The following is a 144,179-nucleotide window of genomic DNA, read 5'->3' as shown; positions in this document are numbered from 1 at the left end:
TCTTAGTTGTGTTCTTAGCATGAGTTTATGCTTATAATTCAGCACCAGCTCTTTGATCTAGAAGTTTCACAAATGAGCTCTGGCATATCTTGGCATGACAATATAAGACTTCTGCTTCATAGCTCTCCCAGAAGCTTGCATTCCCACAAGGTCGTTGGCAGTACTTGGCACATTCCAGCTGGCAATGTTTTAGCACCTCAGCCTGTTCTGTTAATAGTCCAGCATGTAGGTGCAAATCCACCTGCACTTTGTTTAACGTTTGCGTTAGAGCAGCTGAGAAGGTGGGGCACATTCCCTTTGGCTCTGAGCGCTGGGAAATGGCAACCTCAGCGTGCTGGTGAGCCTTGCCATGGAGGTTTAGAGACCTTGCCAAATGCCACTCTATTCCCTCTGCAACTCTTGCTCCAAATTCCAGCAGCAGGTTGTTTTCCTGAGAGGTGAAGTTTACAGAAGGAAGCTGAGTTCCTGTTTTCCCGTTTCTCTTAGCATGATGCAAAATCACAGGAATTGCAGACTGTTTTGAAACTGCGCTCTTCAGTTGGTTGATGCTTCTGGTTTTAATTCTGTGCACATATGAGATAAATAAGAGGCCAATTTCTGTGACTGGGTAAAATTAGGAGAGGTGCTGAGGGAAGAGCCTGTGCACTGTTGCAGCTGATGATGGCTGGGAGAGATCAGATGCGAGATTCTTGAGAGTTCTTTCTGGAATGGCCAAGTTGTGCCTCGTGAAGGGAAGAATATCTTTCTCACCCCAAGGCAGAGACTTGAAAACCTGCAATAGGTGTGTTTCTTTTGTTTAATTGTTTAAAACCAAATGTATAGCAGTACTTGACACAAAAGTCCTTCTGAGGTGAGAGGCTTTTGTGTGAAATTAAAAAAAATATTTCTCTTAACTTTAAGGGAGGAAGTGGAGTGAAGAAGGACTGTTTTTGCTGTAATTTTGACTTAAATTCAGCAGGGTGAGAACCTTTATCCCTAGATCTTGTAGAAGCATCCCAGTTTCCATTAAAATGGAACATAGTGTATCTATGTAATCCCATCTTCCCCAAAATTAACTAGCACTAGGGACCAACATTGGAGAAAGGTCCAAGATACATGCAAGTAGTAATATTTCTTCAGCTGTTTGAAGCAGGTGTTCAAGTGACCTCATGGGTTGCATTTGTTGTAATGTATTAAAGCATTAAAAAGCCTCTGCACACCTGGGTTTCCATAAAATAATACCTTTTGAGGGCAGACCCCTCCATCCACCACTGGAAGTTAAAAGCCTGTGGAAGGATGCTGCTGCTGGCTGTGGGGTGCAGGCACTCTGAGCATCCCTTGTTGCTCTGGGGTGCCTCTGGCCTCTGAAGGATTCGTGAAGCACACACTGCAGTTCCCAAATGTTTCCAATTACAACAACACTGTCTGGCACAGCAGCCTAAGTAAGTTTTGATGGCAGGAGTTGCAGAAAGTTTTTGACAGAAGAGCCTTTTTTGGAAGTGATTTTGGGAACCCTGTTACGTGAGTTGGGGTATGGCTTTAACTATTTTTACATTTATGATCTGCAGCCTTGTCTGCCATACCAACATTATTTGACAGGAAGACCTGAACTTGGATCAGTGGAGAGTTTCTTGTGCACAATTTGCCAGCACATTGTAGCATTCAAATGATGTCATTTGACTTCAGAGGGGCCGAAACAAAAACAAGTTGTTGCTAATAAAGTTGTTGAGGGCAGTAAGGCAAAGATGTATTGCAAGAAGTAAAACTTAAAATCTTATCAAGCAGTGTAAGCCCAGCAAAGACAAATGACTCTTGTCTTAAAAATATGGTTGTATTTTCTTCCATGTTTTTATTCAGGGGTTTCAAATGCCTCAATCCAAACTAACAAGCCAGCTTGGCAAATGACTGTGTATCAGATACAAACCTAGAGACTAGAAATGTGTTTATTTGTTGTAATTCCTGGTGAAGGTAGTGAAATGTACTGCAGCACACAAGGCAGTGGTGGCAGCAGGCACTAAGCTTTCAGGGAACCATGCATGATGTGCTGTCCAAGGTAAAATGATCCAGCAGCTTTCCATCCACATTAGATGGTGCCTTCCCCCAGCTCCATGTCTGCTAGTCTAAGTGGTTCTCATTGCATTCTGTCCCTCTCTGTGGATGTGTTTGCTCTTCACATGGCATGACACTGAAAGCCGTGCCAAAGTTGGTGGTCTCTATTAAAGTACTGCCTTTTTGTATGTATATATGGATATATAGATATATAGATATATATAGAATATCCATGAACTTTTCCAGGAATCAAAAGTGGGGTCTTGCAGCCAGATACCGTGCTGGGAGTGCAGTTTTCTTTGGTTACAGGGATTTGACCTGACCTGCAATTCCTGTGGTAGTTGTCTGTGTACCAGGGCTTTGAAACCAACAGCAAAATGTTGTCTGATGAAGTTGTGGCCTAAGAAACCAAATGTGTGCTCTGCATTACAGCATGGATAAAATGCAACATAAAATTTTTAATGCTGTAGTGTGAATAGTCATACAGTCAATTCCTCTGGGCTCCCTGTGAGCTTGTGCGCAATGCTGCTTTCTAACAGAATTGTAAAATCCCCTTGGTGTCTATAACAAAATTCAAGTGAGGTCTTTTGGGCTTCTTGTGAGAGCAGTCACAGATGCCTTTATTCTCTAGTTAGCTTATGCACTTCATTTCTGTGTGTTTGGGGGCTGAGGAGAGCACCAGAAGATGCTGGTATGTGATGTGGTAACCACATTGTCCCTCACAACAGTGGTGACAAGCTGAGCAGCAAGGCTGCTGCTGCTGAGAGCAGTGTTCCTGTTCCTAGCTGTGTAATGATTTCAGCTCTGTCCTTGCCTTCCCAGATAGATGGGAGGATGATGGGAAGATTGTGTTCGTGGCCTGCTCAGCCAAGTTCAAACAGATCTGTGCTCACACATATCTGATTGCTTCCACTTGAAGTTGAACTTCAGGCCAGTGATTCTGGATTTAGAGTTATGGAGATGGGACAATTCTGAATATTGCAGTATTCATGTTGCATGCAAGGAAGCAGTTTGCTCAGGATATGGGATTTCAGCAGTTGATTGTTATTTAAAGGTCTAGAAAAGCAAGCAGAGAAATGTAGTGATTTTCCTAGTGTTGTCCCAAATAATTGTCTTAATGAAGCTTAGCATAATTGACTCAAGAAATGACAAGTACATGCATCCCAGGCTAAAGTACTTTGTCACTTTGTTTTTTCAATGAGGTTAATCTTAAGATTTTCTTGAAGGTCTAAATCAATGCCTCTATGGAAGAAGTTGTCTTACAAAGCAAATAATTCTGTTAAAATTCGCTTTGATACTTTCAGGGGGTTTTAAATTTTTTTTAAAGATTTTTTTTTTAATTTTAAGGTTTTTATGAAAATAGTTTTAATCTGCATGAAGCAAACATTTCACTGTTTAGGCCTCTGCCTTGTGGACAGAGTTACTGAGTGAGCTTCAGCCCAACTTTGTGGACCATTGCCTGTATGAGTTTCAGTTCTCTTGGTGGTTAAAAGTCAGCCAGCAGAGATCAGGGAGGTTTTTTCCTAGCAGCCATATCTAGCAAATGAATGCAAGTGGTGTGAGACTTTGGCTTCAGACAGCCTCCCAGTACTCCTGAAGGTTTATGTAGGCTTTTAAGGCTTTTATGAGACTGAAAACAACACATGAAATTCACAAGGGTAAAGTGCAGGTGTGGAATAGTCACAGAACAGCATGTGGGTTGCCAGTGATGCTGTCTGGACCCCAGCCATGTGTTGGACACAATACCTGTATAAGTTTGTTGTAAACTCTTCCCCAGGTGTGCAGACTAAGGCTCTCCTGGGCTCCCCAGACACACAGCAGAGCCAGGGGAAGGCTCATACCACATCTGCTGCTTGGCACAGCCAGATGGGTTAGCCCTAGGCACTGGTGAATTTTGGACTGTACTGAATTGAAGTGTTTCATTGTGAGCACCACTCAGAGAGGTGGTCTCTGCTGGGCACCTTGGCAGGCATCTCTGGTATGTGACAAGTTGTATCAGATAAATTTTTAATGGGTTGTAGCTGTCATTGCATCTGCTAAAATCTACACATTTGTAAATTTCTGTTCTTAGTGTGAATGTAATTCAGCTTTACACTTGGGAGGGCATTGCATCTAGGACTTCATTTTTATGAATAAACCAGAATTCCCATAAAGGGCTTAGATCCTGACCAGATACACAAATGGAACCATGTCAGTGCTGTTCAACCCTGATGTCATATGGGTTGGCTGCCCCAGTGGAAAAGTTTTTTAATGGTATCTCTTCGATTTAAACAATAAAGAATTTTCTGGTAGATTATATCTTTGAGTTCTCCCTTTATTGGCAGAAAATTTTAGTCATGGAAGCACTAGGACATTTAAGCTTGTTGTTTTTTAAAGTAAGGGGAGAAGCCTCTTAACTCATGTTCATTTACTGATGTTTTTTGCTGTGGATAATTTTCTTTATGATCATGCTAGATGGACAGCCTTGTGCTAAGAGTTGTGGGAGTGGAGAATCGAAAGGAAGCACAGTGGGTGTAAGGGGCTGGGGAGAACTGAAGTGAGAGGAGAGAGAGGGGTAGAGAGAGAGAGGGACAGGGAGAGCTCGCTCTGGAATGAAGGTACTGCTGGGAATAAGTGTGATGCTCTGCCTGTTTGGTGCAGAAAGGCCAAGCTGGTGTAACAATTGAATTAATGTTCATAGGTTATTTGATTGCTGCTTGTCCTGTCTCCAGGCTGTCTTCATTCCTTTCCCTGTGCCACACAGGCTGTAAGGAATGGAGTCTGTAGTACTTCAGGAGTGGAACGGCGTTTAGCCAGTGCAGTCTTGGGTCTCAGGGAGCAGGTGGCCTCCAACTCAGTCCTGTTTTATTTTGAAGTATTTATCATGCAAAACCATGCAAGCTTATGTTCTATTTTAGGCAAATAATTTTGTATTTTTCTTCCTCTTTCCTCCTGTCAAAGGGCGACCAGAAGTCCCGCAGCATCCCTTGCCACCGAGGCCTCCCGTGCCTGGCATTTCCCTGCTGCCATCCCGGCCCAGGATGCATCCCCCCCGGCACAGGATCCCCCTCCTCCCACCACAGCTGAGGCCTCCCCCACGCCCAGCTCTGCCAGGGTCAGCAGTGGTGCCACTTCTGCCTGGAACAACCGGCATCATCCTGGAGACGGGGGAGGCAGGGCCTCCTGGCACGGTTCTGATGTCTGGCAGAGGGCGCCTGAGGAGCGCGGATGGCCAGGCCGGCCAGAGCACCATGCCCATTGCTGAAGGGTACGCTGGAGCACCAGGTGAGAGAACCAGGCTGGTAGTGCATCGCTCCTGAGTGCAATGGATGGGTCAGGCCTTGCTGGAGAGCTGACACTGAGATCTGCTGTGCTCTGCCAGCCCCCTTTTGGCCTCTCATGGACACCCACTGAGGCTGTTGCTGTTGGGAATGGGTTTTCAGCAGAGATGATTTGTGAATGGGCCACTGCAGCCTCCAGCTGGCTGCAGGAGTAGGGGAAACACACTCAGTGCCAGTTTTGCTGCCTTTCCAAGGATGCACAAAGCATGAGGTCAGCAGAGATGATGTAAAATCCCTGGTAACTGCAGCAGTCTTTGCCACTAGGGAAACTCAATTTCTTTTTTTCCTTCCATAGTTCTTGCAGTGGATTTAGTACATTGGAGTAATAACTTGGTTCTCTTTGCCATGACCACCCCAGTTTAACAATAATTGAGCATTTCGTAGGGGACACTATTTAATAGCTGTTTTGGTAGGTTGCTCTTCAGCAACCAGGGGTGCTTTCTTGGGCACTGCAGTGATATTTGCTCGTAATGTACTCTGCTGTGTACTGAGTCACACATATTACTTTTCCTTTGTAGGATATCCCAAGCCACCTCATTCTACCACGGATTCACAAGGTAAGGCAGTCGTTCCCTAGAAATGTTTCACATGGGTTCCTAATGTTTGTTTCAGTGCCTGGAAGGTCATGGCTGAGAGAAAAAAAGAGTGTTAATTTTTAGTATTTAACTTTAGCATTGAGGAAAATCTGATCAATATTTTCTAGACCTAAGCATTAAAACATAATCTGTATCTTTTGAAAACAGATGGAGGTGAGGAGAGGAGTTGGGTTTTGAAAAATCATTTTGGGTTCTTGCTACTTACTTCACTGTGTGTTTTTTAAATGCAGAGAGTTTGTATTTTCTAGCCTAATGTCAGTATGCACCTTTCTGTATGCCTTCTAAATGAGAAAATAAATAGGTGTTTATGATGATTTTATTATTTCTTTATTAAAACATGAATAAGGCCAAGACTAAGATCTTGAATAACTGCTGGCATCTTTATGAGGTTGTTCTCCTCTTGGGAGAGCTTCTGGCTTTGTTACAGTCACCAGGGCTCAAGTTCGTGACTTTAGTGAAAGCAGGAGTGCTGCCACTGACAGCCACTGATTAAAATGATTCAGAATGCAGTTTTCTTGGTTTGCTGGGGTGCTTTTTTTTTTTCAATTGTTAATATCACAATTTATTTAGGAATTTATATGATGAACAGGTATAAAATTTATGTGGGACATGCTGGTTGGCCTAGATAAATATGTTGATTGGGTGCTGCCAGTAATGCAGTCTCATACTCAAGATATTATCAAACCCTGGGGAATGGTATCCTTGATCAAAGAATTTCCATATCCTCTTAAAAAAAAGTTATTTCATCTAAATTTGTTTGAGGAAATATGGGCAATAGATGGAAGTAAAACATTAGGGCTTTATGGAATTCAAAAACCTACTGCCCCAGGACTTAATTTAATGGCCATAACAGAATCACAAATAGACTTCATGAAGAATGGTCTGGGGACTGACAAAAAAAGAATTGTAAAAAGTTTGTGCTCTCATTGTGATATTTATACCTGCTAATTAAAATTCCATCATAGCCTTAAAGCAATCTTTTTGCATTTGAGGATTGCGGTGGTAAGAACAGGCAGCAATAGATGAGGTTTCTGGAAAAGGATAAGAAGTAAAGAAACATTCATTTATCTTGATGCCAGCAAAGCCAATATAGATGTCTAGATTTCTGTGATAAATGGATTTCCTGGGGGTTTTCTTCCCATTGCAATTTATAGAGAGCAGTGTTTTAATAAGTTTATGCTAAAACTGTGTGAAACAGTAGGTGGATGTTAGAAGTGTTGAAAAGTCAGGGCAAGGCAGGAGTGCACCCATCTGTGCTTGGTGGAACGTGTTGGTGGAACAGTTACCACCCTGGGATCCAGAGGGAGGTGGGCTTGACCAAGGAGTTCATTTTCCTGATCCATGCCACTGAATATCTCTCTAAATACAAGACATTCCTGCTGATCTGTCCTTAAAATCCCCACAGTGTACCTTGCAGACCTCAATGGCAGATAGTCAGAAGACAGAGAGATAAGGGTGGTACCAAAAGCTGTTAAGGCTTTTGTGGAGTTGGAGCATTTACATCCCTTGTCCCTAATCTGGCTGGATTGATGGGCTGAGGACAATTGGATGAGGTTCCACATGACCTCAAGTACCTGACAAGTACCAGTGCTGCACTTTGGCCACAATAACCTGCTGCAGTGCTACGGGATGGGGGCAGAGTGGCTGGGAGCTGCCCAGAAGAGAAGGATCCAAGGGTGCTGGTCAGCAGTGGCTGAACAAGAGGCAGTGTGTGCCCAGGGGGCCAAGAAGGCCAATGGCATCCTGGCCTCTATCCCAAATAGTGTGGCCAGCAGGACCAGGGAAGTGATTCTTCCCAGTATTTGGCACTGGGGAGGCCACACCTGAGGTGCTGTGTCCAGTTCTGGGCCCCTCAATTCAGGAAGGACACTGAGGTGCTGGAGCGTGTCCAGAGAAGGGCAGTGAAGATGGTGAAGGGTCTGGAGCACAGGTCCTCTGAGGGACAGCTGAGGGGGCTGGGGGTGTTTAGCCTGGAGAAAAGGAGGCCCAGGCGTGACCTTATCACTCTACAATCACTGAAAGGAGGCTGGAGCCAGCTGGGGGTCGGCCTCTTCTGCCAACAAGTGACAGGACAGGAGGACATGGCCTTAAGCTGCACCAGGGGAGGATTAGGCTGGACATGAAGAAGAGCTTCTTCACAGAAGGGGTGACTAGACACTGGAATGGAGTGCCCAGGGAGGTGGTGGAGTCACCGTCCCTGGAGGTGTTTAAGGAATTACAGGATGTGGCACTCAGTGCCCTGGTTGACATGGTGGTGTTCAGTCATGGGTTGGGCTCCATGATCTCAGAGGTCTTTTCCAGTCCAGTTGAGTCTGTGGTTCTAGTTGTCAGTGTCTGATGAAGAGAGAGCATTCTGGGGCAGAATTCAGCAGTTAACAGTGCTGTGGAAATTAACAGCTGGGGAAGGGAAAATTTTTGGCTTATCAGAGGAGGAACTTACTGTGTGAATAAGGCACCAAGGAATCCTTACTGTCTCATTAGCTCTGGACAGCTGCTTGTGATGTCTTTGGCAGTCTTCACTCAGTGCATTTTGTAGTACTCAAATTCAAATTTGAAAGATGACCAGACCTTCTTGTACTATAATTCCTAATATAAGAAGCTTGTACTATTAAAATGGCCGTCTGAGTACTCTCATTTCTGTTTCTGAATAGCTTCTGTTACATAAAAGCACTGCTCAGGAAGAAGGGCAGGTTGAGGGCTCCAATGCTCCAATTCTGTCTTCTGGGACTAAAGTAGCCCACTTTCATGCTTTTCTTGAATGTTGAGGCATGATTTGCATCTTCCAGTACCAGAGCATTTCTTGATTTTTATTTTTTCAGATTCCTTAGCTATGTATAAGGAACAATAGGCAAGTGCTGGAGCAATATTCTCTTGCTGCAGTGTGAAAGGATGGAATTGTAAGAGCAGACAGATGTTTTACTAACAGACTCAGCAGGAAAGTATGTGTGTCTTCATAACACACCAAGATATCATCCACATCAGAATCACTGTGACTTAGCAGAGCAGCTTCATGGAAATCAGTGTGGTGCTGTGCTGCATGGCCAAGCCATAGGCAGGAGGAATGTTTCTGAAAATGAGATGTTAAGGTCAAATTGGAGCGTTAAAAAAAAATAGGCAGGGAAGTGATAAATTGCTTGTATTTTTGTCCTATAAGCTCTAACTGAAATTACACACTTTGCCCTCATTTAGATTTAGGAGTATTGACCATATGTGAGAGGAAATCTGGCAAATCCTCCTTACTCCTGCTGTATCCAAGGGACTCATAAGTGCCTGTTGACAAATGAATTATGTACTTATTCTTTCTTCTGTGTCAGTTCTTGAAGAATCCTCATTCCAGTTGCTGAGCAGTTGTCCACAGCACCTTCACATTGTTATTTTTTTCTCCTTTCATCTTGATAGCAAATGCCTGTGCTGTGTGCTGTTTTGTTTTGCTTCATGATCTTTTTTGTCTTTTCTTTCCTTCTGGCCCTTGGGCTCTGTGGGAGGCATGAACTGTGCTTGGAACCAGGAGCACAGCTAGCAGATGGGTGGAAGGAGATGTAGCCTAACAAGGGCCATCCATGCATCTTCTGTGGTTTTTTTTGACTCTTCAGAACGCATTACAGTAGCACGGATTGCCAAGAACAGACTTACCTGCTCCTGCTTACCTGCATGTGTAATATCTCAGGTTAAACCTTCTTGAATGCATCTGAAGTCAAAAGAGCTTTTTCCTCCCCCAAAAGGGGGAGTAAAACTGCGGTTGAAACTTTTGTGAAACTTTTTGTCTGTCTGGCAGTTTCTTCATCAGAGCTGTGCCTGTGGTTCAAAGCTTTAAAATGCTTTAATTTTATTTTCCTGATGTTTATACTTCCTCAATATTGACTAGTTAAGTGAAAGTAAGTGTCCAAGCCTGGACCTTCCTTCAAGAAGCTGAACTTTGATCTTTGCACGAAGAAAAGTGTTTGCAAGAGGGGACATATAGGAGAAGGTGGTGCTTTTTGAAAAAGCACTGCTGAGGTGTTGGTAGGAATTGTGAAAACTTCAGACAGGCACAACTCCATCTAGAAGGTGGGAAGAGGGGAAGAGAGCACAGACACAGTGCATCTTTACTGTGTGACCTTATATCACCCCCTGAACTGATTTACAGGATATTTAGACGGGTTTAAGATTTCTCCTGTGACTAGATACATATGGTGTGCTAAACTCAGCTGCAGATCTGAAGCAATTTCATCAGCTTAGCAACAAATAGTTACTTCTAATAACTACTCTAGCAATTAGTGAAGGAAAATCTTGAAGGAAGCTGTGGAGAGCCAGGGAAGGAGTCGCTCCTTTATTCAGGTGACACCAACCAAACAGAGCTGTTGCTGCTCCAGAGCTGGCAGTGTTTCTGGGCAGGCAACATGTGGTTTGTTCCATTTTGCAGTGTTACTGCAGGGGAAAGTGAGCCAACAATTTGAGGTGTGTTTTCAGTTAATTTCAGTCTCAAGGTAAGCTGAGAGCAGCTTTCTGTGTAAGCAGCATTGTGTTAAGGTGGTGGAGCTTTACAGAAGCTGTTTAAGTAACTAGGCTTCCTGCAATTAATTTTGGTCCTTTCAAATAACCTCATCTTAGCTTGCAGTTGCACCTGCAGGCATGCTGGCAGGTAGGAGTAATGAAAAAGGGCTTCTGTCTATCTTCTGAGCTTGAAACAAAATGCTGAATAAGAAGATTTTCAAAGATAAGTGAGGCAGCTGGTTACCAGCCCCTGAGGGAAATCAATGTAGTTATCTGCCAGTTCTGAAGTTGCAGGCTTGTCTTCCCCTTTGCCTTCTCCTCCCCATCCCCCCAGGCTGAGTTATTCAGAAAAACAGTGAATAGCAGAACATTTGTATATCCACATTTTAGGTGAAGTTATGTGACTTTTTAAGCTTCAGTTTTAAGCAATATCATCTGAATTAGATTGGATTTAAAGAAAAGTGTTTTTACACTGGTCAGGCACCGCAACTTCCCCAGGGAAGTGGTCACAGCACCAAGCCTGACAGAATTCAAGAAGGGTTTGGACAATGCTCTCAGGCACAAGGTGTGATTGTTGGGGTCCTGTGCAGGGCCAGGAGTTGGACTTAGGTGGTTCTTGTGGGTCCCTTTCAATTCAGGATTTGATGAATTTAGCATTGTTGCTGATGGGCATTTCTGATTGAGAGGGAGAGGCCAAACATTAATTTTAAGGAAGGCAGAAGGAGCAGAGTGAAGCAGCAGCTGTGGACAACTCTAGGGCATTTGTTGTTTCGCTACTTGCCCAGACATAGCAGCAAGAATTGACTCTAGCAGTGTGTACTGCCTTAAGGAAAATGTTTAAAGGGAAGGTATTTGGAATGAGACTAATAAGTGACTGAGCACTGAACACTTGATATTGTCAGTCTGTTAAAAGTAAAAATTCATCTTAATTGTCCAAATTGTATTTCATCCAACTCAGTCTAACAGCAGTATTCATCTAGCATTTGGATATCCACTATAAAGTACCTAAGTGTCTGTTTAATCTGGTGAGAAAAGAAGGAAAAATTGTCAAGTGAAAAGTTCCCCAAAAGAGAAGTGCTGGAGAGAGACAAAAGGTTCTTTTTGCATTAATACAGAAATGTTATATATTCTTATAGCCATTTTCAGTGGGCTTTGGCAGAGAAAGTGGGAGATCTAAGCTGTGCACATGACAAGGAAAGCTGGCACGAGCTATAATCTTTAGCATTCCTATGGCCTTTGTGATAGTGATGGAGAGTGGAGATGTTGAAAGGCAGCTTCTGTCCTGAGAAAGGTCTTGGGCAGAAGCATCGTTGAATTGAAGGGTGCTAGGATTTCCACTGCCGGCATTTTACTAGCCGTGTACTGTTTCCTTAGAAGGGAAAACAAAACCCATAAGATACCTGTGGCCAAGGCAGGAACTTTATGGTGCTCATTAAATTTTATGATGAGATACCTGGGGCCCGGGCCCGGAATATGTATTCTGCTAATTCTGGCGTCCTGCAATTGGCAGTGTTAGTCCAAGTGGAGTATGTGCCGGAACAGACGGAGGATTATAAGGCATCATAGGGACAAGGCTGTGTTATCATCCTGATGTCGTTCTGACTCGTGTTGTTACCCATTTCAGGACCTGCCACTGCTGCTGTGCCCTCCCTGGTGTCATTTTCTGCTGGGCTCACACAGAAGCCTTTCTCCAGTGATGTCGGCGTGGTTCACTTCAACAAAGTGCTTGTGAATGACGGGGACTACTATAACCCCAATACAGGTAACAGCCAAGGAATGCACCCACAGGCATGCTGGACAGGCAGGAGCAGGGGTTACCAGTGTTCCATGTTACCTCAGGCCTTGCTGGAACATGGAACAAACCAAGTCCATCTAAACCAGACACATGGGGGTAAAATATGCTCCCTGTGGGTGTGGACAGGCACACCCTTTCATGGCAGGTTTTCCGTGACTGCCCAGTACTGCTGAGGCCCAGCTCACCTCTACATTTGCCCTGCCAGAACAGCTGGGTGTGCTCCTCAGCCCCCCTGAGCCCAGCTGAGCAGAGGTGAGGTTCCTTACTCATCCACTTCACCGTGGCTGGGTCACGGGGAGAGGGAGAGGTGGGAGAGGGAGAGGTTCTCATATTGCCTCTCCAAGGTCCCTAACTGGGAGCTGCCTCCTTCTCAAGCACAGAGTGCAAGTTGTGCCTTCACCTTCGTGACTCCGATCAGTTGGTCACCTGCCCAGGCTGACCTCGTTGCCTGCACAAAGCAGTGGGTGACCCACGTGGCTTTATGTCTGTCACTGTGCTCAGGGCAGTCAGGTGTCCCCGTGTTGAGTGGCTGTGGGCAGTGCAGGCTCTCTCTGTTCTGCAGGCATTTTCACATCGCCGTACGAAGGGCGCTACCTGATCACGGCCGTGCTGGCCCCGGAGAGGGACGAGTACGTGGAAGCGGTGCTGTCCGTCTCCAACGCCAGCGTGGCTCAGCTCCACACCGCTGGCTACAGAAGGGAACTGCTGGAGTATCACAAACCCTACTCGGGGAAACAGACCTGTGGTGGTCCTGGGACGTTCCACCTTGTTCTTCACCTCAAAGCAGGAGATGAAGTGAATGTCGTCGTAACGGGAGGCAAACTGGCCTACACAGACTCTGATGAAATGTACTCCACGTTTAGTGGAGTTCTCCTTTATCCTTCCATTTCTCATGTTTAGGTTTACCTTGAACAGGGGAGAAGGGTAAGATATTCAGAAGAAATTAAGTGTAATAAAATTCAAAGCTTTAATATATTCAGTTTATATATTTGATTTCAGTGATGGGTTTATAGTCTGTGGGGAAACACTTTCCTTGTCCCTTGTTAACAGAGGTAGCTCCAAAGACATATTTCTGTAGCTAAATGAACTCCTTCCCAAGCCCTTGTACAAGCAGAACAACTGTTTAAACATCAAGTATGTTCTCAGTAGATACTTCTGCACTGTGCTCCAGCTATTCCCTAGTTTTTCAAATTGTCCCTAGTGTATCAAAGTTTACATCTCTGCTCAAGTTTACAGTTGTGGTCAGCTATTTTCATGTTTTCAGTCAAGCAGAGCCAAGAAAGTGAAATTGTAGTGGATATGGTTGATGACTTTTTATTCCTTGTATTATTTAGTAATGTGCATTGGCATAATCAGTTTGTTCAGTGCAATTGCAAACTGTGGTGGTGCAAAGCAAAATGATATTCACCTGCATCAGTTTTCTTTTTTGCCTTTAAGGGCCAAACACTGTGCTAGGAGACAAGGTGAGTGACTCAGGTGGAAGCAGCAGCACAGGGAGAAACTTGCCTCAGCTTTCTGCTGGGAATATGTTGTATCCGAACGCAACGTGCAGTTGCTACTACTGAAGGATTCAGAACAGTTATTGTCTATTTATGGAGTAAAAAAGATGATTGGTTATTCATGACACTCTTGAGATTAAAGCTTGCTGCTGAAAATTAATAAAACAGGTCAGAAAAATCAAAATCAACTTTGCTTAGCTAGAAGAGTGGTGATTTTGAAAAATTTTAAAAATTTTACAGGGCCTGTTTCTGGCAGTCCAGAAGTGTTTGCATTAGAAGGGAAGTTTTTGGTGCATAAGACAAATCAAAGAAAAATGGTTAACAAAGGAAAATAATGTTACTAGTCAATATAGTCAAATGCACAAACCAACCCTCTGCCAGAGTTGTTGTAACAGCCTCCTGCATCAGTGCTTTCAAGTGAGGTTTGTTTTAACACTCAGCATCTGTTTATATGGATCAAGCAGCCTTCTTAGCTTAAACAGGTAAGCGCATCTGAGGCAGCAGCATTTTATTTTGCACACTAGCCACTTCTCAGTGGAGGTAATAAAAATGATGCTTTGGCTCTTAGGAGTTAGCATTTTAATCACTTCCATGGCTGAAAAGAAACTCAGCCATGTTTAACTGAGAGCAGGACTGTATATTCATTTTTCACATGTACATATATTTGTCACCTGTACATTCTTTATAGCAGCTGACCTTTTTAGTAGTCTGTTCATGCCACATAGAGCTGTATTTATCATAGTGGTTTGTGTAGTGTATTTTCCTTATTACAAATGCAGAACAGCTGTTTGTAGCCTCAGAACAAACAATTTTTTAAGGTGAGGGAAGAACTCCCTGCACTGTAAAGCAGTACATTGTATTTAGCTGAAGCTCTTCCCATCTGAAGAGATGAAGACTTGTGCTTTTGTTGCTTCGTTTTGGAACAGATACTCCCTAATAACTATGTTTCCAGGCAATGAGTTGGGGCCTTCCCACAACAAACTATCACATCCTGGAAGCTGAACTGCTTTAAGAAGAGCAGGCAAAAAAACCCCTTCTGTCCACAGGGGACCTCTGAGTCAGTCCTGGTGCAGCTAGGGTTGCACTGGGGCACTTGTGAGCACGGGAAGGAAACTGTGGGTGGAGTTTTAAAGCACCTGATTTGGGAAGATCTCTTGACACCTGATTTCCAGAAATGACGGTGTTAGAGGTAAGCAGGAGCTGGGGCAGGCTGTGTTTGTAGTTGGAAGGCTGTTTCTGACAGAGCAGCAGCCAAAGATGTACAGTGAATTTGCACTGATGGAAGGAGCCGCCTCCATCCCATTTCCCTGCCTGTGTTTCTGGACCTGAGCATTTGCACGCAGTCAGCAACTGCTTGCTCATTCAAGGGGGGCTCAGCTTTCTTTTGTCCTTTCTGTCCCATGCCTTCCTAGGGCTCAGAATGGTAGGGACAGACAGGAAGGGTTGTTTTCTGTGTTTTCAAAAGCCAGGCGTATAATATGCTTTTTCTTTGCTTTAAAAACATAATTTCTTGTTACGTACAAAAGGCAGAGAAGCACTTTTCCTTTCAGGATATTTTTCACTCTCCTCCAGAAAGCTGTGTTCTCTAAGAAGCTGGCTCCAGACTATGTATGACTCAAGATTATTGTTGCCTTTTCTAAAAATGACTCATGGAAACAAACGAAATGAGCTGAGTGCTTAGGGAGACCTAGCTGCCAAACATAAACTTTTTGTTCCACCTCCCCCCCAAGTGAGAAATTTTTAAGAATCAGCAGCACAAGTTTAGTGCTGAGAGTTGCAAATCAATTATTTAATCACTATCTATCATTTAATTATTGTCTAACTGCTCCAGGAGATTCCTAAATCCAACCCACAGATCTTCACAAGTCCAGTTCTGCTGATGGGACAGGGCCATCTTCCACCAGAAAGTTTCCCTTTAAACCCAGGATCTGCTGCTGCTGCATCAAAATGCAGCGTAACTGGTACTTGTACACTGCTGTAGGGCATTCCCTAAACTGTGTCACCGCAGGGCACAACCCCAGCACCTTATTTTGAGGACACTTTTGGACTTCTGAGGGAAAGCTTCCCATTCATCTTGAGCTGTGTGGATGGGTAAAGCTATGTCCTTTTACAAGGAACCTCTATCTAAGATTCCCACCTTCGTTGAGAGGGATTTGACCTTAATTTGCACTTCTTTGGTAATTGCTGTAATCAGGGTAGGTGGTTTGGTTCCTCCTAATTAGGTTATTTTCCTGGAGCTTACAAGGTGGAATATTCACCCAGCTGGGAAGACCACAGGGATGTAGCCTATCAACAGGCAAAGGGAGAATGGAACCTGAGTTTGTGTCTGTTCCAGTCAGTGCTTGGATTAAATATTAATAATGCAAGAGCTGGAAGAGACTTGGACACAAATGCATTCATAGGCCTGACAAGGGTTGGCTCCACACAGAGCAGCCCAGCTTCAAGGGAAAGAACAATACCTGAGCTTGCTGACAGAGCATTTACATCTGGTGAGAATCAGCAGCAGCACAAGGAAAGACCTGTACTGAAAGGAGCACTTCTCACTGTGGGTTTATGATTTGACTGCCACATCCAGGAGAATCCACAAGGCTCAAATAGGAAGCATCTGTGAACTGAGAAAGCCTTAAAAAAAATCCAGTAGGTGGGAGCTATAAGATAGGACTGGTGCCTGTCTCACAGATGACAGTGCTACCCTTTAGAGCTGCTTTGTAGGTAGTTCAGTAATGCAGTACATGAGAATTGCAAGACTCTTAGACAACACAGTATCTGTTGGGCCCAGTGCTCTAATTTGATGTCAAAAGAGGAAGAAACTCAGAAAGAAGAAACTCATCTTCTACCAGGCAAAGCTCTGCAGGCAGATGTGTGTCTGACAGTCCCTCAGCCATCCACAAGGCCCTGTGGTTCCTAGGGACTGCAAAAATCCAAACCAGATCAGTCTCCAGGGCAGCATCACTTGTGAGACGGGTGAGTTCCCAGAGGCAGGGCTTTAGCAGCCAGAACATCTGAAGCCAAGCCAGCATGCTGACAGGCAGAGACACTTGCCTCTGGCCAAACGTGGCAAGCGTGTCCTAAAACCCCAATGTGACATATAAATCAGTCATATCCCCAGGAAAGACTGCAGCAAAGGAGGAATACCATTTTTCACTGCAAAAAGTGTAAAAAAATCCCACCTCATTATTTTAATTTGCTATTAAGACCTCTGGAGACAGCAAAGACATTTTTCTACTGCCCACTTTGAGAACACTTAAAGCTATGAGGACTTTCTGTGGTACTCTATCACATTTCCTTTCAGTGTACACCAGGCTAGTTGCACCAACTTTGTGCAGTGTCACTGAGCCTCCAGTTGGTTTGATGAAACCAGCTGGCCCAACAAGAAAAATTTAAAATAGTCAAGCAAGCTGTAGGTGGAAAGCATATGAAACAACCCCCATCACCACCCCCTGCAGCTTTAAAATGTGCTAGGAATGCAAGGTAAAGAGTTCCCCAACTACAATCAGGAGATTCAAATCTGGATTGAACTCTTTCCTGAGAATACAGCAGGCATTTTGAAGTGATTGTTTGCTGATTGGCTAAGTCCTTGTATTACAGCCCAGTAGTGGCCATGGGTCTCTTTCACTAAAACTAGAAATGTATTTACGGTCTCAGCTTGGAGATGGGAGGAATCTGCGCTCCACTGAGACTTTCTCAGCAGGTACAGGTTGGCTGCTGGTTGCTCCTGCATAATGGCACAGAGTTCAAATCATCCAGCTACCAGGAATACCTGGGGGCAGTCTCCTGTCATCACCAGACAGACTTGTGCTGCAGCCAACATAACCTTTTTGCAATGTGCCCTGCAGACTCGGGATGCAGAACAGCAGCCCTGCCAATTTTTTGTATATGGGAGATTTCAAACAACACCTTGTAACATGTTACTGCATAACTAGGTTTTGGCATTTATTTCACTGTCTTGATTGTGAAAAAAGGAACATTACTAACATTTTTCAGCAAAAAGAACAGTGCATTTCAAAGTATGATTTAGGTATGCATGTCTACACATATATTAATGCATAAATAAAAATAATCTCAAAGGGGGAGAGAAATATCCAGGAACACGAAGAAAGTGTGTGACAGAAAACAACTGCAGATATGTCCAAATAAAGCCTACCTCTTGTGTAATGCCTTGATGCTCTTTTGCTTTCCAGGGAATACAGCAGCACTGTAAGCCAAAAATTTTGTTCTCTTTTCCACTACCTTTAGAACTGCAGTTTCTGCCTTCTCAGTCAAGCTTGCATGTAAATTTAAAATGATTTTTCAGTGTCAAACACTTTGTTACATAGACTCTGTAGTACACAGAAGTTCTGCCAACACAGCTCTTGTCCATCTCAGTTGCTCAGTCATTGCCCTGATTCCTGGCAAAGATGGAATTTCAGTTGCAAGGGACCTACAACCATCACCTACTCCAAGTGCCTGACCGATTCAGTGCTGGACAAAAGCTAAAGCATGTTGGTTAAAGGCATTGCTCTTTGCCTTTAATGCCCCTTAAACACTGTCAGACCCCTCCTGGGCTGCACTCCCCTCCATCCATCCTGCTGGCATGGGGTGTTCCCCAGTTACTGAGAGTGTGGGCAGCCAGCCCTTCCCATGGCCCTGGCAGGATCCCCTTCTTTGTGGTGTATCAAAGCAGCTTCAAGTTCAAGAGCATGGGGAATCCAGGGTGGCTTCCAGGGAAAAGGAAGCCTCCAATGCCATGTGGGGAGTGCACCTGGCTGCCTTACACACAAGAGCTTCCATAAATGCTGTAGTTTGGGGATCTCTGGGGGTTGTTAGTTGTTTGGACTTTGTTCATTTTTGCCAATCACTGATCTTTGCATTTGTCCAGGTTCTGGCTTGGACAGGGTTAAGTTTTGCAGCAGGGGTGAGCAACTGGATATGAATTGTATGCTCTGTTCCTATCACTGTTGTTACTGTTCCTTATTCCACTGCTGTTTCTAGTAAATTGTTCTTATCTCAACCTGTGATCTTTAGCTCTGTGTGCCTCCAGCTGTCATTTCCAGCCCTTCCCAGGGGAAGAGAGGGAGCTGGAGGAGGGGTGAGAAAGCTCAGTGGTCTGGGTATTTCAGTGGGAACACAAAATTGGGGAATACCACTCCTAAACCATGACAGCACTGCAGAGCAGAGCTGCTGAGCACTCATATCCATCTAGGAAAGGATGGATAGGATCCAGCTCTCTGCAAGGCCTTGTCCCTCATGAGTGAACAGCATCTCCCAGTTTGGCATTGTCAGCAAACTTGCAAATGGTGCATTCAGCTCCTGCATCCAGCCCACTGATAAATATATTGAACAGAACTGGCCCTGGAATTGAGCCTTGAGGAGCACCACTGGTCCACCCATCACCAGGCAGCAGCAGTCCCTTTCCCTTTCACCACAACCCTTTGAGCCCTGCCCTTCAGCCAGTTCTAGGCTGAGCAGCTCATGCTGTTGCTTGTGATCACCAGAGCAGGTACACAGGAACTATCATCAGAAGTGGGAAATGTAAGATTAGAGGCCAGCAGGGTAGGAAGGTGAATTAAAAAGAGAGAGCAGGGAAAGGTTGGCTAAAAGATATGACCAGAAACAACAGGAAGTGTACCAGTGCTCAAGTGTGACAGAAACACTAGTGAGGGTTTGATTAATTTAAGGCAAGGGAAAGGAGCAAAAGCAGCAGGGGACTGCTTAGGAAACACATTGCACAGGAGTGGCCATCCCTGCCAGGCAGAAGACCCTGGCAAACCCTTGCTGTGCCCAACAGTGAAAGCTCTGAGCACACAGCACAGGGGACATGTGCCCAGAAAACCCTGCTGAGCTGGCTCCGTGCTCAGCTCACCGCTGGCATCAGAGCCCAGCTGGCAGCAAGGGGGAACTTGCACACACTTCCCACCAAAACAGTGCAGGGCTGCAGCTCCTCAGTGCACCAACTGCATGACACAACTCCAGGCACAGCGTTCTGCTCCTGGAAACAGTGATTCTGTTCTTTACACATTGAAACCAGCTGCTCCAAGACAGAAAAATCCATCCACCAAGAACAAGACCACCCTAGTAGGAGTGCATTACAGTAAGATGGATACAGGAGAAACAATGCCAGCTCAGAAAAGTTTTTGCAACAGATCCAAACATTTGGCATACATAGGACACACCACCCTTGTGCTGCTTGCAGTGGCAGAGTCACTCACTGCAGCACCAAGGATGCAGTGGGACCCAGGTGTGAAGGATGGGCAGTGAGCAGACTGGTGGGAGGAACGAGTGCAGCGTGTCAGCAGAGTCATGGGGAAACCTGGCAGGAGCACAGGAGGTGATAGAACACCAGCAGTAACACCAATGACACCACAGAAGGTCCAAGAGGCACAGCATCACTGACCTTTTCATGCAGATCCATAATTGACTGAACAGTCAGGTTTTCTATGTAGGCTGCTAGGTGGTTGCATTTACCAAGTGCAGCAAGAGACCAGGAAAATTAATTTCTAATGAAAGCTTGAGGCCCCTTTTCCAAGACTGCCTCACAATATTTGCTTCAAGTGATTTAACAACTGCTATGGAAGACAATACTCTTTGCCTTGAAAGGGAAAAGTTAACTTTGATTGAAATAGGATAAAACTCCAAATTAGGGCAGATTTACAAGAGCTCAAACAGCACTTACAACTTTTTATTCAAAGCAGCTTGTAGATTCCCAAGTCGTGCCTCTGATACCTGATATTTTATATTACCAAGTGCATGTTTGCTTTTTATTATAGTTGTAACCCAGTATTGGTACTGGCACAGAAGTTAAGCTTGATGACAGCCATTTTTTTATCAGCTGTATAAATACTCTGAAAAAAGTAAATCAAGCCTGAAAGAAAGCAAATATACTGTATCCTGAGAAGACTTGAATTCTATGCTGAACATAAACACAATTTTAACAGTCCCATGTTTAGTCATTCAGCAGTACAATAAAGGAATTACCAAATACAAAGTAAAGAGGAATTTCACTTTAAGTCTGTTTTTATTGTGATAACATTGTTCCGAACACCAATAAACATTGCACTGAAGTGTGGGTTGCTGTACCCAAGACAGTCCAGTCTTAACAAAAACCACTGTATTGGTATGATCACAGATTTGACATTTTAAACACACTACCTTATTAGTGATTGGGTTGCTTAATAATCAAGTATTCCACATCTTCAAGATAAAAATGAAACAAATGACTGAAGAGAGTTTTCCCACCCTCAAAATAAACCAACATTTTAACTTTCATCTGGAAGTAATTAACACTGTAAAATAGTCCAAACAATTCCTTTCTATTTAGCAAATTTTAACTCTGGAACTTAAAATTTATTCAGACAAAAGTGACACTTTAAAGGCATCTCAAATTCTCTATCTGTGATGTTTCACAAGGAATTTGCATTACAGTCATTTAAACAACTCATCCATATGACAGCATTTTCTAGAAGACTTGCATGAAATATTAACATGAAATCTCATCTCTTTCACGTTTACCATAAACGGATTCAGAGTTTGCTTCAGAAGTCCCATAATGGAGTTGACACAAGTGTTAAAACTTTTCCAGTTGAAAAGAAAAAAAAAAGGGTTTTGGAAGGCATATACCGAGGACAGAAAGTTAAGAAGACATGAGCCAGGATTGCACATGCACTTGTACACTGTTGGGAATGAAAGCCCAATCTTCTGAAGTACAAACATGCTTGGTACAGTAAAGAAATTTAAAAAATTAAATCCAGAAATGCATACCCTTTAAACTGCTGATCTTTAAATCATTATACAAACGGGTAATGTCCAAGTCACTAACAAGTTTTGAATTGCAATGTTCCTTATTTACTCCCAGACAGGTGTCATTGGCTCAGCCTTTGAGGGCTTCCAACGCTAAGAGGATCTGCATCTTCAACAACACAGTCTTAACAACAGAGGTGTGTGTGTGCCCACAGCCAGGCACACTTAGAAGTTCCTCTTTCACAGAAAGAATGATGTAGCTTGCGCTAATTTTACACCAGTATAGCACAACTTGTTCTCAAACATTCGTTTCAGGCCACTTCTCTCCACTAAGGTAACAAAGGTCAAGCTAACACATAATTCTTATTTACCCCCTCCACGTTCATGTTGTGGCACAAGCCCACAGCTTGATAGCAACAAGATGTCTGCTCTAGAGTCAGTAAAGTGCCCAGCAGCCCCGAGAACACAGGTACACAAAAGCAGGCCCCATATTCTGTCCCTAAATGGGGTTAACAAACAATCTGAAAAGCTTCAAATACAAGCCAGAGTTAGAAAAACCAAACTCCCTGCCCTACTTGTATCAGAAAGACTCAGCAACATTTGCATTTTATCAAAAAACAAATATTAAACTGTAGCTGTTACCGAGAAAAACCAATCTGTTTTTTTAAATTAAGCAACCTTTTGGACACTCCTACAATGCAAAGTGACATGCTAGCAGAATGAGGAGCTCTCAACAAAACTCACACAACCCCCATGTTCATACCAGCTGAAAGTACATGTATTTGGAAATATACCTGATACTATTTTTTTCCACACTTCTCATTTACTCAAGACCCCACCTTGAAATCCACAGCTTATCTTTACAACAGTCTGAAAAGTTGAAGGGAATTGAAGAGGGAAAAAAAAAGTGAAAAAAGAATATCAATCCAAAAGGACACAGGCAAACCATGGTAACAATCTGTCCCATTTGGGAACTCATCATGGTTTCATGAAGTGCTTTAATTTTTAGAAAAGCTGTGTAATACCAGGGCTACCAAGAGTAGACTTAAGCATGGTAAAGCAAATTTTGACAGCCACAAAAAGACTGTTTGAGGAAAGGCTGCTTCACTTCCTTTATGCAAAATAGAATCTTTAGATATAATATTTAATCTTGTAATTAAAATACTTTATTATGTTGGATTCTTATTTATTAATTTTAAAGTATTTAAGTGACTTAAAAGCTCAAATCCCATTGATATTCAAAGCACTTGGTGATCATGAAAATTTTAGTTTCTAATGAAATCTATGGGATAAAACGTAAGAAAAGGGGAAAAAATACATGGAATGATGTTTGCAAGCTTCTGACATTGAAAAAAAAATACAAGAAAAAAGTAGTAAAATATCCTTTGAGTTGAATCCACAGGATTCAACTCTCTACTTAAAGACTGAGTAGACTGGTGACCAAGAACCACAGAAGTTGTTGTTCTCACAGTACAAAAATGAGGATGCCTTTCAATTCACTGACATGCATGACACACCGTGACAGGTAAGTTTTTTTTATACCACTCTCCTTCTCCTGCTTGAAAGAGATTCCAGGTTGATTTTGCTTGCCTCCACTCATTATCCAGTGTTTTATAAATGCAGAAATACACAAGAATTTTATAATTGTGGGGGGGGGAAGTAATTTCATTTATACAGTGATTTATAAATGCCCCCCCTGAGCAGTTCACCAATTGTCCAGAGTTAGCTGATGTTACATCAGAACTGAGGGTTAGGACAGTCTGACAATGGAGGAAAAAATACTCCTGGAGGGGTGTAAAATCCTCTAAATGTCTGCTTTTGCAGGTAGCAAAACCGAGTGATCTGGTGTTTAAATGACTGTAGTCCTTAAGCCCTTTGGGCTGGTGGAATGATATATTCTCACATAGTTTTGTCCAAAAGAAGTTAAATGCACTAATTCAACTTAAAAAGCAGCCACCTTTGCCTTCAAGTACTTTTGGAGAACATCAATTAGCTGCTTTTATAGCTGATAAACACCAGAACTGGAATGTAATTTGTTCACAGGCTCTGACTGGAACCTGAGGAATGACCACCATGATGTTTGCAAATAACCCAAAACTTCTTAAAAAGAAAAAAAAAAGGAAAAAAAAAAAAGGAAAAAAAAGTTTTATTCTGCTCTGCAGTATTTAACCATTCTCACAGCTGGAACCTCACTACTGAGTTGCATTTTCTTCCAGCTACTGAAAACCTGCAATACAGAAGTCTGGAAAGACCTGCAGTAGGCAATTAAAAAATTAAATACATAATTATTTTTTAGTATTGCGATTCCCTGAATATAACCTATACATACACATTTTACTGGCCTACACAGCATACACACACATACACATTATATCTGTGCTGAAAAAGGAAATAAAAATGCCAGTTCCCCAACTCTTACAGAAATGTTCCAAGATTTTTCTTGATGAAAATTTAACATGACACAGCACAGCCTGAAAATAACAAAAGCCATACAAGTGTCTGAAGACAACTTTCATTTTAACAAGCTCATGAAGTAGTTTTAACATTGTGTGTAAAAAAAAAAAGTATTAAGCAGAGTTAGTTCGAGTGTCGTTTGTATAAGCCCAGTCTTGTACATGTAACAAAAGGCATATTTACATTTAAAGAGGAATTTTATGTCTTCAGAATCTGCCAGGCTAGCAAGGTCTGTACATTTTCTGTATTCTAGCTGAGAAAGAGCACAGTGGTCTTAGGTTCTGGCTCCTTTCAAAAATGGCCTAAATGCCCATCTGAACATTAAACCACATTTTTCATAAATAGGTCTGACATTCTATTTGGCAGTTTCCATACACTTTTTGGCTTCATTTTAGAAAATATACTTAAGACAACATAAAAAGAATAATCTGTGTTTACAATAAGGTCTGTATTAATGAAAATGCAAAGTCATATTTTACCTCAGTATTTAGTTGCCCTGAAGCACTTGGGTACCATGACCATCAATGACAGGCCAATCTCAAGTGCCATAGAACAGGTATACATTAACAAACAATAAACAAACAAACACAAAAACCAACAAACCCTCCCACAAAAAAAAAAAAAGACAGTAGCTTTGCATTTTCTTTGTTTTAAACCAATGAAATTAAAGTGATTTCTTTAGTAAGACTTACGGTACCAATATATAAATTAGCATCCTCATTAAGAAAGTTCTTCACATTAAACTGAAGTTGAGTAGCTCAATATGAAATTCCATCTCCTGGTGAGAAGTACTTTTCAGGCCAGGTCATCCATGTTAAGGTCAGGAAGAGGCTCCCTCCAGTAGCAAAAAGAGCTGAATTCTGGGCACGGAAATGCAGAATTCTGTTCTTTATTAATCAATGGGAACACATATTCCACAAGCTCGCTTAGTCTGTAATACCTGTATTAAAGGAGAAGAAAGACCATAATTTAACATTAGTTACTGTTCAGCTGTAGTCAAAAGCAGCTTTAGAAGTCCAGACCAGAAAGTTCCAGTCAAATAAGGCCCCACTACCACAAAAGCGATTTTCAACTCTGTTTTTCCTATTGTCATTTTGAAAAGTTTCATTCAAGTATCAAAAGCTCTAAGTTCCCAGCAAATAAGGTTTTCCACATTTCACATGTAAAAGGAGATAACAGTCATAAATGCAATTATTTAATAATCCCATTTCTAAACACTTTGTTTAGCTGAAATAACAAAAATGGTCTTACGAAGACTTGTTTCCCTTAGTCTGTTCTTGGATCAGTTCACCCTTTGGATTCACAGTAAATATTCTGCAGTCTGGAACTCCCACTTGCATGTAGGCATATACATCCTGCAAAAGCACCAACACAAGTACATGCTTCAACATTTTCTTATTGAATGTGGTAACAAGCAATTTATCAATGGAGAGAGAAAAGCTGATCCAAAAAGGCTACAGGTAAAACTGCCCCTTAAAAAAAAGCCCTCGAACAACAGTAAAAAAACCCAACCCCCAAAATATACACACACTATAAAAAAGTATTTCCCCTGCCCCCAAACAATTCTTGTGCCCAAGCCTAGGACCACAAACATGCACAAAGTCTACACCACACCACTCCCTGTGACAATATTCTTCTTACAATACCCCTCTCTCACTTAATTACAGAAGCATTGAACTGCAGAGAAAATAGAGGAACCATAAAACCAGAAAAGGGATTCAAGACTGTAAAGCACTGAATTAATGCCCTTAGGTCACAAAGCAGTCAAAAATACTTTAAAAGAATTCAGAAAGGTGGCACATATTTCTTAAAGTGAGAATTCTAAGGCATCTTTGTAACCTTTCTCATATAAGCAGTTGTAGCAACTTTTACTTAAGCTATCTATCTGCATGCGGCTTTTCCCTACCAAACCCATAAAAGCAGCAGTGTCCCATTTCCATATTCAAATTTTCATAAACACAAAAAGAAAAGCCTGTTTGTTTTGCTTCTCAAGTACATGCATTTTAACCATTCAGTTAGAAAGGGGCACTTACATTGGGCCTGTTTCCAAAAGCAGCATAAAAAGGCTGTTTGCTGGGAGCAAACAAATTCTTGATATCATTCAAACATTCGATTTTGAACTTCTCAGGCTTCTTTTCTATGACTTCCCTACAATAAAATTTCAACAGTCAAACTCGAAATCATGATTTGATACAGGGTATCCTCCTTTCCCCATTTATCTGGTATTTATATTCTCATTGCTTCCTGTTGCTAGCACTGGTAGTTATAGAGACAGTGCTAAGTAGCTCTCCAAGAACAATACAAGAAACAATCACACATTCCCTCTTTTCCAACACCTACAGTAAAAAAACCAGATGAATACTGTGCATAGGCTAAGTATGAATGGAAATGGAATTCCTAGCTGTGAATGCAGCTGTGAACTGCTTTTCTGTAGCTGACTATCTGAATCAGAAGATCTAATCAACTACACATAAGAGTGCTTGTTACAACTCCTATCTCTGACAGAAGTGCGTAAAGCCCATTACATTAATGGAAGTTGCTGTCATTGCTACTCGTGACAAAATAAAAAAAAATAAACAAAAAAGCCCAACAAAACTTAAACAGACAAAATCCCCTCCACAAACAACCAACCCCAAACACCTGTCCATTACTAGCTCCTCCCACCAAGAATAAGCAGATTATGGCTGGTCCAAAAGATCAACTTGGTTGAACCATACCTAAACTCCACACTTTTTTTAAAGCAGCTGTATATGGAGCAATCCCAACACCACAAGATCCTTTCACATTACAGCCTATATTCCCCAGATTTTTTTTTCTTTTCTTTCTATCTTGTGTGGTAACAATGCACTGCAAACCTTGAAGATATACTTGAAAAAGACAAAAATGTACTGATATAAACAGAACCTAAGAGTCATCAGTCATGGACTAGATGAATAAAGAGAAGGGAAAATGAGTTGTTCTTGGACTGGTATGTTGTGTTTTGTAGCCATTTCTAATATGCCCACAGGAACAGAAGTATACATGTGAAATTCAGACAAAACAGAGTTTTAAAATGATCACTAGAGGGACATCAAGTCTCAGTAGCAAATGTAGTCCAGAGTGGAATGTTTTGTTACAGCTGTAATGCCAAATACTTTTAATCTTCTCTTTCTCAGAAATGGGGAGGGAACTGACACAGGAACTTCCACAGGCTTACCTATGAAAGGCAGAAAACAAACTGCTGGGGGACAGCATGAGAGGGCCCCTGGGGAGAATTGTTCCTTTGTCATTCACCCAGTGCAGGTATCCTCTGGTGATATCTGCCATCCCAATGGCACGGGCAGAACAGTACAGGAACTTGTAGCCATTTCTAGAAAATAAATTACCAATTTAGTTCATATTCCTGCTGAAGTTTCTTTTCAAAGGGAAGTATACAATTATAGCAACGTCCAGAGGCACCAGTTTAGGTACTGAATTGCTGCAGAGCTCTGCACACACACAAGTAAAAGACTTTTCTATTGTTAAAAGAATCTGCAAGGCATGTAGTAGTTTAAATACACAACTTAATCAAAACTGAGAAACAGGAAGTGCAAACATAATAGGGATGGTAAAAGTCAGAGGACACAATTAGGTAGACTAGACAGTATTTAAATAAGTGCCACACTGGTTTTATTCAGCTTCTTTCAGCCCAGCTGTAGGATGACAGCAATTATTTAAATTATCTGCATCACAAAATAATGGGTGCCAGATCTCCTGTCTTTTTCACGTTGTTGGCAGAATTTGCAGTGCAGAGGAAACGATGGATAACAACAAGCATTCATTAAGCCCCTAAATTCTTCCTGCAGACTTTGTATGTTCATCTGTTACACAGATTTGTATACAGTTACTGCATGCACAAAAGGCTTGAGTGTTTATGTGCATTTTCAAGGACTTGATTCAATTTGGCAAATAATTCCAGAACTGCTCTTCTGTTATGCACTGAATAAACGAAAACACCCACCAAAGCCACCCAAACAAAACCCAACAAAACAGTAACATTCATATTACCTCCCATGAAGCACAAGGGGCCACATGAAGGCCAACAATACATCCTAAGACCCCAAATATTTTTGCGGAAATAAAAGACTACTAAAAAACAAAGACAAAAAGTTGATTATTTTAATTTAATTCTGAAATTTCTAACAGTTGGTCAACCTCAGTTAGCAAGTTTTATTTCTGGTATTTGAAGTAACTTGTTCCACAACATAAAATCTAACCTAAGGAGCATTCACCTGACTTTGGAAGCAAACTCATTAAACCAGAAAACACTAATGCATTGGAAGGACACTATTTGTCTGAGAAGGGAGCTAGTAAAAGTGGTGGCTTGCATTCCTGTAAAAGTATAGATCTGTGGAAAGAGCTTAGTTTCATTTGTGTATGACACAAGTTGTTCACTCCAGCATTTCAACCAGTTAATTTTAATAAACTGAGTAATTTTTAACAACTATCCAATTACTTATACATTAATTCCCATATTCCAGAAAATCCTACTTGTTTCATAGATTGCATACTCACTCGTTTATGGAATGATAGAGTTTTGCAATGCCCTGATGAGTCCAGTCCTTGCCAAACTGAGGGAGGATATGCCCCAAAGCATCAGACCTAAAAGGAGAATCAAAGGTACATGACACGTGGTATATGAGTTTTGTTAAGGACAACCACTAATGAACATACAATTTAGAAAGAATATTTACAGAAATATTTCTGAAGGTCCTAACTATTTAAAAAGAGAATTAATAAACAGTCCAGACTGAGCAATTAGTGGGGTCATACAAGTCAATTTCCAAGTTAACCCGTGGCTGAAGAAGAAGTCGAATAGAGGGAACAATCACACGGTAGATGTTATCATCTTGGCATTATTCTTTTAAAATATATTTTCTGGTCTACTTCAAAGGCAAGTACAAATTAAAATAAAAAGCAATGTTATTAACAAACATCCTTTAATAGCTGTCTTAAATAAAGCTTCTTTATGTTGTTTTGAAAAGCAGGATAGGATCAATAAAGCAAGATTAAAAAAAAAAAAAAACAAAGAAAGAAAATCCCCTAAGATACTTAATTGGTGATTGTTCCATCAATGTCTGATATGATGATTTTATCATTCCAGTTCCAGAGGTATATTGTTCCTGCACAACGGCAAGTCCCTTGGTACTGGGTTGTAATACTAAATACAACATCATTAGGGCCATCTCTGAGCTTCAACTTTGCCTGTAGAACAAAAGAAAATGAAAATGTAAGTTGCCCGACCTTTAGAATTTTTATGATTTTGGCATCATAAATGAGCTGCACAAAATGGCTCATATAGTCTTCCTTGTCTATCTTGATTAACTCATCAGAAAGTGAACCATGGTTTAACACAGGCACAGTTCTGCTGTCCAAGTCTGTTGCAGCCTCGTTACATGTGTATGTCCACAGTTCTTGTACTCCTTACAGCAGCAGTAATTCAGTATTTCACAGTATTTCACCCTCTGCCACTTTAATTCCTGCACTACAGCAGACTTGCAGCACTGTCAAACTGAACTCCCAGTTTGCCATGGGACACAACAGTATTTTTTACTTAGTGGATGCTTTCCTCAAAATTCTTCTCTGATGAAAATCATACATTTAGACAGTAGCAGAACTAACTTTTAAGTTAAGTTAGAACACAGTGAATAAACAGCACACCAATTTAAATGTATGCTATTACACAGATGTGCAGATCCCAGGATATCCAAACTGCAGAAGCAAACAATGCCACTTTTCTGGCAACATCTTAACATAGAAGTTTGATTATAGAACTTAATAAGAAATAGTAATTTCTTAATCCAAACAGATTCTTAAAAAAAAAAAAAAAACAACAGAAAAAAAAAATCAGAAATTCCCTGCAGCTGCCTACCCTTGCACAGGAATACACGTTATATTTCTTTTTAAAGAAATTTTTTTAAAGGATTTTGAATCATCCTATGCACAAGACAGGCATGCCACTTACTATCTGGTCTGAAGACAGTCTAAGTGACTTCTTATAAGATGGAACGTTCCCATGGGGTGGATGCTCTGCTGGAGCAGAATCCATTTTCAGGGATTCCTTCAACTCCTGGGATGCTTCATCACTAGAAGAATCATCCTCTGGAGGCCTAACGTGACATCAACCAGAATAAATGTAAGCTACATGAAATCCTTCTTTAACAGAGTAAGATGCTTTTGCCAGAGTAATTTCTGCTGAGGATTTGCTGCACAAACTAAGGAAGTCTAAGGTCTAATGAATGCCCAGATAAAGCCAGTACATGCCAGTAAGCAAGTAAAACTTGGAATGCCAGTACTGGTGGAGCTCTAAACATGAGTATTCTAGCTGGCTCCACACACAATGGGTTTAGTAGAGAGACAGGGTCAGGTGGTCACTAATACTGTGCTGATGAATTAGGGAAACTGCAGATGAAAAGGGACACTGAATGGGTAGCAGGGCTTCATTTTTAAAAAAAGCTGCCTCAGTTACTATGGCATTTAAACTGTGGGTGTTAGTGGAGTAGCTCACCTTTAAGGTTATTCACAGACTTATTTTCCTGCTCATTAGAGATTTCAGGATTAAAAGCAGCATTTAGTTTCTCTGAAGTATTAAATCACAATATATTTAGTTCTTTAAACTTTTAAGAAACCAACATTTACAAGTACCTTTGCAAAATCATGCAGGTATATACACATGCATAATAAATACCCTAGAATGGGAGAGTTGTGCTTTTAAGCAATCATAGCTGTCTACCACAACTTGGGCAACATGTGAACTGTAATGAATACTATTTTATTGTTTCAATTATTTAACGTTACAAAAAATTCCACATGGTTCAAATTATTAATACAATATTAGGCCTTCACAAAAGAAAAAAAAGTATTACAAAGTGTATCAGAAACAATATCACTGTATTTACAGAGCGGTGGCCTATTGATAAAGATACCATGTATGTATTTTTCTGTCACTTCTGTTATGATTTAAGAAATAAACACAACAGCATTTAGGAATTAATTGTAGTGTGTTTGTAGCTCCTACAATGTTTGCTGTCACATTATTTTGCTGAGTTGTTTGCTATACACATCTGGTTCCTCTTCAGTAGCTTACATGTTTTTTCCCACAGTACATTACTACTGATTTCTTCATTCAAAAAAAGAAAAAAAGGAAAAAGGCACTGTTCAGTCCACAGATAAGTCTTCAGACAGGAACACACCTACTATTAACTTGCTCTTTTATAGTTGCTGGCAGTTCATTTGCTCTTTGCGTCTCGATTTTCCCCTCTTTTGCTTCTGGTATCTGAAACAACATGATAATAAAGAATATATTGACATTTTAGGCATTTTAAACAAATCCAAGTTAAAAACAGCTACCAAATTAGTACATAAACTATATTAAGTCTCAGAATTACCATTCTACATAATAATTTCTAAAAGTTATTTTAAAAAAGGATGCTTATGAAGAAATCCTCTATTAAAGCTTTTTCTTATTTCAGGAAACAAAACTCTGTGTGCCAGAAATCGGGAACTGCTAGTTTAACATGATGAATTTAGCATTAAAAGGAGCTGTCAACCTTTGAGCTTATAAATCGCTTTTTTTTGTGGGGAAGTAAGTTGAGGGCCCATACTCAAGGTTCAGAAAGCTTAATTTAGTCTAAGATGGGGCGTCTCAGCTTAAGTATTACGCAGTGCAGCACCTACTTACTTATTTGTGTGTACATTCCTAAAACATACTGCAGTGACTGAAGAGTAGCTCTGATAACTGCTTATGGCTTAGAAGAAAGAATTTTAAGAATAACGCACAACAGGCAGATACAATAAATTTTGTTGATGCAACTAAAGCACCAAGCAATGAAGCAGTATTTGAGGCTAAATAAACAGATGCAGCTACAGCTGCTGCTGGATGAGCTGGCTATCAGTGACACTGAGCTATATGAGCAATGTTTTGAGGTACTTCTGACAAATAACTATTTTTTTATCTTTCAACATCTAACAGAAAAAAAAAATCCCAACAGGTCTCAGCCACCTGCTTAGTCATGCTTTCTTTCTTGCGCCAGAACCACCACCTTCCAGACTTCTTTGGCATCTTTTCTTTGACCCAAGACTCAACAGTAGCCTGAAAAATTAGACATGTTTTTAATTAGTATAGAAAAAGAGATAATCAAGTGTTACTACATAAAAAATTTTCAAAGAAAGTATGCATTTATCTATTTACCTTAGGTAAACTCTTCTGAAACACCTGCAAACTCAGAATCATTGGAGCAGCCAATGCCCAGTTATAATACCTGTTTTAAAACATGTTATTGGTAAGATATTACAAAATCTACAGATCAATAAATATCAGCATGAAAAGTTTGCCCTTGTGTTCAAAAAACATGTATTTGCTGCCAACCACTAACAATAACATTTTCTGCAAGCAGAGTAATTTTATTATACAATTCAATATTAGTGGCAATTACAGAAAAAAAATCTCACTTAAGCTAAAGATAAATTTAATGCAAATCTTTGGTTCAAACAGATTCACACACAAACTGCAATGGAAGCTGAGAAACATGCTCACTTCAGAGACCAGATCTGAAATGGGATTTGCTATGACCTCATTACAAGACACTGAGAATTTACCTGTTATAAATCCGTATTACCAAATTAGGATTGTCTATGAGTCCAGGATTTTCAGCAAATTCATGATAAGTAATAATATGTTCCATGAATTTTTCTGCAATAGAAAGAGATTTTAATTAGAAAGCAATAACATAAAATCCCAAGACGTCTGATTAGTTTACATCTAGGAAAACCCTTTCTGTCATTTCAGAGTGCTGATCCTGCAGCATCACTAAAGATGTGCTAATTGAGGCCCACTTGTCAAGGCCTACCTGTGACTGCCTCCTCCCTACAGAAGAAGCCTTGAATCACTTCAACAGTCACAGTAAAGAGCATTAAGAAATAAGAAGAGGAAGGATGAGGAGGAACTAATTCAGTTCAAAGGAGAAAGAAAGCCATGCTTGTCCAGGCAAATTTTCTTCCAAAATTATGACTGCAGGTAAGGGGTTTACATACCACGCTAGATGAAAGGGGGAAGGGTGATGCCAGCTTTTCAGGTTTGGAAAACTACTACTATCACTAAGAAGCCTTTTCACAACTAGTTTCTATATGTGTTTGCAGAAATCCATGATTCACCATAAGATCCCTGCAACCAAGACATCCTTCTTTCCAATCAAATCCAGTATTGCTACCATGTTACCACAAGAACAGTCCTGAGTCTTTATTAATAAGCACCTAAATGTCACTTAAAGTATTAGAGACTGGATGACCATTTAAAAAAGTAATGTTAAAACACTGCAGTATATGTCCATAAAGATTTCATGCTCCTAAAAGCTCCTTCAAAAATACATAAACTTCAACAGTAAATAGACCAAAGTATTAAGAGAAAAAAATCAGCTAAGAAAAAACTAGAGGTTAACAATCATTTAGCAGAGAAGTAGATCAGAAAACATAGTCCAACACAAAAGGGTTTTGAAAAAAAAATGAAAAATAAGAAAAATTGTCAGGCAATTGGAAAGTAGATGAATTGTTAAGATTTACATAGGACTACGCAAGGACTGTCAACCAGAAACCAATGTAGTTGGTCAGATAAATAATATATAGTACAAAAAAGGAGACAGAAAGCTTCTCAAGATATTGAGTGGCCTTTATTAATATGAGGTTCAATTCTGCTATATCTGCTTGGCAAATGCTTGAGAATTTTAGAAAAATTAAAGACTTTCTATCCCCTTTTTCAACATGAGCATAGTTAATAAGCCAAAGTTTTGTAAGGAGGAAATCTGATCATTCAAGCCACCTCATTTGTTTAGCTGCCTGATCTCTATTCCTCTTTATGCTTTGGTCTTTCACATACCTTTAGAAATCTCTCCATTTTCATTGAGACCTCCACAAAGTGAAAGTGTAACATCAGGCAAGTCCATAGCAGAATCAGACATGCACTCTGTACCACTATCAGCAGCAGCACTTCCCACTGACTGTGGTGACTGGGAACCAGAAAGGGTATCTGACTCTGTCCACTGCCTGAAGCCAGGATCAGAATCACTAAAGGAAAGTCAAAAAGTATTTTATTTGCAAAAAAATTTAGATCTTAGGTTACAGAACACACTATATGATTACTCCCCCCAAAAAATCTTGCCTTTGAATTTTTTACATCATTTCACAATATAAATTTTAAAAAAACCTAAGAAGAAACCCAGAAACACACACCCACACCAATCCTTCATAAATATTGGCAGACTGTTTCCAGTTCTAACATCCACCCTCAATTTGGCAATAATTGCATTTCTTGCCTAAACTGGATCTAAATGAGAAAAACATTCTCTGTATTCTACTTCTGCAGAATAATACTGTGCTCCTCAATCTTTACCACAAAGTTGTAAAGTAAGAAAAAGGAAAAAAGAGCACCGCTTTTAGTGTTTTTAGAATGCTGTCTGTTGCAGAATGTACAACAGATAAGAAAAATTACCTTAAAAAAATAAAATCACATTGTCATTTAAGGCTGGAGTCACTAGTTTGATCCACTGAAAAGTTTACAATATGGCTGAACAAGAGCACTGGTACAAAAGCAGTTTAAATGTACTTATGTCTGCAGAGCAAACTGGTTACACAAAGAGGAAAACACAAAGTAGTCACCTCCCATGTGATCTTTCAATGTGTTTCTTGTCAAATTAGAATTTTCACAATAAGGTAACTACTCAGTACTTCACAAAAGCCTAAAAACCTGAAGGCCAATTCTTTTTATCAGAACTGGCACATAAATGATATATGTAATGATATGTGAGTCGTGCAACTACAGAATTACCCAGATTTGCAGCATTTTATTTCAAAATTACCTTTTAGGAAAGTAGAGTGCTGCAACTTCAGGTTCCAAAGCCTTTAGGTCATCCAAGTAAATATCATCAGGGCCTTGGTGATGACTTCGCTTGTGCACTCCTGTTAATTTTAACAATTAAGATTACTAAGATGAAGTTACCCAGACATGTTAAATACAAATATAATCATGGAAGGTTCACACTTATTTGTATGATTTTTAAGTTCCACAGTTTCATTATAATTTTAATCACATAAAATTTTAAATAGGAAAAACTAAAGAGGGACATTTATACTTTTTCCACTATGACCTCAAGTTTGGTAGATCACACTGAGGGTAAGAATCAAGAGCTTTATTCCATACCTTTCTTTTTTGAAGGAGAGTCAGTTTTTGCTGTTGGTTTTGTTTCTGGTAAAGGATCCATCAATATTCTGGACTGATGATCACCATCCATTGGCAATGGAAGTTGAGGTTCTATGATTGCAGAAGCAAGAGAGTCTTTAACATCCATCTGCTTTAGGAGCGGATGAGTTCTTGGCTCAGGTTTCAGTACTGTACAGACAGCATCTTTCACATCATCGTCATCTTCAACTTCATCAGAGCTGAGGATAACCCTAAAATGAGTCTTCTCTGATGGAGTAATGGTAGCTGTTCTGCAATGTTCCAGTTTTTCCTTCTTGCTTATCTGAAAAACAAAAGTCTAGTCAATCCTTTCTCTCCACCTGTTTGCGTTATTCCATTCTAAACATTAAATTTGTACTCATGGTACAAGTTCTCGTCACACAGGGAAACCAGAAAATAACTTAAACAAGTATTGTAGCAACATAAAACATGTTTCACCATATTAGCAAATTTCCCTGCAAAAGAATTTTTGTAGGAGCTTATTTACAAGTTCAGTAAAGAAACTGGCATAGAGAAAGCACTGACTTGATCAAACCACAGCAAGGAGAAAGTTTAAGTGTGGATTTACCAGGGCCTCTTTAGATACCAAATTTATTCTTGTCAAGGCTACAGTTCCTCCAGAATGAAACAGAACTTACTCTACAATAAAGAAAATTAACTTCTTAAATTGTTTCCTTCAGGTTCTGACTAAAAATTCCTTCAGGTTCTGACTAAAAATTTCACTGCTAGGTTTTCTGGGATTACTTTGTTGAGCAACTTTTGAATTCAACAAAGCTAACTCTCTGCCTGCCACAAGGGGCTGCTACTTCCCCATTTCAGCTGTACCTGAACAACAGCAGATTTCCAATCCTCTCCTAGGAAAGTCTTAAATATGCCCAAAGTCAGTTACAAAGTTAGAGACAATAAAGACATTTACCTTGGTTGACTCTGGAAATCCTCCCCATGTCCATTCCATGTGAGATTCAGATCTGAGCAAGCTCTCAGCAGGCTTCACTTCTAGTTCTGAATCACTTTTAGGGCAGACTTGCTCAGAGAAAGGGCTACCAAATCAATAAGAGTGAAAAAAAAAAAAAAAAAGAAAAAGAAAAAAGAAAGCCAGTGTTTAAAATGCATTAATGCATTTGTTGTCCAGCTACTGTTGGTAGAGTTTTCAACAGCTTAACAGAGCTTCAATTATTTGGCAACATGGCAAGAAGCCCAGCAGGGTTTTCAAACGGTGAGAAATTAGGTTAAAACCAAAATCACATTAAAGACATTAAAGGACTTACATAGTGATCACACAAAACAGATTCCTCCACTGCATCTGCAGTGCAGGAATAGCTCTCCCTTCAGTCCATGTTCCATTTTTCAAACAAAAGAAGAACAAAGCTAAAAAGTTCATCGAAAAGTATGACAGAAAATAGGTTTAAATTCCTTAGCTCTGTAAAAAGATAGCATTTCAGCTTACTGTGCAGAGACTTGAATAATAAAATTCTTGCAAACATAACTCACAAGTGCACAACATCAATTCCCAGTGCAGGGGAAAAAAACATTCAGAAGATAACTTTGGAAAGGAAAAGGAGATTACTTGGAAACTTCCGTCAGATGTGTTTGGACTATATGACCTTTAAAATCCATCTTATTTTTTTCTACAGTGGTTATTATCCATAAATCAGAAACAGACATCTAAAATTTACCTCAGTCAAGATTACTTTTTAGCCAGAAGAACACCCTACAAAATGCTAGAAAGGAGCGATTTCAAAATAATTTAGCACTTAGGAAGTTAGAGATTAAAGGAAACTCAAGGTTTTGTCTACCCTTCCTTGAATAGGGCAATTATATTCCATATTATAGAAATGCTGCTCTTTTCCACTTTGACATTCATAACATATAATGGTTTGGGTTTATATAAACAAACCTCAGTATTTGAATTTAAACTGTAGGGACCAGAACTGGACACAGCCCTGCATGTGTGGCCTCACCAGCACTAAGAGGAGAGGGATAATCACATCTCTGTCTCTGCCACTAATGCCCTGTGGATGCAGCCCAGGATCCAGTTTGCCTTTGCTGTTTCAGCCGTGCTCTGCTGCCTCAGGCTCAGCTGGCTGTCCCCAGGTCAGCAAGGCTGCTCCCCACCACACAGATCCCAGCCTGTGCTCGGCTTTTTGGTGGTGGCATCCCAGTACACGACTGCACACTTGTCTTTGCAGTTGCTGCACTTGTAATTTGTGACTGATCTAGGTGCTAGACAATCTCTTTGAGGCTCCTTCTTCCATGAAAACTTGGGTCAGATGAACTTTTGAGGTCACTGCCAATTTGGGTTGCTCAATGATTTAACACTGAAAATTTTAAAGTAACTCCCTAAGGTATTTAATTTATGGAATTTTTTTCCATACAAAATTCCTACAAGGATTAGTTACCTAATTCAGCACCACATATCAACTTTTGAAGGTTTGAGGAACTCAGGTTTTGTAGTATCATACAGGACTAAGCTGTGATCACAATTCAGACTGCAAAAATAGACATTACACAGATCACAATCCAGACAGTAAGAATCCCTCATATTGCTCTGACAGGGCACCCTAAAAATCCAAGATATCAGGACATTTAAGCATCTCTACAATGGTGAGTTGTCATCTCAGTTGACTTCCAGTCTTAATCACCCATGGACACAAAAAGAAAACTGGCATTTTCCCCCCTCAGTTCTCAGTTATCAATGTCATACAGGAATGACACTTTCTGTACTCTGTTAGAAGGGCTTATTTAAAGTGACACACTGATGAAAATACATGTACACCTTTGTTTTCAGGAAGGACGTGAACTAACTCTCCCTATATGTCAAGTAATTTATTCCACCTACACAAGTCACCTGGCAGCTATGCACAATATTAACCTGTTTTTAAGTCTAATTCTTAATATTCAGCAGCTCCTGCTAAAGATTGACTATTTCAGGGCTTTGGGACCCTAAGTCTATTCTATTTCCCCTCAAGGTATGATTTTCACTGTCACTCTCAGGCAGAAGTGTTTAACCAAAAGGCCCATGCCTGTAATAGTGAATACTGATGGCATCAGGTATCAAATAGTTAATAGTGGTGCTTTCCATCTTATTACACTGAGTAGGACAAACAGAAGTGTCCCCATGGAAAGGACTTGCGTTATTTTCTTCCTTGAGCTCCCTGCAAGGGTTCTGAAGAGCAAGACAACCAATTAAACTACAAGTTAGTTAGCTTTTTCAGATCTCCAAAAAGGAGGTTATTAAAACTTCTCATTTCTCTTCCTCTGTATGATAGCTACATGATAAAATCTTTCTTTGGTGGCTTAGGAGAAGTAATTTAAAGCAAAATTTCTCTTCTCCTAGATGGCTTGTGTCAGAGAATCCCTGACCCAACATCCTCCCCAAAGACAAAAAGGAAAATTACCAATTTCTCTATTGAATTGCAATCTGGACTGGATAGCTTTTTGTTAAAAACAACCCCAGAATTGTGAAAAGCCCACATACCTCACATGAGGCACAAACAAGTTATTAGAGACTGGCCCCATAACACCTAAATGAGAAGAGATGCATGAATTATGTCTCCCAGATATAACCTGCTAGTCTGTGTTAGCTCAGAGTTTTATAAACTGAAAACAAGTATCAGCCTCCATGCTACAGTCATCTAGGTGATATAATCCATACAGCAACTAAGGGTCAAACACTGTGACTGCTTTTCAGTCACAAACCACAAACCTTTGGGGAACATTTCAGGACTGCATCTCATTAAGTGTAATTGAGGATGTGGTTGTCAGTCCAAAACATAAAAAGGAATGATAATGGGATTTCCTGTCCAACTGCTTCTGTTCATTAACAAGCTATGCACTGGGGGAATTAGCAGGCACCAAGCATGGTGTGGTACATTCTGACTCCACTGAGGCCAAAGGCCTGCTAATACCTGAAGCAGAGAGATCATACACACTTCAAAAAATATTTGCTGAAGGTTGAACTTTTCCATTCTGCACCACCTATTGATGCAGAAGGACATGTACCTGTGCACTGAGCAGGTAACAAGCAACAAAAGCCATCATGGAAGGGTGTAATCCTCACTGACATTGTGAATGTACCTGCTATGAGGCAAATTCCTCCATCAAACTGAAAAGCAGTACAACCAGACACTTGCCAAAGAGAGCAGAAAAATCAAGACACTACTTAGCATGCTCTGTGAGACATATATGCCTTCTCCTGTATGTCCAAGGTTCAGGAAAAGTACAAAATTTACCTAAAGTACTACCACATATGTACAAAATGCTTTCTTATGAATCTGGAAATTGAGGTTAGAGTGGTAAAATCCAAAGTGTGAGCCTTGAAAAATTACAAACTGAATGCAAGAGGAATAGCATGAACATCAGAATGTACTGAAGAATGTACATACAGAAGGTCACTGAAAAATAACTGGGAAGCTGTATTATGCCATTTTAAGAATCCACAGTGAACTGATGATGATTTCACTATCTCTGGACAAAGAAAGATACCAGAACTGCAGCAAATCCCCTGTTCTGAAGTGGAATATGATTCAGCTTCAGGATCTGGCTTTACCTTGAGCAATTAGGATTACTTCACGCAGCAAAATATACCTTAACATACCCATCACTTTTGTGTTCTGGCAGATCAAGTATTGCCTATGCTAGGGTGAATCATTGGGAACATACCAACTTTCCAGACCCTTCTCAGCTTGAGGGAAACTTGTTAACTGTATTTTCTCTCTTTAACAGTGAAATAATACATTTTGTAAATTTCCCAAAGTTTCAAATTAGTATCAAGTGTTGCATTTGACCTCACAGAAGCTGGGCAAGTTCGATAGTTTTACAGATGAGGGGGAAAATTAGTAAAAAGGCAAAGTGATTTTTTTTTTATAATTACTCATCATTACACAAATGATGACATTACAAAGTGACTTACTTCTCCAGAGGGGACCAGTCTCCATCAGATAAGGGGTAATGGTCTTTTGAATGATAAATCAAAGATTCTTTTTGTTCTTCACCCTTTGGTGATGAATTTGAGGATCCTCTGTGGAGACACATAAGACATTAAGTCAGCTATAAGAAATCTGTGTTATTAATTCAGTGAAAGAAACTACATAGATGTTATTTAAAAAAATCTAAGAGCAAAAGTAAGGAGTGTATAGCTTAAAGGATTTGTTGTTTGCAAGACACCTTATGTAACTTTAAAAGTATTTAAAAACTATTATTAATACTTGAAAATACTGCAAATTTTAAAAACTACTACTCCTGGAAGTTAATCCTGAAGAAATCACAATGGCATAAATGATACTACTCTACATGAATAATGATTTTACTCTACACAGGCAGATAACAATAACAAAATACAAAGATGAACATAAACTTTTACACAGTGAACTTTACTGTGTGAATTTTACAATCACTGGAAAACTAGAACTAGAACGGTTAGTTTTGACAATGTACATTTGACAAATTAAAAACAGTAAGAAACCAGGGGTAGGTACTAGCATCACAACTTACCCAATAGCTTACAGATTAGCATCAACTACAACAAGGAGATAAAATAATGCACTTTTCTGAACAGTGAGGTTTGTTTTGCACTGGGAAGTCTACTCAGTATCTACATCAAAGACCCACACCCAACCAACAGTAAGGCCCACTGAACAGGCATACACCTATTTTACACAGAAGTCCCCTTGAAATATTACCATCAAAAAATACTTCAGATCTTTTTGCAGCTTTCTAAGTTTAACTGAATAAATACTTATTCTCAGGGTACAACTAACATGTCTGAGGTTACATCAAGGGCATCATGGCTATACAGCAGATAAGAATACAAAGAAGACATGACTGGAATTTAAGTGCAAAATGCAACAGAAATTATTTTAAGCCATTATTATGAAAGAAAAAACTACTTTTATTCCAGTGCACAGCTGCACTGGATTTGTTTTAGAATGCTAATGCTTATTTCTCTTATGGATGGAGGAAATAAAACATTCTGCTATTATCAAATGTGTAAATATTTAGAATTTGCATGCCTACTCAATTAGACACTAAGTAGTTACAGTGATCTACCTCATTTGCACAAGTCTTTCATTTGGAAGACAGTCTAGGTTATGGTAAATGCTGAAGTCCAAATATGTTTTTTAGCTCCACTTCTTATTCTGCAGTAGTATTCTTATGAAACCTGATGATGCTGCCTGACTTAAGATGAGAACTGCAGAGACTGTACTTCCTTTGTATTCATAAACTAAGCTAAGTGTGAAAGAAATGTGTTTCACGCTATCTTTATTGGCAGTACTAAGTATCTCCAAAGGAGGGAAAAAAAGTATGATTGAACAACTAAGTAAACACTAAAAAAAAAATCCAAGAGGTCCTCAGTATCTTTACTTCAGAGGGGAGGGAGGCAGGATGACACATGGGTGGTACTGAACAAATTTTATTCACTGGAAATCAGCAACAAGAAGGGTTCATACAGAGGATGCAAAAAATCAAATTTAACTGGTAAGTGGATAAACACAGAAGTTAAATATATAAATGTAGTCAAAGATTATTGAAAATATAAGGGAAAAAATCAGTATGCATCAACTTGTAACTTCAAGCTGCACCATCAACTCTAAGCTATTTATTTTACAACATTTATAAATACCATTACCACATCATCTCCTTGTTGTCCACTTTACATATAGTCTAAATACATGTATACAATTTCAGAGACAGATAACCACCTTAACCCTTTATCACCCTTAGCACTGGAGAAATAATGTCCTCTATTTCTGAGTTGTACATACTGTAATCTCAGTTGTCCTAATATTATTTTATGTAAGTCCAGCATTACTAACATATCTAAATCATAGCTGGAAAAGACAAAGAACATACTTTGAAAAAAGCTGATAAACACTCGGTAATAAATTTTCCCAAGAAACAGGAAACAGCTTGCTTTCTGCTTTATAAAAAACCAGAGAGATAAGACATTATCACTGGCACCTGTGACTGAATTTTTGACCTTCCTGTTAAAACATCAGCCTCCCTCTTCCTTTCCTAGTTTCACTTTGAAACCTGAAGCCATGCCTAAGAACAGTTAAGTTTCTAATTTCTTATCTTTTGTCTTCCTTTTCAGAGCCACACATTTATAATTAAAAAAAAAACACCCAAGAAACAACCAACCAAAACAACACACTCAAACAAAACTACTGATACCACCTTACACCCCCACAGGGTTTGAAGACAAAACTTACAAACACTTTTTCACAACTGTAACTTTAGCTGGGAAGCAAACAAATGCATGCCCGTGCAAGGCATTTTATTTCCTGCCCTGGTAACTCACTGAAATGAGTTTATAGAAACTTGACTAACTGACAGAGAGCCACAAACCTAATGTATTTGGGCCTTCACCATTACAAAGATTTTTTTTGTTTCAGTTCTGCATTTACTTGCTGCTCACAAGAAAACACCCATCTTTTACAAAATCATCTTCTTTTGGCTTTATAACACGCTGTCTGATAATGTACTTCTACTGCTGTTTCTGCTTATACACGTTAAAAAAAAGTTTAGAAATAAAAAGCCTTGCCAAACTTTCATTATAAAGAATAGAAATAATAAAACCAGAATAAACTTGATGAAAACACCATGGTCTGTTCAGCTATGGCTAAACATTCAACATTCTGATCAAACACATAATTTTTATTCACCTCTAGACAAAGTAAGATAATTGCTAGAATAGCAATCTGAAACCCAAACACTGGATGAAAGCAGCCATTATTACAGCCATTACATGTCATTCCTAAATACTTCATACATTTGTAATGACATGTTAAATAAAGAATAAACAATTATTGGGTTGTATTTTCTCTCTTCCTGTACTTAAGTTATTTTTATTTTTGATGGTTTTTACTATGACAAGTTAATTTTTGTTGTCTTAATAACTGCATGCTGAAGACTAAGCAATAGGTCTTCCTTTACTTAAACTGGAAAAAAAAAAAATCAAACCAAACAAATGCCAAGACTTAAACAGAACAGTGAATATCTAAATGACAATTCAGTGACATAAATATGACACTAATAAAATAAGGCAAATTAACTAAGAAAGCCACAGACACACTAAAAAACACTTTAAAATCCAGATTTTGTTTGTTTTGTATTACTGGTCATAGGCATAACAGATTCATGTTTTCCTGTTGCACTAACCTTTTTGTCTGGTACTTACTAAATTTGAGTAACTTACAAATCTCCTTTGAAGATCCATACTGAAGGACTTTTTTCAGTTGCTTTTTAGTCTCTTACACCAAAACATTCATTCAATTCCCAGACCTGACCTTGAATTTATTCAGCCAGTAATACATTTAACAACAATGCCATCCAGTGAAACACCTAACTTTCTTGAAAACCAAGTCCTGAAGAATAGGCTTTTCCTGGATTTGAAGCATTTATATGCTTGGGAGCTTTCATTTAGAACCTTCATCTTTCCTTCCCTATCTTACCCTACAGAATTCTTCAGCTTATTAGTATGTGCTGCCACTTTAGCACAAGCTGCCCTTTACTAAGAATTTATCCACCTCAAAATACAGGATTGATATTTTTTCCTCTTTCCCTCTCTCCACCTTCTTCACTCATGTATAAAGAATTCTCTTACTAACATGAAGGGACACTAATTTAAATAATTTTCAGCTGCCATGGTAAACTTCAGGTTAATGAGAAGCCAAATTCAGATGTGGTGTGCTACAGGCATTCCACACTGCAGTCTATCTAGAGGCTACCAGACACCAGAAAATCACTGCCTCATCAGAGAAACTGCACTGAAACTTTCTCACTCACAACAGATCACTGCAACACTTCTTCACCATAGTAGGCCTAACTGCATTTAATTAAATGCAGTTAATGAAATGCTCATTAAAAAATGGCCCAATTTTAAGGTGAATCTGTGAAGATTTGGAAGATACCTGTTTGGAGTTTAGTTTGTTTGTTGTTTGGTAGGCAGAGCCTATCAAAATTTGTGCAATACTTGCATGGAGGAAATGAACAAGCCACCTTTTAAATGTCCAGTGGTAACAGTGAAAACAGCAACTATCTAAGAGCTTACCTTAGGGGCTGTACACTTTTCTCATCATCTGAGCTTATTTCCATTTCAAAAATGTCTTCAGTCCCAGCAGAAGAGATCTGGTCTTCTTTCCTGCTATCTTGTTTGTATTTCTTTCTTCTTCTTTTTTTCTTTTTCACAGAACCTGGGGTGAATACAGTCTCTGTTTCTCCAGAATGTGGAATTTCTGAGTTTGCACATGTCCTCTCATTTTCTCCTGATTTCAAATGACTGTCAGTGTCTTTAAAAAACTGATCTTCAGTGGGTATTGGAGATGTTGCCAAATAAGCGGGAACTTTTTCCTAGGGAAGAAAAAAAGAAAAAAAGGCTACTTTTTCTGCTTTGTTTTGTGCACACAGGGTAGTTGTCAGCTACAGATTAATCCTTGTACCTATATTTAGACACAAAGATGCCCAATGGTATGAAGATGATATCTAGAAAGGAACCAAGTTCATCACAAGAATGATTACAAAAAGTTCAGAAAAATGCACGCTACTATTCTTACAGTTTTCAGGCACAAACAATTGATTTTGCCAGCAAAGCAAACAACCAGTCAGTGGAACGTTTTTGAAGTTATCTGCCCTGAGCATGCCAGTTCCAGGCTCATTAAATGGGCTAATAAAAAAAGGGCTAATTAAATCCACTGCTGTTTATTTTGAAACAGATTCATGGGAAGGTACAGGTTGAAAGGGACATCTGGACACCATCTGGTCCAATCTTCTGTCAAAAGCAGGGCCTCAGGTTAGGTTATCCAGGACCTTGTCAAGCTAAAGATTGAGTATTTCTGGTAAGGGAGTCTATCACTTCTCTAGGCAACCTATTCCTGCTTTTGTACAGAAGGATTTTCCTTATATCTAGCTGATATTTTCCCCATGACCTCTGCCCTATCTTATGGCTAGACAGCTTTGTGAAGAAAGTGTCTCTGTTCTGTAACTACCTCGTAGGCACTGCAAGACTGTGGTTAGATTTCCCTGAATCCTCTCTAGGCTCAATAGAATAAGGTCCAGCAAGTTTTTTTGCTATTTCAATTTCTCCAGCCCCCCACTGGGCTCTTTCCAACTTTCCATGTCTCTCTTGAACTGGCAAGGCCAGAACTGTGTTCAGATTTGATCTAACACACACCAGGATGAGCAGGACAGCCTCACATGCCTTCACCTGCTGGCTGTGCTATTGCTGATGCTACCTGGGATGCATTTGCCCTGACTGCAGCCTGGGCATGCTGCTGGCCAGGTGATGCAGAGCTGCATTTCATCCAGTCAGATCCAGCCTGCACTGCTGTGTGTGCCAGCTCACACTCCCAAGCCTTACATGAGACTGCATGTGCATCTTGGTTAAAGCTTAGTGTGAATCTTGTTGGTCCAGTCTCCCAGCCTGCCAAGCTGGCTCTCTGTGATGGCTTTTTCTGACCTGTCTACCTCTCCTCTCAGTTAGTGTTACCCACAAAATTATAAAGGTGCCTTCAGTCATGTCATACATGTCAGACATTATTTATGCAAAGTATCTTTCAAAAAGAAAAAGTCAACTATAATTTACTCACCTTAAAACCAACATACAAACAACCAGCCCTCAACTAATTACAACACACTGCCCTTTGAAGGAAAAGCTTCAGCTATGGACTGCCTGAGGTTTATTTACATTGTAACAAGACACTGAAAAGACACTGACACCTAGTCTGAAAGAAAGACACCGCGTAGGGACAAAGACAAGATGGAACAAAGGCAGAAGAGAATGGAATTTGCATAGTGAAGAGAAAAAGTTATGGAACTCAATTTCATGGTAGAGAATAGAAGTAATTACAAGATGTCTGTTATTTTACTGGACTCTTGTGCAGAAGGTTAGTCAGGAACACTGATGAGACAGCCAGAGCATTGATATTACTTTTGATGTGCTCTAAGTCTTATCTGCTATTTAAAACCAAATTCAAATTTTCTTTGAATGAAGAGTTACAGAACAAATTTCGTTCCACTGGTTGTAAAGTAGAGTGAAGTAGAGAAAGGAGAACAAAATACAGCCTTATGCAACATTGATGACACACAGACTTTGCATTAAGAAAAACCTTGAAATCAAAATGCCAGCATCTAAACTGAAGGTAATATTCTGCAAAATTAGTGATAAGTAACCAAGAATAACAAAATACATTAAAAAAAAAACACACTCAGAAAAAGTTAAAAGAAACTGGCTGGAAAATTGTCCTGATTTACATGGACAGTGGTATTTATGTGGTGAGTGGTATTACTTCTGATTGTCAAGATGTGAAAAATGCAAAGACTGATCCTTTAAAGGAGCTTTCTGAATGCCCTCAAAGGGGCAAAAAAAAAAAGAAATCAATGAAAGGTTTGTGATTTATCCCTTAAGCACGGCTTCAAGAGGCAAACAAAGATGTTGATCAGTTGCTCCAAGAGACAAACAAAGATGTTGATCAGTTTCAGGGGGAAAATGCCTAAAAGCAGTAAAAACAACTCAGTTTTGCTTTGTAGAAATTTTTTTTTTTGCTTTGTAGGAAATCAGAGTAAAAAATGAACCATTATTCCTGTTTTTCAGAGGCTCATTAGCTTCCAGTTGGCAAAAGATTCTTGCAAAATAAATTCTTAAGTCAAAGAAGTTACTGTTACCTGGTGAAATTTTCATAAATAAAATTGTGAAAAACTAGGCTAAAATTTGTAAGACAAATTAAAAATATGCCCAAAAACAGACTACCTTCATTAGTAGAAGCACAAGCTATAATAATTCAAAGCAAAAATTATTGTAAGACACAGCAATCAGCATAACTGCAGTCAACAAGAATGAATTATCTAAAACAAAGAAAAAGAAAACTTCAGCACATCTTCCAAATAATGCTCTAATTAATGAAAATAATTAGTTACTTTATTCTTACTGGCAGCAGAATTGTAAAACGCATCAACATCTTGGCAGCATATGAAAAAGATGTTAAGATTCAGTTACAGAAAATCTAGCTTTCACAGAAGTGAGGATATTGACAACACTGTATGAAGCACTTTTAACCCATTACTGTGTTATTACTACATTGTAGCCATCAAGAAGCACAAAGTCCTTACATTTTCCTCCTCGGTTTCTTGCACAAAGAAAGCTTCTCCATTGTCACCCAATTTCATATGCAGATCAACAGCATCGCCATTAATTTCTATATCAATCTGTGGAAAGAGAATTTATTGTAAGTAATTCATCATGGGGAAAGTGCTGACCTCATGGTCTGCTTAGCTCTGAGAGTAAACTTTGTTTCACTAAATAAGGGTGCCCCTTCCTCCTCTTTCTGACACAAGTCTGTCATAATGTTCTTTAATTCGTTCACCTGCAAAATACATGATGCTCCTGGCAGAGAGCCTAACAACCACAAGAAAAATAAAAAAAATTAAACTTGATATCAAGACTGAATCTTGTTAATACAATTATTGATATATTCTTTATTTCATGGAAAAATGACAGACTGTTCAGATGTTTAAATCCCAATCTGAATTGGGGCCTGGTATGAATCTGAATCCTGAGCACCAGAAGTTCCACCTGGAGGCCTCCTGGAGGCAGGCTTTGTCTGAAAGTGATAAGAGACTTGCCAATTATTTCTGCAACCAAGTTAGTGTTTCAGATTTTCCTGCTCATGAGTTTATGGGGGTATGACATAGGGCCACAACCCTTCCGCAACCATAGTGTTTTCATCAGAGAATAATGTTTTTATTGTACTTAAAGGTACTTTTTCGCCAAGAAAAGCCAGTATTGGTAAATAAACAAACATGCAAACTATATCCAAATTGTTAAGATAATCACTTTTCTTCTTTTCCACAATAACAGACTGATTTTGATGTGAAAATCATATATATTTCACTACTGTTTATTTTTTAAATATTCTATTGTATTTCCAATTCAGCAACATGAGTTTAAAAAACCTCACCTTTGCTTTATACTGGTTTAGACATACAAACATGTCTCAGTTTAGTACCTATACCTCACACTGGTTTCTGGAGACCTCCGTATTTACCTGAAATTGAAGCATGGATACACATGCTTTGTGTTCCCACACATCTTGGGACTACAAATTGAGCTTGGCCTCATAACATGCCAGAGAAAAATGCATCCATAACGCAGTAACAAACACAGCTGACTATTGAGAGAACTGTGTGAACAGTAACTCCAGGATGGAGGAAGCAAGGAGCAGCAGTCATCTACACAAGCAAAAGCTGAGAATTACACTGACAGTCTAGTACAACAGGGACCAAAAGTAGATGTTTCTACTATTCAACAGCTTTTTAGAGGTATCCATAAGCTAAAAACCTCTCAAATTTGGTTCAGCTACTCAGAAGTGTGTAAAGACATTTAACAACCTCTAATTTCAGACACTCTCGTTGTAAGCATATCTCCCTTGCCTAGATGTCAGAAAAAGTACAGCTATACCACCTCTTTTGTACCCCATTGAAAACTGTAATGTAATCTGTTACAAAATGTTGAGGTAAATAAATTTTTTGTCATCAGCAAGCTCATTAAAATAAACACTAACAAGTGGGAAATCACACAGGAAATAAACACAAAGCCTGCTACTCACCTGTGTTACTATGATAAACATACAACTTTAATGTACGTAACTCTAACTATTGACCTTTAACAAAAAAATGTCCTGACCTAATTGCTCATTCAGTTTCATTTTATTCACTTTTTACAACCAAAATATAAAGATAGGGGTAGCTTCCTGCAATAACCATTTACTCCTTAAAAAAGCAGAATATAATCGTGAGGGTTTACGTCCTATTTAAATCAGCTCATCTTTTGGTAGCAAACCCACATGCTGTACAAAGTACTCCTTACTGACAGTAAAGTCTCCCTAAAACAGCTCCATTTTCCAGCCAACCCAACCCAACTCACTCTCTTGGCATGATTAACAAAGCCTATGGGAAGGGGATGGAAGGACAACCTGCTTGGGTAGCACCATCTCAGAATGGCTGGATGGGAAATTGTACCAGGTTCTCTTTCAAACATGCCTACACAGGAACAAAGCTTCAGTCTCAGTTTTCACTTGCCTGTGGATTTTAATAACTGCATCTTTTATTGCAAATCAGCCTAGAGCACAGCTACAAGCAATATTTTAACATCTGCTCTGTTAGTCCTTCAGACATTCCAAAAAGAGTTGCTTACATCAGGGATCACCTAAATAACATTAAGTATTTCTTTCCCAGCATACTCGGATAAGTAAACAAATAGCCCCATGTAAACATTTGAAAACTGTGAAGTCTATATATTGGTATTTGTCTTTTTGCATAGGTCCAGAGCTGTCACAGTTTTTCCTTCACAGCATTTTTGCTGAGTCCTTAGATAACCACAAGAAGTTCTGTTTTGCATTCTAAAACCACCACCCTGTACAGCATTTATGAGCAACTGTTCTAGACTAAACCAGCCTGCTAACTGGGAATGTGGGGAGCTGGGGAAGGAAGGAAGAGGGGTAAAAAAAGGAATGAACTGGTCCTCAAAACTTTGCTTTGGCCCACTTCCTGAACTCACCACTTTCTCTTTAGAGCGCAGTACACCAAGCTTCCCAAAGCGGACGTGGAAAGGGGAACACTGGAATGTCCCATCCTGCTGCCGGACCACGATGACATCGATGCAGCCCGACAGGGTTGCCTGATTAATGCCTTTGTACAGCTCCTTCACAGTAACCAGGACTTGTCCTGCAAGCTGCCCCACGTAGTTCATAGTCTGAGACTAAGGGAGAGAAAGACAAAAAAAATGTAAATTTAAAGCACAGTAGGTATTTTAATTTTTAAAAAAAACATTTCTATAGATGAGCAATTTATCAATTTATATATATGTCATTTATCAATTACTCTACTGAAACAAGATTTATACAAATGCTTTCAAGAATCAACAGAACTTTGAGGCAATCCTCATATTATTAAAGTATCCAGAGTTATAAAACTTACTCCTAATGCTTTATCAACTTGAATCTGTCACTAATTAAGTACTTCAAATAAAATTCTGAAGGACGTCATTTTTAGATCTCAAAGCCTAGATTTAAGTGATGCTTAATAACTCAGATAAGCTAAAAAGAAAATTTCATTCTCCAGAGGACTGCCTGTTTAATACAACCAATCCTATATGGAAAATGAAGATAATTGTACATAAGGTTTCAAAAAGAAAAAATCTTTACAAGTCAGGAAAAGGTATGTAGAACATACTGCATGTAACTCTTCCTTTACAGCTCTGTATTTCAGAAACAGCTGAGTCATCTTAGAGAAATTATCAAAGTATGTAATGGGAGAAAAGAGATACATACATCAATAAGATTATGCTACTGTAAACAGGATAAAGAGCACAGAATCACTTACTGAAAATTCTGTCTAATCCATTAAAAATACTTAAGTAAATGAATGAATTCTGAATGACTGCAAGTCTTTCAGACTCTTTCAGACTAAGAACACAATTTGAACTAATAAGAAATGAAAGTCCAAAGATTTCTCAGAACATCTGAGCTTGAACAGGAAGAGGAGGAAAAACTGTGAAAATGTTCTGATAGAAACCTAAGTGCAACTCTTCCTCATTCTACCTACCATCTTCTGCCTCCCACCCAAAAGTCTGCTACAAGCTCATTTAAAAAACATCCAAGCAACTGCAGCCTCTGAAGTTAAAGATATTTAGAAGAACAAAGAACCGCTGTCAACAAGTAAAACCCATAACACTGAACACATAAAAGAGCCTAAATTATATATATTTTTTAAAAAAACTATTTTGGGATATTATTTCTAGAAAAAAATCTACAATTATTTTTTTCTTGTTTGCATTTCTATTTTTATTAGTCATTGAACAAGGTTTAGGATTCTTCTTAATACCTCTAAACAAAACCATACTGCATTACAACAGTTCTTCCTACTGATACTGCTTAATTGTCTATATAATCAGTTATTCTTTTTTGAGCCTCCAAAGTCTTCCTTACAGTAACACAGGGTATCTTACATTCACCCAAAAGTGACCATTTTTGTGGCATCTCTATACTGATAGAATTTAAACAGGCAAGAAATCTAAAACTACTTTCACACAGCAGCTATGGAAACATTTTTCTCCATCTCAGGCTTCTCATACATTACTGAATCATACTAATGTTTTTTAAAAATAATTCCTTCCTCTTCACAAGACTTACAAAGGAAGGTGGAGGGTTTTCCATACAGATTTAACAGTGTCTTGAAATTATAATAGAATTACTATGCTAGGCTACGTGCTAGAGAACTTTTCCCCTGCAGCCTGCTGATGAAGACAAAAAGAACAGACTGTCATTGAGTGAGTAATGAGATTAGGAGGATGGACTCTCTATCAACATTAGTCATTAATTCAGTTTCCTCTGCAAGTAGCTTCAGGTACAACTATAAAACTGATTGCTTGATAGTGAAGTAATAGCTCACTCCTGCTAAAGAGGGAAGGTCTCACTTCAACCTTTCCTCATCTGACCCTCTTAATGAGCTGATTTTAGCTCCCTGACACAGCTGGGGAAAGTCTACCATTTTTGTTGTTTGTTTCAGCAGGTTGTTAGTAAGTTAGGTCGGCTCATTAAGCAGAACATGACAAACACCTGAGTCATGAGGCCCTGAGCAGCACCAGAGAGCTTAAGGGGGGGGGGAAAGAGGCAGGGAACTGAACATCTTTTTGATTAAGTGAGATAGATACTTGCTGCTCTCATGGAACTGTAATTCAACACAGAGATGTTACAGTATCTCTGCTTTCCTGTAGAAGCAATTAGTCTTCACCTAATACGACAGCCATGTTTGAACTTAATCTCATGAAAAAAGAAAATCTTTAATGCATAATCATTATCATTCATGGCCCTAACTTAGCCACTTCCAAAAGCTGTCTACAGTATCAGCTTAGAAATTTTGTGTCACCAAGGAGACTGCATTTGTAAAAATAAATGTTTGACACAATCAGGAATAAAACTCTTCAACAGGACCCCATTCTGTGTATTTCATTTCAGCGAACAGGACTTGAGAAGTGGGCATTAGCAAGATATTCTCTAAGACTTAAGCAGTGACTTCTTACAAGATCAAAATTTCACACCTTCTGCTAGGAACTGAGTTCAGATGATAAATGACCTAGTTTTTCTCACATACATGCTAACTTGACCATAGAAATTCACCACACAGCCCACACAAGCCCAAAGCATTCACCCATTTTACACATATTCTTGCCTTTCTGTAGCAAAAGTATCCTGTAGCAATGTTCTCTCTTCTACAGGTATCGGTTTCATTTCTGTTGCTCATAGCACAGCCACTTTTATGAACATACATACACTGAATAACCTCGTACATTTGAAAGTTCATAACCAGTTCACTCTTACATCTGGAAAAGTCATGAACTTCTGTACCTAGTAAGTATTAAAAACATTGCTTATAAGGAAAGTAGCTTTTTATGATCCAAGTCTCAATGTAAATGTTGTTTTGTATGTTGCAAGTAAATCGAAGAAGATAAAGGTAATAAACTAATGCACACTATTGCTTACCAGGCTGCAATTCAGCTTTTAACATAATGATTCACTTTGCAAGATAAACCTGTTATATAAGAAGGTTCAAACTGTAGCAAGAAAATGATCAAATAGAAATGAAGTGTCACTACATACCTGAGAAACAAACCATTTTATCTTAAATGTCAATAGAAGCCCAGCTGGGAGATTTTAACATTTGCAGGGCTAGGAATGGGTTTTAGCTTTGCTTGGGTGGGTTTGTTTTCCTTAAATGTTATTGTATATTGCTGGAAAACTTGTGCTGAACAAGTACAGAATCAGACTACAGAAAGAAAGGAATGGTGTAAAATGTTATTGTGCTAGTTTTTGCAAATGCAATAGAAATATCCTGATCACAGCATAACCAGTCAGACAAAATACTTCCTCGATAATACTCTTTGTTTCATGTTTAGTAACCATTTCTTAAATATCACTGCCTTGAAGGCAGAGAGCAGTATGCCTTCCTAACCTCCTATAAAAACCTAAAAAGCATGCTGATTGCTAGTTCAGAAATTCAGGACAAAAGCCTGATGGAAAAGACAAACTAAGAAAGGCAAGGCAGTAATACTTCACAATGCTGTTTGGTTTGCAATTTTTATTTCTTTTGATATCCAGAATCTATACATTGCCTGATGCAGTGAAATTCCAGAACTCTGCATAAAAACTGAGGTTAATGCAGCTCACTACTACTTACTCTTCTCAGACAGCAAATTAAAAGGCTATGAATACCTGAGGTATATCAAAGTAGAAACATTCTTTGTGACTTTTGAGGCTTCAGAGAGACTGATTTTTGAATATTTATGCAATGCTACCTAGTTTACAAAAATTCTTACAGCTGAATATATTAATACCACTAAGGTAAGTGCAACTGTAATTGGAATGGGGGAAAGAATCTCTATGCCATATCATGAAAATAATTTTTTTCTGGCAATAAGCCATTGCACTGGCAAAAGCAGAAACTGAAACTGCTTTGGTTTTTTAACTTTCTTTTGCTGAGAGAGCATAAAAGTAAATACAAATAAAAAATATCTACTTCAGCAGTTCAATAACTAAAATGCCTCCACTTATAAAATACTCAAATCAGTGCAACTAAAATTAACACTGAATATGCTGTTAGACTTCCTCATGTTATAGCAGTGGCTCTCAAAAATAATAATTAAACAGTACTCCACCTCAGAGTATCTGATACGCTTTACATGACAAACAAGACAAAGTTTCAAAACTCATTGCCATGAAATGCTTACATTAGCATAACCTGAGCAGGAGGTTTTGTGGACAGGAATTATATCTCTGTACCATTAACAAAGATGTTATTTTAGCTGCCACTAGACCAACATGTTTAACTTTTTTTTTTGTGTTATTCAGTAATATCCATATAGAGGTGCAAGATATAATCAAAAGTCTGCGCACAATAGGTGTTTTCTATGCATATGGAGAACCATTTTACTAATGATAAACTGCATGTTTTGAGTTCTTAAAGCCATGGCTTTAAGTGCACCCATATGAATGTGCCTACTACAAGTGCCTAGCTCAACAGGAGAAAAAAAGAGTGCAAGTTACTCAAAGGCAAAGTTTCAGACTGCTCTAGAGAGCTACAACTTTAAAGGGCATGAATTTTAACTATCACTCAAAAAAAAAGTTACTTAGAAGCAGCTCTTAGCTTCCAGTAGCATAGATATTCATACACTCCATTTACTTTGAGATACATTTAGAGGATTCAAATATGTCTATTGCCACGTGATTTAAACAGCAAATAAGTTGTATTTCTTTCAAGAGATTAGGCAGAATAAAATAAAAACATGTAGAGCAGTGGTTTACCTCAATTTATCTCACTTTGCCTATATTTGCATACATATAAATTTATGAGGCAGAAGCTTTCCTTAAGCAAGAAAATCTTCAGCAAGTGTTTTACTAGTTTCTATTTTGTACTCTGAAAAAACTGGGGGGGAAATGACCCTGTCAAACAGGACCACTGTAGCATCAGCTCTACTCAACAAAAACATCTTTGTTCCCAAGTAAAGATTTTAATTGGGGGTTTAGGATTGCTCCTAGTACTGCACAGAGCAGTTATGGAACAAAATCAGGAAACAAAGCAAGTCTGTTGAATGCCTAATTAAAGTCTTCCACATACTATTAAATATAGGCAGTCAATTTTTATATATTTTAACCGTGTTATAGGAAATTATATACCCATATTTAGCAATAAATCTGTCAAACTCACCAAGATTCCAGAAGGAACCTTTTCATGGGCAGCAACATCACTTCTATTTGAGTCATCTTCAAGAACATTCTTTTCTGAGTTATGCATCTCAGAAAACAGAACACTAACTTTCCACAATACAGCTAAATGAAAAAATTACATCCATAAGAAAATGTTGTAGCAGCATTTCTTCTCTTCTCATAGAAGCAGAAGAACTATGTAAACCTTCTGGTCTCTTAGAGGAAACTGCTTGGTATACATTCCCACGCAGAATTATGAGTAAAAAGGAAGTGCTTCTTTAAGAAAGCTCACACAGAAACTCCCTCACCAATAGGCTTTGCTTGAAATGTCCCAGCCCTCTTGCACCCTCCGAGATAAGTGACAACACGGGCTGACTTTGCCATATGTTTGCACTGATAGGTGATGATCTTGGTTTGCATCACGTCACATGACTACAGCTGAAGCTCCCATGAAAACAGGGATTTGGTTAATGATTCTTAAGCAAAGTCTACATTAGCAAAGTCACCAGGAGACTTTTCACCCACTGTTGCAACTCCAGCGCTGGCAGCAGCACTCCGAGTCCCGGTTCAGCCCAAGTCGAGACTGCCTGCTGACACTCCATGTGCTGCTCCCTCTGCCCATGGCGTCACCGGGGCAGCCAGGCATGTTTGGTACAGCCAATTTCACAACATTCAGGGTCTGCTATTCACGAACTTTTCTCCCTCCTTCTTGAAATTGAGATTACATAATAATAGCAAAGAGACAACTGACGTGGTGTCAAGATTATAATAAACCATATAAAACCAATGCACACCAACATGAGCATTTGTTTTCCTGTGGAAATTTTCCTGCTTTCTTCAAATAGAATTGTAAAGTAGCACAATGTGAGTGTGTGGACAAAACATACAAGCTTTTTAAATAACTAGCTCCATGACTCAGAACAAGAATTGATCTTTCATCTGAGGAATTCTGAAATTTATCTAAATAAAATAATGGATAGGTGAAATAACTTGAGGAAGAGAAGTAGTAAAGAATTAATTCTGTCCCAGAACGTGAGAGACATTCTCTGAGGACCATCAATATTCTTTCCACATCAACAAGTTCTCGCCACCCTAAACCCATGCACCTCCTTCCCACCCTCACTGCGTTACTGTGTGTGTCTGCTCAGAAGACTCTGGAGGATTGCTTGCTGAATTACAAGCTTAAAAAAAATTATCCAGGACTACTATTCCTGATATTTATCCTACTACTATTCCTCCTCTCAGTTTTGTAAATTCATGTAAAAGACTTTGATGCAAGGAGAGCGAACCACATTATAGGATGCAGCCAAATAGCTTGTAGGTTTCCAAAATGATTAATGAACTACACTCAAGTCCAAAACTGCATCAGTGTCAACAACAAAATCCTAAATTGAGTGTTGGGATTCGTATGTCTGCAGTAGGGTTGTAATAAACTGCTACCATCTCTGAGCCCTTTCCTATACATTGAATAAGTTCATATTTCATCTGGCTCTTACAGGAAAAACTAATGGGTCTTTTAGCAAACATGACAAGTATTTTCTTAGAATATTGAGAATTACTAGACACACTCAATTTCTCTTTCCTTTTCATCATTCCTTTATCCTGCAGGTTCCATTAAAATATAGACTAAAACATACAGTTATAAGCAAAATGGAAGCAAAATTCATAAGCCAGTGCTTCTTTTCCAACACTACTGACCTCATATTGGGATTTTTTTCTGTGATATCTCTACTATTTCAATATTGTTCAGTATTTCAGATGGACGTTATTTTCTTCAAAATTTATAAGAGTGTTTTAGACAAGAGCTTTGCTGGAATACAGATAAAATTGTGTCACTGCAGTAAGGTAAGATTTAAGTAGATAATAAGCTTTGCACATTTTGTTAGCCCTCTTGTCTTTTATTTCTCAATATTAGTAAGGTATGTAAAACATAATTCCTGCTGAGTAAGTTTCAGCACTAGTTTATGTACTTACAAACAGAACAGGAAAATTAGCTTTTATTTTGAAAAGCAAATACCTCAAATTTGGAAGTGTTAGAAGCAATGTTTTCCATGCAGCCTTAATGAAGCTCCCTGGTGTAGGTAGGTTTTCCTGTGGGGTAGTCTCTGAAAGTTTTCTCACTCGATTCACACAAGTCAATAATGCTGACCAAGATCATTCACCATCCTAGGTTCTGCCTTTGACCTGCTCTTTGTGAGTCTACACATTTTATCTTGCTGCTCATTAGGCAAAATCCCTGATGGGAAATATGAGTCCATTTTTAAAACATAGTTTTCTGCAGCAATTGTCATAACATATTCAACTGCATTTCATGTAGTCTTATAGCATCTCAGAAATGCAGTATTTTTTTCACCTATGCAATGAAAAATTCAGTACCAATTAGGAATTAAACATGCAGAGGAGTTTAGCACATTTAGAACTTGATTTTTCAGATCTTCCCTCTTTATTTTACCTCTTTGCACATTGCCTCAGTAAGCTATGTTTGCAGTTGCAAATCAGATTTCTTTTTAATGACCATCTGGGATATGTAAAGTCTGACTGCCTGTGAAAATGACATTTAAGCGATTATTGGCCCGTACTGTATAGGAACTGTAGAACAAACACCACCAGAAAACAGCTACAGGACATTCCCCCAACTCTCAGCAGTGCATACCATTCTGAGTTCTGGATGGAAGGAAGCACAAATCCTACAGACACAGCCTGTATCAGCACTCTATCCCAATTCACTCAGAGATCGGAATAAGTATGCCAAGGCAAATGAATGGAGCAAATCCTTCACTAATTAACATACCCTAACAGATACAGCAAGCATGGGACCTTTGTTCATGTTTCAATGGTCTCCTTCACCCCACCTTGTCACACATAATTTTACCTGCTATCAACCAAGAGCAAAACACCACAGTTCTCAAAGTAAGGATGGGGTGTGACAATTTTTAGTCTCGCACCCCATCCTGACAGTGGAAAAGGTTCTTTCTCCACAAGGCTTGACTCCAGTTCCAGAATTCCAACACTTGTCTATTTTCACACACTTTTACACTTTGCTTATTAGGCGCAAAAAAACAGTGGAGGAGTTGCCATTTCTCCTACACAGATTACAAAAATCAGACTGGTGCTGAAAACACCTTTCTGTGCCCAAGGTCTTGGTGCCAACCCTGGTCTGAAGCATCTGCTTACTGAGGCTGGAAATAAAGATCTGCTCATCCCACATTGTGCTGAAACACATTCAGCACATCTCTGACACTATTAGATGCAAAAGTCTATCCATTCTCCATATGAACCTAATTCAAAGGTTATTAACTTTGCTAAAATAAAATAAACTTTGACATGACTAACAGAAAACATACCAAATGAAGATTATCTGCTTGAGATGCCTCCTAAAGGGACACATGAATGTTTCTAAAAGAAAGCAGCTAGAATTTTTGCTATAGCAGAGTGGAAAAATAACATCAAGTGTCACTTCTTATTAAAAAAATAATACACTTGCTAAGATTTTCTATACAAAAGCTAAAGGTACTTAAAATATAACATGGAATTACATATTTATTTTTAGCAAGTTACATGAAACTAAAAAAGAAATTCTGTTCAACAATGTTGAAAAATACTACTAGGCAGTACTACCTGCTTTTACCTGCAATTCCCAGCTCTCCAAAAACAAAAACAAACAAACAAGCAAACAAACAAACTTACTATCACAAGTAACAACAGCAGATATGAGAATTCAAGCAGTTAATAGATGTTAGAGAAACACTATTGATACAAAAGTAATATACTGTTCACTAAACTGGTGGTTAAAAAATAAAATCAAATTAGTTTTGCACCTATGATGCAATATGGTAAATTCAATGCCTTCCAAGATCTCCTGTCAGGTGGAATCAAGAGCCACTTAAATCAAAACATTTTGCAGTGCAATTTAACTACTTTTCATCACTGGGGAAAAAATAGCAAGAAAGGAAATCCACAGTTTATTTGGAGCTAGTGCTTTTGTAATTGTGTCAACAGTTTTATCTGTACGATCTGCAATGAATCATCTGATTTCAGAGTTACAGTATCTGTCCTTGCATTAATTTGAGCACTTTCTTTTTTAAAAAAAGTTATCCTTTTTTCTGTTTACAGAGGAACATCAGTGAGGACAAAAAATAAGAGTTCATAAATTAAATTTTACTGGCAAAATGATCAGTTCAATAAAAACTTAGGTTACACATACACAAAGTGTTCTTATGCACACGGAGACCTCAACTTCTTTCAAGGCACTGGAAAAAGTAACTGGCTAATCCAAGAGTGCAGCCCTTTGCAATCTGCACGGGCAGATCCCACACCACCCCCTGCCACACTCGACATACTTCCAGCAACACAGACACTTGTAAGGCCACATCATCCTTGGCTGAACTTATTTCCAGACATGTAACACAGAAACCAATGCTTCTGAACAGAAACTCTAACAATCTCATTTTTGGATGAGATGAGAGAAAGTAGATGAAGCTTTTCCTGGATATTTCTACAAAGGACTAAGCATTTCCTTACTAAGCAATCCAGCAATCCCTTATCTTTGTTTCCTCTTTTTAACAACATTCTTTCCAGGTGCTTATCTGCCCCAGGTGCATTTAAATTTTCTTGCAGCCTCCCAGGGTTTAGAAGTCAAAGCAAAAAAACGCAGTCAGGTGTGCACACATGAACTCTAACTATATCTAATCTATCTATTCATGGTAAATAATTTGGTTACATTTGGAATGGATACACAAAGGCTAGTACAAACCTTCATGCTGACAAGAACAGAAATAATACTTATTCTAAGAAATACATATATGGAATACTTAAAGAGCCCTAAATATTGCATCTATAAACAAGATACCTTTTTTCCCCACTTGATAAGACACTTGATAAGATTCTCCATATTGTTGAACTCATGAAGATACACCAAAATAAAGCAATATCCCTAAATTTAATTTGCATAAGACTTGGCTATATCACTAACAAGTTGGGTAAGAATGCTAGTCTTACCGAATTCCCACACAGATGTGGGAATTTACATGAGATGTTGGGAAGAGGAAAATTAGATACAGCTGAGCAAAGTGGCATAGGCTCTTTCAGCAAAGCCAATCCAGTGCATTATTGAGCTGTAATGACACAGAGGTCACATCTGGCTGAGGGATCTGCTCGCCCCTAGCACACAGCAGAGTCTGCATTGTCTGTGTAGGACACAACACACCTGTGTAGGGGCCTCACAGATTTCTTGTTTGTGTTAACAGGCATACTTTTTCCTTCAGGGAATGAATGGCTTTAAGTCACCACTAAGTACTTTTCTTCTTTAAATCACTCTATTTCAGTTCACATCCCAAACTAAATTCTAGTTAGCTGGGGGAGTCAATTACTTCCATTTCTAATGGAATCACAGCTCCAACTCATTATCCAAAGCACTTATTTCAAAGAATTTTGAAAAGAATCCTTTACACGTTTCCTTTAAAAGGCTTTTCATAACCATCAATTCAGAAGAAGTGTATTTCCTGAGGAGACAGCCATGCAGTCTAAAAAAAGACAGGTAAACCTAGAGCCACAGCCTAAGACCAGCTTAGCTGGCTTCAGCCACATACACCAACAGAACTATGTCACCTAGTACACTGCAGACTTTTCTATTATTACTTTGCATATTTACACTTGTGGTATTGAACTTCAGCACTCCGGATAAAGAAATGGGCCAGTTCATCAGCTAAAAATCTCATCTGCTCACTCAGTGCATACAGAAGCAATGAGGAAGTATCCCTTGGTCCTGGGAAAATAAGTGACTCAGGACAACTTCTGACAACTAATGTCAAATTACATTAGTGCAAAGGTGAAAGAAACTGATTAAAATATTTAGCTAGGAAGGGGAAACTAGCATCCTTTCTTTGATAATTCCCTTGAAATAGAAATACAAGGAAAAAAAATCTCTAAAATTGTGCTTAAGCTTTGTCCTCAAGCAGAAAGACAATCTGACTTGACCGAGCATGACAGTTTCATATTAAATCAGTCTGCCTGCCCAAACTGAAATGCAAGCATTAATGTAAAAACCAAGATGAGAGAGCAGCTAGGCAGATTAAATGCATTTTTAAGTGCCATATTCTTTGCAAAAGCAGCAACATTTTTTACTATGCTTAAAGTGGATAATTCTATTCTACAACTTTGGTAAAAAACCCCTCTGCTTACCTATGTGACAGTGAGATATGTCCAGAGATGACTTCTTTGTATTACTAACGAACCTTAAACTGTAACTTCAACAATATCATGAAGAATGTTCTCCAGATACAAAAGTCACTGGGATACAGTTTGCTGCTGTGCTATGTTCTCAGAATGTGCCCAGTATGGGATGAAGGCGTCTAATCTATACACTTCAGACTTGTATTTGATCAGAAACATACCACACACTGTTGTGTATATGCCTGAAAGCTTCTTCACTGTGGGTATCTGTAACATACAGCACTGAATCTCACACCAGAAATGGTCCCTTCACCCCTTTTCAGACAGTTACATAAGAACGTATTGCTAAATCATGATATAACAAATGATTAAAAGTTATTTCATATATTATCCAAAGCTATTTTAAAAAATATCCAATTTGTTAGAAATTCTAACTTAAGCACCGATCCTGTGTTCACACAGAGACCTTGAGAAAATGTTTTCCTTTATGCTGTGATCTCATACTTAAAAGATGCAAGACTGAAAAACAAAACATTGCGATCAAGAGCAAAATTGTGATCTAGACTATTAACCATGCAGCCATCCTCCAGGAAGAGAAGCAACAACTGCAACTAAATTAACCTCTGGCTTCGACAAAGGTTCCCAAAGTGGCTTTAAACAAAATCCTTCCCCCTCTATCTGATCTAGGTTGCAAATTCTCTGAGGCAGAGACCAAGGCACAGAGCATGCAATGCAAAGCAGGGCTGCAGGGCTGCTCGGCGCCTCAAGGTACATACGGAGGTGTCAAGTGCCCTACGTGCAGTTTGGGTTTCCCTTTAACTGATCAAGGCTCGACACCACTGGAAGGAAACGCTAGAGGCAGAGAGAAAGGACATAAAATTCACTGCACTGCAAACCTGAAATATTTTACATGGAGGTCTTCCAAGTAAACAATAACAAAGAACTACACTTACTTTTGCAACAACCCAAAACATTAAGAACCAAGAAAAAGATGAAGTATTAAGTACCAAGAACAAATTCAAACACCATCTCTGTTACAGGCCACTAAAAAACTCAAACTTTCTGATATGCTTAACTGAAAAGTTATGATACAAGCTTAAAAATTAATACTGTAATTGCTGATGAGAGCCATTCAGCACTATCCTAGTTATTCCTACTGCAACTAAGAATAATACCAGATAATACAGCATTTCAGTCACAGTTCCTGGCATCCTGAGATTATTCAGAAACATTTGAACTTCAGCATATCTGTTTAATAGTGTATTTTATAAGAGTCATATACTTTTACAGAGCACCTCACTTTACACCATTCAAGTAGAGGTCTTCCTTGATTTTTTTTAAGGGATGGCAAAACTCTTTACATTCCTGTATGTTCAGGAATTCAAAAGAACTCTAGCAGGGACCAGGAGAGAAGGAACAACTTTGGGCCCTGGCTGGAGCTAGCTGCCTAGTACGTATACAAAAAATGTTGCTAATGTATCCACAAAGTGGTAGACGTTGCCCCACATTTAAAAAAAAAAAAAAAAAAGAAAGAAAGAAAAAAAAAGAAGGGATTTCGTGACTTACAACTAATGAATACCTGTACATTCATAAAAAGCATGTAACACTACAATTTTTTTTTAATTTGCAAACATTAAATGCTTAGTATGCAAGATTGTCCTGAAAATGCTTGTGAAGTACAAAAAGCCCCAACCAATCAAAGAAAACCAGAATAGACCCCCAAGGAGTTGTCCTTCAGTGATGCTTGTGTGCTCCTTACAACCTGGGATATTCTATAACTATAAGGACTAAATTTCATAAGGTCTTCTCTGACAGTAGCCTGCATAATTCCACGTATCAATACGGCTAACAAATACTTTCTTGTAACAACAGTGGAATTTTGTTTGGGGTGGGGAAAAAAAGCTAACCAGATGACGGGCGTGTACAAAGTGCAGCCACAACACAGGTATAGTTATGACATCATTTTTCTGGATGGAAAGGCACAGGTTTACACAGCATTCTGCCCTGCTCTATCAAAAATCATTGATGCCTGCTACATGTACTCAGTAACCACTCCAGGAGAAGAAAAACGCAGCTCACACCAATTAAACCAGACGCACACTCAGCAAGACCCCAAACAGAAGCACACAAAAAACTGCGGGCAGCGTGGCTCCACTTCAGGCTCCGCACACCAGAGGGACAGACACGGGAGGCAGCGGCGGAGCGCCCGGCCGGAGCGAGAGTTCAGTGCCGGGTTTGAGGGGAGGGCGCTGGGCAGCCAGGCCAGGCGAGGCACGGCACGGCACGTATCCCGGTGTGCCAGAGCGGCACCGCCGAGCGCCGGGAACACCGGCAATCCCGCCACCCCCGGGCTGCGCTGGGGCAGCGCCGGCCGCCAGCCCAGCCCCGCTCTGCCCCAGCCGCACACGGGCAGCCGGGGCACGGCGGGGCTGATTCCCCTTCGTCCCGCCGGCCTGGGCTGCGGGGAACTGCAGAGCGCTGGCAGCGCCGGGCGGGCGGCACCGCTCCGCAGCGACGGTTCCGGGGACGTTCTCGCGGTCCGCTGCGGGGAGCGAGCCCGGCCGGCAGCCGGGGCACGGCCTGCGCCGCCCTCCCCTCCTCCCGCTCTCCCTCCTTCCCTCCCTGCCCGGTGGCCGCCCGGGCTCGCCCCGCACGCCGGCAGGGACACCTCGCGCCCAGCCGAGCCGAGACGCCGACCGCGACAGCGGCCCCTTCCCGCTTACCTCGAGCGAGGCCCGGCGGGAGCCGGCGCCGGCCGAGGAGGGACGGACGGTGGCTGGATGGAGGGATGGAGCGGGGGAGGGACGGACGGCAGCGGGCAGCCGGGGGAGCCGCGCCCGGGCGGGTGCGAACTGCGCCAAGCGGCGGCCGTTGCTGCAGCGCGTGCACGCCCGCGCGCGCTCCCGCTGGCGGCGGCGGGGACGCGCCTGGCCCGGGGCGCCACGTGACCTTGGAGCGGCGCCGGGTAGGAGGGGGAAGGAGGCGCGCGTGCGCGCGGCCCCGGCAGGCGCGGCCCCGGCGGCACGTAGCGCGTCCCGGAGCCGCCGGGCGGGATCCCGCCCGCGCCCTCGGGAGCGGGGATCAGCGGCCGAGCCCGCTCGGGAGCAGCTGCTTATAGCCGTGGTCGGAGCCGGCGATCAGGATTAGCACCCCGTGACTGCGCGGCGGAAAAGGCGCGCTGCCCTCACGGTGTTAACCGCTTCATTCGTCCCTCACTGCATCCTTCTTCTGAAAGTTACCGGCCCACCCACAGGAGGAAGGAAAATTTTTTTTTCGTGTACATATACATATCCTTATACATACAGACATATATAAGTCATATATGCATTCTGCCGTAGTATATCTCTATGTTTATATCTATATCTATCTCTATCTATACCTATATCTATCTATATCTCTATATCTATATATTTATATCTGTATTATCTGTCTATATCTCATCGTCTCAAGCTGTGCCCGAGGAGGTTCCAGATGGACATTAGAGGGATTTTTTCACAGGAAGAGTGGTTAGACATTGGAATGTCTAACCCAGGGAGGTGGTAGAGTCACCAACCCTGGGGGTGTTTAAGGAAAGACTGGACGGTGGCACTCAGTGCCATCCATGGTTTCGTTGGCACAATGATGTTTGGTAGGTTGTAGTCGATCTTGGAGGTCTTTTCTGACATAATTAATTCAGTGATTCTGTTTTATATAACTATCTATCTATCTATCTATATATATATATATACACATATCGTAATGAAAGTGTAGAATTGCAAAATCAGAACATGTCCAGCAGGCTGTGTATGCATTTCAGGACAGCAGCTTCATTTGCCCATTGCTTTATGATTCACACCACTGCTTGCTGAAGTTGGTTTGGTGCTGTGTTATTTACCTGAGTCACGCTATTGCCCAGAGGCCCCAGATGATACTGTGACATAATATGTACTAAACTCTGGTAAAATTCTCACTTCAAACAACTTGCACCATAAAAAAGTGTTAAGAAAAGGAGAAGCAGCATAATAGGAAATACAATTTTGGTTTCACAAATGTGAATTAAGTGTTTTATCACTATCCATGTTCCATCTTTATTTTATTGTACTTCCATTTGTCTACCAACTACTACTTCATCCACCAGTCTGCTGACAAAAATTTTGTTAAAAGTGTGGTTTTGCCCCACTTGGTGTTAGAGCCATTTTAGGTTTTCACATAGGTTTCATGTAGTTGTCACATAATGAGAAATCAGGCTGGTCAGCAGAGCATTCAGGCCAAGTCACAAAAAGGCCTGCTAGCATGCAAAGTGATAGATAGACAAAATTTATTTTGATGGTCCACATATCTCTTAAAAGATGCCTGACAATCTTTTTTTTACCAGTGCTACCAAGATATAAGATCTGTTTATTCATCTGTGCCTCCTGGGACAAGCTGCCTAAAAGATTATAGCCAGTGAGTTTGCTTATTTGTAGATAATATATTTAAATCCATTTGAGCATGGAACTAATACAAATCTATCCTTGCATAACGTGCAGGCTGGGTTTTCAAGGAAACTGGTTCATAGAAGAAGGCACAAACACAGAATTACATGGATAGGGTGACTGTATTATGGATATGTAAAAAGGGAGGTCAGATTTCACACCTGCCCATTTTGATGATGTTATTGTCATGTCAGGAATTCTGAGTCAATCTTGGAACACTTTCCAGGACTCAGGATACATGGAAGCAACAAAGAGTAATGGAGCAATTTGCCACCCTTCAGTGCTACCATTTTTCAGCTGCAGCAGTTTTCTGAGAGGCCTCCTGTCTGAGTATAACATTGCAATAATAATTACCTAGCCACATTAGCATAACATCTGTCACAAGCACACAGTCTGCAGATCATTTCCCTGCTTTGCTGAGTTCCTTATTTGGCATCTTAGTCTCACAGTTTGGGAGGGTAACCTCTTCAGCAATTGCTCTAACAGAGTATTTACATTTGTGTTTCTGTGATCTTATCTTTGCTGGTCGTAACAAGAAGTTATTTTTTTAGTGGATGGGATTCTCCTTTTCAACACCAGGCAGCCCTGTTCACAGGGAGATAAGAGGTAGGGGCTAAATCTGTCATATGTCCTCAAATATTGACATTAAGCTAAATTCTATCATGAAAATATGCCATAAAAATCTTTACTTGAAAAGGGGTAACAAACGAGTAGATCACACTTTTCTGTTTCAAACCTGGAATAAGTTCTTCTGAGTAAAGAGCATTTATTTGAAAACACAGTGTCTTTCTTCCCTTTAGGAAACATTTACCATTCCAAAATGATCACCTCTGCACAATCAGGACTACTGAAGCAGGCATCCCTCAGTATTCTCCTTTTGTATTCTTTGCTCTTTTGCACTTGCACATAGAAGATTGCAATCAAGCTGTAGAATGGCTTTCATTTTCCACAGCTGTATCTATCTATAAGTGGGATTGGTTTCTGTTGTGAGTGTGTGGAGTGCTGTAGCCAGGAGCTCTCTACATCGAGGCACCATTTGTGGTCCTTGTTAACCACATCTCACTGCTGGTCAATCCAGGGCCTCCAGGGCTCAGGTAACCTGCTACCTCATTTGTGTTCATTTTGCCCTTTCACCACAAATGTCACTATTGTTTCCCCCATCAGGGAGAGGAGAGGGCGTAATGAGGGCAGCTGCTTACTGGTGTGGTTATTTTGGTGAAGGGCAAGCAATTTGGAAGTGTGTTACCCAGTGCCATATGTAAATCAGTGGCTCTCTGGCTCCTCAGCTGAGCATCCTGTCTGGCAGCAGCCGTGTGTGAGAGGGGTAGCCTGCACATAAGGCAGAAAAAGAGCTGGAATTAGTGATGAGTTATAGTTTTGTCATTTTGCCGGTTTGTATGCATACAACACTCAGAAAGAAACCACTCTCTGGAGCAGTCATTTATTCCATACCCACCATCAGCCCTGCTCATACTACAGCAGACAGGATATCTTACCCTGTAAACCTATGAGAATCCTTATCTCTGCCTCTTAGTCACAACCAATACATGTTCCTCAGAAGCATTTTCCATAACATCTCTCAGATCAGAATGACATTATGACAGGATGTTATGATTTAGTTAAGTTTAGTTTTATTTTTTATTTCCATTTAAGAGACAAAAAAACAAACACCAAAAAACACCAAAAAAACCACCCAACCCCCCCCCCCAAAAAAAAACCCCAAAAAACCCCCAAAACACCCAAAAAACCCAATTAAACAGAACAAGGGGGTAAGTTAATAGCAAGGATTCAGGGCTGTAAGGAACTGTATCCTGATGCACCAAAATTTTCAAGCACAACAATAGTCCCAAAAGTTGACAGACTTGTGTGTAGAGTTAACATATTAATTGGTAAACATTAACATATTCACCAATTAAGCTGGCACACTCAAATCAAGTCTCATATAAGCAATATTTCTCCATTCTTTGTCAACCATTAGCAAGTGTTTTACAAACCATTTTCTGATAATAGATAATGATAGGATTTCAGGCCTTCTGTTAAGAAGTTTCTTATCCTTGCCAAAATCACAGCCTAATGAAGCAGGAGGTTTTATTCTGGTCCTGTTAGGATAAGTGATGAAATTGTAAATGGAAATAGCTGTGTAAAATTGGGTGGTAGAAGATTCATAGCTGTGTAAAATTGGACGGTAGAAGATGCAAGATTGATAAAGAAGGAAGGAAAGGTGTTTCATTTGAAAACTTGCAGAAGGAGATGGCAGGAAAGAGCTCTCCCATAATGAAATGGGAAGTGAGACAGGGGCAAAAGTCAGCAGAAGATTGCACTCAAATCTGGGGCCTTCCTTCTTCTCTCTCAAAATAAGGCTTTATCTTTAGAAGCCCTTGTGAAACTGAGTTTTTTTTCTAACGTTTTTCTCTTTACAGCTTTTGTGGCTCTTTTCCCTGGACAACATTTTGCTTCAATTCTTAAAACTTAACATCCCTTTAGCAAGACCAAAACACACTAACAAACAAAAAATGTGGGGAAAGACTTGTTGCAGGTGTCTGTCCCCTCTAAGTGCAGATTAAATGGGATGTCATCTATGTATTTACCTTATAGTAGTTGTTCAAGGGCAAAGAGCAGAAGTGCAGTCTATGCTAGTTTAAGGATGATCTCAGTTTTCATCCAGCTGCTCCAAAGATTATGGCTTAATGTATTACCAAATTATGTCTGTCCATCTCAGAGCACAGACAGATCTTCCTCAATGATTGGCTAAACAAATCCAGAAGAATTCAAGGACAGCTGGAATCACAGTGCCTTTACTGCAGTGGAAGTCAAAGCCTATTTTTCTCATCCTTTTTCATCTTCAAAAATCATCCTTTGTGGTTTTAGAAGGTGACTGGATGATATAGCTTATTGCAACACTTTCCCTTGTTGTTAACTACAGTTATTATTATTACACAAGAACATAAATTTCTAAAAGAGTTATAAATTTGAATATAAAGAGTAATGTGTGATGAAAGGGAACATGTACGTGACAAATAAGAAAATAAAGAGAAGTGCACTTCAGATAAACATGGCATCCAGTGCCTGAGTTTAAATGTAGTCAAATGATTCTGTGTGTTTGATAGGAGATCCTGTTGCTGCAGAAATAATTTGCATTCTATCGTTATGTAGTGCACAGAGACTGAAACAATTTTTCATAGTTATAATGGAGAACAGAATATAAATAATACATTTAAAATGCAAGAAAGAAATTGTTCAACCACAGTAACATAATAAGCTTTAGCATACTCAACAATTTTGTAAACATTAATTTTGAATATTTGTTATATATTTGTGAACCACTACAGCTTAAATAATCAAAATAAAAAAGGGAGAGTAATCTTTTGTATGTTTATCTCATTACTGTGCATAACTACATTATTCTTCTGGATAGCAAATATATTCCTGTAGAATAATACTGATGTGACTCCATTTCCAGCTCTATGAGGAGCCATCCAAACTTAACAAAAAATCCCCTAACTCTATTGCATTTTAGTTTAAAATTTTAAAGCTATTTCCAGTAGGTTTTAATTGAAATATCAGGAAAACAGTGATTTTTCTTGCAGCAAAAAGCTAAGACCCAATTCTGCAACAATGACACAGAAGAGAAATCTGCTATTGGCTTCATGGTGAGAAAAATGGGCTTTGTAATCTGAGATTTGGGACATTTTTAGAACATTCTTCTGAGATCTAGCTAGATTTCTATTAAAGCTAATGCAGAGACCCCTGCGGCATTCTGCAGGAATTGGATCAGGCTCTCAGTGGTACAGTCTGTTCTATTTATAACTTGCTCACTGCCGCTGGTGTTCGTGGCAGACAGGCTCCCCACACCAAGGAGCTGGGAGAGCTGATGGATCTTTGCAGAGGGAAGGCAGCTTGAAATAATTGCCAGTGCAAAATGCGTGTGTGGAATTGTGTGAAACAACCTGCAGCTTTGTGCTGCTTTTGAAGGGCCACTCTGTAGCTCTGACAGAGTGCTGGAATTGCACATCTCTAGATATTTATCATTTTCTGTAATAATTACATGAGAAGTCCCATGCATTGGGGTGTCCTGCCATGGAGATGCTCCTTACTGCATTTTACCTATGTCCTTCACTGCAGGGCTAAAATACATAGATTTAGAAAAAGATGTGGTGGAGAATTGAGTCAAGCTCAATGTCAAACACTAATTAAGTGTAGTTGGATGATTTTAGTTGTAGTTCAGTCTGCTTTTAAATTTCTCCCAACACCATTTTGTGTAGATGTCATCAATTTGATTTCTACAATTTTTTCTCTGTTGCATCCCACATCCTTCTGTCACTCACTATGGACCATCCAAGTTATTTAAACCCTTTACATTATTTACAGGAACATTATTTCTCTGCTTGCCTACGTATAAGGGTTCTATCCAGTATTTCATTCAGACAGAAAATTTCTGTTGGTTTTAAAAAGAGTTGAATAGAATCCTATTGGAATTCTACTAGAAGGAAATTAATTTCTTCTCATGTGGGATATCAGTATCCTGACTTCTGTGCATTTACATGCTATTGAGACTCTTTGCTTTCTTATGCTAACAGTGCTGTAAGGATGGATTAGAAACTGGTATTTTTTGTGTTTTCAGTATTTCTACATTAGTAATAGATCCAGCACCTAGAAATACCAGTGGAATTCAGTGACCTTTCATCAATAATCCCTCTGGAAAAAGACAATACAATGTGATTGAGTCTTCTTAAAGTTGAAAGCATTATGAATATCTTCCTAGTAATTAAAATATTTCATTTTAATTTCTTAGGTTTTATAACTTCTGGTCACTTTAAAGTTGAACTTAGCTTGCATAGCAACAAAATAAATTCTGACCTTTATTTTTATTGGTTTGTTTTTCAGCTTGAACTCTGCTTCTTTCATGGTATCTAAGCATTTGCAAATGAGTCATATTTTCCTATATCCTCAGTACATAAACATGTGAATGAACACAGTAATGAAGGTGGATGAGCACAGCAATGATTTAATGCAGAGATTCTTGCCTTGCATTTATTCCTCGCTTACATGACCACGAAGCTACATTCTCTTATAAGAAACCAGTGGATTTGATGATAGGGAGTGGATGAAGGGATCGTCTTGGGCTGAGCCACTGAGGAAGAAGAGCAGAAATCTGAGTGCTGTGGCAAAAATTGTGGAGGAAAATTAGCATTTGGGGGGCAGCTGATACTTCATGGGTTAATGATTTATCCACAGTAACTCATGAAGGTATTAATGGAGAGGACTGGTGATAAGTCTTGGTGATAAGAAATGGCCAGATGTTGTCCTGGTCCACCTGATGAAAAAGATTTGCAGGAAAGAAACTTGGATCAAAAGAAAATTCCTTATGCCCCCCTGCATCCATAGGAGATGGTTCTGTTTCTGGAGTTCTTCCACTGTGTCCAGACTGGTCATGGGGAACAGCAGAGCCCACATGGCATGAAGAGGACTGTATATATCATTTCCTTGAAAAAGTAAGCAGCATCTGCCTCAAGCTGTGATGGCCTATAAATATTGATTAACACATCTGTGTAACTGATACCAATATTCCTTTACCCTGCAGTAAATGTGTCGGTTCTAGACAGGATTTGCTGTAATGAACTCTGCTTATAATGGACACTTTTTAGTAATTAAATTCACATTGACAGTACATGTATCATTATTCACACACTTAGAAATTCCTGCAGTGCAGTGCAGTTATGTGGTACTGAAACATAAGTGCCCATCTACTATGCATTTAAATTTAGAGTTAGGAAATATTACAAATGTTACACAAAAAAACCTATTAACAAAATTCTGTGGTTAAATATTATGGTTAAGATACCACTCATGAAATCTCAAGTTGAACTTATCCTGTTGGTGATAGGATGAGATTCTTCAATGAAGTTCAGTGGGGTTTAGCCAAGGCTGCTTTTTCTGGTGCTTTTTCTGGTGTTTTTTTTCCCTGCCTATCCAAACTTTCTGTGGGTTGAGGAACCTTTTCTGCTACTCCTGCCTTTCCAGCAGTCTTCTTTGCTGCTTGCTGGTTGCTTTTTGTATCCTTTCCTGTTTCCACAGGGGGTACTTCATTTGGATCAGGTGTCTCTTCTGTAGCAGTAATTTCTTCTGTGTGTGGCTTAATAAAATCTGATTTAGGAGAAGTAATAAAATTTCTGAGTGATCCTAAGTAACAATATTTACTGTGCTCACCAACATTTCTTTCACATTGGTCATGACCTTATCATGTTCTTTTCCTCTTTCCCTACCCATATAAAGAGGTTTAGTATCACACACAATATTACTACTTACTATGGAACCAAAATCAAGCCCAAGTCTTTATGTCTCTAATTAAAACTATTTAGAGGTAGATACTGGAAAACATTTCCAGGTACAGAAATAATTGTTTCCTGCTTAAGTCACCTAATTTACAGGACTGCTCAGAAAAGTCTACCATACCAGTAAGGCAAGAGAGGAAGGAAATGCTGTAAAATATTTGTTCTTGCCTTGGGAGCAAATAAGTGGGGGAAATAAAAGTATAAAAATGTTCTGTCAGAAATTATATAACATGTATACATCCTGTATACAAAGAAAAAATACTTAGGCAAAAAGATGTAAAACAAATGTTCTGATATTGTCAGAACTGAAGACTGATTTGGAGCTAAAATGCTGTATACAGGAGAGATGAAATTGTGAAGAATAAATCCCTGTCCAAACAGCAATTCTACAGGTAGATTTTAAAAGAACAGTAAAATAATATACAAATAATACATGAGAATGCTGAATCACCAGAGAGTTTTTAATTTTCTACCCTTCCAATAAATGAGACAAAAAATGGTCACTTATAACTCCAACTTTACCATTCAATATGGACAAAAAATGGGGAGAGAATAATTGATTAATCCCAAGTAGTGGCTAAACAGTCAGGGTTTTCTAAAAGACTTAGGCATTTAGGATCCCTGAATCAGCAAGGCCTTATTTTTGGTGAAATATCAAACATCTAGCTGCTGAATTGAGTCTCACTTTGGAAAATAACACCATCTGTGTATGTATACATGCTTATAAAGTCTTTCCTTTGCATCCAGAAATTTAGAAGTATTTATTATGACTTTTAAATCTTCCATCAGCCAGGTTAGTCAAGGTGACAACTTGCAGTGGAAGTAGAAAAGGTGGTTTGAAAATATTGATTTAAATCTCTTTCACTTAGGCCTAACCTGGTAATTCATACTTTGCATCTGTTGTTGATTAAGAGCATCTGTACTGTAAACTTGATTGATTGTGACCTATGAAATATTGATTGGCACAGACAATTAACTCCGTCACAATTTAACAATTTTTTCATTAGAACAGAAGACTCCAACAGTGAAGGCACTCTTACCTTTCTTTCCCCCTTCCTTCTGTTTGCTTGCTGACATTGCTTTTTTCTTTTTAGATACAGTTTTATTATTTTGATTGTGTCCTTGGGCTGTGTCAGTCTGTCCTGACACAGGCATCACAATCACCTGAAGCAAAGCAAGAACAAAACGTGCACAAGCGAGACATGGATGCATCACAGGTTCAGCCTGAAATCCCCATAACTGAATCCCTGGAACTGATCCCTTTTGAAGCAACTTATTACTCTAACTTTCAGGGACACCTACGTCTGCCAAAGCAAAGTAAAGTAGAATCCAGCCTGTTACCTGACTCATTTGTATTCCCTGGCTGTTCTGACAAAAGATGGGGGGCAGGAGAACAGATTTTTAAAAATAAAGTAGTAGAAATAAACTCTTGTCTAAATGCAATCGTTATTAAAAATAATTCTGAGTAACAAAAAAATAATAACTGAGTAATCAGTTATTGCAAAGAGTAGGTCATATTCTTGTTTGCACTCTGGAGGATGGAATCACTGTGACTGTTGTTTGTGTGTTGTATGTCATGGGACAAAGATGGAGTGACCTGCATATCATCCTTGAATTGGCTTCATGTCCTACTAAGCAAAATTGTAACATAATTTTGCATTAGTCCTTCAAACTCAGGAAGCTGCTCTATCTCAAATTATAGATCTTATCATGATTATATCTTGAAATTTAAAAATTAATCCTTGTTACTGTTTTGCTGTTTTACTCAGCTGCTGTGACTAGATAATCTGAACTTTTTTTGGTAACAGATATTGATTTTTCTATCTAACAAAATACTTACATATCACCCTTAAATCACAATTCATGCCCAGGTGCATTGAAAAGCACAGGACTACTCCTGTGACAGGATTTGCAAAAATACCTTGTTGACTTAAGGTGTGAAGCAGTGAAGGTCTGGACAGAGAGGTGTGAAGAGATGCCATGGTGGTTTTGTTGCAAACAGCAAAGTGAAGATTAACAGGGATCTAAAGGGAAGCTGGAGGTAATTACAGTGGTGAAAGCATTAAGACACTAACATACTGTGCACAACTACATGAACTGTGACTAATAAAACAAGACACAGTGAAACAAGCTTGTGATTGAAGGAAAGAAGTGAAATCAGTTTATTTGTGAACATAGAGCAGAGTTCATACACTTTTACAGACACACACACACGTATTATTATCCTGGCCTCCTAAGCCTTATTTTCATTTATGTTACAGTACTGTTACCCTGTTTGGGCAGATTAAACAATATTTAGGGCTGTAAATGACACCCATATTAAGGCCTCACTAAATTAACACAGCAATACAAAGGGGCCTTAACACAGACAAAAGCCAGCACTCATTTCTCTGTGATCTAACACGTTCCATTTATGCTGCTTTACCAAAGCTGGAACAAATCCTAACTCTGCTGCTCAAGTTCACCCCGATCTTTTTGATCTTTCCATCTACCTCATTAGTTGCTTCCACTTAAACAATTCTTGACCCTTTCCTTCCAGATGCTCCAGGAAGAGGATGAAATGGTGAGCATGTGTTTACAGACAGCATGCACTTGGCCTTGCTTAAAATGCTACAATTAGTTTCTGTGAAGTTAGCATTAAGAAAACATTCAGGAAAGGCCCTGTTTTCCCTGGCATAAGTAAGTGTATTAGAAGCAAATGTGAAGTGAATGGAAAAATCCAAGGCTGCCTGCTAAAGCAGAAAGCCATTTACACACATGGATTATATCAACCTAACATCCAGAATCTCCTCTGTACTTCTCTCTTCTAGACTTAAATTCACGCTTTCATTTTGTCCTACTGCTTTTTCTCTTGCTCAGACTCTCTCTCCTCCTCAGGGATGTACACACTTACAGTGACGTCGCTGGTCTCTGTGCCGTACTTGTTCTTCACCACAATGCTGTACTTCCCAGAGTCTTGTGTGGACACAGTAGAAATGGAAAAGCTGACATTTTTTCCAGATTCAAACCTCAGGATGCAATTGGCATCTGATACAAATGACTTTTCATTCTTCAGCCATGAGACCTCTGGGGTGGGATCTCCCCAGACAGTGCAAGAAAGATTGAGTGCCTACAGAAAAAGTACAAAGGAATTATGAATCAGTAAATATTTGCTGTGTTTTTTGATGCCTGACTCTCCAAATATTCCAGCTTCCTGTTTAGCATCCTGCTTTTAGTAAAGGGATTCACACTATCATCAGTAATCAATAATTTATGTCACTCTTCTCTATCATAAAGAAGGAACTCAGTTAATTCAAGAATGCCATTAAAACCTTTCAATATTTTATGGACCTTCTTCTTGACTCTCATAATCATTAGTAGGGGTTTCTCCATGCATATTTTTTAATATAAAATTGGATATTATCTGCATTTTTGTGTTAGACATTAAATGATATTTTAATGAAATGTCAGATGATTTTGTTCACAATTAACTCACCACATATATATATATCTCCCATAAGTAAAGAAAGTGTGGCTGCCTTTATAGATAACTAAGAACAAAGTGGCTCTGAAATATTTTGTTTAATTTGGGATCCTTTTAAACTGTGCCCTGACAGCTCTTCTAACAGACTTGAAGTGTTTTATGCACTTCTGTAAAACTATTTTTAACTGAAATCAAGTCAGGCTTTACTCATTCTTTAGTGTTCATGTAAGTATTTCCCTTGGATGTTATTACTGTTCCTAAGGACTGAATTCAGTCCCATCAGCCTGTAGGAAGTATCTTCACTGTTGGAGAATCATCTTGTTGGGGAGGTCACTGGCAGCTTCTTGTACCTTCAGCAGGCTGCTGAGTCTCTTGGGCACACTCTGTACAGGCCTCCCTTTTTTCTTGTCAGCTAATTCATTTTTGGGAGATATTGATACATGTAAATGATCTCCTCCTCCAGTCACAGTGCTATGGCAGTCTTCTCAAAAATATTTGCAAAAGTGACTATAATGTAGAGACTCAAATGTGAAAAAAGTTCACGTGACAATTCAGTGGTAATAGGCCTTTCTCTGGAGCTTTTTTTAGGAAGGAATTTATTTATATATATGCCATTTAAAAGGGAGTGTAACTGGACTGGAAATTGAAGAACTTTTACTGCAAAGAAAAGTCTTCAGTGCTTCATTAGGAATGGACCAAGTGATAATTAAGGAGTAGACAAGATTTCACTTGACTGGAATCAAGTATCTCTTCCAACCTTCCCTCCAATTCATTGCTTCTTATCCAGTAGTGTGATAGTGGAAGATGGGACAGAAGAGAAATGCCTAGAAGGCTGTTGAAATGAATGGAAAAATTGACACCTCTATAAAAGTGAGAGGTATTGATACTTCTGAGAACAAAAAAAAAAAAACCAAACCAAACAAAACAAAACAAAAAAAATCAACAACAAAAAAATCCCCATGTGCCCAACCTGAGAACCAAAATGAGAGCAAAATGGAAGGGAAAGTCTTTCTTCTATCAGCAACATGTAATTCTTGGTACTGAAGGAGGGCAGGTTCCAGGTGAAAGGTGGTTTTGGCATGGTGGAAATGGCCTCTATCTGATTTCCTGCAGCACCTACAGCTGATGACCACGTGGGGCTGTTGACTCCCTTCTCTTGTAGCCCACTGGTGTGAATGTGGTTTTGGTTGCCATATCAGTCCATCTTTTTAAAAAACAAGTGGGAAATGAGGTTTTATGTTTCCCCCTTTTCCTTATCACTCTGTTACAAACATGCCCTCAGCCTGGCAATGCATATGGACCCCTTCAGGTGCTCAATATTTCATTATTGTCTTCTGATTCTCAGGCAAGCAAGAGCTGAGCACCGAGTGGCTCCAGCTGCCACTCCACCACAGTGCTAATGAGCTGATGTCCATGTCCACACAGCTCCATTAGTGGCATCATTCAAAGCTGGGGTGTTTGAAGTGCTGTCATACTCCACAATTCAAAGAGATTCAAGCAGCAGTGATGATTCTTTTCTTCTTCTAAATCATTCCTTAAAATAGCTGCATTTTCCTTAACCTCACATCACTAGCTCCTGTTTGATATGAGTGATTCTCTTAATGTTCCCAGCTCCTTCTGTTTATTTTCCAGCTACTAATGTGCAGAGATGTGTCTTATAATTCACTATATATAGATGGTGAGATCTTGGTTTTCTGGAAGGTAATTCCATACCCAAGGAGAAACAATTGCTCACTGTGACTGCACCTATCTGTTTCAGATTTCTGCTCTTTGGGCAAGAGATTGTCTTTGCTCATGTAGATATTTATTACTCACTGAACCCCTTGATTTTAATACTATGCTCAACCTGATATAATTTTGTTTTAAAAAGTGCCTCTCATACTCCTGGGCCCAGGGCACTGAGGCATGTCCACTTGAAGAAACCAGCAGCTGCAAGTCCAGAGCCTTTGTGCCCTCACTAACTCTTCTGCCTTTTACTGCAGGTTATCATGAGTAGGGTAGTAGAGGTGGCAGAGAGAAGTGTGTGTGCGTTTCTTTGTAATTGAATCTTCTTTCACATTAGCACAGCGTCACAGTTGTGGATGGTTTGGGGAGTGGATTGAAGCAGCTCAGTTAAGGAAATCTGCTCCCTACCTCCAGCCTATCTGTGAGGATCTACACCCCTGGCAGAAGGGTAGAAAGAAGAGTGAGTTGGTGGGAAGAAGAATGTTACATGTTCCTTCTATGTCTGAAAGTGCCTCTCAGAATCCTAAGCCTCTTCACTCATTTGCAGGCCTTCATTAAAACAGCCACTTAGGTTAAGTTGCCTGGCTGGACACAAAACTTAGGCTAGCATTCTCTGTCAGGTCAGATTCCTCCCTAATGTGAGCTGACACTTAGCCTTTTCCAATTATACCACACTGCTGGGGAGCATTTATGTCTATCAGTGGAAGCCTCTTAGGCCATCTGGAATGCTATTTGATTAACACTTGGTAAACACTGGTTCATTCCCTCTCACCCATACCCTTCAGCTCACATGTAAAAAGCTAATAAATGGCATCACAGTCACAATGTTAAGTTTAAATTTGAGAGATGCATGTGCTTGGAAGTTCAGTCCCATGATACTAATCTGTTCATATAAGTCTGTGGTTGTGGTGGCACTAGACTTCACAATCAAAGCTTGCCAGACCTCTGCTACCTCATTTGCTGTTTTACAAAATCCTCAATGATTGTGCAATTTGCATGAGTTACACAACAGAGAATTGCATTCTTCTCTCTCCAGCATATATGCAAACAGCCAGATGAGCCAATACCACCCAAACCAGCTCTGTTTTCCCGATCACTCTCTGTCCTTCTCAAAACGATCCTCTGCTGAATCAAGAAACGTAAGGTCAAGGATATTTGTCTCGAGTTCTGGGAGTATTTCAGCCATGTATTCAAACGTTACAAATGTCCTTGCTGTCAAGGACAACATGTGTCTGGGTAAGATTTTGCAACTCATTTTTACAAACTCCTTTTATAAACACTGCACATTTTGTGTCAGTGAACTCATACACAATTTCATATCAACACTCTTTTGTCTGAAAGGTTAAAACTGGTAAAGGTTTACACCCAAGTTTACACCCTGCCAAAGCATCATGAGAATCTTGCCTCCAAGCACTGATTAGCTGAGAATCTGCTAATTCATTCTGTTCCTTTGTGTCTTCTATCTACAGTTACAATGTTCACAGGAGTGCTTTTTACTTTACAGCATTTCTCAAACTGCTATATCTGTTAAAGAATTTTATTTTGTAATGTCAACATATTTGATTTTCCCAGAACTGCTGCAGTGTACTATCTTGTTGGCTATATCTCATGTTGTTAAGCGGTTCAGAATAAGATTTTAGATTCTTAACACTTCTGCTGAGCTTGTAATCAAATTCTTTTAACCCAGTTGACCTACTGACAGATAAAGCCAGAAATACCAGAGGGCTGCCTTACTGTCATTGTCACATTACAGGTTTTCAGTGACATTCACATGCCCGCTTTCACTGTTTGAACACACTGTGAAGAGGAACTGGCTGGTGGCAGAGCAGCAGGAAGTGAAGAGCAGGCACTTCTTGGTCTCAGGACTATTAAACAGCAAGCTGTAGAAGCAGTGTGCTGGGAAAAAGTTGTGAGACTGAGAACTCAGTTTCTGGGTCATCTGTTGTGTGCTCGAGCATCAATGTTCCTCTGGGAGTGCCTTACCATAATCTTTCAGCTGAACTCTCCTAATATAATCCAGTATAACACCAGTGAATTATTTTGACTTCCCTCTCTTTTACCCTGAGGAAACAGGGAATTTTTTCTCCTATTGGCTGGATGAGAATTGAGTTATTTTGGTTTACTACTTTTACACCATTTAAAACCCAGCCTCTACAGGTGGCCAGCCTCTACTGGCCACATTGCAAAGAACTTAATTGTAGAAGGCATAGAATGACTGGCTTCCATGTGAAAAAAAAGAGTTAAACTTTCCTGATACAGGGAAAAAAAAATCTAACTGTGAAACCTGTGCGTGAATTTTTAAAGAGCTGGTTATATAAGGAGTTTTAGTCCCAACTCACATTGTCATCTCACTTTTATCTATTTCTTAAGAAAAGACACTGCCCTGAATACATAAACCCATCTGTGCAAGTCCATTGAATTATGTACAGAAGGCAGGGGATGAATAAATAATGTAGCAGATTTTAAAGATGGCATCTCAAAAAGAAAAGGTGAATGTATTGCCATCATTGAAAGGCATTCAAGCTGTTGGGATGTTGTGTAAAGCTTCAGTTAATTTACTGTACCTTGCCCTCCTGGATGGTGACAACATCGGGCAAACCTCCAAGTACCCGTGCACGATCTGGAAATAAAGAAGATTAATTTTCTTTAGTGTCTCCAAATCAACTGTGTGCCGAATCCTGTTTCTCTTCTCATTCTTTCCTTTTGTCTTATTTATGTACAACTTGTCTCTGATATCTGTGCTAGCAGAGAACTATCCAGCATTTTTAGCACACCATTTGGACTTTAAAATATGTTGAATTCACAGCAAAAGATGTGTTAATAGTTGGTGTCAATCACTTACACAGACAAATTAAAGTACACGTGCAGTGTCCTGCAGACTTTGATATCAATTGAGTTTTAATTCTGAATGCACAAAAATGATTTACACTCTTGAGATCTGGTGCTCAAAATATTTACTGCAGTAAACTAAAAACGTTGGGTATCCAAAGGGAAATTAATGACACCTGGTAAAATGCTGGAGATTGGCTTTTAATCTAGATACAATGACAGATTTCAGTCTCAGTGTCAAAAATGAAGTTCCACCACTTGTGTGTAGCTGTGTGTAAATGAGACTGGTACCTGACTGATCTAGCTTTAAACTCAAGAGTCCCCCAGCAGTGTTAGACAAATACAAATAAGCCAATCACATGCAGGCTTCAGCGCACTTCTCCTGGAATACGGATTTTGTTCCTTACATGTCTGGGTGGAGCCTGGTGTAGGAAGGAAATGACTGTACAGAATGTTCTCCTCTGGTGTGCTCTGTAAAAGATGTGCTCTGGAGCCCAGAGATAACAGCCTTAGGGGAGCAGGAAAGGCACTGTGCTGTGACAGTCAACAGCGCCTTGAGGGCAGCCCAGGGGCAGGAATGAAAGGGCAGGGCAATCTCTGACCCCTTTGGGGGGGTCACTGTTCCTATCCAAGCCCTGCTGTATCTCTCTATGCATTTTTCTCAAATAACTTTTCAAATGCCAGTTCTGCCCTCATTTTTATGCAGGTCTGAAAGTAATTTGAAATTAATTTGAACAGTTCACTTTTCCATGGCTTCTTCCGTAAGTAGGGAGGATAATGAGTTTAATAATTCAAGTTGAAGGCTAATAACTTACTCCCTAAGTAGTTAATACATACTTCTGTTTTAGTTGCTCTGTTAGAATTGACACACAGGCAAAAGTGTGAGGAGATTCTAAGCAATTCAAAAGCTACTGTTGCTTTCTTACCCATTTCTGTATGTAATGCAGAGCCATTTGGCATTTTAGAGCATTCAAAACTAGCCAAATTATTTTCTCAATCTTTGAAAACAAAGAGACTTTTGTGCAGAGAATATGCATGAGAGATCCTAGCAATAAAGTTTATTTTTAGAGAAGGCTAACTGATACTGAGAACAGGAGCTTGGATGAGAAAAATCAACCTAAGCCATAAGAATGATATGATTAGCTGCAAAGTGCACCAATGTTAAATCAAAAGAGGGTCACTTACTTCTTGGTCTAAGGACAAACTCGTTTTAGGATGAGCACATGCTTATAAACATGCCTACATGCCCTCTCTTTCCCAACACACAACCTTCCTAGAGAGGACGACAAGCTTCATAAACAGTTTCTTGCAATCATTGTCAAAGAAGGCCGACTTACTTTTCTCTGCAATCGCAGCTTGCCTGGAGTTGAAAGAAACAAAGGGAAAGTCCAATTTCAGTTAAGGTTTACTTAGAATGATAGAAAAATAGATTATCTTTTTAACTGCTTTCAATCCATCAAGGAAAATCTCTCTCATAGCTTGGCAATAGAGCTTTTTCTTTGCTACCTGACTGTTATATAAGAGTTGCACCAAAGAAGTCACATGCCAAACTCCTACGGGCTTCTGTATGACTAGGACTTGTTTCATAAGATAACTTTATCTCCAGCACAAAACAAACAAATATTGTTATTATTTTATGGTTGCCATTACTGTATTTAGATGGCATAATACTTACTTTAATCTCTGGAACTCAGCAAAGGCTTCATCGAAGGCTTTGTAAAGAGGAAAAAAGTACATTTAGAGAGAAATAATCTCACAGGTTGAAACTTAAAATTAATAAAGAAATTTAAAATGTAGATGTAATAAATTTAAAATGTAAAATTTAAAATGCATGCATGTGTACTGTACAAACACTAAAATGCTGAATGGTTTGACTGATAAAGGCCATCTGGTATATGGCAGCTATTATATGTACATATGAATGCATAAACACACTTTTTTCTTCTAGAAGTCAAGCTTTAAGACAGAGGGCAAGAAAGTAGTAGCTGAAGTAATTTCTCAGAAGAGAGAAAGAAATGCACAATGCATCACCTAAATGAGGGATTATGGCAGTGACCCTCCAAACTTTTTATATTGTACATCCCAATATAAAATTATTTTGAGCATGCACTCCCTATATATAAATTTATTTATAGATTCTGTAGATGTATACAAGTGAAGTACACTGGGTCATCTTGCACACACACTTCAGAGACCACTGGGTTATGGAATACAAGAGAGATGATTTTCCAAGGATTTTTCACATCTGCTTGAAGCATCACACTGATGGCTATGAGCAAAGAGAACAACAAATTGTTGTCTCCCTTGAAAATTCAGGCTAAGCTGCCATCATGGGGGAGGCCAACCTCCCCTGCTTTGACAGGGAAGAAGAAATGTCTTTTCCTAGAAAGTGGAGTAGAGTATAGAAGGAGCAGCATGGAGATGATTAAAATGTTATCACCCTTACACAGAGCTTGCAAACAAAAAGTGAAGCTTTAGGGATGGGAACAGCTGGGAATGGAAAGAGCAGTTTGGAAGGAGTTAATCTGTTCTCTAGGATCTGAGAGGTCTCTCAGAGTAAAAGCTTCCAACAGTCAATCCAAATTTTTCCCCTAACAGTTCTTCCTCATGCTGATGAGAGGTCTTGGCATCTCTGAAGAATGACGAGTTTTATTACACCCATCAAAGAAATAGGGTAGGAAAGTATCAGAACAAACTCGTCCCTCACTTCCTCCTGGAAATATTCCTTGGAAGAGAGACACACAGAAGGCATTCAGTGCTACAATTCATATTTAAAACTGCCAATCAATGCCAGCAACACAAGGGATTTTGTAAAATAGCTCTGAAACTGGGCTGGCATCTCAGTAGGCAGACTGTAAGTGGGTATTTGGATTAGGAAAAAGCGGTTTTTATTTTATTACTTGAGAGCACAGGTTGGGGAAAACAAATGGTGTGGTCTGGGGAGAACAAATCGCATAATCGCTGAGTAAGCCGAGTTGGAAGGAACCCACAAGGATCATCAAGTCCAACTCCCAGTCCCACACAGCACCATCCCCTAGAGCTACATTGTGTGCCTGAGAGTATTGTCCAAAAACGCTTCTTAACTCTGTCAGGCTTGTTGACACAGTCCCTACAAAAAATGCCAGACTGGTGGGTGCACACACAGACCCCAAAGGGTGACAGGTCTGTGGCAAGATGCTGCTGTAGATGCTGCCACACTGCCTCAGCACACTGCCCACATGGGGATGATGTTAGCAGAGGGGATGGCCTACCTTGGCCAGAAAGATCCACTGTCTTTGTGTGCGTTGTGCTGCCATCAAAGAGTTCCATTATGTATCTGCCTTTGTCCTGGGGAGTCGGCTCATTGATCTGCAACCAGATCTGCTCCCCGGTGACACCAGTCCTCATCCGGTCCGTGAACTTAATCTGGGTATCACTGAAAGCACAAAACAATGTTACCTTTTGGTTTTACTGCAGGATAAAAAGGGTTTGCTCGTGTTGAGCCACTGAGCACACCTGGAGTTACTAAATGACTTCCAAGACGCTATGGTATGCCACCTTATTCTGAAACCTTGAAGCCAAACCCTTGCTACAGTTGTGAGCTAGAATCGGTGTGACAGCCTTTCCCTGTTCAAGGTCCAGCTGTCCTCAGAGCTTGCAGAAGAATTATGCATCTCAGTCTGCAACCTGAGCCATAGAAAAGCTGTACAAGTCTAAAAACCAGATCTCTGAAGGGTAGCCCAGGCATCCAGAAATGTTGCTGTTCTCTTATTAGCATTTATTTCTGCTTGGGCAAAACAAAAGTATATAGGGCTGTATCTACAGAGAAAAAAAAAAAAAAAAAAAAACACTTTTGTCAGAAATGGTGTTTGTCCAGCTGGAATGATTTCTGATGCTCTACTATGTTTGGAATTTAAACACATTTTGACATAAGCATATCTTCTTCCATTAAAATAACAGAAAACAAAAGAAAAAACAAACCCAACACCCCCCTCCCTCACCCCCCAAAATCAATTTCTTAGCTTTCTAGCTAAGCAGTTAATTTCCCTGGATGAGTCAAAAGATATTTGCCAAATAAGCTACTCATTTCCTTGTTATCTTTAAACTGATAACTTTGAATGCACTGGAGGGAAAAAAAATTCTAGATTAATTTGACATGCTTCAAGATGAAACAAGTTTCTAAAAATGAAATGGAGAAAAGAGAGAAAGAGAGAGGGGGGAAAAACCCCCACAATACTTCATATTCTCTTGCACTTATTTGAAATACTTGGGACTTTGGATGATACAAGGTCAGAATGAGTGCCAAGAAACAAGAAGGCCTCCAATGGCTTTCATTTCTCTGACAGGGTGCTGGTTAACATCAGTGTCAATAATTACAGCAAGCCTGGTACAGCACATCCTGGGTGTCCTGTGCCTCATTTACATGAGTTTTATTGAGAGATCAGTAATTCAGATTCCATCATACAGACTAACAACTACCATGTCCACAGGAAGTGAAACAGCAAGAATAGTAATAATAGATTTGAAGTGATCTAATTGTTTACTTCTCTTATTTACTCCTCTGGGTTTTCCAGTGCAAGCTGTTTGTGCTGGCTGAGAACTCAAAGCTGTCTCATAGATTTGGATGTGCAACTCCCATTAATTTTATGGGCAGCTGGGCATTCAAATTCTTTTTTGAAATCTCAGTTCTTCTGTCTGTCTTGGTTACATTTGTAGTGCCTGCAGGAGGGGCTGTCTGGATTTTACTGCCCCAGGCACATGGTGGAATTTGCTTTGCCTCCTAAAAATGAAGCCATGCATTAAGAGGATATGCCTGCTTGTCCCAGTTCCACTGAGTTGTGGCTTCTAGACAAGCAGACCTCCAGGGCAGGTATCTCTGAACCCGTGGTGCTGGCCTCTTTTGAAGCCTGATGGTCTCTTGGGCTATATTTGCACCACTCCATAAAACTGAGTCAGGGAAAGATGCAGCTCCCACTGGGGAGGTGGGAAGTGCTCTGAAGCAGCACCATCCTGCTGGCATCCTGTGGCATGGGACTGTCTTTCATGAAAGAAACAACAGGAGGGCCTGGAACCACCACACCTGACTCTCATACTGATTACATTCACAGGAATATGAATACATTCATATTCCTGTGAATGTAATTGACTGAAACAAACTCATATGAAATAAGGACTCATGAGAGAGAAGGGGAAACCTGGGCCTCATCTCTCTTGCAAATCCAGGTTCTTTCTGGATCTGTGAAACCAAAATTGCACCAGGTTTTGCAAAGCCCTTGTGTACTTACTTGTGCACCCAGCCTACTCTCAAATCTTCTACATAATAAGTAACATAGGAGTACAGTCTGATACCCTCAGCTGTGCTCTGGATTTTCAGGTCTGTTGCAGATAAAGCTGAAAGAAGAGCACATGGTTTTATGCAGCCATACAGCCATTCATTGAGTGCCACAATGAGTCATTCATTTGAAAAAAGAATTAAGTGCTTACCAATCCTTCTGCATACTTCATTCATCAGATCTGCAAAAGCTGTGGAAATAAAATCCAGAGACTAAGACTCTGTGTCTGCAGTTCAAGCACAGTCAACAGTAAGGACAAGTACTGGCTCTGAAATATTCTCCCAGAAGGTTTGAAAAACCAGTCTTTCAAAAAGCTACCTTTTCAAGCACATTAGAAATCTGAGTAATGCAGAAATGTAGCCTGTTATTTTACAGTTTCCAGGCTTTATTTAAGTGCAGTCTTGATGAATACTGCTGCAGCTGAACAAGAAAATGTTTTTGTTTTTTTTTTTTTGTAAATGATGCTGTTCAGCTGGAATGCTAACCCATTTATATACATTCTAATGGATAGGAGTGGAATGTTAAGAACATAGTAATCACAGTAAGTGGAAAGGCCTTTTTGCATGTATGCAATTGACAAAATATAATAAAAATATTTTTAAATTATCTAGTTATGTAACTTTTTCCATACTTGTAGTTTTATTGATAGTCCCCTGAGGAAATCTGTTGTAATTTTGCTTAGAGGTAATCACTGTATGCTCCCAAAATTATACAGAATCCAGATGCAATAAGCTGTATTCAAATGTTATTTGAACTGAAAAATCTCAGTTTTTCTAATCAGATGATTTTGTATGCATGAGGAACAAAGCCACAGGAAGGCAACATGTGCAGATGCCTGTATTACCCTGAACCCACTTCAGCCCTCGTATCTGCTGGTGTGGCTGAGCACAGCCAGACTGACCTGTGTCCTTGAGCTTCAGCTCACTGGAGTCCTTTCCTCTGTCGTCCTTCAGAATGACTTCATATGTGCCAGCATCTTTCTTAGAAAACTGCAATATTGTAATGATAAAACCCGTTTTCAGAACAGGTACTGTAGAAAAATATAGATTTTACTTGTGAACCCAGCTGATATCCTGTCCCTGTCCCCAGCAGGTACCCGGTGCCTGAGGCTGTCCCCATGCCCTCCAGCTGCCCTCCTCCTGCCTGGGGTGCTGGGATGGGCTTTGGCAGGAGGTCCTGGTGTGCAGGACCTTGTCCTGCCCCAGATCTGCTGCAAGGCTGGGTATGAACCAGACCCCTCTGGTGACTCTGAAAGCCTGAGTGACAAGCACTTTCCAAATGCTATTCAGAATGGAAATGTGGTCTCAATCTGTTGCTAAATTGACATGCAAAGGAAGTGACAAGCTTATTATCTCTTCTGTCATCATTTCCTGAAAATCTGAACAAGCAGTTACAGACAGACATTTGCTTTAGTGAAAACACAGACGCCTTGTGAGCTTTTCCATTTTTAAAACCCACTTCCTTTTTCAATTGTTCTGCTGGACTACCAGATTAGATCATATAACTCATGTGAACTCAACTGAAGGCTAGTGAAGACAGTCACTCACCTCTGATATCAGCAGAGTACACACGCCATCCTTGAAGTCATGTTCTTCATCTACCATTATCTCCCTGTCATCTTTGTACCACACAATGTGTGTTTCCTTCTTAATATTAGCCACCTAAAATGGATGAAAACCACACTGCAATTATTCACTTCACCTGAGCAGGGGAGCTCAGTGTTGTAATTTGGGTTAGCTTGTTCCATGGGTTAGTGTGTTCAGGTCTCTCACAGAAGAACAGCAAGATTTACAACCTGATAGCAGTGAGTTACTGCAGGCCTCCATTTCAAAATGTGGGAGGCAAGAGAGAAAGCAACAGGGATGCAAACAGAGAGAAAAGGAGACCAGGGAATGAGTTGATCCTGCCCAGGGAATTTCAACGCGCATAAACAGGCCAAAAATGAATTAGTCCCTGGATTTACAAAGACTCGTCATTCCTTTTCAGCTGCCTTTCTTTGAGTGAGTGGCTGATGGACCTGAAGAAAGAAATTCAAGCTATTTTCCAACATATTTTGTTACATGCAATGAGCTGTTGCCTCAGCAGGATTAACCTTCAGAGGCTCTGTCACTGTCCAACATGCAGCTGGGAGTACAAAAGCAAAGGGCATCTCTTTAGTCCCTTCCCAACATCTAGGTAGTGGTAGGCCAGTGTGGTGTACTCTGAATATTGTACTCAGGGTTTTCCTTTCCCCTTACCTTACATTTCAACATCACATTACACTCATCAGTAACTTCCCATCCCAGTTTATCCACGAAATGAGGACCTGTTTGAAATTACAGGAATGTTTTTAAAGGTCTCATCAATGGTATTCATAATGCAAAATGAAAGACAGATGTGTTTTACTTGACAAGAATTCCGTTATATTTTAATGTGGTTTTATTTTTCCTATTTCTGCTTCAGAAGTACCCACGTAGCACAACAAAACCCATGTATTTCAAATGAACATATATAACCACAAACAAACTCTCAACAGGCTAACACATATGTGATACTTATAAGTATTTGTATTATCACCTTGTTTCCTGTGCCACTCTTTCCTCTGGAAATCTGCTTCATCCTGTAGCTTCTTGAATACTAGGAATTAAAACCAGTAAGAAATACAAGGTTAAACTTCATGTGCCATTTGTACAATGCTGAATGTCACTGTAACAGTTCACTCCAACCCTGTCCCTTGGATGTCAGTGAGAAGCTGGCCATAGGATAAGGTTTTCACTGGACATTCCAGAGTGTCAGAAGCTGATTATGGCTAACTCAACTTCCCCAGCTGCTTGCAGTCATCAGGAGTTTTATGTGTCCTGCCTGATGATGTGCAATCCCCAATCATACAGCTGCTGGTAGGAAGGCAAATGAGAGGCAGCAGAGTCAGCAGCTGCTTGAGCTCTAACAGGTGCAGCTGCTTGTTCCCAGCTGAATGGGCTTTTTATATGGGAAATGTTCATTCCACCCATAGGAAAGCAAACCACAACATGCTGCAGTATTTTACATTTCTGTAACAATTCCTGTTTCTCCCGTCACTTTAAAAATTTCAGGTCACACACACGCTCTGTCCTTAGGAGGCAGACAAAATTGTGACATAAAAAAACTGAAAGATCTGTTGGTGTTGAAAACAGTGAAAAGCCAGCTCACTGCATAATACAGATCAGCCTACCATCACCAATGAGGACCAGACTAGATTGATTGGTTGCTTTTCCATCCTGCAGCTGGAACGTGTAAGTGCCTTCATCCTTCTCCTCAAGCTTGTCCATAATCATTTCAACAAGGCCAGTATTCTTGTCCACCTTCATTTTGTATTTCTGCAGGAGTGGAAAGTAAAGCAACAATTAATACATGTCAGAGACAGAAAATATTTGTGAAGTGTTATAATGGTCTCTTTAGGAGAAACTTTTTTTTCTTTATTTGGATTCCCACTTCTTCAGGTTCCCATTTGTACAGATCACCATCCTATTCTAGACTCACTGTCTCTAGCTCCAGCTCCAAATGTACAACCAAATAAATAAATCTGTTTATTTACTGATGCTGTACAAGCACATGTCATGCCTGTTGCACAGTGAGTACTATAATATTTTTCATTAGAAAGGTTTAGATTTGCATCTCTTCAGAATAATGCTTTCTTTGAGGGTGATTATACTGTACAAGGCTGTGTCTGGAATGCTCCATCTCTGCCTCTATCTGATATCAGTGTTGCAACAAAATCATGCCACGTCCCATCTTTGGGTGTAACAAGTTCTGCAGCCAGAAACAAACACTTGGGAATTTTCCTGTGATGTAATAAATTCCTTCAAACCACAAAGACAGGTGAGAATAAGAGCATTCTAGGGCTATAGATGAAGGAGGCAGGAGGAGTCTGTGCAATTGCAGTGATTCCTTGAAATCATAGTTAACAGAACAAGTGGTATTCACAAAAGTGGCAGGAAGGCATATAACTTCCCTTTACAAAATGCATCTGGACCGCAGAACTATGGATAAAATCTTTCTAATCCCGCTTTCCATGACATATGCTATTTCTCATGAAAATTCATCAGAGTGGAACACTAGTTGGAAGTATACTAGAGACACTAATCCTCATTGATACTCATGAAAATGCAAACACATGTAAGCAGTGAAAAGCCTTACCTCTCCATTGAAAATCTCCTTATCATTAAACACAAAATTGGCCTTTGCATTGCCAGACAGTTTTTCAGCTTGCAGCCAGAATCTCACTTCTCCTTTTTCCAAGATTTCCACTGCCAACTCAGAGATAAGTGGGACAGCTACAAAGAAGAAAGAAAGGAATGATGCCTATTTTGCCTGTGCCCCAACAACTATTGTCTGCAACAACCAGAAAGCCACTTAGTCCTCCCATGCTCAAATACTGTATGCAAGGTAACTAGCTCATAACAGCTCTTCACATAGACAGAATGCCTCTCCACCCACATGTACCTAGAATGACAGATGAGATTTAGGCTTTTGATCCTTCAATCACAAGGTCTGACCAAACAAAAAGTGTTCAAGATTTGATTTATGCTCCATTCTAAAACAAGGCTATTTCAAATGCAAGCTGCAAGTATCTGTGCAGCATTATGTGAGTCTGTATGCTGCAGAGCCATATTTAATGAGTTGTCTAATAATATTACTGTAAGACAGTGAACTGACTCAGAGGGAAAAAAAACAAAACAAAACACAAACAAATCTCCAAGCACAAAGCCAGATCAGAAAGTCAGCTGCTGAGCTGTAGGTTGGGAGATTTTTGAAAACACTCTGATCCTTTCCTGAGTGGAACCTCCATCTCCAGAATTCACCAAATATCCCAACACATCCTCAGTCTCCCCAGTACATTTTGTTTTTTTATGAGTAACTGAAGCCTCCACATATAAACGAAGTGTGTCATCAGGGAAAAAAAATGTAAAAATCATGTACTATACCATAGGTAACTCTCTTTTAGTTAGTTAGTTCCTGTTAGTAACAGTCCTCAGCTTGCTTTCACTTTAACTTTTCTTTAAGACACCATAATCAGCAACATTAAGCATGAGGAGTTAGACTCTGACATTGGAGCATTTTGCTCATCTCACTGACTTCTGTCATGTTATCTGTCTTGGTGGATGTGCAGATTCTCAGTAGAAATCACACTCTCAGCATTATGTGTGCTGCTGCGTGTGAACTCTCCCCCAGGCTCCACTTTCTCAGTAGTGTAAAGTCTGTGTTGCTGGGGTGTAGCAGCTGAGGACAGTGCACAAACACGTTGCAGAACACATGATGATACAGTCATCATGTGTGTGAAGGCACTCCTCCCAGGGCAGGCTGGTTTCTGGCTCAGTGTATGCAGAGGCTCAGCTGCAGCAGGACAGGACTGGGACCAAAGCAGGCCTGGTTTCTCTCATCCTGCTATTTGCTCCGTTCTAAATGACTGGGGTGCCTTCTGGAGCACAGCTGCCGCCCCACCCCACTGCCAAACAGACTTGGGGGGTGAGGACCCCTCAGCTCTTCCTTTGTCACACTCACTCCTTCTCCCTCCTACACCCACACCCACGTGTGTGCTCTCAGTGCCTGAGTGGCACAGGGTCTGCCTCTGATAAAAACAAAGCTCCTGGGAGGTGAGGCAACAATCCCCAGCCAACAGAGAATTATGGAAAAGGCACATGCTTAACCAGAGAGGGAACGGTCTGGAAGGGCAGCATTGCCATGAGGGAGTGGGGCAAAGACAACTCCATGGAAGTGTGTCCCTGCTCTGCAAACGGTCCATGTGAGCCTTCCTCACCCAGCACATCACTGTGTGTGTAAGAAACAGAAGGAATCTGAGGGCTTGCATAATTTCTTAAAACAAAGCAACTGAAATGCTGAAGGAAGCAAGTGGGAGTGTGAATAGACTTCAGGCTGCACTGCTTTTGTCTCACTGTCAGCTCTACAGAAATTTTAAACCCCCACTTGGCTTGCCTGTTATTAACTAAGAATATCTTAGTCTAACATGGAAGAGAGAAAAGTATCTCGGCAGCTGTTAAATAAATGGCTGAAAGGATGCAAAAGGATTCTTTTTTGGAGAAAAGTCTGATCACTTCTCAGCCTAAAGGAACTGGACAAATTTGCCTTAAAGTCTGCCATGAGCAGAAGTCTTATTTAAAATATTTCCATAAGCACTGATGGCTATTTTAGGCATTTTCCAGTGGTTTTACATCCTATTTGTATAGCATTACAAATTACTGGCAGCACTTGACAGGCAGCCCTTGGGCAATTGCTAAATGGAGGAGTTGGAAGAGTTTCTTTTTGCCTTGTACCAACACACTGTCGTACCCATACGTGGCTGTGCTCAGTAAGGCTCTTATTCAAGCAATCCATTTTCCCATGGAGTTACTGGCTGCATGTGTATCTAAGCAGAAGTTCCATTAATTGCTGCTCAGAACACAAGCAGCTGAATCTCAAACCCTGGTTGTAATATATATTTTCCTTAAAGTGTGCACAAGGGCCCAGAGTGGCCAAAGCATATGAGACAAGTTTCCTCCTTAAGGATACTTTCTGCAGTGATCTCCCTTTTCTGCCTGTGCCTTCTGGGAGCTCATGCACAGCTATATCTGTGCTGTTACCTGACACAGTGCAAAAAACATGATCTGATCTGTGTCCTGAGGCAATATTTTGTGACACTGGTAGTGAACACAACGCATGGAAGTGTCCTCAAGAAGGGAAGGGTCAGGGCAATTAAGGTCATGAGACAAGGTTTTGTGATGACCGACTTTTAGTGTGAAAATATAATTAGGAGAAGATAATTGGGAGGAGCAGGAGTAAACAAGGGTTTGGTTGGGCTGTCATTAAGCTATCAAAAGGTGATACAGTATGTTGAGAAGAGCAGAGCCAATGAGAAAAAGATGAAGAAGGAAATGAGAGAGATGATGTAGGCAAAAAGGCCATTTCTGTAGCCAAGGATTGGCTGGGCTGAGAGGTGCAATGTGGGCTGAGTTGGAAGAAGTGCCAGCACTGCATGCACTAAGTTGAAGATTTTAAAATGCAGGCAAGAGTTTTAGTGCCTGGAATGAATAAGAAGAGAATACAGTGGGAGATGAGACCAGGTTTAGGTCTCATCTTGTTGTGTGCTTTAAGATTCATTATGTAATCCAGTATTATTTCTCCCCCCTTTATTCAAGTAATATTTCAATATAAATAACCAAATCATGCTATTACCAGGGTATCATAAATGTCTGTGGAAATGACAAAAATATCATCCCAAGTGTAGAAAGCATGTTCAAATTTTGTCAAATGTTCCAGGAAAGAAGGAGAGAATGAATTTCAGCAGGAAAATTCTGTATATATAGATTGTTACAGATGAATTTACTACACTTGCCAAATTTGTTAACCTTAAATTTAACTTATGTTAACTTTGGTTGGAGTAAAATTAGAGAATCTTTCAAATTCTGGTTTTCAAATCAGGTCAAGCATGCTGAATAAGTACTAAAGCCTGTTCTGCAGAAGAAGCAAAGCCAGTAGGAGAGTTATTTTCCAGCTGTTATACAGACTTATTTTATAGACCAATAGCCTGCAATAGTTTGGGAAGAACATCAATAATATACAAATGTACTGAAAGAGGGAGAGAAAAAAAAGAATCTTAAATTTTTCAATCCAAATCCACTTTCACTTGAAATTACTATAGTGGCCTCCTACCTGATGGTGGCAGGAGGTTTGTAACCATAGACTCACAGAATGGTTTGGGTTGGAAGGCACCTCCAAAGGTCAGCTTGTCCAAGCCCCCTGCTATGAGCAGGGACATCCTGAACTAGATCAGGCTTGTGATACCCCACTGCATGCAAAGCTCTCCCCTACAGACATGACTGATTCACTTACTTGGGAACTGCCGTTCATGGCTCAGAGCAAGCAGGCGTTTCATTTCTGCAAAAGACATAAAAAAGGAGTAATATGAGGTGTGTGCATGTCTTTTGGATCTGAGAGACACAGCAGCAGGGAATAACAGATGTGAAAGCAAACTAGGCATGCTTAGTAGGCATTGTGTCTACCTTCCTCATCAATTGTGTAGCTTGATGAAACTCCATCAGTGTCTGTGACAATGCAAGAGTAAATTCCCAAATCATCTTCTCCAAGATTCTTAAAGGAAAGTTTTGACCTGTAAGGGAAAAAAAAAACCATTATGATGAAAAGGTGAAATCCATCTGAACCAAAGTCCTCCTTTCTGTCTATATTACCAGATATGAATAGCCTTGTGTTAGCTTTTGCTTTAACTGAACAGACAAATCTTTGGCTCTGTCAGCTATAAATCAGAGTAAGCCCTACCATGTGTGGTACAAAGAGTGATAGCACCAAAAGAAAAAAGGCATGTTGTCAAGGCTTTGATGACCCTGGAAGGATACTGTAGATACAGGTCGACTCAGATTCCATATGGCAGCACCATGACTGTGGTGGGCCACTGTTTCTTTCAATATGGCTTCTAGGAGAGCACACAGGCCCTTCGTGGGCTGAACCTGTGCATCCTCCTTGTCTTCCTCTGGGAAAAGCCGGAAGAAACAGAGTAGGCTTGGAGATGTTATATAAGTTACCAAATCAGGCCATGGTGATGCTGACATAAGAAAGCCTTGCTTACTGCAGCAGTTCCAAAGATTGCAGCTGTGTTACAGGGCAAAAGCATTTTTAAGAAGCCAGATAATTTTATTATTTGGGGATTTTAAATAATAGGAATAGCAATAGTAGTAGAAATAATAATAATAATAATAATAATAATAATAATAATATCTGCCTTGACTGACAGGTTATAAGGTGACAGGGTTCAGATTTTATTTCCCTGTGCCTAAACATCACCAAAGTGCCTACAGAGTAGGTCTGACTCATTCAATGCAAGCTACAGTTTCCAAATGGTCTGGGTATGGATTTGCTGGAGAACAGCATTCTCAGGAAGTAACCATCAAGTAACAGAGGCAGTTCTAACTCTTCCTGAGGTCATACATTAAAAGGATGGATTTCTGTGACAGTCTAGATCTCTCAAATACAAGACTATTGCTACCCCGGAGGGTCTTACTTTCCGCCTTTGGTATCGATGTTCAGTCGAGAATCATCCTCAATTGGTTCATAATTCTTGGACCAAATGAACTTAGAGTCTGGAGACATCTGATCACATTCAAAGTTCAAGGAAATCACTCCATTGTCATCTACATCCACCACCACTTCCTTGGTTCCTTAAAGAGCAGAACAAGGCAATTCCAGTTTCTCAGAGAATTCAGCAAACAAATTTCTGTAGATATCATTCAGAGAATGAATTAAGCAGATCCTTGCCATTTTCTCAGCTGGAACATAAATTGCTGCACTCATTGATATCCCTGGTCTTTGATTTACAAGAACAGCTCTTTTTCTAATCCACAGGTTAAAACACATCATAAATCCTCTGATTTACTTGTGTGAATCTAAGCATACACAAGAGTTGCAGTATTTGCCATGAAAAAGCCTGAAAGGGGTAAAGAAATCAAGACTCTAAATCCACTAAATGTCTGAGCTATTAAATAGCAATATTTCATAGTAAGCAGTGATTAGAGTTTTCATTATGCAGCATGGATTTCCTATTCTCTAATAGGGTAAGTGCTATACAGGGAATAACATGCAAATGTGAGCATTTGAAGAGGTGAAGAAGAGGAAGCAGTCAAGTTGTCCCAGCAGCACACATTTGTGACTGAGGCCCATTTTTGGTGACACTGGCTTCGCTCAGGGAGGTTGGTTTAATTGCTGTGCTTGGCACCCAGCCCTGCTGCCGTCTGCACCATTAATCCTGGGCCCACAAAGGGAGTGAATATTTGCAATTAGCTGCTTAAGTCACCCACCCAGTCTTGCCAGAGCCTTCAGTCATTGAGCTGGATAGGGTGACCCAGTTTGTACTTTGAAAGGCCTTGGGGGTGAATCCTGGGTCAGCAACCTGAAGGCATCTCAATTCTGCTCCCTCACACCCCAGGGGAGCTGAGGGAATTTCATCTGGGATTTGGGCAACCCAGTGAACTTGTCATCTGTGGCATTAATGTTCATTTCAACAACTTGTCTGAGAATGTCAGGGAGAGCATGTGCACTGAGAGGGGCTGGAGGACATCCAGCCTTCTTTTCTGAATAGCTCTGAGCTGGATCTCGCATCTGAATAGGGCACTCATGTCCTGTTACTCGGGCTAAGACAATTCTGGGCTGCCCAGAATACTAATGACACACTTTCTCCACAAAGTATTGTACTTCAAAGACAAGAGCCTTATTCCTGACACTGAGATTGAATGCTTTATTTTCAGCATAATTCTCAGTGACCCTCAAGCATAGTAGGAGATTTCTGTGTTTCATCATCCCAAAACTATATATGTCTTTTCCAGCACTGCAAGCAGCTCCTGTCATGGCAATCAAAGCTGTGTGCTCACAGCTTTCTTAGTCTTCACACTTTGCCATGTGCATTTAATGAAAGATGAGATTAATATTCCCATTTTGGTACTGTTATGAACCAGCCCTTGCAGCTGTGAAGCACATTAAGTACCAATATGTGATAAATGAAGTCTGAGACCTACAAATATTTTACTAGGCAACAGTATATTTGCAATTTTTTGTTATAATTTAATTTATTATATGCAAAATTCATCACTTGAAATTTCATTAGTGTTTAGCTTCTTCTAGGTCATTTGCCCATGAATCTTTTGATGGCACTTTATGTGACATGGAAAGAATTACAGCCATAAGGGTAATTTGAACAATAGAATCTTTCACATTTGTTTCAAAGCATTTTCATTGTAGTAACAATGTATAGCATTTATTTTCAGAAGTGATGATGGAATTTACCTCTAATATTTCTTTAGGTAAAAAAAAAAAAAAAACATGTCTAAATTACTGACTATATTTGAAGAACTCACTCCACCTATCCTGCAAAGTGGAGCCAAAGAAGCAGCCATAGTACTAGCAGTCCTGATTTCCCTTCTCTAGAGAGCTTGGTGGTTTCAACATTTCATCCAGAGCTTCTCTTAGAGTCACAGTAAGAAATAAAATACTTACATGCCATATCACATCTCCATTTATCTAAGCATTTTGTTGCATTGAAAGGAAAGAAATAACAGAACATAAAGCCGACATCTTCCAGACACGAGAGGTAATGGCATCGTTTTGAATACAGCCAGTCAGAGAAGTCGAATGGGACACTTTCCTCATTTTCTGAGGTTCAGGCCCTTCTCAAGTGGCTGATCCAAGCTCATAATCTAATTTTGCTTTTTATCAAGATAAACAAGGACTAAGGGCAACAATACAAGAGTTGCAATCTGCTCTTAGATTTTCCTTGTTTCTTGTGAGATCCACATATGCTGAAGAGCTTTTGTCAAAAGCCAAAATTACAGATCAAAAGTAGTCTGGATTGGTATTTGTTTACATGGTTGGGATTCCTAATTTAATTTTAGATGAAAACTGTACAAATTAAACATGGTTTTCAATGAAAAGAAAGTGGATGCAAAGTATTGAATAATTATATTTACACATTTCTTTGGATAAAGACAGCTGGCACCTTTTGTATGAAAGCAGGTATTTTCATTCAGGATATTATTTGCTTGCATTATTTGATTAGAAATCTCAGCTGTCTTGTAATTTTATACATTCACCAAAAGTAGCATTCCAGCAGGAACTTTCTAGAGAAACCTGACAATATTATATGTCTCCATCCAAGATGGTAATAGAGGCATGATTCATAGTGCAGCACCAAAATATTTGTGGTAATTTTAAAAAAATTGTGTGATTTTTCTCGACATTTTTGTGGTTAGAGTGAGAAAAGGTGGAAGCCTGCTCAGGAGGCTGTTTTATGAAATAATTGTTTTAAATAAGTTTTTGTCTTTTCTTAATACCTCTAAGAAGCTTAGTTTGGTGGATTCTGTATCAGCAGATCTCAGCTCAAAATATGGGTCAAGTAGATTTGTACACGTAAGTAATTTTCAGTTTCCCTGAGTGTTCACTGGGCTAAATCCTCACTTTCTGGTGATCCCTCAGACGTCATACCTATGAACTCTCCTTCTCTAATGGTGAGGTCTGTAAACCAAATGTTCTGCTCAAGTTCACATCTTTTGAGTGAACACTACAATTTTTTTGGCCTTTTTGGTCATCTTCACAAGAGTCTGTTTGTATTTTTTCTCAGTTGTAGTAACATGGTCAATCCTTTATTTAGGACACTTGAAGAGTTTTACCACCACAATGTTTTATCAGAAGTATGATGCACAGATATTAACCCTCAATGAAAATGGATTAGCAAAGCCAAAAGTTTAGTCTTAATAGTGGCTTAATTCTCTTATTAGAAGTGGCTGCTGCATATAGCTGTTTTCAGGAATAAATTTTTAAGGTTTGCCTTACTCCCCTTGCAGGTGATAGAAACAGCCCTGGTGCTTCAGCATGTTATAGATCTGAAATTATGTTTCCTATATTTTTCAAAGATCCTGTTTCAAACCCTTCTTATTCATACAATTACTTAGCTTATTTTTGTCCTTGTACCCCAATCTTACATGCTTTCACCTGACCATCTGCTCCTTCCAGTCTCTTTTCCCTATCCCAGCTCAATAGCAGTGACAGTCACCCCAGCCTCCCTAGTCTGAGCTTTCCAGTTCTTTTACACCCCCAGCTTCAGACCTCCTTTTTCAGGCTTTTTTTGACTTACAGCCTCACTGAGGTCTAACTCAATACTTGTTAGAATTTTTGCTGCCCTGGTCATAAGGATTGGGCACATATGAGAGCTGAGCAAGAGGATGTAAAAATTAACCTAGGGGTCAGAAGCTGGGAAAAGATCCCAGGGAAATGAAGTCTGCAGGTATAGGAAGAGAATTGTCAGAGGAGAAGAGGGTGTATGATGGATCCAGGTGGAGTTGTACCCCTGTACCTTCATACTAGCCTTATAGTAAGGTTTTGTTTAAAACGTCTGAGATTTTTAAGGTATTTGTTTAAAATGTCTGAGATTTTTAAGGTATTTGTTTAAAATGTCTGAGATTTCATTTTTGCACCTTGTAGGACCCTGCACTTCTACAATAGTCTGTAGATGAGGAAGCCACAAGTCCACGCTTGGATTTTCTGTTGGGGGCTTGGTGACAAAAAAAGTGTTGTCTCTGACCAGTCACCTCTGTTACTTGTACAGCTAAATAAGGTTTCCTGAAGTTCCAGGTATGGAGATGCTGCCTTTGCACTGGCTCCTGTGTTTCTTGCTGATCTGATAGACATACTGGAGCTTGCCTTCAAGGATGCCTCCAACAAGGAACTGCACTACTGAAAGTGATCCACTGAAAGTGATCCTCAAAATTACTTCACTGTGCTTTTCAAGCCTTTATTTTAAAGACCAAGAGAAAACATGTGTTTTCTTTTATCCTTTCCACATTACATAAGAAAAGGGGATTGATGAAGCATAAAAAACTGATTTAATACAGAAAAGGCAAAATTTACATCTGTAATATTGTTTTGTTGAGCTGATCTTATTTGGTCCTCTACTTATGCACCTACCTGTAGAGACATGCAAATCTTACAACTTTACTGCATCTTTATATTCCTGAACCTGTAGTTACGATAAGAAAATCTGTTCTGACCTTAAAACATACCAGACAATGAACTCAAGATATGGCCCTCAACTCATATCTTACTTCATAAAAAAGCTTGACCTGAGAAGGATCAGATTCTTGGCATGTAGCCTGCAGGTAAACACATTGCAACAACAGGAACCTGTGTAAATATGATGACAAAGAGGAAGTCTTTCTAACGAACCTGGTCGTGTTTCTGCTATGACAGCATCTGTGACATCTGATGGCTTCCCAACGCCAGCCTGGTTTGCTGCCCGCACGCGAAACACGTAGCTCACACCTTGTGTCAGGCCACCAATCTGGAGGAACCAAATACATACAGTGGTGTGTTGCAAAACACTGATTTTAATTTCACACTTATTAAGATCAGTCTGGGTATTTGACAATTCTATTTCCTTTCTTGTTTTGTTTCTTTTCCAGTTTTCTTTTTTTTTTATATTCAGCTCCAGAGTGACATGACTAATCTGTGTGACTTGCTCCTTCCTTGTGTGCATAGTTCATGTTCAGGCAGCGTCATTGCTGTCATTGATTTCTCAGCAAAAGGAGGACTGTTTTTGGAACAGGATGTTTTTAACTCATGTACCTTCACCTCTGAAACATCATAGTCTTTTACTGCACATAAATGCTGGCTTTGAAAAATGAAATTATCAGGGTAATAAGTGCCAGCCACACCTATTTAGAAACAAGAAGGAATTTAATAGTACAGAGTTAATTGCAGTGACTTGAGGAATTATACCGAAATTATGTCACCTGGGGATACTCCTATAAAACATATATGAAAGGATCACACTTTAAAATTACTTGTCTTTCAAATATTCTGAAAAGTATAAAAATAGCAAACCTACTTCAGGCTTATCTCTAGAACTGTGATACTGCTGATCACTTATTTCAAAGTCATTCCACAAAATTATGTATCATATGTCCTACTGAGTAAGTGGAGCCATGATCAGCGCAGGATGATGCAGTCAAAACTGACTTCCCCAAGGTTATGCTGCTATGCCAGTATTTGAATCTTCAGCAATTTACCTTCAAGTATTTCTTTTGAAGGGGCTTCTCATTGACACTTCTCCAGCGTTCCTCCTTTGCTTCAGTTTCCTTCATATCAACATAATAACCAACTACGGGAGTACGACCAGAATAAACTGGTTCCTTCCACAGTAAAACCAGAGAGTCTTTCCTAACTTCTGTGCATTTGACATCATGGGGTGGCCCTGAAATGTAAAAGTTGGGGTGTGGTGTCAAAATAAATCCCAAAGGGACCAGTGCATAAGACTCTAGAACCGAAACCAGACAGAACCCAGAACAGCACACAGAACTTATTTAACATTTAGCTCCCCTCTGTATCATACCTAGACTCAATGTACAAAATACAGCCCATGCCAATTAAAAAGACTAACCCAAAACACAATCTAATTGGTTGAGATTGGTATCTTGATCAAATATTCATGAGCTTACAAAATGGACAAATAATCCCCAAACTCTGGGAAATAAGTTAATGATTAAGCTAATGTGCTGCTTCAAGGACTGGTCTAAAGTCCACTGAAGTCAGCGGAGGTTGTTTTCATTAATTTCAATGAATGCTAAAAGGTCAGGGATCTGGCCTTGTAGTGATTTACATTTAGACAAGGGTTACAAGGTCCCATTCTTCTTTGCCTTGTACCTTAGACAGGTATTTATGTCTAGTACTTAAACTAGAAAGCAAAGTGCCAGACACAGTAGAGGAACAAAGAAGGAAAGATAAAGAAAACTAAAGAAGCTGCTTGTAAAATGCTACTAATTAAATAGGGATTATCACTGTAATGGTACGAAATCAAACTGCTGGCAATTCAAGCCTGGCCATGAACTTCAGTGTCCCACAGACTCCCCTGCAAAATGCCTGCATTAGATAATCAGTCCCAGAGCACCCTGGGCTGTGTCCCACTCGGGATCCTACCAGGCACAGCAATGGTCCACTCTTCACACTTGAAGGACTTGCTTGGTTTGGAGGGTGCCCCAACCCCCGCCAGGTTAGCAGCAGCCACCTGGAACTGGTACACCATGTTTTCCTTCAGGTTTTCTATCTGCAGGATCAATGAGATGGTACTTATTAACTTTGGATTAGGACTTCAAAAGAAAGTCACAATAATAATTGTTGAAAACATGAGCATGCTTTGAAGTGTGCCTGAAGATGGAAGCATTATTGACATCTTAACATGATAATTATCTTGGCTTTTCCTCTCATCAGTGATGGAGCACACATGAGTGATCCTAGCATACTCAAATTGCAACCCCCTTTTCCTATTGATAGATACTTTGGTAGGCAGGGAGGAAACAAGGCATTGTTCAACAATCATCTTAGTCTGTCTCGTGGTATGGAGCAAGTTCACTTAAGGCAAGAGTTGTCCTCACAGTGGGGTGAAACTCAGTCCTGGCATTGCTTTTCATTTCTAAAGCAGCTCAACGAGGTTGTCTCTAAATTGGGTCAAGAACTGATCACAAAAACCAGCTGGCACAGAGCTGGTTTTAGCACTAGCAAGCACTGGGATATGTCCACCAAAACAGCAGGAATTCCATTTATTGTGAGGGCCTACTTACAAAATATCAGACTATGTCAGTGAATTTACAGATGACAAATGGTTCCAGACTAACAAATAAGTGTACAAACAATTTTGTAGAGAAGTTTAATAAGACTAAATAAATTTACCATCCTGGAATTCAAACCCTCTGAACAGTTATCTGTCCACTGAATCATAGTTCATCCCAACCCATCTTTGACATTTGATTTGAAAGCACTGCCTGCTCCCCCAGCAACAACTGGAGTTAGCCTCTTACCCTGTATGCCCTGTCAGCAACAGCCTTAATGTTGGCCTCCTTCCATTTCCCAGGAACTCCATCCACCACTTCCCTATAGTTCACGTAGTAGCCGGTGATTTCAGTTCCACCAATGGCTTCGGGTTGTTTCCATCCCAGCACCATCGAGTCACGGACGCTCTCGAGCACCACGATGTCGTAGGGAGGGGATGGAGCAGCTGTTGTGGTGTCAATAACACGTGAGTAGGAGGCAGAATCTCAGGCTTGCTTTCACTTACCGTGTTCAGGCGGCTCCTACCCTGTGTTTCCTAATTGGGACAATATTTATGTGCTCAAGGGAACTTTCTGGAGCTGGAATAAGAAATGCAGGATGAAAGCTTCCACAAACCAAATGCAAAGTCCAAACTGCATAGGAATTAGTCTCCAGGATCCCCTGTTTTTGAAAAGAAGGCTCATACATAGCAAAAGAATGTGTTGCAATTGCAGCTCTGATGCAAGTGATCAGGATTCACTTTACTCTATGAAAAATGAGGAACTAAAACTAGCATTGCAGGAAAAGCAAAAAAAAATTGGAGATGCAATGATTTGTTTTGTTTTGCAGAAAGCAAACCCCTTTTCACAACACAATATTTATTGTAGTTTCCTTTAAAAAAAAATAGTCTCACATTCTTTCCTCTCAAGAATTGCCTTTATGTGTTTCTTTTTTTATTTTAAATTTATATACTGTGCAAATTTTATCATTGCACCCATCATGTGGTCTTACCTTAATGGAAGGCAGAGTGATCATAGGCACTGCAGTATGACCAGAAAAGGAACAGGTCTGTTACTGGAACTTACATTAAAAAATATGTGGCATAGTCCTTCTTCTTAGATTTTTCTTAAACAGTACAGAAATAATTCACTTCATTCCAAACCACTTTCTTATATTTCTCCTGTATCAAGAAGGAAAATGCTTGCCCACATCCATTATGTAGCATATCAGTGAAAAGCCTTTCTTGTGCCCCTGAAGTCATACTTTGGATGGAAAACCCACATCATATATGTTTCCTTTTGTGTGTAATGTTTTGCATTGGTGTCAGCTAGGCCCAGGTGTCTCACTTCAGAGGCCTAGGGAGGAGTTTTGTTCCCTAGCCAGGTATCAGGAGTCAAACGATATTTAAGCCTCACATATCTTGGGCAAAATGGGTGTTTAGGCACTGAAATTTAAAACATGATTTTGTGCACATGTCTATACATTCCTCCTTATGTTTCACTGTTAGTCAGAGATAGAACACAACATTCATTAGCACAGTGTGTCAGCAGGTAAGATGTAGCTTAGGCTAAAATCCACAAAGAATCTTCATATTTCCTAACAGAACACAGATTTTCATGCTTACCATCATAAACAGATTTTGTTTCCTTCCTACATACATAACCCAGAGAACCAGGTAACCAGATTCCTAACAAATTACTGAAATGATTTACAAATAATATATCACCTTGGATACATTAATATGCAGTCAAACAAGCCATTAAATTACTAACCATATTGATTTGTTTCACTTTCATTAACCACTAAGTTTGCAAAGTGATCTCCAAAACTATTACATGCATAATGATCTTGATGGAGAGTTGAGGACATAATTAATAGGTCTGATAGAAGATGCATCACTGTAGAGCACGTCCACTTATGGCACAGTTGAACAGAAGTTACGTCAGTCTGAAGTGGACCAACCAAAGCAGCAAAATCTATTTATTTCATTAATTCTCACCTGTATCTTTCTTCTTTGTAACTTTTTCCACTGTCAAAAGATCCCCGGGTCGAGACTTACTTGCCTGCTTAGCAGCAACTTTTTGTGGTGCCGATGTGACAGCGTCCTTAACCACTCCTCTCGTGTTACTGTCTCCTGTACTCCCCAGTTTGCCACAGCTACTGGGCAGTGTCTCTCTATTAAATTTAGCATTGCATTTTAGCAAAGCATCTGTGTCAAAGATAGGCTGGGAGGCCTCATGCATGCCTTCCCAGCTGGTAGTGCGGTCTGTTAGTCCAGCAGCTTTACCACTCAGTTCAGGACACACACCATGAAGCAATCGTCCCCCTATAATTGCCAGAAAACAGCAAAGACATTTGGATTTAGAACACATTCTTTTTTCTTCATTTAGGCAACAGAGTTAAGAAATGCATGCAATGAACAATACAGCTGAAGTATGACAATTCATTGTGTTTATGCACAAAATGTTAAGCTTGAATTCGAGAAAATTTGAAATGCACAGAATGCCTCTCACCCTGTTCACAAATAATGCATTTTTAAATAATGTCTAGTATTCAGAGCAGAAAAAAAAAAGTGAAGTTAATAGTATTACTTTGCTTCAGTTATTTTAGTCTTAGGTCTTCCAGGTCACATTTCTGTTCCTATGAGGATGATCTCACAAAATTGCCCTAGGCCACATGTCTCTGCTCTAAGGTTGAGAGGTATGCAGCTTCAATACAAATGAGAGTGAGGGTGCTGCAGACATGCAATTCATTCTAGTCCAGTGATCTCATTAATCTTTATGGATTAGTTCAGGCAGTGGCAACCAGAAACAATCCATCAGCAAAGGGAGAACACACAGGGTATAGAAGGTTTACAGACAACACATTGCACTATTAGGTTTAGTCATGGAAACAAATTTCTTAGGAACTGACACTATATAGGATGGTGTGGATTAGAGGTGATATACCAGATTACAGAATCAGAATGACATTCCATTTTCCAGGATACCTATTAAGTGAACTTGGCAGTGCTCTCATACAGTGGTTCAAAAGAAACACCTGAAGAAAACTGGATGGTGAAGGTGAACAGTCTACAAGAGGGCAGTGAGTGTGAAACCATGTCTGTGAGACTACAGGATCTATGGGTAAATTATTATTTGTGGACAACCTTGTGAAACAAAGCAATTAATTATTCACTAATAATTGCTAAAAACATATTTACTTAATTAATTACCATTGAAAGGCGCAATGGAAAATAGCTTACCAATGGCTGCTTTCACTTCTATAGGCTCTGATTCCTGTGAAAATTCACTGAGTCCTGCTGCATTAACAGCTCTGACTCTGAAAATGTACTTCTCACCAGTGCTGAGCCCGTGGCAAACGAATCTGAAACAAATCAGTCAAGGAATATTTAAGAAGTATTATAGAGAAAAGAAAAGTTTTAAGGGGGAAAATAAAACATTTCTTCCATGGTATTTATTCTGGTTTCTAAAACCAAGGACAAACCATGGCCTCAGTCACTAATATGAAGGTCAGAGAATGCAGAATCTGAGCACCTCATTCACAAAACAAAGTCTAAACTCATCTCTTTTAAGATACGCTATTTCAACACTCTTTCCTTCTTTGAGACTACACAAGTTTCTGTGTTACCACAGGGTCTATCTTACTTCTACCTGTGTATTAAATCTATACTTCCTAGTAGAAAAAATGTCAAAAGCTGCACAGGTAAGGTCTATATTTGCTTCTTGTGGAATATTTTCATGATACAAGTCAAAGACACATGTAGCACAGGTTCCCATAAATCCCTTGAATCATAAATGAAAAATTGCAGAGTTCAAAAAAATTGCAGGGCATTGTATAGGAGATAAATTATTTTTGTTCTTCACTTTCTTGCTTCAATACATCACAATAATCCAAGTCAGAGAAATTCTTTTATTTGAAGACATTTACTTGAGCATCTAACTCTCACATAAACAAAACACTCATAAATTTTCTCTGGCATCCACTCTGAAACCACAAAATTTCTGAGGACAGGAATAATTTATTTAGGAATAGATTGTGGTATGGAAATTTTTTTTTTTTTTTGTTTAAAACCCCATTTATTTTTCACAGGTATTTTAAGTGTATTTTATTCCATGTTACTTTGATTTTGTTCTACTTTATAATGGAGTAATAATTGCACTACCAATGCTGATCTCATGAAATGGCATATGAAGCAACTACAATGTGGAAAACAAAATCAAAGTTTTACTTTGGAGTAAGGAAAAAAAACCTGAATCAAAATTTTCAAAGTGGAATTTTCCCTACCCATTCTATCAGACTTTTCCAAATCATTTGCTTTCACCAGGATGTGTGCAGAATTTCAAAAGATCAAAATACACTGCATAAGGAAGGCTATGAACTACAGAGAATGCTTTAAGATTGACCTAACCAGAAAAACCAAGAGTTAACAGACAGCCTGTGCCTGACTGCATCATATATTATATCACACTGATTAAAAATACAGTGATAGAAACCTATGCAGTGTACTTGTATCACAATATATAGTAACTCAGAACAATATATTTATTTCTACAGCGGTGAAAGGTCACATATATTTTAAAACAAGCAGAGAGCATGAAACTACACCCACTTTCAATATAACTGTGATATAACTCATAGAAATATATATGAAAGGATGTAATAATGGCACACATAAATATAAATACAATATAAATGCACTCAAGAATATAAAGGTCATTGTTGTGTCTGTGTTCAACCAAGTGAGGTTTTAGGTACTTCTGATATACTAAGCATTTACAATGCCCTTCTAAACAGCAAAGATGGTCCAGGAGTATTTAGCTGAGTTTGACTTACTGTAATAAGGGTTGTCATGGATAGCAAGTACAAATAAGCAGAATCAGTCACAACAAGCAGGAATTACTTCTGTATTGGCATCAATCCCCTTGAGGAAAAAGTTCTGCACTTACTGTTTCAGACTCTGAAGATTACATACTTATTCAAACAAAACCAAACCTGATTTATCTCAGGAACTAACTCAACTCGGGAAGTTTTAAGTCCTGATTTTTTTTTTTGACTGGAGATCAAGCTTCATATTGGTAAGAAATGTGGGTTTGTACCCAATATTTAAGAGTGTTAATTAATTTCTTGATGATTACAAGTAAAACAGCAGTCAGAAAGTAATATTTTTAGTGGGATGTTTAGTCCACATGTCCTCCTGACAGTCCAGATACACAGCCCAGAAATGTTTAGAGCAGTCTTCCAAAATAAACCACTTTGCTTCCAAACATTATGCAGCTTAGTTCTCCACATTTGTAACTTCAGTCATTCCTCAATGTCCTGCTTTTCATCAAGCTCCTAGGCTGTACAATAGCTAGAAGTAGCAAGCTGTTTCTCTTTCCTTCATTAGCAATGTCCATATTTCTTCTCTCTTGACTAATTGTTTCTAATATAAGGTTGATTATAATTTCTCTTTGGAAAAAACTCACTGTACTTTTACAACTTAGGATCTTCACATGCAAGAGGGATTCCAGCCTGCTGCCTACCACAGAGAGATTAGCTCTACTACTACTAATGGCTGGAAAGCACACATACATACCCAGTAAATCAGACATTGGTGGCCATAAATTCCATGGTTTGAGGTTAAATTACCTTGTGCCTTTCACTGGATTGTTGTTACATGGCTCCCAACGACCAGATCCTTCCACACTTGACTCAATGTAGTACCCAACCAGCTCCTTGGCATCTGGAGGCTCTGTCCAAGTGACAACAACTGAAGTATCTGTATTCCTAGTTGGCATAATTCGGCCAGGAGCTTTGGGAATATCTGTGGGAGAGAAGCAGAAATAAATTAGTGGCCTGCCACTTAAAACTTATAAATAAAATAAGCATGAAATTCTATTCTTGATTATACTAGCATGACTAGTACAGATTTAATCTTAAAAAAACTGCTCTGATTTAAATTCAGTAATCTGTCAGGACAGGACAAGACAGGATCAGAAGGCTCAAGTCTTTGGTGGTGGGGTTCCTCACTTCTGTATTGCCTAGGATTCAGTGTATTTCCTTAAAATCATGTTTAGTTTATCCCCCTGTAATGAATATCTGCACCAGAGATGTGATTTGGAGCTTTCTAAAAGAGAAAATGCGCTAGGTGCACATTGAAGATCTTGTGCAGCCCACGGGATAAGCCAGAAACCAAGGCTCCTGTTAAGTAGCAAAGGGTATCTATAGTGTTTTTTAAGAAGAGATGTCTTGCTCTCCTTAAAAAATGTATTCCATGGGCATCCAAATGCTCTGAGAAGTCAATATGAAGTGAATAGAGATCATTTAGGAATTGGATTGAAATCTGCATTGCTGTTTGGAAACAAATTGGTGAAGTAGGTGTAGCTACTGATGACTTTCTGTATTGAACATCATGGCTTCTCTTCCAGTGAAAATAATCTCTGCTTTCAATGTAAGTATTACATTTTTCACTTTTGTTTAATTTGGCAAACAAGGAAGGTTAGACTCTGCTGATGTCTGGGCTTATTTTCAAAAAAGACTCTAAGTAAAACAAAACATTTTTGTACTTCCTTGAGTTTTCATTTTCTTTTGCTATTTGCAGTCTTTGCAGTTCTTGGCATCATTATTTGCAGCTTAATTTCCTTGCCTTGCATCTGTTATTTGACCACATTAAAGGTTGAACAACCCAAACAAAAATTATTTTAGCTAAAGGGAATAAATCACTGACTGCTTTTCATACACTTGAATTATTTTCTGGGCAGCTACCTGCCTGCAGACAAAACAATTATATCACAAACTGGAAAGTTATCATGGAGGTAATTTAATACACTCAACCACAGCTTACCAAGTTTGTCATCCACTACAGTGGCTTCAGTTGCTTCTGAAGGTTCACCAATCCCAGCTGAATTGCAGCAGCGAACTCGGAAGCAGTAGGATTTGCCTTCAGACAAATCAAAAACTGCAAAGCGAGGGGACTTCACAGGGATCTCAGTGTTCACCCTCTGCCAGTCCTCTGTGCCAGCAACACACTGCAGTCAAACCCAGAAACCACGTTTAGAACAGAAGCATCTGAAGGCTGAGCATCTCACACAACAAGGCTTTTTCCCTGGACCACCAAATTCATGTCTGCTGTGGAGAACAGGGAGACACATCTCTTCTTTGGGGCTTTCCACAGAATGAGCATATTTCAAAGTTTATTAATCTGCCAGATGTTCACTTTCTCCAGAAAACATACATAAAAGTTTACTGGTTTTAATATACCAGAGCTAAACCCTCTCCACTGCAAGGAAGTGATGTTATTAACTGCACCCAGTCTGGACCACTTTCAAAATGAGTTTTGCAGATATTCAGCATTATGCTAAGAGCAAAACCCTAACATTACCTCTTTGCTTCTAGATGCTCTTGTGGCACTCTTGGTGGTTTTGGGGTGTCTTTCAGAATTAATAATGATTTGACCCTCATTTTCCAGAAAAAAAAATTTACATTTGCAATTAATTTGTGAATTATTTTTACTTCCATGGCTAGATCATGACCACTTATACCACTAATATTAGTGATTAATTTTTTGCTTTGATTTACATTAAGTATAATTTCAAGTAAATGGTTCTGGTTTCTGAGGGATTCAAATTCTCATCTGACTATGTGACATTAGTGCTGAGTACTCAGCATGCAATTGATTATTAAAAATCTTTCTTACAAAATTCATATATTCACCCTCTCCAAGGCTGTTGCTAAGTGAAACTCATTTATTTAGACCAGATTTTGTATGAGAGATGGAAAACACATAATGGGAAGATATTTATGTCTCCCTTGATGACACCTCTAGACTGATAGGAAAAAACATTGATAAAAAAGTTTATGAGCCAAGAGATGCTAGAAGGAAGGGTGATGGTGTGAAGAATTTTCTAGGCTAGCAGCCATGCAAAAACACCTCAGGAAAGCAGGTGAAATTAAAACTGATTCTGAAAAATTAATTAAAAATTAAAACTGAAATTAAAACTGATTCTGGTCAAGTAGATCAGAACAGAAATTTTGTGATCTTTGCTGAGTTGGTGAAGCAAATGTAACGCTAATGGAGAAGATAAACATGAAAAGGCAGCTGGAATAGAAAGTGCTGACGACAAGAAACTCTTGCAAAATGCTTCCATCCAAAATGTTAACAATCTGTCCTGCCAGACAAGCTTCATTTATACAAATTTTATTTTTATATATATATATATATATATATAAATATATACTATCATATGTGTATATAATATAGATTTATGGTATACATATACATAAAATAAACATGCACATATATATATATATATATATACATATATATATATATATATATATATATATATATATGTAAATTCATGTGATTTTGCTCTGTGTTTTCACATTATAGAAGGAGTTTTGTTCTCTCTACTCCAGGTAGGTCAATGACACAATTCAAGAATATTACTGTGTGTGACACATTCTTAATCTACTTTCCTATTTCCCATCTTTCTTTTATTCCTAGTCTATCTTAATCTACAGTTGACAGTTATCTTGATGAACTTCTTATCCTTGCCCTAATTTGCAAATCTCTGAAATGAGAGTTAACCAAAGGTCCAGAAGAGATGACAAAACAAATGTAAACTATTGTAAACAAATGTAAACAAATGTAAACATCATCACAGCATGATCCTATTTTGCCCAATTTTACCTTTTCCACAAAGTACATGATACCCTCATGGCCCCGCTGTCCGGGAGGTTTCCAGCTAAGCACAACATAGTTCTTGGTGGCCTCAATAACTTGGAGGTCTGTGGGAGGACCAGGAACAACACCCTCTGAAGGACAGGGAAGAATAGGAAAGGGAGCTTGGATTTAGTTCTTCTGGTTTTGTCTCAGAATTAGCATCATAACTAAAAATCAGACTATCAATATACCTTAGCACTTAATTTTTTTTTTAATGTAAAAATCTTTTAAATATTAAATAAATTTAAAGTCTTTAAAAGTCTTTTAAATATTTGGTTTAAATTTCCTTCTTTTAATTCTAGGCATGATTTTGCTAGGTCCTGAAGAATGAAGCTTCACCTCAAAAACAAAGTTGTTGAGTTATTCAAGGTCAAGTGACTCTCAGAACAACAAACTTTGGGTGTGTGCCAAAGTGCACTGAACTCACTCAGAGCTTTCCTAATTACTGAACCAGCTTCACATTAGACATTTGTAGGCAAAAGGGCTGTGTTTACCTGCAGGTTCTTCCTCAGTCACAATAATCTGTCCCGTCCAAGGAGCAGAAGGGTGGCCTAAAACAAATGTCAGAGATAACACAATGAGAACAATGAGAAAACTGACTCTTTCTTGGTTCAGAACTAACAATTGCAAGATCCCCATGAGCTCCATTTTTGGTTAATGCCGTGGCTGTTGCTCATGTACCAAGCTAGTTACCCAAGCTAGCTTACCAGCTTGAATATTGAGAGCAGCTCAGCATTTAGCATAGCTAGAAAATCCACTGAAACATCTATTCCTTTCTGAAATGTCACTGAAGTCTCCTAGGTGACAAGCAGAGGTATTTGGTTCACTCAGCTCATAATTTTCAGAGAATTAGTTTCAGCTTTATTTTCCATCCTCTATTCCTTTGGTTTAACAGTTCACTTATTAAAGGAACAGCCAAATTCCTGCAAGCTGCATCTTGTCTCTTTTTTAACCACTTTCTCTCATATTACCAGCTTGTAAATCATGGGTCACAGTCACAAACAGTAACAGCTCAGCCTGACTCAGCATGTCCACTTGATAAATTTGGGTGTCTCTCTGAGCAGCCAATATGTTATCACACTATTGCAGTTATGCAGCTCTCAACCAGGTCAGTGCACTTTCAGAGATAATTTTTGCAAACACTGTTCTCCGCCTCCACATTGTTCACCTCACATTGGCTGATCAGATTTGGAGATGAAAGAAGGGAAGAAGCAGGTGGGTAGGAAAACTATGAGGGATGAGAGGAGGAGATACAGAAGAAACAGGCCACCAAACCCAGACTTATCTGCTGTGACAGCTTCCATGCTGCCCATTGAGAAGCAGAGCCCTCTGCCCTCCCCAGGCAGGGTTTCACATGTCTGCCTGAGTGCAGTGTTTCCTGGCAGTGCCAAGTCTCTTTCCTCTGGCCTTTTGTTTTATCTTGAATGGAAACCTAGATCATCTGGCTGCAGCACTACACAGAGTAGTTCATACAAGCTATGGGAGCACTCTAGCTTTGTGTACAATGCTACCTTCACATTGGACCATTTTAAATTGTAATACTTCAGAAACATGTAGAAATAGATTTTGAATAGAAGTAGAAATTTATTTTAGGCATATGATTGTGTCATATGCATAGCGGGCTGTGTTTGGAAGGAAAATGTCTGAGACATTGTGAGGCCACAGGAGAAATATCCTTGACTTGTAAATGCTAACCTTCAAGCAGAGAGCCTAGGATCTGTTGGGCTGTCCTGGTGCCATTCTGATGTTATTGCAAGACTTGGATTGTCACACAAGAACAGCACTGGCCACCCTTGTCTGGGGCTCAGAGAGAGACTATTCACAGGATCTGTTCAGCTGTTTTGTTGGCTGAACAAAAGCAAGTCTCTCTAGGCAATTAAACTCTCCTGTGCATTTTCCCCCCCTTCCTGCAAGTTTGGAGCATAGCACTGCCGTCAGCCAAAGTCATTTCAGCAGATAGAACGCTTAGTGCAAAAAGCACTGAGATGATTTCTTCTTGGCAAAGCTGGCTCCAAAGGATATTTTGGCTTTGCATTGCTCCATCTGGTGGGACTTTGAAGGCTTATGAGTTGATACTCTTAATTTTTATTTTTTTTTAATGAGTTGAGACTTCTTAAACCTCTCATGCAACCTGTAAAAAGCACATCTTACTTCTAAGCCTGGCTCTGTCAGCAGGATCCAGAGCAGCCACAGGCTCTGACACCCGGGATGGCAGGCTGACTCCAGCCTTGTTCACAGCTCGGACTCGGAAAATATAGGAACGGCCTTCGATCAGACCAGTGACAGGAAAACGAGCAAACTTCACGGGATTCTCATTGCACTGGGTCCAGTGGGAGGTGCCAACCTCACACCTGAAAAACACAGACAACAAGAGCAGTGCTGGGAAGGGAAGGACATGAACTCAGGGCTCCTCCACGCCTTTGCAGCTTCACCATCTGTTTGTGCTCATTGCCTGGTCCGTACCAGCTCCTCAGCAGAATTATTTACTGGTGACATCAAAGCAGCTGCACCAGGGCATCAGGCTGAAGCACCAGCTGGGCATGCACTAAATCCCTCACAGCTGCACCCCTTCTTTCCTGAACTGAAAAAGGGATAAGAGCAGACTCACTTCTCTGTTTAAACCCTCCAAAGTATGCTTAGGGAGTGTCAGCTTTGGCTCACTTGCAGGGACAGGAAATTGCATCCCTTGCAGCTGCCAGAAGGCCACTGCTTCATCCTCCCTGCACAGTGCTGCACTGTACATCCCACAAGATGCTGGGCTTCATGGGGTGCAGAGACCCCCTCTGTGAGTTCTGGGACCAGCCCAGCACTGAGATAGCTGTGAATGGGGTTAAAGCGGGGCACTCAGTCAGGCCCTGCTGCAGAGACCAGACCACTGGGGCTGCCAAGGGAGTGTGCTGGCTGCAGTCCCTACAGTGACAGGACCCAGTGTGGTGCTGCTGGTCCCACACCTGTGAAGTCTCACACATATCAGGAAGATGGTTTATGGCAGAAGGAAGATATAAGAGTAGCCACTTCACTGAGAGAGGCAGGAGAAGCCTGTGGTGATGGCTTCCCTGTATCCAGCAACATGGTCAACAGAAACATGACCTTTCAGCTTGGAAGAGACTATCTGGTAAGAGATCTGCCAAAGAGAAGGGTACAGCTACTACCCAGATTTCTTGGTACCTACAAGAATCTCTCCTGAGAATTGTTACCATCCCACTCAGGGTAGTTTTGCGGTTCTTATGTCTGCTTGGGGTGAGGGATGCCCAAGCTTTGCTTCTACCATTAGCAGACCATTAGCTTCTACCATCCTACAGACCAGTCCTGCTGGCTCATCCACAAGGCAGTTAGGGGCTGCCCTGGCTGAATATCTGGGTCCTTAAATACCTTTAGTGGGATCCGACACTGGAGAGCAGTAACACAGCTTTGAATTTGGGAGCAAATGCAGAATAAACAAGGTGAGCACAACAGAAAAAGCAAAATGCCCTTTCTCTTGCACTCACTCTCAGTGCTAACATCCCTCAATAGCCTAGTTTTAAAATGAGATATTATTGTTCAGAATCTAGTCCTGGCTTTTGTTTAGGATTTTTCAAAGAATGTTTAAGAGCCATAGCTTAGATCTAGCACAACATTTTTACAGCAGTGACAGGCACTCAAAAGTTATCAAAACAGTAAAGTTATATGTGAATGTTAAATGTATTTCACAGAGCAATTCCCTCTTTTTACTGAGATATACTTTATATATATATATATATATATATATATATATATATATATATATATATAAATGTTTGAGTGTTTTTTACATGCATTTGAATAAGCCCAGAAGAACCTCATACGAGGGACTTTGTTACTGAAATTCAAACAAATATTACCAGCGCTGAAAATCACTGCAAGTCTCAAAATACTGACCTAATTTCTAAAATCACAGGCTTCTTAGGATCCTGCCACCTCCGTGTGTAACACATGGGGGCTTCATATTTTTAAAAATCATTTCCATGAAGCTTGTGAATCTAAGTGCTGGAATAACAACAGCATTTGGAAAAGAAATCCAAGTCCCTTTGAGATAATATTTTGCTTTCTGGTGCATAGTAACTATTAGGAAAGAAGGCAAGAGAGCCCTGGTACTGCAGGATCCACAGCTGCCTGATGCAGAAGAACTACCCAACACTACAAAATCCTGAAGCCTCTCAAGCCTCAGAGGAAGAAGTGAAGGCTGAGCTGTGCAGATCTGGCAAAATCCTTTCGATGCAATTAAATGAAGCAAGATGTGATTATTTCCAAGAAAGTTAGATCAGGGCCAGCCAATGAAAACAAAACAAAAAAAATCCGTTTTTTTCTGGCCAGCAATAAGAATGAAAATAATAAACTACTTGTTTTAACTCATGTTTTTCAATGTGCATTTAGTTTTTTGAGTTGGAATGAGCAGCAATATGAATTCTCCAGTCCAGCACAGCCACTGACCTGTCAATGAAATATCCAAGGATGGGGTTTCCTCCATCGACAGCAGGTTGCTTCCAGGAGACAATGACATAATCTTTGTTGGCATCTAAGCACTGCACATCTAGTGGTGCACCAGGGGCTCCAGGGATTTCAGCATCAGCATCTATGATGATGGAGAAATATGTTTGCAAATATGAACCACAGTTCTTTCACAATTATTAATCTTTAAGGATTAAATTGTGTTCCCAATGACTTTAAAAAAGTATTTTCTTTTATATTGCAAGTGTTTTTCTAGGTTTTGGCTTCCCTTTGTAACATTTACAAATGTTAGAGCATACTACTAATGTAATTCACCTAGACATTTTAAATCAAATTAGTACCATGTATTCTGATTAGGGAGCTGCAAGAGACACTGTTGAACTAAAAACTTAGCAGCCAGGTAATAGCTGAATTAAAAGTATTCATGCATTGGATATAACAATACTGAATTAAATATCTCCACTAATAGTATTCATTGTTTGATTTTGGTTGGCTGTGAAGAGCAAAGGTACCAAAACCTTTTGAAGTTTAATTATATTGCACATACATTATCACTGTGGAATAGAATCTTCATAAGGATAAGTGTATTGTTCCTTTCAAGTGTTTACCGCAAATCTGGGACTGCTGGTGTCGCAGGGTCTTGACTCCTGCATCAGCTTCTGAACATGTCTTATCTGAAGCTTTGAAAAATAGAGCATAATGCTGGGCACTGGGGAATTTTTACTGCTTACAAAGAGTCTGATTTGTGAGACGGTGCAATCTTCATGTAGAGAAAAATAACCTTTGCAGCAAGATTCTGAGAAAGACTTTCAAATAAGAGATGTTGTTTCTCTGCAGAATAACATCGATTTGTACATTTGAGAGCTACTTCAAAAGAAGACCTAAGAGTTATATACCTGAATAAAAAATTTTGCTAATAAATACTATTCATACAATCCATATAAATCTGAGTTCTCAAAAAGGTTTAATATTTCAAGGCATTACAGGTATTTGGTTTACAGTGTACAGTAATCCAGATTTTTTATGATTTTGACTTTTATGAAAAAATGCCTTATTAGAGAATTTAATATGATTCATTAAGTAAAACACCAGACTTCCTAAAAAAAAGAAAATCTCAGAAACATTTTGCAAAGTCTTCTCTTATAGGCAGAGTAAAATCACCTGGAGCTTTTGAAGCTGTGCCAAAGTTGCTGTGTCCAGGTTCTAATTACAGATAACTTGATGCATTTTTTAAAATGGTGACATACAGACTAAACCATCCAGTTAACATCACAGAATACTAAGAACATTAATAGCAATAACAAAATGTCTTCAGTGACCTCTTTATGACATGTTTTAATTGCCTGTATTTACCGCTGGACAGAATGTGAGACAACAGTTTCTTTCCAAGACAGACTGGGAAGCAGCTGGAAGAACCAGCACTGCTGATCAGCCTCTAGGAAGCTAGGATTTCATCCCTGATGGCTTGCTGACAAATGATGACCTGTAGCCATGGCAGAGGAGCCACACATGCTCTGGAAGCCCATCTGAACATGTAACATTATGAGCCTCCCTTCCATTGATATGCTGATTTCTGTGTGTGGCACAAAAAGACAACTGGCCCAGCTTAAATACCACAGCTGCCATTTAAATAAAAGCTGGCAATGAGGAATACAGTACCCAACCGAGATTGTGGGGACCATCTAAACAGGAATGCAGAATATAATTAATGTAGATAGAATTTGGTAAACACACCCATTGGCTAGGAGGATACTCTGCTGAAAGGGGTGGTGGTTCAGTCAGGTCACACCTGTGTTACCAGAAGATATAATAGGATTGAGGGTGATCATTTATTTATATGGCAGCACAATGTAAAACAAATAAAGAAGGACAAGTCCTATTTCTTGTCACAGAAGCTCATTTCAATAGGCTCTTCCTTCAGGTGATCAAATTGTCTGCTTCAGTTGTATTTTCTATGCAGGTTGTCATCTCACACAGTTCTGCTGGACTTGGCAACAAGGAGCCAATCTGGGCATGGTCTCAGAGCCAAGAATTTCCAGAGCCTTTTGAATTAGCATTACACACTTCAACTGCTTTTAGCAGCTGGGACAGATATAGAATCAGCACACAACATGATAGCCATGGCTCCTTTTAAAGAAATAATTCTCAATGGATACTCAATGTAGTTTTTGATTGGTACAAGCAAACAGCATTCACAAAAATTACATTTTAATTCTGCTCTTCACTGCATTACTTTAGAGAATCACACAGTGGTTGAGATTGGCAGACAGGTCCAGGTACTGTCTAGTTGAGCCCCTGGCTCAAAGCAGAGTCAGCCACAGCTGGTTCCCTAGGGTCATGTCAAATCAGGTTTTGGGTGTCTTCAAGGATGAGGACTGCACAGCCTGTCTGGGTAACCTGTTCCAGTGTCTTCTTTACTCCCCTCCATCAGGTACACATGGATAAACTCCTCCCATGATCCCTCTTTTCCAGGCTGAACAGTCACAGATTTCTCAGCCTTTCCTCACATGAAAGATGTTCCAAGCCATAAATCACCTTCACATCCTTTCAGTGGCCTCACTTCAGGGAGCCCATGTCTCTTTTGTATGGGGGATCTCAGAACTGGATCTAGCATTGGATGAGCCCCACCAGTGCTGAGTAGACGGCAAGGATCCCCTCCTCAGCCTGCTGGCAATGCTTTTCCTAATGCAGCCCAGGATGCCACTGTCTTTGTGACAAGGGCCCATGTTCACCTTGGTCCACCGGGATCCTTCCTGGAAAGCACCTCTCCAGACAGACCCCAGCCTATTCTGCTGCATGAGATTGTGCTCCTCCAGCTGCAGATCTTTGCATATCCATTCCACTGTTTTATTTCCTTCAGTGTGCATTAGAGAGAACCCCTCCAACTGAGCAGAAAATCTTGATAAAAGTAGTGCAGTTTAGCTTGCAGTGGGATGGTTACAAAAAATCATTTGTAAATTATTATGTGCATTTTTCCTCCTTATGACTGATGTTCAGCACTCTGAACATAGCACCCTAAATTTCCTCCTCAGAATGTCAATGGAGTTTAGAAGTCTTCAGGCAGATGACACCAAAGCCTGACACATGCATGGATTTTTTTCCAGAGATAACGACTGGAATGTACATTGCTAGAATCTATCAATAGGAAATAATTATTCTAGTGTGATGAGGGGTGAGAAGGGGCAGAGGGGAAAGCATCTCAAATATGTGATTTTGTCAAGATGTTTTCCTCAGCTCTGTAGTGAGTTTTGTGCACAAGAGAGTGTCCTACCTCGAACAAAGACATAACCACTGTACTCTTCATAGTACTCTCCCATCGCCACTCGGAGCGTGTACAGACCCTCATCTTCCTTGTTTGCATGAGTCAGTGTCAGAGAAGCTCTCTCCCCACTCCACTGCATCTGGACCCATTTGGATGGTGTAATAAGAACACCTAGGAATCAGAGAACTTCATGATGAGCACCAGCAGGATATACTGAGGAACAGATTCTGAATACAGAGAACATATTGGGATAGATTGGAAATACAAAGGAGACCACTCTTATTACACAACATTCTGTCCTTGAAAACAGTCATAAATAACATCTAATTCTGCCCTAATGATAACTTTGATTTCAAAGCATTACTTCAGGAAGCAATAGGTTTTATATTTTATCTGCTGTTACAGAACACTGTGCAGCTTCTTAAAAAATATCTTGGCTTATAAACAAATAAATAGTAAAAGCTCTATGAGCTCTAAAAATGGGCCACATAGATGTTGGCTCTGATAAAAATGCTTCCAATTTAGATTTTTTAAGAAATAAAAAGTCCCTAGAAGACATTTTCACTGTGATTTGTTAGTTTTCTGTGGTTTCACATCAAAACGCTAAATTATGAAACAATTCTAGTTGAAAAAGAGAAAATATGATCATTGGAAAACCTGAGAAAGTGATGACCAAATCATAACGTTGACACAAGCTGAAATAAGTAAAGATTTACATGAAAGAAGTTTCTATTTCTTCTTGTCAAACATTCTCACCATTTCTGTACCACTCAATGTCTGGTTTGAAGCGCTTGATATCAGGATTGATGACAACTGTGCAGCCCAGACTCATTGTTTCGCCTTCTCTCCCAAAGGCTACGTCAAACTTGTCGACAAAGCTGATTTCAAACCTGGAAGCATAGCCATGAGGGGTAACGGCAACTGTACAAGAGAAAAAAAATATCTGGTTTTCTTTCCTTCTGTGACAAGAGTAGGAAGAAAAATTACTCAGTGATTATGAATACAGTCACAGGTAAAGTTCAAGGTATAAATAGGAACAATATGCATATTAAGTCATCATCTTCAGAGGCAATTGCAGCATTGGATAATCCAAGTCCTTTCTATTGCAGCGAATTGATTATTTCTTCATTTGTACAGCTCTAGTTCACACAGCTACTTCATTTTAGCAGGGAGAGGTTTCTGCAGAATTTAATTTCAGAATTTTCAAAATTTCTAATCGAGTGTTTTATCATAAGGTTTGTTTTATAACTTAAAATATTTCTATTTGTGATCAATTATTTGTTCAGGTCAAATTGATCTTTAGCTTTATGGTTCTTCTCTTTCCCCATTTTAACTCCTTGCATTCACGTGTTCACTCAGCCTTTGTTTTTGTAAGCTAATAAGCTTGTGGGGGGGCTACTGCAAACATAAAAGGGCAGCCCTTCTTTCTTGTTTCTATTCTTGTTCCTGAATTTATCTTTTCAGATGCTGTGTGTCCCAAGTGGTGCAGTTTTTCAGACAGAACATCCGAAGTGCCTTTCACTTGTACTGTACGTACACGACAGAGGGGCTTCCATGTTTGTTTTGAAAACAGCTCAGCTGATAAAAAATAAGGTCAAACTTTACTTTTACTCAACTAGCCTACACTGATAACTTTCCCTCTTTCTGTGATCACTGAATATATGCAAATTGTGATCTTTCTTTCCCATAAAGAAGTGAGAGATCCCAAATTTTATTGGAAATATATGGAAGTCTCATCTGTCAAACATTTCATGGGGTTCCTAGGGCACCTTCACCCACATGGCATATGTGGGTGGATTGTCTTATGATCGTGGAATCATGGATGCCATATTGTTAAAATGTGAGGTTCTCAGGTAAAACAAACTACAGTTTTTACCATGATACATGCCAAAATAGTCTAAATGGGTTCTGGATATTTAATCTTTTCTATGCGTTTTCTGTTAATTTTCATAGCTTATGAAACCACATAAGCAGCAGATAACAATTAAGCCTACCTACTCTGTGTAGGCACATGCTTCCTCATGCCATGTTTTACATATTGCAAAAGAGGAAGTGGTTCTCTCTTTGACAGATTCTATTTCATAGTGAAGTGCAATATTAACAGGATATTTCTTATATAATCCAACATACCTAGAAGGCAATGCTATTTCCCCCCACTAATGAGGCTAACACCATCCCAAATTGTGGAGCTCCTTGTAAATCAGACCTGCTTCTTTTTAAAATAACATTACTAAGTATTCCGCTTAGTCATGATGTCACAACTATAAATGGAAGTGTCAAAGAAACATATTGTGACTTACATGGAGAGAGGGAAAGATTTCTACCATGCAAAAGACTTGCATCAATTTCTCCTTTGTACCCTACACAGAAAAAGACAAAATGGTCACTACCACCAAGAGGCAAAGGCTCTGTGAGCCACAAAACCAAAACTGGCAATGTGCATCTTAATAAAAAAAAAACTTAAAGGAAATATTTTGCAACCTACTCTTCACCACGAGGGAAGCATAAACTGAAACTTCTCCTTTAACATTCATAGCAGAGGCATGATACTGCGCAGTGTCGTCAAATTCACATCTGAAATGATAAAAATGATTAGGCAGAGCACCCAATCGCTCCTTGGCATAGCCTCTCTAGTGTTTTAGATTAAGAAAACCCTCAGAAATCTGGGTAAAATCTATGAAGTAAAAGCTTGGGAGACAGGCACACTGGACACTGGACTGATGGAAGCCATTAGGTTTTTCTCAATGTTAAACCCCAGTGTTTGAAATAAATGTCTCTTTCCAAATATCACTTACAGATTTGAAATTGAGAATACAGCATATGTAGGAAAAATTATCTGATAATATTCATTGCTAATTTACTGTCTTCTATGAAGACATGCCTAATATGGAACTTGTAGGAATTGTAGCTTTCATAAAATATTTTCAAAAGGCACCTTCCATTAAAAAAAATCATCAAATCCAGGTTGTTGTTGATTAGGACTTATGTTTTCGATATTTTTAATGCAAAGTGAGTGCAAAAATTTCCCACTTGGAAGATGAGTACTGTTTAAGATCTTTCTTGTATAAAAGTGAGGACATCTCAGTTCTGTTCCTCATTTCATTAAGAATTGTGAATTTGCTATATTTGAAAAACAGTTAATTTACATATTTTTACACATTTAATTGTACTTATCTAGCGAGCAGATGATAAAAGTAATCATAGATGTGCCACTTTTCTGAATCTGCCATAAATAGAATATCCAGATAAATGATCCAGATAAATAACTCAGGTAAATTGCATGTCCTCTACTGAGGTAAACCAGAACTGCTTCAACATTTAGAAGACAGCATTCACCACAGTTGATATCTCTGATATTACCTGACTTGATATCTCTTACATCCCCAAGAGGTATATTCACATTTTGCAGCTTTCATTCTATAGCAACATTTCAGGTAAAGTTGTTTGTTAAATTATTTAATATTTCCTTACTCTGTAATCTCCAGGGAGTGCAGCCCATACCGACTTTGAATGATATACTTGCCAGGGTGAGCCTGTACATCAATGGGCACATTATTCTTGTACCTATGGAAAAGCAAAGAAGTAGTATGTCACAGAGACAAGTCATTTTATACTTTAAAAGGTCAACTGCTTGATATTTAAAGTAGAACATCAGTAGAGCATCATCATTTCTCCTTGATAAACTGTAGTCTAACTCCCTGGGAAGACATGACATATCTTTGGAAGTGTGACCTTTTTCTCTTTTTCTTTGACCTGCCCAAGGTAGATTTTATTCTCAAGTTAAAAGAAGAAAATAGTCTTGAGTGGGATGAAAATCAGCTCATATTACCATGAACTTCATGTTGCCACTTATAAAAGAAAAGAGGAGTCACATAAGCAACATCTCACAGTTTTGTAAATGGCAAATAAAAATTTTGTAGCCCGCTTACTTACTAGCTATCATAAATATTTTGTTTGGTTTGCATGTTTGACCTACTTTTAAAACCTCTATATACACAAAAAATGTCAGGTAGAAAGTTAACTTTTTTGTTTACTTCCAACTCAACAGGGTTAGACTGGAATACACTATGAGTGTTTTCTGGCACAGGTGTATCTTCAGGTAGGAAAGGTTTACTGTTCAAAATTCCCAGTTGTCCCAATTTGAAGGAATGAATGAATCAGTGCTGATCATTGCTGAGCTGGTACTGCTAATTTCAGAATTTATACAAACACCTTGAGACTCATAGTGGAAGAAGAGTGGTGCATGATAAATTCTTCCTCTTTTGCTGCATAAAATGTCACTCATTCTGGATAATACACAGTGTAACCAACCAAGTAAATGTTTGTCTGAATCCTCTCTTAAGCAGGCACTGGAAATATGGAAAAAACTGGCAATAGAAGTCTAATAAATAAATTGCACTCCAAATTGTATTCAGTACATTTGGCACTGATCTGAGGTCCATAAAGAAAAAATGCTTCCCAAGAGAGTGTCATACTTTACATAGCTTTCTCTCTTCTTCATAAGGTGTATTATATAAACAAAATGAAATTATAAAGGATGATAGATAAAAGCATCTTTTACTCTGATGTAGCTTAAATAAATCTTTATTCTCACAACAGATAACCAGACAAAGAAGTTTGCTTCTTCATTTCAGATTTTATATTTTAAACCTTTCATGATTTTCAGTCATGATTCCTTTCATGATTTTCAGGAAAGGGAACTGGTCTGGTGTCAGTGGCTTGCTCCACTTCACCAAACAAATCAGTAATTAATGATTTTATTTTCACCAAGGATATTATCAGTTGAATATGTCTCAAGATGAAGCTATATCCACAATAAATCTGAAAACTCTCTTTCAGCACCATCAGTGTTGTACAATAAAGAATATTTCCCTGACTACAAATATTTGGGCATAGTAATTCACTGAGAGTTTTTCAAGTGCTTAAGTGAGTAATAACCATAAACTCTAATGCTTTTTATCCTCATCTTCCTCTCAACAAAATGTCTATGGAAAGGGACACAGTGCAGGGCAGTACTCTCTATTCTGCACATCAATCATTTGCAGAGATGTCTGACCTCATTACTCTATTATCCTGGCTTAGGCAATGAATAATACATGAACCCAGCAAGAGTAATACATTCCCCACCACACCTCACCTCATCTGTGAGCTGGTGCCCCCCAGACTGAACTGCCTGGGAACATCAGGGCATCTTTCTATTACTTCTAGTGTGTAAAATATTTTAGAAAATAGAATAATGCCATCTGTTCTTAATATTTTCCATGGCATATGAAATTGTGTAAAGAGGACTTAGCTCCACAGTATCTTTATATTTTCACTAAAGGGCTGGGCAACTTTTGGATCCTATGGCAGCAAAGTTGTTTGGTAGCATGGGGTGCTGTGCAGAAACAACCTTTAACTGGGTCATGCCAAGAAGACTTTCACTTCTTTTGTCTTCATTATCAGGTTAGTAAAAATTAATTGATTCAGTTTTTGTTTATTTATATTCATCTACAGAAAGAATAAGACTCATGTTAGAAGGACCACTTGTTATTTCTGGAAATGCAAATTCCAGAGCAGCCAAGTCATTAGCTAATGTGGGACTGCAACCTCTCACTGTCATTAGGCACTGATAATTTATGCTTTCTGCTACTGGTTTCAAATGTCCTGGGTTTTCCATATGCTTTTTTTTCCAGGGGAGTCAGAACAGCTGCATCAGGCAGGTTTTCTTTAGAGTAAGTCCATAAAGCTTTAAAGTTTTCCAGGCACAGCATGAAAAGGTCTTCATTGCTTATAGAAAGAATGACTGTTTGCAATATTCTACTGACATTTTGTTAGAAAGGCTGAATGAAAGCTGACAGATCCAGGTCAGCACTGTTCTATATCTTAGAGCAAAGACACCTGCTGAAAAGGATGTGATCTCTTTTTCTTTTTTTTATTTTCCATTAGTAGCCTGTGGCAAAATGAAATCCCTTTGGAATTCAGATGTACAGTAAAATGATGTATCAATTTCCACCATGCACATTTAGCACTTAGATGAAAGGCTGGTTCACAGCGAGAGCAAAGACAGACAGCTGAAGGCTCAGTTTAACCATGTCAGGTTTTGGGGATAAGGTGAATCTCAACCAGAGTGAAAATGACCCCGGTCTTGAATTCTTGGGTAGGATTCAGGTTACAGAGCTGGGTTACAGCCATGAGCATAGCTGACCATTGCTTATCCAGCTGAGACCAGAGCTGAAGGGTTTGTCTGGAATCCTCTCCAGGTGGAATGTGAACACAGGGCACTTGTAACCCTCACAGGATGGGAAAAGTGTGCCCATGCAGAGCTTGGCTGTCAGAGTCCCAGGAGAGAGAAACTTTGTGGACTCAGCTCTGGCCTATTAATATACCTCTTAATAGCAATTTTTGACAAGCCCTGAGTATAAGGTTTTTAAGACCTAAATAAATGTAGAGTCCCTTACACTATTCAAGTAGCAAGTTGCAATATATGATTATTACATAACATTATTATATAGTAGATGTTTCCCTTCCAACTCAGCATATTCTGTGATTCTGTACAATCTTCCAATACTTCCAAAGTTTTCATCTTTTTTGGATGGTTCCAGATCTACCTGAAATCACTAACTCCAAACAGTGACAATGTGTCTGCTATGAACACATCATCATTACTGAGATTTCACAGCATCATCAGGGGATTTCTATTTCATGGAGATTCAGCACTATAACTGCTCAGCTGCCAAAAAGTTTGCCTTTCACCAAAGCCTGCTTTAATGCTTCAGGGATGTTAGTGTCATTTGTAGAACTAAACTCAAGTATTTGGAAAACATTATCAAAGATATTATGATAAACTAAACTGCTATTTTTCCCTAATCATCGACAGAAGGAATATATTTGATGTCTTTACAAAATAAAAAAAAAAAGTCTATTTATTCCTAGTGCTGTTACACAAATATTTTAATATTATCCTATTAGTTAATTTACTATAATAATTATGTAATTATTTATGTTGTTATTATTATTACTTCATTTTAATATTTTGCTCTTTTTCTGTACAATGTGACATGAAAGGTGTTTGACAGGCCTGCCATCAGTACCTGATTTATTTTTTTTAATTTAACTTATATCTTTTCAGAAAAATGACTACATTTTTCTGAGATAACATTGACTGAGATAACTTCAGATTCTGGTTAAGTGGTGACTTTCAGTGCCAGGGATACAAACTTACCATGTAACACGGGGCTCTGGCCAGCCAGCCACAGAACAATTAAATCTGACATTTTCCTTTTCCCAGATAGTGTGGGAACGAGGCTCAATTATAAACTCAGGAGCATGTAAGAGTTTATCTTGATTCAACTTTCTATGGAATGCCTGAGTCTCTTCTAGCTGGAAAAGAAACATTTTATTATACACTTGATTATAGCAGCAGTTAGAAGTGCAAATTATTAATACCAAACCACAAAAAAACCAAAAAAACCAAAAAAAAAAAAAAAAAAAAGAAAGAAAAAGGCAAAACCCCCTGCAATTTTTATTTAAACATTCAGACACACTTAATGTGTTTATCTCACCTGGACGCAGAATAACGTTTTCATTTTCCAGAAGTTCTCCTTCCAAAATAACTAGATTTGATTTTAAAGGGCTTTTCTTCTCAAAACTATTCTAACTAAAATAATATTCCACATTTAATTACTTATTATTCTAAATACAGAGTGGAAGGTGAAATAGGCCTGAAACTCAGATGTCTTCTGTACTTGTGCTGTAATGCACAAGGTCTAGGCTCTAAAGGCTAGATCAAGGACCCTAGGCTCCAGGCTCTAGATGTAAAGATCTAGGCTCTCTATGCCTAGATCATCTCTGACAGAACTACTTTCAAACCTTTCCTCCTGACAGGATCTTTCATCCTCACAAGGTAACTGGTTCAACCATTTGATTATCCACAGAGTTGGAAAAAACTCTGAATATGGTATAAATCTTGCTTTCTGCAAAAATAATTATTTCTTTTCTGCCTTAACTTTCAAATATATGGAGAATTCCAGGTCCATGTATTCGAATTATTAAAAGAGGACTTTTATAAACAGGGCAATACCAGTTTTCCTAGCAGTGGTTTCTCAGTACTGGACAGGTTCAAGAGATTTCCATTGAAAATACTTGGGTTAACTACTACCATTATTGTGATTGCCCATGGATTAAATCAGGGCACTGGTGTGCTAGGCACTTTACAAACAAAAAAAGGACTAGTTTTCTTTTCCAGCTTAGGTATTAATTTCTAATCTTTTACCGTTTTCTTCATGGCCACGCGTTCAGCAGACTCCCGGATCGCCACTTTCCTTGACTTTTTTTCGTGATGTTCCTCTTCAGAAGTTGTCTTGGCCACCTTGCTGACACTAACTCCTTCCCCTGTGGCAAAAAGGTTCCTCTTGGCAACATATGCAGCACTTTCTTTAATTCTCTCTTCTTCAGTGTCTGTGATACCACTGATATTCACTTGTCTGAAAGAATTTTTAGAAAGCAGAATCCCATTGGAAAATGCTGAGACCATGTTCCGTTTCTACTTGCTATCAAATCAGCCACTACAGTGGCCAACACCCTTCTGGTACAACACTCTCATATGTATTCAAAGCAGAAACATGGAAGGGATTCTGCAGAAAGACTGAGTATTTTACTGTCCAAAGTCATGGCCATGTTCGGGGCCTCTCCCTCTAAATATGCCATACACATTTTCAGTTTAAACATTATCCTGCTGTGGCTTTTTATCTCCATCACTATAAAGATGAGTGTAAGGCATAACCACAGATATTCAAGGTATTAACTTACAGGTGCAGTGTTTGTAACAGCACTGCCTAAGGGGCAAGAGATAATTGTAGCTGTAAAACAATCAATATCCTCATTCATGAATTACTAAAAACCCCACATCCCACCCTATATAACTGTGAACAAAAAAGTTCTCTTTGTTCACAGAAAATTCCATCCTATATTGCTATATATGCTGTATAATTTCTATAGGCTGTCTAAATTCCATTCTGTATTATCTTTCAGGAAGATAACCATGGATTTTCTTGCAGCCTCTTCTTCAGGCTCTGTACAGAGGTGAGACACAAAGAGCTCCCAGTGGATGCAATCCTGTTTCCACACTCACATGTGGATGTACTTTTGAAACCATATTGGTTTGGCACTGCCAGGACATTACAGCTGCTGCAGTGGTGCATGCACAATGAGAGTTCCTTGACTTAAGAAGAAGCATCAATATCCTCCTGCTAAATTTAGTTACTTTAAAGGAACATTAGATAGCACACTGAAAACAAACTCTGTTTAAGTCCTCACTAAGTGCCATCTTGCAAGCACTATAGAAACATCACCTCTGTTTCTAGAGTGCACTCAAGCATAGCCTCTCTTTTATCATGAAACACTACTACAAAGCAAAAAATAGAAAGAGGAAATTTTTTTCTGTTTTTTTCTTTCTTTTTTTTTTTTTAAGATAGCCAATATTATGCATCTGACAGCATATCTCAATACTAAAAAAAAAATTGAATTTAAGCTCAGAATTAAGTGTCCAGCCCCTTACATATGAAGTCAATTGCATGAGATGCAAGACAGTCAAGCAGTGGAATGCTGTTAACTTAATTACATTAAACAACTGCTGAAAGGATGAAAAATCTTACTTAACAGCATAGAGCTTTGACCACCCTCAAACTCAGCTTGCTGTGTTTTAGTTGCTTTAAGAGGGCGATCCATAAGAAATCAGTGGAATGATAGATGCCCTCCACTTAGGTCATCAGCTGTCCCCACAAATATGACCTGAAGCTGCAGATATATGGAAGAGATTTTTTAAAACAATTTTGAAAAAATCAGTATAATGAATATGAATATAGCTTCCTACATTCATTTTAAATGAATACATGGCACTTTTCTTCAAAGGCAAACTGATACTATTCCCTCCTTAATTACATTAGTTAAGATCTCAGCAACTTCACAGTGTGGACTGGTTCCTCAAGACATTAAGCATCTTTTGGGAGCTGATGAATATCCTCTGACTAAAATAGAACTCATCCTAGTCATCTGCAGTTGTAATCCCCAGATGCTTTTGATCAACAGTATTAAATATTTAGCTTTTCTAATAATTTCTCCATGTTATAATCTTCCCAGATCAAAGAGAAACATGTTCCCTTAAATGACAAATGCACTCAACCAGCAAACTGTACCATTTAAGAGCAGATTTTACGCTCAAGTCTCAAGGGTTTCAGTAGAAAATCATTTTCAAACAGATCCAACCAGATCCAACCCCAAATGGCACAGGCAAAATATAATTTTAAGGGTATCTGCCATCTACATTCCTTTGGCATAGGCTTATAAGTGATTGCAAATAGTTCATGAGCCACATTCAGCAACTTCAGCACTTCTGGCATTACATCAAGCTCTGGGTGTTTTACTGTCTAAAATACTGTCTGCCTGTCCACAATTTTCTATTGCAAGCCCAGGTATTTAAAAGGTGCTTAAAAGGATCAGTTGCTAAGTGAATAATCTGAGCAAACTATTTTTTTCTACAGCAGAACCTGAGGGTTCTGAAGTAGAACCAAATAATGGAAATGGTGACACATCATTGAAGGTCACCCCAGCTCCAACAAACCCCAGAGATGACCTTTATAAAGAACTATTCCCTTTAACAGCTCTCTGCCCATGGGAAACAACACATCAATTTCACTGGGGAATTTGGGAATGACATATAGCATGCACATGCTTCAATGGGCTTCAGCTGTTATCTTTCAAACAAAAATAAATATCTGAGAGGAATGTGGCATGCAATTTCCACAGCCTTGGCATGTGGTCATGAGCATGATGCCAACAGTGAAAAGCCTAAACCAGATACCATTTCATGTTATGTTGAGTTGAGCATTCAACAGTCATCGTATGCTCTTTTTAACTAATTTTTAAAAATTTTTTTCAAAAATCCCAAAACAAAATTTAAAATTTTTGGGTCATTTCAGTGGCAGAAAAGCACACACAGCTTTCTGAATTGCCATAAGCAAAAAGTAAGATTTACATCAAGGAAAAAAAATTATGTAAGAATTTGATAGTACCTTTTAATGAAGGAGCCCAAACAGGACCCCAAAATATTTTACAGACACAAATAAATGAAGCTACATACTGACACATTGAGTTAGATATTACTGTATGCATTAAAAAAATAAAATAAATGAAATTATTTCTTAATATTTGTTGAGATGTTAACATTGTGCTAAGATCACAGCGGCCTGTAAAAAAACTAAGTACTAATCAAGAGTTGTGGTTTTCGACTATTGCCCAATACTATAAATTTTACTTGTGTAGACTCAACATACAATAAAAAGGAAGGATATTTGTGCTTGAGGGCATGGGAGACAGATGATGGTGAGCTGCAAATCTGCTACATAAGTATAAACACTGACTGACAGGCAAAAGTAGTGAGAAGCCTTGAGAATATGTTATCGCAGGTTTTGCGTGAGACTGTCACATTTTTATATGTTTCTATCACAGAAGATACCGATAAAACTCCAAAGCAATTTTTTAAAAAGGCAGCAGTGTGTTTTTTAATGTTGGTTGGATCAAAGAGCAGTGAAACCAACACAGGAATGTACAAAGGGTGAGAAAAAATTACTCTGAGACAGTGGGAGGGAGTTAATAAAAAACAAAGCTACTGTTGTCATCACAAAGGCATCACAAATGCTCAAAAGGCCAGAGCAATAACATCCTCCACGGACAAGCTGGAACTCAGTTCACGTGAAACCACAAGTTTGGATATAAAGCAGAGCTGCCTTGGGGTGGTGGTGAAGCAGTAGACAGAGAAGCACTGGCTCTCAGAAACAACCTGGATGTGTCCCCTGAAAAATGCCGTGCTGCAGAGGAAAAACAGGTTGAAGGGAGGTTTCTCTTCAACTGCAGGTGGGCAAGAAAATTTTTTCCTGGCCTCTAACCAGGAAAAATTCTCCACACTACACCCCAACATGTATTAATCTGAACAAGTGACTATGCTGGAACTGCTGGAGACTCCTACTAAAATCATTATGCCATACTCCAAAAAGGGCAGGGGAGCCTCTTTGCTGCTGTTGGTTCTGGCTTCCACATAAAGTTCACATTCAGCTTTACTGAGAACACTGCTGCAGTAAGATGTATTACATCAGTAGTAACCATGCAATTAATACCACCAACACGTGAGATCAGGATGAATCATTACAATGGATTTGAGAAAGCATTTGGTTTTATTCCAGGTTTTCCCTGTGCCAGGACAAGATATTAGCACATTGTTTCATAGTTTCTATGTTTAATGCTTGGTAAGAGAGATTTAATTACAGAACAAATCTTCAAACCAAAAAAATAAGCTAAATAATGGGGACAACATGCTTGCCAGGTTCCCAATAGGCAGAGTTCTAATTATATTTTCATTTCATAGAAAGTGTTCCTGACAATGTGTCCAAAACAAAGTCCAGACACGTAGGTTTATCTGTCCCAGCTCTGGATGAACAATGTCCAATTTTCTGCCAGTCAGTTGATTTCTCTTTTTCCTTTTATCACTCATATGAAGTGCAAACTATCACCAGAAGATACATGAGTGTAAAGACAGATTAATGGATTTGTTATTTTATAATTTGTCAATATACCATCAGAAATAGGATACCAAACAAAATGAAAATGAACATACCTTCCTGTGAATATGGGCACTGAGTAGTCTAAGGCTTCGTTCTCTTTGTCCTCTGATATCAAACTCTGTTTTGCCCTCTTTGCTTTGGGACTCATCTTATAGGATTGATCTTCTATCATTAAGTTGGAATTTTTCAGTCTGAAATAAAAATTATATTGTTAAAATCAGGAAAAGAGCTGCTAAGAAGCACTCAAAAATACAGTTAAAGCACTACAATTTCTTGCTGTCTTGTTTTGTAATCAAGAATTTATAATTTTTAGTAGCCATCATTTCAGAGTTATTAAACACATAACTAAGTGTACTTTTGACAACCCCATCATTACAAACACACCACTTATGCCCCTTGGTATTAAATCTGAATAGACAGAGTAAGCAATACACCTGGTAGCAATGTACTTTTAATAGCTTTAGGGTTGGGACTTGGGAAGAATGTTTAAGTCTCTCTACAGAAATTGTAGGGCACTGCACTGCTCAGAAAGCAGTGCTGCCATTCCCACTGCTCTCCCATACCACTCCAATGGGAAGAGAAGAGTGGAGAGAAGTAGCGCCATTTAACATAGCACAGATAAATGGAGGATGACTGAAAAGGAGGAAGAGCTTCCCCCCCTGCCCCATGCTCACCAGCCTGGGAGGGATTCTGAAAAGCATGAAGCATATTTGAGGCAATCACTTTGGGTTAATTTTGAACATAGTTACAAATTGTGTAAACAAAGTTTGAAACACCTGGTCCTCCTTTGCCAAAGCACCACGTATCTAACTGCCATAACTATTAAATATGCTAATTATTTGCCAGCATTTAATAAATCCCCAAAGTGTCTATTCACCTGTCTTGCAAAATCACCACAGAAAATCACATGTGGGTCTGCTTCTGGTCTGAGGATTTGTCTACGCAGTCCAAGCTCCCTGCTTACATGTGCAGATACAGGAGCAGAATGATGGTTTCTCAGCAAGGCTCGTTAGCCCTGCCTTGTGCCTCTGTCAGGGATAACCTGCTTCCCACACCCTGGATACCTTACACTGGTGTCTCCACACAGCATGCTGGACACATATATCAAAACCCATGCTAACACTGGGCCCCTGGGAATGTTTCACATGCATAATGTAATATGATATTATATCCTTGGGCTAATGTTTTCCTTAGGCTGTATCCCTGCAAAAGTACCACCACCAACACAAGAAGAGTGCTTAGTTTCCAAAATACGTGCTAGTAATCTATCCACTGAGACTGTGTGTGAGATGACAAGGATCACTTTCATTCTCCCATCTTTTCTTCCTTCATTTATTTGTGTCCATCCCTTTGCCCAGACTGAGTTCTCTCCCTACCCAGCTCCTGTCAAATCAGTCTCCCATTCTCTTGCTCTCTGTCTTAATGTTAATTCCTCTGTGCTCCCCAGGTGCCACCATCATCAAGCCTGCAGCCCTTCTGCCAAGAGACGCTCAGTACTGAGGGTAGAATCAACCATGCACTTCTCCTTCCTTCCTCCTCTCCCTGTAACCTGCTTTCCACACAAAAGGAGGCACAGCCTGTCAGGGATTGTGGCACACACTGCAGCACTGGGGCCAAGGGTTTTCCATGTCAGGCACCACTGACTCAGCTCAGGCACAGACCACATCTACAGGAGAGAGATGCTGCGGGCTCTGGGTTTTGACACCAGGCACTGCCCAGGATAGCCAGGGACAGAGTACAAGAGAGGCAGATCCGGCTTTAGGGACTGAAATCCAAGCAGAAAACACTTGGGAACAATCCAGGCAGAGTAAAATAAAAAACGAAGAGAGAGACACATTGAAATGGGGTGTGCAACAGCCTTACTGCTGGGCTGGACAATGATGTGGTGCAATCACTACAGCAAACCACAAATGCACTGGGAGAACTCATCAAATAAGGGATAAGAAACACCAAAGGCAAATTATTTTCATTACTTTTCTTAATTGAACTAGAGTCTGTAAGGAACTGCAGATCTTTACTTAGCAGGTGACTTTTATTCCTGTCCTATTTAAAAATGGGTCAAACCTGGGATTTTGACTCTGACAGCCATTAGATTTCCTCAGAGCTTTAGGCTGAAGCTGTTAAGAGGCCACTTAATTCCGTGTTGTTTCTAGATCAAGAAGGATCACAGTACCAACTGAACTTCAGTTAAAAGGTCTGGAAGTTTTTATTTTCATAAATGTAGTTGAAATGTGGTGAAAATTTCAGCTCAGGCATTTACAGCACTGTTAAATCCAGACAAACACATTATTCCTAAAGGAGAGTTTGACCTTGCTCTAAGTTTAGTTTTCATTCAAGGTCCAGATTACACATTCATTCAGGGAATTAATGGGAAGCATATATAGCAGTTCCCATCACTCCCTGCTAGGCATTTTGTTGATATCTTTCCTGCATAGCAGTGGGGGTTTCCTATCTTTCATTTATATATCTCTAAAACTATTTGAAAAGGCAAGAATGAATTGCTACAGGTTCTGTTTATTTGGAGGCTATTTTTCACTCAAATCCTCCAAGTGTTTGAAGTAGAATATCTCACTTTCATGACCAAACCAGAGCACCCAGCTGATGTTTTCAGAGGGATACCTAGAGTCACTCCAAAATGTTCTTTAGAATTACACTGCATAAACCAAGAGATTAGAAGAATAAATTTGAAGCAGCAGAAAATGTTTCTCTTTCTAAATTCTGGCAGAGCTAGATGGAGGCTAGGAGAAACATATTCAAATGGAGCTCCTTGCTTGAGAGAACTATTCTGTTATGAGGCTTATTTCCCTGTTTTCCTGTGTTCTTAGTATTTCTTCCTGCGTAACACAAAACCAAAATCCTGCCTAAAACCATTATTTAGGTGGCCCAAAGGAGGACTCTGTTTCTTGAACTAGATTCTAAAATCTTGCCCTTTATTTTAAAATGTTCCAACCTTTTACCTGATATGTGGAACAGAATCTCCCGAGAGGAGCAAGAGCAGGGTATCAGTGCTCTCTAGTTTCATAGGGAGGAACAGTACCATGACCTTTTAACATCTTTCAGCCTCATCTGATATGCCCAGCTAGCATATGTATATTTTTTTCCCAGGTCAGATACTATCTGTACAGGTTTATCAAGGTTGGGGACATAAGCCTACTGTCCTTACTTCAGGGTGGATTCCAGCATGTTAAAATGTCAATAATTTTCCTGGTTTTTCATTAGAGTTGTAAAAGGCACAGGCATTGTTCTGTAGAGATGTAAGAAACAGATGCTATTAACTTTTCCCTCTAGCCTAAAGAGGAGCTAAAGAAAACACTGTGCAGGGCATCCGCGACTCCCAAACAGATTCTTTGTTCTGTCTTGATGCCTTATTCTCACACAGAGAATATGTTGGCACTACCCTTGTTTCTGTGCCTGAAGGGACAGGTTTCCCACACTGCCCAAAGAGAGTCTGCACCCAGGGGATGTAGAAATGCATTCTGGACACAGACCACAACACCCTATTCTTTAGTCATATCACTCCCACATGAAAAGGCACATATAAGCTCTTTTACACCTCTGAAAACCCATGTATCTTGTCCTAAGCAGAGAGTGGTATACACAATGGTTGCACCAGCTGTACCTGCTGGAAAAGCTCCATTAGCTACAAAGCCTCGTCCAGTCTCTCTTTTTAGCAGCTGTTTTTTTTTTTCTAATATGCAGTATTTTCATTTACTGTAAATAGGAGATAGAGGACTGGCAAACCCAGTTATAGGAAAGGAAAAAGAAATTATTTTCAGCAAAGAACTCTTTAAATTCAGCCTCTAAAAATGAGAAATGCTCTCTGGTGACTTTTAAGTTGCTGACAGGTTTGTCACAAGCCCAGGCAATATTGCTGGCAATATTCCCTGACACAGCTTCCACAACAATTTCATTTGAAGGGGAATTGTTTCCACATAGCAGGTCTCATTAAAACAATTTCCATGCTTGAGTATGACATCTGGAATCCAGCCTCTTAACCCTCACCTATAATAAACCAAAGGATGAGCAGTGCCAGGATCATGGTCTTCTAATGTTTCTGGAAGTGTACTATTTACTCAGACTGTCCAGATCCTGGTTACTGTGTTGTTCAGGAGAGCATTAGCTCGCACTGGCAGCCCAATTAAAGGCAAGTTGGAAAGGCATTTTTCCTCTCTTTGCTTGGTACACCTGAATTACACCATGTCCTCCTTGCTGTTTTGCCTGACCTGCAAAATACATGCAAATACCTGAGCCACACCAGTGACTTGTGTTTTCCCTCAAAGCAGGTGTCTGGCCCTTCTGGTGGCAGATAATCTGTCTGTGACACAATGGGATTATTGATGCTGCTAGACAGGAGACAATAATGCCAGACACATGGAAAAGTAGGGAAAGTTTGAGCAAAGGCAAATCACTGAGCTTGCACAAAAAAAGAGTTAAACTAGTTTAATCCAGCAGCCCTGTTTGACAGCCCTGTAGTTCTATAAGCAGCTTTGGCAGATCTGCCTCAAATCTTCTCAGAAGCACACAGAGGATGGAGCACTGCTGTGGAAGAAGGAGCCAGGCTTCCCACAGGAGCCAACCTGCCCATGCTGGCAGCCCCCAAGGGCTGGATGGGGAAGAGGATGCATGGCCACAACGTCGGCTTGTGGGAGACGTACACCCCTCACCTGAACAGAGCCTCAAGGGAAGCAGGACTGTCACTTTTCCTGCCTCTGCTGAAGTGCTTGGCTACAGACAGCCCCACGAGCTGGTGGGGAGGGCTGGGTGTGAAGAGGCAAGCTCTCCATGGTGAGATGCCCTTTCTTCTGGGAGCCCAGAGGTTTGCTCCTTTGGCCAACTGCAACCAGCAGAGCTGCAAGGTTTCACACTTGCTCTTGATTTTGCCAGTTTTCATTTTGCTCCCTGTACACCCTCAAGCTGTTGTGGTGTGAAGAAGACTTGAAATGTGGGGAACAGGCCACTTGCACAGGGAAAATTTTTCATCATCCTGAAAAATCAAGCTGTGGCTCCTTCAAACTGCCTGTGTTCACCCCCTAGGAATGTTTTCCACTCAAGTGAGGCTTCAATGTCACAGAACTGGGTCCAGGTCAAGGTCTTGCAGGTTACCTAGTTCCTAGTCCTTCTCCATTGCTTTCCCCATGATAAATTCCTCACATAGCACTAACTGCATGTCAACACCAATGCTTCATGAAATCTTTCCTGTACCGTGACTACAAAAAAGGATGAGACCTAAATTTTGCAATAACTATAAGTTTACCAGAAGCTACTTCAGATAAAAAAAAAGAAGTAACCTCAATAAAAACTTAATAATTTAATTTTCCTGTTGGGATTAATGGTGTTTATCTGCAAAACTATATCCATTACGCATAAATCTATATTTGATGCTAACATTCACTGATATGCAATCAACAATTCTTGGCTGAAAAATTTTGTCTGCATTTGGATTTGTGTGTCCATTCTGGTTTCAAGCAAACACTCTACTATTCAGGTCATTTAGATACAGCATTTCAATTCAATGTTTTCTACTTCTAGAAAATTGAAAGAATTTGAAGTCTCTTTTTTTTTTCCCCTACACCATTCTTTTCATATGGATGAAAACAGAAAGTCTTTGATTTTCCTAATTTATTTAACACTTGTTGTCTCCACATTACCCCTTGAAGTATTTTGGCTTATTAGGAAAGACAGTACCAATTTGGCAAGAATTTCTTCAAATTTGAACTACAGTTAACTGTAGAATTGCATTATTTTTTCCACTTTGCCTCTTGCAAATTGCAGAAATAGGGGCTGCAAAAAAGAAATACCAACATAGAGGCCATATTAACCATAAACCCAAGTTAAATACTGAAATTTTCATTCAGAAATATTGCCTCCTGTGTTAATTAAGTTTTGTGTAAGAGAGCTTGGAATCCCATGTATCTAATCTCCAGAGTCCTTGTCTTAGGCAGCAGCAATGAATTTTCTCAAATACAATAACAGGATCACAGAAATAAAGAAGTTGCAGCTGAGACATTCTTATCTGTGAACTATCTATTGGCAAGTCTTGTAATACAGAGTATTATATAGGCAAATATGCTACTTTAAACCAAAAACTTTTATCTCAAGCAAAACCTCAGTAAATGTTTTAAATTCTCTCTCAACTAAGCAATTTCATTTCCTTCAATATTATACTGTTGACATTAGAGTTATTCTTAATGAGAACACAGAGGTTTCAGAAGAAACTTGTGTGACAGCTGAAGTGTTTGCAAGCAGGACTCAGAAACAGGTTTTTTTAACAATCATTTTTTAAAACTTGAAGTTCTTTTTTTATGGGAACCTTTTCTTCAAGAAGAAGGAAGGTTTGGGTTAGCGTCAGCAACAGAGTGCAGGCACAGATGCATTGCTGCAGAAATTTGGGACATCTTCCCTTACCCAGCACCCTTTGGAAGCACAACCCTCAGTCCCAGCACCTCCAGTTTTCTTCCCTTCACCAGCAGACTATAAGTGAGAGTCTCACTGCTTTCTCAGTGGTAAATCATCTGAACAAGTAAAAGTGTTTCAACAGCAAGCCTGGATATGACCCACTCTAAGACAATCAGCTACAGAATCATAAAATCATTACAGCCTCTAAGATCATCAGGTCCAACCAGTAACCCAGCATGGCCAAGCCCACCCTTAAACCATGTCCTTAAGTGTGTGTGTCCACACATTTTTTGAACACTTCCAAGAATGATGATTCCATCATTTCCCTGGTCAGCCTATTCCAATACCTGACTACACTTTCAGTGAAGAAATATTTCCTAATATCCAATCTAAACCTCCTCTAGTGCAACTTGAGGCCATTTCCTCTCATCCTGTCTTGTTACCTGGGAGATGAGACCAAGCCCTGCGTGGTTACCTTCTCAGACAGGTGTAGGGAGTGATAAGGCCCCCCCTGAGTGTCCCTTTCTCCCAGCTAAATAACTGTATTTCCCTCAGCTGCTCCTCATAAGACTTGTGCTCCAGAACCTTCATCAGCTTTGTTGCCCCTCTTTGGACATGTTCCAGCAACTCAATGTCTTTCTTGCAGTAAGGAGTTAAGTTCAGTCATTCACCTTGAGTGTAACAGCCTGAGGATCAAATTCCTGAACAAACTCTGGCAAATGGAGACCGGACCCTGAGTTTCCTGAAGGCTGAAATCACAAGGTGTTGTTTACTGTGGTACATGTAGTCCTTCTTCCATTGGTTTTGGCCAAGATTTCACCATTATCCACAATCCTGGGAGTATATTGAGTTTTCAAAATTTAAATTTTCTGCTGGACAAGTTTTGATCAGCTCTGCTAATGATATTCTTAATTTTACATTAATATAACAACAAGCGGATGTTTTGAGCTATAATTTGTTGATTGTTTCCTCTATTGCTAACAGCTGCTCTAATCTTACTTTAGTACTTCTCTAATTTCTGTAAATCTCTGAGATATATGTATACAAATAATATGAGGCTATTATAGCAAAAATATTATGTTCATGTAATTGCTTGAGCGATATTTATTACCTTAAATTTTAAAAAAAGCTATACAAGCTGAGCATAACTACTCTTCTCTTGTAAGATGGGACACTTCAGGTTTGGAAAAAGTATGCCTCAACCAATATACTGTGTGAAAATTACAGTTTCTTGAGTCACTCAGCACAAAAGGGAAACTATTAGGCCAAAGAAGAATTAATCATATATGGTCACATCAACTCAAACATGCATGAAGAGCTTTGAGTTCTTGTACTACTCCAACCTCCAGCCAGATAAGAGACAGCCTCAATCCAAAGCTATCGCAACTCTTCACATTAAGTTCAGCTGTGTTAATGTGGCTAAACAACTTGGAAGGAGAAGTAGCTCATGCCTAAGCAGTTTGGAGTCAGCACTCAGCCACATCAGCATTGCCAGTGCTATTCTTATGACAGTCCAAGCATCACACATAGATTAGTTCAACAAACTAAGCTGACCACGGTCCTTCCCATTGCCAAAGCCAAGGGGAAACACTGGACCAGGAGAATACACTAATGCCAAGTTGTAGAGAAACTTTATGTGGAGGAGGAGGAGAGTTTTGCCATTGTTTTCAATGGGAAGTGGTTGGACATTTTTCTACCAGAATGCTGTTTCAAAGACAGATTATCTTACCCAAAGCTGTAGGCTTCAGATCCCAGCCTGTAGGCTGCAGCCAGCTTGTTGATGGACTCAGATGCATGGCTGTAGGCAGCTGAGCTGGTGCTGAGGGACTCCGAGTCAAGGCTGTAGGCAGCAGACCTCTTGCTTTGCGCGGCAGAGCTGTCGTAGGCTGCGGACCCGTGGCTGTAGGCTGCCGACTCGAGGTCGTAGGCTGAAGAGCCATGGCTGTAGGCTGCTGAGGAGTCAAGGCTGAAGCCAGCCGCAGACGAGTGGCGATAGGCTGCGGAGCCCCTGGCGTAAGCTGCGGATCCTTGAGCATACACGGCAGATTTGCTCTTTGTCTCCTTTTGGTACTGGCTCACAGTGGACGACAGCGCTTTGTGGCGGTACGCACGGTCATAGTGCTCGTGGTGTCTTTGGTAGAATGGTAAAGACATCATGGGTGCCTTCGAATTTTGGGTTCCACTGCACTTTTCTGAGTGTAAATAAACAGGATAATGTCTGAAAAAGAACAGGTCAAACACAAGGACTACCATCAAGGAAACTCCTGAGTTAGCATACAAATAATACCTAACTTCACACAAACTAACACTGAACTTGAAAAATCAACTGCAATGATTTTAGAGTTATATTTTTATGATGTGATTTAGACTTTCAGACAGCTTCATATTCAGGTTTCAAGATGCTCACATGCCACCCATCATGACCAGAAACCTTTGCACTCTTGCGTCTATTCATTTGTAGTTGGTTCCCTGCTACTGCAAACTACTCAAGTTTTATGTGCTCACTTATTACTGCAAACTAATGAAACTCTGTGTGCCTGGCTTCTTCAGAGACAGTATAAATAATTTTGTTCAATTACAATAGTGATAATAAAATAATAAATTACTTTTAAAGGCATGAGCAAATCCAACAAAGCTATAAAAGCTGTAACAAAAATATATGAACATTTCATTTATTTTTGTAATCCAATTTTCAGATTGAATTTAATCTTCCATTTATTATTACAACAGTGAATAAAAACTCTAAGATTGAGAAGGAAGTCATTTTTTCTCTAAATGTGCGTTACAGTGATTGTTTTGTACGTGATACCAGGGTTCAATTTAAAAGGACTTGTTGTGACTTATACTTTTACAGTTGAATCAGGGATTCAGTCTTTATGCAATGGGTAAAAAAATATCATGCTCCGCAATGCAAATCCTTTTCTTTTAACCTAAAATATCATGTTCAAGATTGCCAAGACCCTTCCTCCAGATAATAGGTCCATTTAATTTTAGTTTGCATGTCATCAGTTGATTGTCTAGTAGTCACTTGCAGTCTAAATTTTGATCAGGTGACAGGTAGTTCCCCTCTCAAAATGGGATGAAAGTTAAGTGCAGAAAGCATTTCCCTTGTCTGTTTGTTTTAAAACCAGCAGTTCCGTCATTATTTTGCTTTTTAATTTTGCTGTTTTTAGAACTGACTTTTTCTACTTTGACATTCAAGCTTGCCTCAAATAATCCATATGATAACCTTTCTTTCTCTTTCTTTTAGGCTCACATGGCTACTAGAATTGTCTCTGCAAAGGTCCCTGATTAGTAAGGCGACCTTTTGTAGCTCATAGAAATGAGCTGCAATAAGGAAATGTTAACAAGGATTTAAAGAAGATCCAAAAACAAGAGTGAGAGGTGTTTGTTATTGTTTCGGAGGGTTTTTTTTAGTATCGATCACAAGAGTAGGAAAATTGTTCTGCTTCATGATTTCTTCATATTCATGAAAAACTATTTAATGTTTGGACTTAAAATACATTTACAGAGCTAGAAGACAAGCATGACTTCATGAAAGTCTAGATATCCAATTTGGGTTGTCTTGCGCAGGGTCAGGAGTTTGTCTTTGATGATCCTTGTGGGTCCCTTCCAACTCAGAATATTCTGTGATTTTGTGATCTTTTCCCCCCTGGTCTTTATGCCTCCTAGACTTCAGTCCTTGGCTTTTTCTTTAGTATTTGGTTCTGATAGCAAGTCAACAAATTTCAAACTATTCTCTTTGACAACTGCAGAGGTCTTTGCCCTAACCAAGGCAAATTATGAAAAAGAAACCCAGAAACTACCAGAAACCAAACCCAAACCCAACAAAAACCAGAAACAAAGAGGAAAATTTTCTTCTATTTCAGGGATCTCAGAAGGGAAATGCTTCTTGTAGGAGCATAACTTAATTGATTATTTAGTTGCAGGAAGTCAACAAGGAAGAAATTTATTCAGAAACTTTTTATGTAAAAGAAGTTGCTGATATCCTGACCACAGCAAAACTGTGACTTCAAGAAGACCAGATTATACATTTACCTTATTTTTGTCTGAGGAAGAAGGAGAAATGGGAAAGAGTGTTAGCCCATTGTTCTCTATGAAAAATTTTATGCTCCTTTTTAACTCTCTTATTCCTAATGCTGGCTATTTTTTCATGTCAGTCTAAAATAATGCAATTATTAGAAAAAAGAATGTCTAGCATTCTTTTTTCTAATACCTGTCAGTATTTTGTGTTGTTACTTATTTAATTTTGTTAGCCACCAGTAGTATGTAGTTCCTCTGTATTTCCCTGGTTTCAGAAGACTTTTTTCTTCATTTTTATTCATTGCCTCCCTCTTCTACCTCTGCAGAGCTGGGTTTGGACTTGTAAGTCATTGTGATCACTGCCTAGGAAGGTTAAAGCACACAGAAGAATATTGTCTTGCACACTGAAAGGGAAGGAACATGAGAACATCCTGTTTTCCTTCTGCAGAGCACTATGGTTTGTCTTCACCAGCTTTATTTGAAGTGTTGGCTGGCTTCACCATTCATACAACAGCCACAATGCCAGCAGGCATTCAGCTCAGGCATTCCCACAGCCTTCCAGGCTTCAAAGTATGGAAGGCGATCCACAAGTATGAAGCACTGCATGTGTTGCCCATTAAGAAGTTAAACAAGGCATTTCATTTACATTTTATCAAACCAGAAGAAAAAATTAAAATGTACAAAGGAAACATTTTTCTTCCAAATATGAAAGGTCTGGATCTTGCTGTCCTCAGGAGTAAAAGTCTGTGATAGGAGTAAGGACTGTGATAGCAAGGCAGGCGCTGAGCACTAAGTCAGCTCTCCTGGTTCAAATCAAAGACCAGCACTGACTCACATCATGTAAAGGGAAACTCCATTTTAGGTATTATTATATAGGTATTTTATCACACCATGAGTTATGTTTTATATTTCCCTGAAACATCACGGATTATCCTGTACCAGGCCAAGATAAGCTGGTTACATTAGTCTGATCAGATACAGTAGGGCAATGCTATGGGAGATGACAAGTAACTCAGAAACCTCCAAGGACTTTGCTCCTATCTGGAGCACTGCCTGATTATCAGACTGACTCCCATCTCTTAAGTTTTATCTATGCTACCTGCACCCACTTGGTCTGTGTGCACCAACCACCCCCCTTCAGCGTGAGGGCAACACTCCCTCTCAAGATCAGTGTAGCACTTCAGAGCTTTGCCTAAAAATAATAGTGGCCATAATTAGATGAATTCACAGTTTTTGGAGCTATATTTTAGCAGCTGTTGAACTGAGTATTTAAAATTACTACTGAGCAGACAGACAGTTCTGTACTTGTCCATAGTTCACAGCTACACATTAAAGGAGATGATTCTGCTGCCATTACCTCTTGTGCTGTATATCAGTCTGTGTAGTTCTTTAAAGATTGCTCCATCAATCAATGAAAATAGTGAAATCGATTTTAAAAAAGAAACTGTTGTAAGCAGAGAAAAGATAACATCCTATGCAACAAGAAAATATTTATGTTATTTAAACATTCTCTAAGCCCACAGGAGAGTACATGACAAACTCCTCCTATATCTCAGTAACCCAGGCTTCATTTGAGAGTACTGTGACAATATGCAAAGATAGCTGAGTGAAAATAAAAGAGCCCCTGCACTACTTTCTTTTGTTTCACAGCTGAACGTTCAGATGTCTCCAATTCACATCCACAAATCCCTCAACTGCTGAGCTATGAAGAATAAAGGGAGCTACAATCGGCTTGGCATTACAGATTCAGATTAAAAATAATTGAACACATAAAACCTTCCGGCATAAAAAAACCACTTACCAGGATCCAAATGAATGGCAGCAAACGGAAGAGCTCCCAAGTGGATGAACAGCACAAAAATACAGCAACAATGAAGCCAGCAAAGAAAGAGGTAGTTAGGACGAGGGGTAAGGACTGGACTTCAAGGTCCAGAACAAAAATAATGCCTGCAGTCAGTGGAATGTCAGAGCCCCAGTCCAGACCTTTTATGGCCAGGGGGATGCTATAAATATAGCATGGAAGAGGGAGAGAGACAGAGACAGATACCGATACCCTGTACTATCTCTGTGCAAAGACATGATGACGGCAGCCTCAAACTATAGGAGATACGGAGTTCTCCCTTTAAAATATCCTCACTAGAATCTGCATAAAATCAGCATTCCAATTAAAAATCATTTCAAGGATTTTTTTTTCCCCTAGTTAAATCAGATTTAGGAAGAGAGAAAAAAAAATTGCGTCATGAACCAGAAACTAGGAAAGACCAATCCCTATGTTGACCTTTGCTATGGTACAAGAATTTGAACATTTTATTGGTTCTTTTTTTTAATGCCAAGCCACAGCACATGTAATATAAATATTTCAGCTTAATGACAGACAATCTATCAAGGCTCTCTAAAGCCATATGAGTTACATTTCAACAGAAATGTATTTTCTTTGTTCTGTTGAAACAGTTACTTTTTTATCTTCTTTAAGATATAATGCTAAATTAAGAACATGACCTCATGAGGCATTTAAGTAGATATAGACAATGCAGCTCTAAAATCCAACTTTTTGTTTCTAAATTAAACAGTATTACCTCTAGGAATAATTAAATGGGCTTGTCTTCTTTCATTTTGGTCCCAGCATTCTGTCATAAAAATGAGTAATCAGTGTGGCTGAATATTACATCAGAAAAAGCTCTGTTGTAATCTAGATCTCATCTGAGATCTAATAGGTGGAATGCAGTGTGATCTCATTGTAAATACAATTTACCTCTGCACTGTAAATTTAGCTTTCAATAAAAGTGATTAGTGCATTTTATTTTGTTAATTTGCATCGACAGAAATATTAACCCTCTCTGTTCTGCTATAGCTTCTTTTCACACTTGACATGCAACACAACCAAGAACTTTCCAGATTCTCCTGCTCTGCTAGCACTTTCCCCTTTATGGGTGTAACCACCAGAAAAAGGTCTGGATAAGGCTAGAGGATCCCAGGTTTTTCTCTAAAATAGTTCATCAACATCTTCACCTCACCACCTTGATTCTACATTAAATCCCTTCATTGTCCCCACCAGCTACTTGCTCCCTGGGGAGCCACTGCCTCCTTCCTGGTGCTCCACCATGTAGTAAGTTCAGAAGCCTCCTCACGTCCCACACCAGGAGCTGCTCAGGTGCACCACACGTTTGGGCTTTTGGTTTTTGCTCATGAGGACAGAAACTATGGACACAAAAAGTTGTGCAGTCATAGAAACTGTATTGTGGCTCAGGAAACTGACCAAATCTGGAACAGGCAGAATGAAAAACAGGCACCTTAATACAAGATTTTCTTCCCCCAGAATGCAGTGCCACTCTTCTATAGGTTCTGGGCTATAATGTATATTTTTAGTTATAGTAGATGGAGTCTCAGTGGACTGACTCCTGGATTGCATTACAAACTCCTGATCCACTTCTTCGCCATGGGTCATTTGCACTGACATCATAAAAGTC

General features: G+C 39.5%; 3 protein-coding genes across 11 annotated transcripts in view; 1 reads left to right on the top strand and 2 right to left on the bottom strand.

The window, feature by feature from the left end:
- EMILIN2 (elastin microfibril interfacer 2) overlaps positions 1 to 13,187 on the top strand; it is a 31,386-nt gene extending 18,199 nt beyond the window's left edge. Inside the window, exons 5-8 of the mRNA XM_063167040.1 lie at positions 4,969 to 5,292; positions 5,867 to 5,905; positions 12,042 to 12,179; positions 12,775 to 13,187. Coding sequence (XP_063023110.1) covers positions 4,969 to 5,292; positions 5,867 to 5,905; positions 12,042 to 12,179; positions 12,775 to 13,112 — 839 coding nt within the window. The 3' untranslated portion in view covers positions 13,113 to 13,187. The remainder of the gene's footprint in view (positions 1 to 4,968; positions 5,293 to 5,866; positions 5,906 to 12,041; positions 12,180 to 12,774) is intronic.
- A 7,499-nt stretch (positions 13,188 to 20,686) lies between these two features.
- Positions 20,687 to 63,918, bottom strand: LPIN2 (lipin 2). 3 transcript variants are annotated; one of them, XM_063167027.1, is made up of 20 exons: positions 63,778 to 63,918; positions 49,681 to 49,881; positions 47,235 to 47,330; positions 44,182 to 44,480; positions 40,042 to 40,149; positions 36,046 to 36,169; positions 35,091 to 35,412; positions 34,750 to 34,849; positions 33,771 to 33,958; positions 32,498 to 32,591; positions 32,091 to 32,160; positions 31,902 to 31,991; positions 31,093 to 31,175; positions 29,865 to 30,009; positions 28,956 to 29,104; positions 28,415 to 28,501; positions 27,078 to 27,230; positions 25,915 to 26,029; positions 25,133 to 25,236; positions 20,687 to 24,821 (listed from the first exon to the last, which is right to left on the bottom strand). In XM_063167027.1, the coding sequence occupies exons 2-20, from the start codon at positions 49,870 to 49,872 to the stop codon at positions 24,677 to 24,679; spliced, it is 2,664 nt and encodes an 887-aa protein (XP_063023097.1). In that variant the 5' UTR covers positions 49,873 to 49,881; positions 63,778 to 63,918; the 3' UTR covers positions 20,687 to 24,676. The 3 variants fall into 3 exon arrangements, with proteins under 3 accessions (XP_063023097.1, XP_063023080.1, XP_063023087.1); XM_063167010.1 differs by lacking the exon at positions 63,778 to 63,918 and adding an exon at positions 54,885 to 55,217; XM_063167017.1 differs by lacking the exons at positions 20,687 to 24,821; positions 63,778 to 63,918 and adding an exon at positions 54,885 to 55,218 and having other exon boundaries at positions 25,129 to 25,236.
- Positions 63,919 to 70,497: 6,579 nt separating this feature from the next.
- MYOM1 (myomesin 1) lies at positions 70,498 to 142,674 on the bottom strand. 7 transcript variants are annotated; one of them, XM_063166943.1, is made up of 40 exons: positions 142,514 to 142,674; positions 138,419 to 138,907; positions 130,347 to 130,484; positions 125,952 to 126,162; positions 124,902 to 125,059; positions 121,169 to 121,261; positions 120,183 to 120,271; positions 119,998 to 120,057; positions 118,454 to 118,618; positions 117,707 to 117,868; positions 114,418 to 114,559; positions 112,120 to 112,319; positions 110,463 to 110,519; positions 109,936 to 110,060; positions 108,088 to 108,271; positions 106,893 to 107,067; positions 104,506 to 104,627; positions 103,261 to 103,587; positions 101,531 to 101,727; positions 100,653 to 100,779; positions 99,746 to 99,930; positions 98,904 to 99,018; positions 94,198 to 94,354; positions 93,185 to 93,291; positions 93,015 to 93,059; positions 89,325 to 89,461; positions 88,360 to 88,504; positions 87,726 to 87,785; positions 87,407 to 87,474; positions 86,717 to 86,830; positions 86,071 to 86,158; positions 85,321 to 85,359; positions 85,122 to 85,227; positions 83,109 to 83,272; positions 81,533 to 81,569; positions 81,195 to 81,217; positions 79,593 to 79,648; positions 74,734 to 74,949; positions 72,881 to 73,004; positions 70,498 to 71,652 (listed from the first exon to the last, which is right to left on the bottom strand). In XM_063166943.1, the coding sequence occupies exons 2-40, from the start codon at positions 138,844 to 138,846 to the stop codon at positions 71,414 to 71,416; spliced, it is 5,385 nt and encodes a 1,794-aa protein (XP_063023013.1). In that variant the 5' UTR covers positions 138,847 to 138,907; positions 142,514 to 142,674; the 3' UTR covers positions 70,498 to 71,413. The 7 variants fall into 7 exon arrangements, with proteins under 7 accessions (XP_063023013.1, XP_063023030.1, XP_063023050.1 ...); XM_063166960.1 differs by having other exon boundaries at positions 103,321 to 103,587; XM_063166980.1 differs by having other exon boundaries at positions 103,570 to 103,587.
- Between the last annotated feature and the right edge of the window lie 1,505 nt (positions 142,675 to 144,179).

Source organism: Melospiza melodia, chromosome 1 (assembly GCF_035770615.1).
Source record: "Melospiza melodia melodia isolate bMelMel2 chromosome 1, bMelMel2.pri, whole genome shotgun sequence".
Taxonomy (NCBI): Eukaryota; Metazoa; Chordata; class Aves; order Passeriformes; family Passerellidae; genus Melospiza; species Melospiza melodia.
Note: the sequence above shows the minus strand (reverse complement) of the source record. Positions and strands in the feature narration are given on the sequence as shown.

Bases quoted from the DNA above. Each gene is read 5' to 3' on its own strand.
- LPIN2 (XM_063167010.1), bottom strand. From the start codon at position 54,971: ATGCATAACTCAGAAAAGAATGTTCTTGAAGATGACTCAAATAGAAGT. The intron at 44,481-47,234 runs GTAAGGACTTTG...TTTCTTCCCTAG, and splicing joins AAGAAACCGAGGAGGAAAAT to GAAAAAGTTCCCGCTTATTT. The intron at 32,592-33,770 runs GTATGTGAAAGA...TTTCTATTGCAG, and splicing joins AAATGGAGAGATTTCTAAAG to AAAAATTCATGGAACATATT.
- MYOM1 (XM_063166943.1), bottom strand. From the start codon at position 138,846: ATGATGTCTTTACCATTCTACCAAAGACACCACGAGCACTATGACCGT. The intron at 125,060-125,951 runs GTAAAAGATTAG...TTTCTTTTCCAG, and splicing joins GCGTGGCCATGAAGAAAACG to CTAGAAGAGACTCAGGCATT. The intron at 110,520-112,119 runs GTAAGATGTGCT...CATTTGTTTTAG, and splicing joins TGACAGAGCCAGGCTTAGAA to GCCACCCTTCTGCTCCTTGG.